This window comes from Scyliorhinus torazame, chromosome 5, assembly GCF_047496885.1.
Source record: "Scyliorhinus torazame isolate Kashiwa2021f chromosome 5, sScyTor2.1, whole genome shotgun sequence".
NCBI lineage: Eukaryota > Metazoa > Chordata > Chondrichthyes > Carcharhiniformes > Scyliorhinidae > Scyliorhinus > Scyliorhinus torazame.
In genome coordinates, this window is record NC_092711.1 from 82,582,580 (window position 1) to 82,726,758 (window position 144,179).

Consider the following 144,179-nt stretch of genomic DNA (forward strand, 5'->3'; position numbering starts at 1 on the left):
TTATTTTGTTTGCTGCTGACAAAATGGAGGAATCGCAATTGCGCCCGTGATGTCGATGTTCGGGGGGCGTGACCTGCTCTCTGCCTCCCTTCAGGCAGGAAGATTACAGAGAATTTTTGAAAAAATCTTCTGCATCTCCGATTGCGCAAATTCGCGGGCAACAGCCGCCGCAGCCGGCTTTTTTTTTCACAAGTTCGGGGGGGGGGGTTTATTTGATAAAGTTTAACAGAAAAAAATGTTTACATCCTCTACAAATTGGAGGTTCCCCACATTTCACCGAAACATTACAATTAAAAACGTACAAAAATAAAAGACACTTAAAAATCAATTAATTGAGAAAGCTTCCAAATACGACCTGCAGGCATTTTGTTTTGGAATGTTTAAAACTCAAGATTAAAAACGTTGACATCTCTTTGTTGAAGTTACAGCTGCGGTGAAACCATCGTTGGATCACTCACCATTCTTGGAGGAAGAGACTTCAAAGTTCAGAAAGCAACCAATCACATCATTCCCCCCGAACTTTTTGCAGCCGGCAAAACTCTGAGCATGCGCAAAACTCTGAGCAGGCGCAAAACTCTGAGCATGCGTACCGATGAGCGGGCACGCATGCGCAGTGTGGCCGCATTTTTAAAATATGTTTGTGGCCATTTTGAAGGCCGCTTGCAGCCGGCATTATTAGAAGCCGGCTGCTGCGTGCGGATTTGCGCACCCACCCGACACCTGCCCGTGACCCACACACGGATCGCGCCCCCGACTTTGACAATGCCTGTGTTAAGGAGATGGGTGTGAGGAGTTGGAACCACTTTGTGGAGCCGCAAATCTTCATGTAATTTTCTTCTTCCAATTAAGGGGCAATTTAGCGTGGTTCCAGGTTGGGCTCAAATCATCAATGAGGAATCTGATCTCTGGCAAGGAAGGAAACCCTGGCAGGTGGGCGGGGAGGATTCACAAACACCCGCTGGAGGCCCCAAACCCCAATAAGACCCATTGATTTTATTGTCAGTCTGCAGACAGGAGCTGGAGAACTGAACCCAGGCAGAGGAGAGGGAGGGAGAAAACTGGGAGTGCAGGAAAGAAATGGTGCAGATGGTGAGATGGGTTTGGATTTCAGCCCAGGGAGGAGGGAGAGTGTGAGCAAAGGGAAAGCTGTTCCAGAGAAACTAGAATTGTCTGTTCAGAATTTCTATCCTGTACTGACAGTGATGAGTTTTATTTATTTTTATTAAAAAATAAATAAATTTAGAGTACCCAATTCTTTTTTTCCCCAATTAAAGAGTAATTTTAGCGTGGCCGATTCACCTACCCTGCACATCTTTTTGGATTGTGGGGGCCAGACCCACGCAGACACGGGGAGAATGTGCAAACTCCATACGGACAGTAACCCGGGGCCGGGATCACACCCGGGTCCTCGGCTAACCACTGAGCCACCGTGCCAGCCCCTAGTGATGACTTTTGTAAACTCCTTTTACTGGATCTTACAAGGGGAGGATTTACTGATGGAAACTCAAATCAAACTTCACATCAAGATTTAACAGTCACTCCATTCATCAGACCTGAATATCATTGGCCTGTGAATACAAAGAACAACAAAGAACAAAGAAATGTACAGCACAGGAACAGGCCCTTCGGCCCTCCAAGCCCGTGCCGACCATACTGCCCGACTAAACTACAATCTTCTACACTTCCTGGGTCCGTATCCTTCTATTCCCATCCTATTCATATATTTGTCAAGATGCCCCTTAAATGTCCCTATCGTCCCTGCCTCCACTACCTCCTCCGGTAGTGAGTTCCAGGCACCCACTACCCTCTGCGTAAAAAACTTGCCTCGTACATCTACTCTAAACTTTGCCCCTCTCACCTTAAACCTATGCCCCCTAGTAATTGACCCCTCTACCCTGGGGAAAAGCCTCTGACTATCCACTCTGTCTATGCCCCTCATAATTTTGTATACCTCTATCAGGTCGCCCCTCAACCTCCTTCGTTCCAGTGAGAACAAACCGAGTTTATTCAATCGCTCCTCATAGCTTATGCCCTCCATACCAGGCAACATTCTGGTAAATCTCTTCTGCACCCTCTCTAAAGCCTCCACATCCTTCTGGTAGTGTGGCGACCAGAATTGAACACTATACTCCAAGTGTGGCCTAACTAAGGTTCTATACAGCTGCAACATGACTTGCCAATTCTTATACTCAATGCCCCGGCCAATGAAGGCAAGCATGCCGTATGCCTTCTTGACTACCTTCTCCACCTGTGTAGCCCCTTTCAGTGATCTGTGGACCTGTACTCCTAGATCTCTTTGACTTTCAATACTCCTGAGGGTTCTACCATTCACTGTATATTCCCTACCTGCATTAGCCCTTCCAAAATGCATTACCTCACATTTGTCCAGGTTAAACTCCATCTGCCATCTCTCCGCCCAAGTCTCCAGACAATCTAAATCCTGCTGTATCCTCAGACAGTCCTCATCGCTATCCGCAATTCCACCAACCTTTGTGTCGTCTGCAAACTTACTAATCAGACCAGTTACATTTTCCTCCAAATCATTTATATATACTACAAAGAGCAAAGGTCCCAGCACTGATCCCTGTGGAACACCACTGGTCACAGCCCTCCATGTGGAATGTGGAAGAAGAAATGTTTGAGCTTTGACAAAAGAGTCATCGGACTCGTAACGTTAGCTCTTTTCTCTCCCTACAGATGCTGCCAGACCTGCTGAGATTTTCCAGCATTTTCTCTTTTGTTTCAGATTCCAGCATACGCTGTAATTTGCTTTTATTTCAGAAGAAATGTTTGTCTGGTCTGTCTGCAGAAAAAATTTTTCATGATCAGTGTGACTGAAAAAAACCCAATACACACTCAACTCGAGTGAGAGTGTTCCAGTGAACTGCCTGTGGAAAGAGCTTTTACCAGTTACACAGTCTGAAAAAACATCACACTATTCAGAGCGGGAAGAGACCGTACACATGCTCTCTGTGGGGACAAGACATAAACTGATCGTCAAACGTGGAGAGGGACAAGGACATCAGCAGCATGCTGAAACCATGGAAATGTGGGGACTGTGGGAAAGGATTCAGATCCCCATGTGAGCTGGAGATTCATCACCGTTGTCACACCGGCGACAAACCATTCACTGAGTGTGGGAAGGGACTCACTCAGTTATCCGAATGAGGATTTACCAATATATGGGAGTCGAGCTGGTGAGGAAGTGAGTGGCCTTTAGTAAGGTTCAGGCTGCTCTGTGTAAGAAAGAAGTTTGATTTGGGACGGTATACCATGAAAAGCTGCGGCTCACATACGAGTCCAAAGACATCCATTTTGATAGACCAGAGGAGGTGAACATTGTAAAGCATGGACTGGGGTCCAGTTATCTGTACCCCAGATCTACGTTTCCTGTGGGGTGGGATGGGTGTTGTGATATCCTCTATATATCATAGATTATCATAGAATTTACAGTGCAGAAGGAGGCCAATCGGCCCATCGAGTCTGCACCGGCTCTTGGAAAGAGCACCCTACCCAAGGTCAGCACCCAACCCTATCCCCATAACCCAGTAACCCCACCCAACACTAAGGGCAATTTTGGACACTAAGGGCAAATAATCATGGCCAATCCACCTAACCTGCACATCTTTGGACTGTGGGAGGAAACCGGAGCACCCGGAGGAAACCTACACACACACGGGGAGGATGTGCAGACTCCGCACAGACAGTGACCCAAGCCAGAATCGAACCTGGGACCCTGGAGCTGTGAAGCAATTGTGCTATCCACAATGCTACCATGCTGCCCCTAACAGAAAACCTTATCAAAGGGCTCGTCCGGGATTTGAACCCGCGACCTCTCGCAAATTTCGATACCAAGACACCCAAAGCGAGAATCATACCCCTACACCAACGAGCCCCTATAGTTTTGATATTTTGTGATAAAATCTGTTTTTCTGTTCGGGGTGAAGGGAGATTTTCCTTATGAAGCACAATGTAGATATATATAGGGTGGGGGGGGTGGAGACGGCTAAGCTAACTGATGGCTAAAGAACTGTTTTTGTTTTACTCTGTGAGTGTATGGGTGCATGTATGGCAGCCATCTTGGGTGGACTCTTGGCGTGTACATTTTGAAGATTTACTGGATAGTCCCTCATGGCTGATTCCGTGAAGGGGGCCAGGGTTTGAGGGGGGGGGGTGAAGAGTGACCCCTGATTCAGCTGGTCACCTGGAACGTAAGGGGATTGGGTGGACCAGTGAAGAGGTGGAGGGTTTTTGCTCACCTAAAGATTCTACATGCTGGTGTGGTGTTCTTGCAGGAGACTCACTTGCGGGTTAGAGATTAGACCAGACTGCAGAGGGGTGAGCCAAGTGTTTCACTCGGGCTTTGACGAAGGGCTCGAGGTGCTGCAATTCTAATCAATAAACGGGTCCCTCTTTCGGTCACTAGGATCATTGCGGACACTAATGGGAGATATGTGGTGGTCAGTGGGCCATTGGCGGGTATACTGGTGGTGCTGGTGAATGGCTAAGCCCCTAACTGGGACGATGTGTCATATGTACAATAATTGTTGGGATCCATCCCAGACCTGGCTATAATTGATTCTTGGGGCAAATTGTGTACTGGATCCTAAATGGACTGGTCCAAGCCCATTCAACCGTTACAAAAACAAAAATGGAGTGAAATCTGGACAAACCACCCGGCACGACCCAGGCATCGGAAACGATAACAGCAAACCCGGCAAAAGATAAAGAAATCTGTTCCCATCAGCAGATTATGAAAGGATTATGGGACACAGATTTAAGATTGTTCCAATAAGTCAGGCTGCAGTGTGTTTGAAGGTATCATTGGATCCAGTGTAGAATCATAGAATCCCTACAGTGCTGAAGGAGGCCATTTAGCCCATCGAGTCTGCACCGACCCTCTGAAAGTTCACCCTACCGTGGCCAATCCCCCACCCTAACCCCGTAACCCCACCCAGGGACAATTTAGCACAGCCAATCCACCTAACCTGCTCATCTTTGGACTGTGGGAGGAAATCTTCGCAGCCACAGGAAGAATGTGCAAACTCCACACAGACAGTGACCCAAGGTCGGAATCGAACCCAGGTACCTGGTGCTTGAGGCAACAGTGCTAACTACCGAGTCACCCCCCCCGTAACTCTGTCATGATGAGACAATAACCTGCCTGTTATTCCAATTCTGGTGTTCGTTACTCTGTCACTATTATTATTAGACAACAACCTATCTGATATTCCAATTCTGGTGTGTGTTACTCTGTTACTGTTATCATCAGACAATAATACGAGGGCAAGATGCAAGGTAGCATTGATATTTTGAAGTTTCTGTGTTACAATGAGTGTCACTGGGAGGTGTGTGATTAAATAGGAATGGAAACATCATAACGGAGGCTGGCATGGTGGCAGTGGTTAGCACTGCTGCCTCACGGTGCTGAGGACCCAGGTTTGATCCCGGCCCCGGGTCACCGCCATGTGGAGTTTGCACATTCTCCCCGTGGGTCTCACCCCCACAACCCAAAGATGTGCAGGCTAGGTGGATTGGCCACTCTTTTGAGGTCCACCAACAAAATAGAACCAAGGAAACAAACTTAGGGACAAAGCAAAAAGGGCCGCTCCAGTTAGGGGCACTGCCGAACGTAACAAAGATCAGCAGGAACTTAAAAACATCTGATGAGAGTGCATTTAAAGGGGCCAATAAAGCACCCCAACCCCTGCGGTGCCCACCGGGCATGGAAGGCTTTGATGGTGCCCATGGACACCGCATGCTCCCTTTCTAGGGACACCCAGCTGTGAATGTAGCCATGGAAAAGGGGCAAAAAGTCTGGTCGGATGACCCCCCCAGGTCACCCGCTGCCTGGACCTATAAATGACGCACTTCGCCAGGCCCAGAAGCAGATTCACAAGGAGGTAAGTGGCGCTGGTTCGCGAGGTCTTCGGCCCAAGTAGGACTCAGCAAAAACACAGTCCGTGCTCCCACCCTGGAACGACCACCCAATGGAATCCACCTCCTCCCTGCTGGTGTGTGGAGTCTTCAGGCCGGGAGGAGGCTCAGCAAACACACTGCCCACTCGATCCCCCTGCCCCGGAACAAGCACATTGGATAGAATAAGGAAGGTTTTGTCCTTGCTGAAGGCAGATGTTATCAGTTGGGAAGACTGGGCCAGGCCCTCAACCCGGGAGGGGGCCAGCAAACAAGAAGTCCAAAGGGCTTTACTCCCACCTTGTTTTTGAAGTTGCCTCCTTGTTGTCCTTCTCTCCTTACTTCTCTCACCTCTCCTTCCGTTACTCCCCTCTCCTTCCTGCTCTCCCCCCTCCTTCCTCCAGGCAGCTCAGCAGCAACCAGCACTGGAAACAGGCAGCAAACTGAGCAACAGCAGCGGAGCGAGAGAGAGAGAACAGCGGCAACAGACAGAGAGAGAGAGAGCAACAGCAGCAGCCACTCTCCACCACAGCAACAATCTCACAACACTAAATTCTGCACTGGGAGTGCCAGCTTCGGATTGGCCATGCTAAATTGCCCCTTAATTGGAAACAAATAATTGGGGATTGTAAATTTATGATGAATAATAACTCACCTCTGTCACAATTTCAGTGTTTTCAAGTTTACAATCTCCTGCTGCAACCTTCGGCTGGAAAGATATCAGAAGCTTTGGAAGCAGCTGACAAAGGAAATTACAATGGTCAGAAATGTTAGTCGAGGTTAGAAATTAAGATCAAACATTTATCTTGGTTTGAGTATACTGGGTGTAAATCCTCCCCTAACCCCAGTAAAAGGAGTTTCCAAAATCCATCACTCTTCGAGTCCAGGATAGAAGTTCCAAACATTCTCTCCCTTTGTTGCCAGTCCCAGGATTATGTAATGTGGGTAATACTTGCTTTGGAGGCAGTTCAGTGAAGTTTCACTCGTCTGATTCCTGGGAGGGGAGAGTTTGTTTTATGGAGCAAGATTGAGCCTGTTTGGTCTGTACCCAATGGAGTTTAGAAGAATGAGAGGTAATCTTATTGAAACATTCTGAGGGGTTTTGATGAAAGAATATTTTCCCACATGGGGATTCAAGAACTAAGGGGGACAGGTTAAAGATAAGAATTCTCCAGTTTGACACTGAGATAAGGAGAAATGTCTTCCCTCAGAGGGTCATCAGTCTGTGGATAAAAGTAAATTACTGCAGATGCTGGAATCTGAAACAAAAACAGAAAATACTGGACAATCTCAGCAGGTCTGACAGTATCTGTGGAGAGAAAAGGGAGCTAACGTTTTGAGTCTGGATGACTCTTTGTCAAAGCTGAGTTTGTGGAATTCTCTTTCCCAGAGAGCAGTGGCGCTGGGTCACTGAATATACTCAACGCTGAGTTTGTCTTTTTTTATCTACTGGGGAGTCAAGTTTTGGGGGCAGACAGGAAAATGTAATTAATGGCACATTCGGATCAGCGTTTATTGAATGGCAGAGCAGAGTCAATAGGCCGAATGGCCTACTCCTGCTGCTAATTCTGATGTTCTTCTGTTCTTCCGATTGCCACACATGCCAGTAGCACCTCCCCGCGCTCGGGGGGGGGGGGGGGGCTGTCAATCATCGAGACAATGATTTTCTCTTCTGGTCACCGGGATCCTGAAGCACCGTCTCTGTTACGTCATCAAGATGGCCCCTCAGCTGCTCCGCTAAACAAAGATGGCGGCCGTGGAACTGGGCCTGATACCGAATAAAAGCTCCGCAGCTGCAAACGCGGGATTTCCAGGGTCTTATTCCGGCCTTGTGACCAGCAGGGGGTGTTTATGAAGCCTTCACTCCCTCCCCACCCCGACTCCCGGCTCCATTCCTCCCTCCGCCTCACCGCCCGAAACAGCCACTCCCGCACTCGCAGACCTCCGATCAAAGTGACACTGCGCATGCGCCAGAGACAGCCCAACATTGCGTCTGCGCACTGGGCTCCTGTGGAGTGTATCGGGCACATTCACAGCCGCATGGAATGGTGGGTAATATCCGCACCATTGAAACTGCAAACAGTAAATACAAAATAACTTGGTTACCAATTCATAAAAACAATCAAGCAAATTATCGTCAATGGGTATTCTGTTATTCTCCATTTCTCAAGATGATTCAATGCTGCTCTCCCGTGGAACAATGCAGAACTTAAGGTTTTTTTGGAGTGTTAGCCTTTATTGGTAGAGGGATTGAGTTCCGGAGTCGGGAGGTCATGTTGCAGCTGTACAGAACTCTGGTACGGCCGCATTTGGAGTATTGCGTACAGTTCTGGTCACCGCATTATAGGAAGGACGTGGAGGTTTTGGAGCGGGTGCAGAGGAGGTTTACCAGGACCTTGCCTGGTATGGAGGGAAAATCTTATGAGGAAAGGCTGATGGACTTGAGGTTGTTTTCGTTGGAGAGAAGAAGGTTAAGAGGAGACTTAATAGAGGCATACAAAATGATCAGAGGGTTGGATAGGGTGGACAGTGAGAGCCTTCTCCCGTGGATGGAAATGGCTGGCACGAGGGGACATAGCTTTAAACTGAGGGGTAATAGATATAGGACAGAGGTCAGAGGTAGGTTCTTTACGCAAAGAGTAGTGAGGCCGTGGAATGCCCTACCTGCTACAGTAGTGAACTCGCCAACATTGAGGGCATTTAAAAGTTTATTGGATAAACATATGGATGATAATGGCATAGTGTAGGTTAGATGGCTTTTGTTTCGGTGCAACATCGTGGGCCGAAGGGCCTGTACTGCGCTGTATCGTTCTATGTTCTATGTTTTTTTCCCCCCAACAGGTCCTTCCTCTCTCCTCCCCAGAAGATGCAAACTCTTGCTGGGTTCAATCCCAGAATCAGTAATTCATCCACCTTCTCCCCTCTTGCTCGTGACACTGAATGTTCAGTGTTTTCTAGAATGATCCAGCACAGATGGAAGTCACTCGGCACATCATGTCTACACTGACTCTGGACAGGATCAGGACCTTTCCTGGTTAAATTCCATTTGCCATTTTTCTGCCCACATGACCAGCCCATCTGTATCATCCCGTAATTTAAGGCTTTTGTCCTCGCTAGTTACCACGCCAATAATTGTCCATCTGCAAACTTATCGATCATATCTTCACATATTTCAAGTCCTCGATTTTATAAATAATTACTATTGGTGGCTGAGGATGCAACAGGATCTCCATCAGTACCTGAACCTGTGTTTCTTTCCTGTGAGATAATCGAGAGCTTTAAGAACTCTGGAGAAACAATGCTGAAAAAGCTGGTGTTCGGGTCAAGGCCAAAAACTGGGTGCTGCCTTCTCTGTCTCTGAATTTACTCCACTCCTGTTCACTCCCCACTTATGTAATAAGCATTGACTGTAATGACTGGCAAGAGTTTGCTGCCAATCACCATCAAACTGCATCAGTGGGACGGCATGGTAGCACAGTGGTGAGCACTGTTGCTTCACAGTGCCAGTGCCCCTCGTTCAATTCCCGCTTGGGTTACTGTCTGTGCATAGTCTGCACATTCTCCCCAAAAGACTTGCTGGTTAGGTGAATTGGTCATTCTGAATTCACCCAAACAGGCGACGGAGTATGGCGACTAGGAAATATTCACAGTAACTTCATTGCAGTGATAATGTAAGCCTACTTGGGACAATAATAAAGATTATTATTATTACTTTTGAATTCCAACGCCTCAATGAAGAGGCAGAGAGTGGCAGAGAGGGATCTCTGCCAAAGATCTGCGGGTCGAGAAATACCTTCTCCAATCGCAGAAAGACCACAAGAGAAAACACATGACTCTGAGTAGATGTCATCCTTGAAATGAGGAACAGCTGACAACCTAACAACAGAGGAGAAACAGGTCATGAAGGTGTGACAGTCAATGGAACGTTTTGCGTTTGAGCAGTTCAGCTGGAATTCCATCCTTGCCGGGTGCCTTTATGCTTGCTCAGCAATCAATCTCCTTTCCCAGTTCAAGTGATGAGGATTCCTTGTCCAACTCAACCATGACAGGAAGCTGCAGGAGAGCCAAAGAGACTGGGAGGTGTCTGTCTCACAGGGGTACAGCTCACAGTAGTGTTCAATCCAGCAGGACATATTTACATCTGTCGGTGAGAACTTCACCATAATCCATAATCAGGGCGGCATGGTGGCACAGTGGTTAGCACTGCTGCCTCACGGCACCATGGTCCCTGGTTCGATCCTGGCCCCGGGTCAATCTCCGTGTGGAGTTTGCACATTCTCCCCGTGTTTGCGTGGGTTTCACTCCCACAACCCAAAAATGTGCAGGGTAGGTGAATTGGCTAGGCTGAATTGCCCCTTAATTAGAAAAAATTAATTCGGTACTCTAAATTTAAAAAAATAATAATCCATCATCAAAGGCATTTCAGATTCCTTCATAAAAGTAAATTACTGCGAATGCGGGAATCTGAAACCAAAAGAAATCTGAAACCATCTTTTGTTTCAGATTCCTTGACGTCGGCTGCTCCAGTATTTATTTGCACAGCATCTCCATCTTTTACACAATGGTCTTGGCAACGTTCAAGTCCCAAGTGATGCACTGTTCCAGCTCTTGAGTTTATGTTGGGCATCGGGTAGGCTTTGCTTTCTGTTTTAACGACAGATGTCATCTCTGCTGAGTGGGTCTCAAAACAGTCTTTGTTGTGGGTTCCACCTTTACCAAATGCTGTTGCTGTGTTAGAAATGATTCAACTCAGCAACTTCCAAACTTCATCAATAATAATGTTGGTTGATTAAGTTTCTATTCATGAGCCTGTGAAATATTTTACGGCTTTATTTCATGTTGATAATTTAATTTCATAATGGTGGGGTCACAGTGAAGAATGTGTAAGTCAGAAAGAATTGTCAGCAAGGATTAATCAGCATTTTCCAATTGGAAATCAGTAGAATGTTTCAGAAACTGAATTATAGATTTTGCACCAAAAACTATTTCAGATTAAAGTAAAAGTTCATAACGCTATAGCAAGCGTGTTCCTGGGAGAGATCTTGAATAAAGAGGAAAGATGTTTTTAAAAAGAGACGCTGCAGCCCCAAAAATCAGTGACAAATCCAGAATATTAAACTGCAGCCAGTTATAGGGGTTGTTGACATCAGCAGAAATAAACCAAATATTGTAAGACTATCGATCTTGTATGTGATTAACAGCAGCAATAACAGCAGAATCCAGTCTCTTCAGTCACTCATGAAGCTGTTGATGTGTCAAGAGGTTAAATGACTGAGTGAATCCCTTTCCACACACAGAGCAGATGAACGGCTTCTCCCCTGTGTGAGTATGTGTATGAAACAAACAGCAGGCCGCTGGACTGAGAGTATCTCTTCCCACATACAGAGGAGATGAACGGTCATTTCCCCAGAATATGTTGGTGTGCAATGAGAGTGGATGACTGCCTGAAATTCTTTCCACACTGAGCATAAGGAAGTGGATTCTCCTCGGTGTGTATTTGTTTGTGTATCATAAGGCTGGATGAATGAATGAATCCCTTCCCACACACGGAGCAAGTGAACGGTCTTTCCTCAGTATGAACATGCTGGTGTACATTGAGGTTAGATGACCGCCTGAACGTCTTTTCACAGAGTGCAGCTGAATGGCCTCTCCTCAGTGTGAATTTGCTGGTGTGACATGAGGCAGGCTGACCTACTGAATCCCTTCCCACACACAGAACAGATGATTGGCTTCTCCCCAGTGTGACTGCATTGATTTTCCAGCTGAGATGAACATTTGAACTGTTTATCGCAGTCCTCACATTTCCATACTTTCTCCATGGTGCCAGTGTCCTTGTGTCTCTCCAGGCATAATAACCAGTGAAGAAGACCATTTGGATTGCAACGGAACTTGACAATTGGGCCAGTGGGCCGATGAATGGCAGATGGGAGTTTAATTTAGATAAATGCAAGGTGATACATTTTGGTAGATCGAATTGGGGCAGGACCTACTCAGTTAATGGTAGGGAGTTGGGGAGAGTTATAGAACAAAGCGATCGAGGAGGACAGGTTCATAGCTCCTTGAAAGTGGAGTCACAGGTGGACAGGATGGTGAAGAAGGCATTCGGCATACTTGGTTTCATTAATCAGAACATTGAATGGGCAGCACGGTAGCAATGTGGATAGCACAATTGCTTCACAGCTCCTGGGTCCCAGGTTCGATTCCGGCTTGGGTCACTGTCTGTGCGGAGTCTGAACATCCTCCCCCTGTGTGTGTGCATTTCCTCCCGGTGCTCCGGTTTCCTCCCACAGTCCAAAGATGTGTAGGTTAGGTGGATTGGCCATGATAAATTGCCTTTAGTGTCCAAAATTGCCCTTAGTGTTGGGTGGGGTTACTGGGTTATGGGGATAGGGTGGAGCTGTTGACCTTGGGTCGGGTGCTCTTTCCAAGAGCCGGTGCAGACTCGATGGGCCGAATGGCCTCCTTCTGCACTGTAAATTCTATGAAATACAGGAGTTGGGACGTCTTGCTAAATTTGTACAAGACATTGGTACGGCCGCATTTGGAGCACTGTGTATAGTTCTGGTCCTATTATAGAAAGGATATTATTAAACTCGAAAGAGTGCAGATAAGATTTACTCGGATGCGTCCAGTACTTGATGGTTTGAGTTATGAGAGGCTGTATAGACTAGGACTTGATGCCCTGGAGCGTAGGAGGCTTAGGGTGATCTTATAGTGGTCTGTAAAATAATGATGGGCACAGATAAGGTAGTCAACATATTTTCCCAAATGTAGGGGAGTCTAAAACTAGAGGGCATAGGTTTAAGTAAGAGATACAAAAGGGAACAGAGGGGCATTTTTTTTCAAACAGAGGGTTGCGAGTATCAGACAGTTATATGAGAAAGCTGGGTATCGAGGGTTATGGGCCAAATGCGGGTAATTGGGACTAGCTCGGTGGTAAAAACTGGGCGGCATGGACAAGTTGGGCTGAAGGGTCTGTTTTCATGCTGTAAACCTCTCTGACTCTATACAACTGCAGCAAAACATCCCTCCATTTATATTAGATTTCCTTTGCAATAAACAATAATATTCCATTGACCTTCCTAATCACTGGCTCTACCTGCAGACTAACTTGGGATCAGGCACCCCAATCCCTCTGTATCTCAAGAGTTCTGCAATCTCTCTCCATTTAAATAATATTGTTTTATTTAATACTTCCTGACAAAGTGGACATTTTCCCAAGTTATGCTCCGTCTATCAGTTTTTTGCCCACTCATTTAACCTGTTTGTAGTCCTTGGCAGAGTCCTTAAATCCACTTCACAAATTACTTTCCAACCGGACTTTGAAGCATCAGAAAATTTAGCCGCCATTCAATCCCATCATCCAACACATTCATACAGATTATAAATGGTTGGGAGCCCAGCACTGATCCTGGTGACATTCCACTTGTCCCATCTTACCAACCCAGAAATGACCCATTTATACCTACTGGCTGCTTCCTGCTCGCTAACCAATCCTCTATCCATGCTGATATGTTGCCCCCACACAATGAGCTCTTATTTTGTGTAATAACCTTTGATGTGGCACCTTGGGAAATCCCTTCTGGAAATCCAGATAAAGCACATCTACAGGTTCCCCTTTATTGACATCCCTTGTTACTTCCTCAGAGAACTTTGATAAATTAGTCAGTCACGATTGATTCCCTCAACCCAATTTTCAAACACTGTGTCAAAAGAAAATTCAAATCTCCTCTACCCCTCTGGCTCCTTTGCCAATTACCTGAGAGGGACTCACTTTCTGTTAAAGAGCCTGTCAATCCCTTTCACCCATTTTCCCGAAAGTGAACACATTTAATCAGGAAAAGTCCAACAAATTCAAATATTTTCCTGTTAAAAGTTTATTAACGAAACAGAACATGGTTAAAAAATCTAACAGAAAATTACTTGAGGATCAAAGACAACCAGAGTAACAGGATGTTCACAATGTTCTGGTCCCAAATGGTTTCCCTTCGGCTCCTCTGTACCCTGTTCCCGTGACTACCCGCTTTGGACACGGGCACTGAACCCTGGGCGTTGCATCACCGTCAGCCCTGGTCACCCTCACCCCTGAACCCTGATTGGTTGGAGCTGCAGTTCCCAGTCAGTCCTCCAGCACATTCCTGTCTCTATTAGCGACGCCCATGGCAGTTCCCCAACTGGGGCACAGGTCCCGTTATTCTCAGCTAAATTCAGCCCTCAGCTCCATCACCTGGCTGTCACTGACACGAGCAATAGAGACAGAAAGGTGCCCGAGGCTCAAATAGGAAGACAAAACTTGTGGATTTGGACCCCCATAAATGTCAGCAACTTTCTTAGAAAAAAATCAAATTCCCAGTCAACAAATTAAAGGATCACACGATGGGACTTCAAGTTTTATGACTTTTAATGCAACAAACAAACAAACTAGAAGCTACTTCAACTCGGAAAATTACACAGTAAAGTACAAAATAGAACTTTGTCCTGTTACACAATCTAAAATCACACGCCAAGATTATAGTTACTCTGTCCTGGAAGTCGAAACTGAATTGTCTCAGAACCTGTCCAAAATGATGACCCCTTCCAGAAGATTTACTTCCGTTCTTCGACTAAGACACTGAGGGGAAAAAAGGAGAATAGAATAGAATGTGAACTGGCAAAATACATCAAAATGGACTGTAAAAGCTTCTGTGGCTACGTAAAAAGGAAACATTTGGCTTGGACAAAAGTTTTGTACGTTCCAGATAGAGTCAGGAGAATTTAGAATGAGGAATAGAGATCTCTACAGCCACCTCGTTCAACACTCTGGGATGTGGATCAGCTTTTGGAGTTTTATTCACTTTCAGCCCCATTAATTTCTCCAGTACGACTTTTTCACCAATACTAATCTCTGCCAGTCCCTTGGTTCTCTGGTGTTTTGGGGACAATTTCTGTATCTTCCTCTGTGAAGACAGACACACATTGTTCAGTTTCTCTGCATTTCCTTACTCCCCATTATAAACTCTCCTGTCTCTGCCTGGAATGGACCCACATTGGTCTTTGCTAATCTTTTCCTTTTCACATTCCTGGAGAAGCTTTTCCAGTCAGTTTTTATGTTTCTTGCCAGTTTGCTCCCATCAGTTTCTTGGTCCCCCTTTGCTGAATTCTAATGGATCTAATGGAATCTTTAACTTTTCTTGTTAGCCACGGTTACATCACTTTTCCTGTTGGATTTTTGTTCCTTAAAGGAATCTATATTTGTTGTATACATGTGAAATAAAAGTCGCAAAAATCCCAGAGGTCCATAGGCTGCTCTCCCCTTTGACAGAGAGAGAGATGACTGGTGGTGATTTAGCCCAAGGGTCAGCACACCTCAGGCGAGGGGCCTGGTTGAGAAGGCGGGGCCTTCATTAATAACTCAGCCAGTACGGGAGTTGAATCCTCACTGTTGGCCTTGCTCTGCATCACGAACCAGTCGTCCAGCCAACTGAGCTAACTGACCCCTGATAAATATGTAATCATTCCTGAAATATTAGGTATTCCCTGGACCAATCAGTTTCCCAGTCCACCTCATGCAACTTGCCCCTCATACCCTGATAGTTTTCCTCTGTGAGGAACGCCCAGATAACTTAAACAAAAGAACCCTGTAACCACCCAGGCCCATCTCCATGGCAACATGGCTTTGGGGGGGGGGGGGGGGGGTTCCAAACAGAAATGGAAACAAAACATCTTCAACTTCCAAACATCCATTCACTCTATGATCCTTGTGCAATTTGAAGCCAGGTATTAGCAACAAGGCTCAAAGAGCATCAGCCCACTGGAGGTAAAGTGGTGAGACCGGTCAGTCCAGCAGAAAGAAACCCTCCGACCATCCCCACTGACCACCTGTCAGAATGAACAAAATGCAGTCCTGGATGTAGAGCAGAAACAATAACAGCAGAATCCAACCCCTGTAATCGATTGTGAAATTGTTGGTGTCACTGCAGGTGTGGTGAAACATGGAATCCCGTCTCACATTGAGAGGTGGACGGCCTCTCCCCAATGTGAACTCGCTGGTGTGACTGCAGGTTGAATGCTCGAGTAAATCCCTTCCCACACTGAGGGCAGGTGAATGGCCTCTCCCCAGTGTGCACTCGCTGATGTCTCTGCAGGTTGGATGAATCATTGAATCCCTTCCCACACTGAGAGCAGGTGAATGGTCTCTCCCCAGTGTGAACTCGCTGGTGTGACTGCAGACTGGATAACTGAGTCAATCCCTTACCACATTTTGAGCAGGTGAATGGCGTCTCCCCAGTGTGAACTCGCTGGTGTGTCTGCAGGCTGGAGAACTGTGTGAATCCCTTCCCACACTGAGAGCAGGTGAACGGTCTCTCCCCATTGTGACTGCGTCGATGAGTCTCCAGCTGAGATGGGAATCTGAATCCCTTCCCACTGTCCCCACATTTCCACGGTTTCTCCATGTTTTGGGTCCCCTCGTGTCTCTCCAGATTGGACAATCAGTGGAAGCCTTGTCTCCACATAGAACATGTGCACTGTTGCTCCTCACTGTGAATTGTGCGATGTTTTTTCAGGCTGTGTAACTGGTTAATGCTCTTTCCACAGTCAGTTCACTGGAACACTCTCACTCGAGTGTGTGTTGTGTGGATCTCAGTGCTTTTCCAGTCATACTGATGTTTCAAATCTTAAGAAGCTGACAGTTTGGGTAAATGTTTCTCCTTCTCGATTCAAAGGCCTAAGGAATCGAGTGACTCAGTCAGATCGAGACTTGACTGTTTAGATTTCTGTCTGTAATTCCTCCTAGTTGAATATCCTGTAAAAAAAAATTACAAAATTCATCACTGTCAGTACAGGATAGAAACTCAGAAGAATAATTCTAATTAAATGGAACATATTTTCCTCTCTCTTATTCCCCGAAAGCTGTAAATCTCCATCCCACACACTCCCTCCATTCTCACTCTGCTGTATCTAACATTCACCCTCCCTATTCTCCTGAAGGTGCTGATTCAGGCTGATTGACAGATCCAAGCTCACAGCTTCCTGTCCAGGAGTTCATAAAAAATATGAGCTGCAGTCGGCCATTCGGCCCATTGAGCCTGAAACATTCAATGGGATCATTGGCCGATCTACCTCAGCACCGTTTTCCCACACTATCCCCATATCCCTCGACATCTTCAATATCTAGAAACCTATCAATCTGTGACTTGAAAATACTTAATGACTGAAGCTCCGGAATCCTCGGGGGTAGAGAATTCCAAACCTTCATAAAGAAATCCCTTCTCATTTCAACTTTCACTCCATCTATCTGCCAGTTCCCGATAACACTCAACATCCTCATCAATCAGAAATCTGTCTGTGCCGGGTGTCGGGCATGTGCTGCGGGAGCTGCTTTTCCGCAGGTTCTGGTGCCACTAACCTATAATCTGTCACTTATCCTGATTGCCCGCCACTCATCTACCTAATCCTTGAATTCATATTTGTTATGATGTCTTTGGAAGACTCAGAGTTCGGTTTGGTAGGATTATGCCAATAAAAGTGAAGAAATGTCGATAAAACAGCGCAGGTGGATTCAGCGGGAATGGAGCCGCCTTTTCAACATGGCGGCCTGACCCTCAGGAGGTCTCACCCTCTCCGGGGCTCTCTCAGAAGCGGCGAAAATTATAACTGCTGACATTATCCGTGTTATTGACCAGAGGCTGAGTGTGCTGACTCAATATCTGTGAGCTCATGAGGACCAGAGGAAAGAATCCTGAATGTTCTGCAAGGTGCCTCCTCGACGGAGGCAAGAATTCAATCCTTTGAAAACCAGCCGAGTGGCTGTCGGAGATCCTGGAGGACTTGGAGAACCGAGGGTCGGAGAACGAACATCCGAGTCATTGCCTGTCAGATGGTCATTATCGAATTTACAGTGTAGGAGGCCACTCGGCCCATCGAGTCTGCACCTTGGAAACAGCACCCCAGCCAAGCCCATACCTCCACCCCATCCCCGTAACCCAGTAACCCCACCTAACATTTTATTTGGACACTGAGGGCAATTTATCGTGGTCAATCCACCGAACCTGCATATCTTTGGACTGTGGGAGGAAACCGGAGCACCCGGAGGAAACCCACGTTGACACGGGGAGAACGTGCAGACTCTGCACAGTCAGTGACCCAAGCCGGGAATCGAACCTGGGACCCTGGAGCTGTGAAGCTACTGTGCTAACCATTGTGCTACTGTGCTGCCTATAAATTCTGTTATTTTCTGTCCATTTAGTGTGGAGGGTAAGGCTCCCGTGAGGTTCTTTAAGGACTGACTGCCGCCTTTTCTCAGCTGGATGTGAAGCCTGGGCATTTCAAATTAGAAAGGGTGCATCATATCCTGTCTCTGAGGCTGAGGGATAGTTTTCATCCCAGGCCTGTAATCATTCACTTCCACAACTTGAAAGATCGGCAGAAGGTCCTGGAGACAGGTACGGTGAGGTGGCGTCTGGCTCCAGGAGGGAGTGAGGATTTACTTATTCCAGGACTTTTCGGCAGCAACACAGACGAAGCGTCGAGGCTTCGATGAAGTTCAAAGGCAGCTCAAGCATGTGGGGAGTGAATTACGTCAGGCTTTATCCTGCAACCTGAAAAATGGTATCCAACAACTCCGTCAAGTCTTTCAATAATCCAACTATTGCCTTGGCCTTCATTAAATCCATGAAGGGCCAGGATCTGGAGGGATGGTTTGTAGCTCGGACTAACTCAGGTTCTAATCCGGACTCTTTCCCTGTCATGGTGTTGTCTGAATTTCAGAATCACAGAAATACATATCGGGACAGGAGTAGGCCATTCAGCCCCTCAAGCCTGTCCTGCCATTTAGTGAGATCAGGCTGATCTGTGACCTAACTCCATATCCCTGAATATCTTTGCTCAACAAAAGTCTATCTATTTCAGATATAAAATTAACAACAGATCCAGCTTCACCTGCTGTTTGTGGGAGAGAGTTCCAAACCTCTCCCACCCTGTGTGTGAAGAAGTTCTTCCTAACATCTCTACTGAATGGTCCAGCCCTGATTTTTAGACAATGATCCCCAGTTTTAGAACCTCCAACCAGTGGAAACAGTTTATCTTCATCGCCCCTGTCTTTCCCTGTTCATCTCTCAAATACTTCAATTAGATCACACCTGAGCTTTCTAAATTCTAGCTAAAACAGGCCTAATTTGTGTAATCTCTCCTCATAACTCAACCCCTGTAGTCCAGGTATTGTGGGGTATCGTCTTAGTAAACCTGTGTTACATTCCCTCCAAGGCCAAAATATCCTTCCTAAGGTGTGGTGCCCAGACCTGCTCTCACTTCTCCAAGTGGGGTCTTGTATAGCTGCAGCATAACCTCTGAGTCTTTATACTCCAATCCTCCAGATTGCACAGTGGTTAGCACTGCTGCCTCACAGCTCCAGGGTCCCAGGTTCAATTCCGACCTCGGGTGACTGTCTGTGTCGAGATTTTACTTTCTCCCCGTGTCTGCATGGGTTTCCTCTAGGTGCTCTGGTTTCCTCCCACTGTCCAAAGATGGGCAGGTTAGGTGGATTGGCCATGCTAAATTGCCCCTTAGTATCCAAAAGGTTAGGTGGGGTTACGGGGAAAGGGTGGAATTTGGGCTTAGGCAGGGTGCTCTTTCCAAGGGCCGGTGCAGACTCGATGGTCCGAATGGCCTCCTTCTGCTCTGTATATTCTCTGATTCTATGTAAATGCTAGCATTCCATTCGCCTTTTTGATTATTTTCTGCACTTCTTCCTGGCAGTTTAGGGATCTGTGCATCTCAACCCCCAGACTCTTTGCCACCCACTGTACTTAACCTCTTTCCATTTAGAAAGTATTCTGCTCTATTCTTTTTTGGTTCAAAACGTATAACTTCACACTTCATAGATCATAGAATTTACAGTGCAGAAGGAGGCCATTCGGCCCATCGAGTCAATTGCAGTTGTAATCGAGTTGATTACATGGAATTCCAGTTGCCACAATTTTGTCCATTCAGCTAGTCTGTCAATATCTCCTTGCAATGTGATGCCATCATCTAGGCTGTCCGTAATGCCATCTAACTTTGTATCATCAGCAACAGTGAAGAGGCCCTTCCGCCCATTGAGTCTGCACCGACACTGGCAAAACACCTGACCGACCTGATTCCATTTGCCAGCACTTGGCCCATAGCCTTGAATGTTATGACGTGTCAAGTGTTCATCCAGGTACTTTTTAACCCGCTTCTACCACCCTCCCAGGCAGTGCGTTCCAAACCGTTACCATCCTCTGGGTAAAAAGGTTTTTACTCAAAACCCCCCTAAACCTCCTGCCCCTCACCATGAGCTTGTGTCCCCTTGTGACTGACCTTCAACTGAGGGGAACAGCTGCTCCCGATCCACCCTGTCCAAGCCCCTAATAATCTTGTACACCCCAATAATCTTGTACACCTTGATCAGGTCGCCCTCCCCCCCACCCCCACCCTTCTCGGCTCCAATGAAAACAACCCAAGCCTATAGCATAACCCAGAAAATTAAAAGGAAAATCCAGGATAATCCAGGAAATTACAATCTGGTGAACTTTACGTCAGTGGTAGGGAAATTATTGGAAATTATTCGAGACAGGATTTGCTCCCATTTCGAAGCACATGGACGTACCAGCGAGAGGCAGCATGGTTTGTGAAGGAGAGACTGTGTCTCACTAGCTTGATCAAGTTTTTCGAAGAAGTGATGGAGATGATTGATGAAGGTAGTAAGCCCCTTGGCAGACTGGTACAGAAGGTGAAGTCACACAGGATCAGAGGTGAGCTGATAAGATAGATACAGAACTGGCTTGGCCATAGAAGACTGAGGGTAGCAGCAGAAGGGTGCTTTTCTGAATGGATGGCTATGACTAGTGGTGTTCCGTAGGGAGCAGTGCTGCGACATGTGTAGTTTGCAGTTATATATAAATGATTTGGAGGAAAATGTAATTGCTTTGATTAGTAAGTTTGCAGACGACACAAAGTTGGTGGAATTGCGGATAGTGATGTGGACTGTCAGAGGATTCTGCAGGATACAGATCGGTTGGAGACTTGGGTGGCGAAATGGCAGATGGAGTTTATTCCAGACAAATGAGAGGTAATATATTTTGGAAGGTCTAATACAGGTGGGAAATATACAGTAAATGGCAGAACCCTTAAGAGTATTGACAGGCAGAGGGATCTAGGTGTACAGGTCCACAGGCCACTGAAAGGGCGTCGTAGGTGGAGAAGGTAGTCAAGAACACAAACGGCATGCTTGCCTTCATTGGCCAGGGAATTGAGTTTAAAAATTGGCAAGTCATGTTGCAGCTGTATAGAACCTTAGTTAGGCCACACTTGGAATATAGTGTTCAATTCTGGTCGCCACACTACCAGAAAGATGTGGACACTTTGGAGAGGATACAGAAAAGATTTACAGGATGCTGCCTGGTATGGAGGGCATTAGCTATAAGGATAGGTTGGAGACACTTGGTTTGTTCTCACTGGAACGACAGAGGTTGAGGGGCGACCTGATAGAAGTCTCCAAAATTACGAGGGGCATGGACAGTGAAGATGGTCAGAAATTTTTTTCCAGGGTGTAAGAGTCAATTATTGGGGGACACAGGTTTAAGGTGTGAGGGGCAAAGTTTAGTGGAGATGTATGAGGGAAACTTTTTTTACAGAGAGGGTAGTGGGTGCCTGGAACTCACTGCCAGAGGTGCTAGTGGAAGCAGGTACGATAGTGACATTTAAGGGATGTCTTGACAAATACATGAATAGGTTGGGAATAGAGGAATATAGACCCCGGAGGAGTAGACGGCTTTAGGTCAGACGGGCAGCATGGTCGGTGCAGGCTTGGGAAGGCCGAAGGTTCAGGCTTGGGAAGGCCGAAGGTTCAGGCTTGGGAAGGCCGAAGGTTCAGGCTTGGGAAGGCCGAAGGTTCAGGCTTGGGAAGGCCGAAGGTTCAGGCTTGGGAAGGCTGAAGGGCCTGTTCCTGTGCTGAACGTTTCTGTGCTCTTTGTTTGTTCTATCCAACCTCTCTTCAGAACTAAAATGTTCCATCCCATGCAACCTCCTCTGCATTGTCTCCAATCACATCCTTCCTATAATGTGGCGAGCAGAAATGCGAATAGTAATGTCCCATATGTCTTTTTCACCACCCTATTAACCTGCCCTTCCACGTTCAGAGATCTCTGGACAAACTCGCCAAGGTCCCTCTGTTGCTCAGAACTTCCCAGTGTCGTGCTGCTCATTGAATACTTCCTGGTCACATTACCCCTTCCAAAGTGTGTCACCTCACTTTTTAGGTTTCAATTCCATTTGACCATTCCGTCTATATCTTCCTGATACCCAGGACACTCAACCTCACTGTTAACCACCCGGCCAATCTTTGAGTCACTCGCAAGTCTCCCACGTGGGATCTTGTCAAATGCTTTATTGAAATCCATGTATACTACATCAACTGCACAAACCCCATCTACACACCTGGTCACATGCTCAAAAAATGCAATCAAATTTGTTCAGCATGACCTCCCTCTGACAGAGTCATGCTGACTGTTCCTGATCAAACGTCGCCAAGTGGAGATAAGAGTGCATCAGAATTTTCTCCAATAGTTTCCCTGCCACTGACATGGGACTCACTAGTCTGCAGTTACCTGGCTTATCTCCACAAACGTTCTTTTTTTCTTTAATTTAGAGTACCCAATTGTTTTTTTTTCCAATTAAGGGGCAATTTAGCATGGCCAATCCACCTAACCTGCACATCGTTGGGCTGTGGGGGTGAAACCCACGCAGACATGGGGAGAATATGCAAACTCCACACAAACAGTGACCCAGGGCCAGGATTCGAACCTGGATCCTCAGGACCGCAGTCCCAGTGCTATCGACTGCACCGCATGCCGCCCCTTCTACAATCTTTCTTAAATAGTAGGACCACATTAGCTGTTCTCGAGTCCCCGTGGCCAGAGCGGAATTAAAACTTTGGGTCAGAGCACATGAAATCTCCTCCCTGTCTCCCACAGCATCAAATTGGGATTCTAATACAGGTGGGAATTCCACAATTCATCCAGACTTAGTAATCTAATAATTTTATGGGCGGCACAGTAGCATTGCTGCTTCACGCACCAGGGACCTGGATTCGATTACGGCTTGGGTCACTGTCTGTTTGGAGTCTGCATGTTCTCCCCATGTCTGCATGGGTTTCCTCCGGGTGTCCCGGTTTCCTCCCACAAGTACCGAAAGACGAGCTTGTTAGGTGAATTGGACATTCTGAATTCTCCCTCTGGGAACCTGAACAGGCGCCGGAGTGTGGCGACTAGGGGATTTTCAGTCACTTCATTGCAGTATTCATGTAAGCCTACTTGTGAAATGAAATGAAAATCGTTTATTGTCACAAGTAGGCTTCAAATGAAGTTACTGTGAAAAGCTCCGAGTTGTCACATTCCGGCGCCTGTTCAGGGAGACTGGTACGGGAATTGAACAGTGCTTAGTCTGTTTTAAAAGCCAGCTCTTTAGCCCTGTGCTAAACTAGCCCCTAATAATAAAGATTATTATAATTTAAGCCTACTTGTGACAATAATAAAGATTATTGCGAATGGGCCAAAGAGCCTCTTTCCGTGCTGTAAAGAGAGGGAATGAATGAGAAGGACTTTATCGAGAAACTGCCAAAGCCACAACATTCACCAGCTATAAGGACACACCTTAGCTCCCTTTCCAATCTGAAAGCAGCCTGAGCTGGATTTACATTCCCCTTAATTCATCATTGCTGGGTGATAATCCTGTACTTCCTCACCTCACACCACTGTGACAGCACCTTCACCACACAGACTGCAGCAACTGACCAAACATCACCTTCCCAATTATTCCTGAAGGCACCACCTTCCCAACCTGGCCCCTTGCCTGAGGTGTGGTGATCCTCAGGTCACATCACCGCCGGTCAGCTCTCTCCCGGGACCAGGCCCTGGTTCACAGCCGCCATCTTGAGGAAGCAGAGCGCATGCGCTGGTGTTTTGGTGATGCAACAGCGAGTGGGCGGGACCTGAAGGTTTCTGTTCCCAGCCGGGTCCTAATGCTTATCATACATATCAGGGGGCCAGATTTTTAAAACGTTTCACCCACTCCCAGGCTGAACCTGATGTTTGTCGTCTGGAGGTCCAGTGGATCACGGATACATTCAGTGTGAGAGTCTGCAGCCTCTGTATAGCTACCTGAAGGGGGTTATGTTACGTTTGATTACATTTCGCGGACTTTCCAGTCCATTATCAGGATGTTTGTGTGATATTTTCCTACTCTCTGATTGATTTTTAAAAAAATTAAAACACATTTCAGCAGCAAGCTTACTGGTGATTTTTAACTGATAGAAGGTTATTTATTATCACACTATTTCCTGCATCTTTGAACATCTCAGTCTCTCTTCTCTTTCACAATCACTGACACATACACAGAAATTAGGTACAGATCAAGTTGAAGCTGTAATGATGAAAATGGAATGTAGACTGCAATCTTTATATCGCTGCAGGCCAGTCGTCTTCTTGTTGAGCTGATCCTTTAGTTGGAGTGAAGCGTTTTTAGAAACAAATAATTCTTATGAGTCTCTGAAGCTTCTTGTAGATGATTAGCCAGGAGGTTGGTTCTCAGGTGGGCTTGGAAACTGGAACAAGTTCAGTACTGTGGCTGCACTGGGAGACATTTAGCTCCGCTGGTTCCTGGTGCTCCAGATGCTTCTCACACACACATTTGCTTTGTTCAGGGTTTATTATACTGCATCCCTGACAATTAACTGCAGAGTTAAAACTCTGGGACCCAGAACACTCCGATACAATAGCAGTTTACGATGCTCACTCACGCTTATCTCTGCCCCAATTCGAGCTCATTCTCCAGTGTTCAATTTGACACTTGGAGACCAACACTCCAGAGATTTCATATTCCTCAAATACTGGTTCATCCTGACCCAACAAGACATTTAAACTTCACAGGTGGCTGCAAACTTTCCTTATTCAGATCCGTGTTTAACTAAATATTGGTCACAGAATCGAATATTACCCACAGTTTAATGTCCATAATAACATGTTAAGTTGCAGCCACCTTGGCAGAGTTTGTGGATCTTACAGTCTATAATATCTAGTATCCTTGTGCTGAGCGTGACATCCTGAATCTACTCTTGGGTCTGATTAAAACAGTGCATTGTCGCTGGGTGGGATCGGCGGCACGGCAGCAAAGTGGTTAGCACTGTTGCTTCACAGCTACCGGGTCCCAGGTTCGATTCCCAGCTTGGATCACTGTCTGTGCGGAGTCTGCACGTTCTCCCCGTGGGTTTCCTCCGGGTGCCCTGGTTTCCTCCCACAAGTCCCGAAAGACGTGCTGTTAGGTGCATTGGACATTCTGAATTCTCCCTCTATATATCTGAACAGACGCCGGAATGTGGCAACCAGGGGATTTTCACAGTAACTACATTGTAGTGTTAATGTATGCCTACTTATGACAATAAAGAGTATTATTATTATGGAGGGGGTGGGTGGTTACTCTGGCAGCCGACTTCTGTTCTGTGGTCTTGTCTATTCCCAGTGGCCCTGCAGAGGGAGCATGCGGTATCCACCAGAATGCTTGACACCTTCCACATTGAGTGGACACCTCAGCGGACAGAGTGTTTCAGAGATACTGGGAACAATATCCTGGTTCAGTTAAGAAGGTTCCCTACACTTTTGTTGGGACTTCTAGCTGATTTTGGTCTTTTATTTTGACTGGACCACATGCTTGGGGAAAGCAAGAGAGGAAAGAAGGTTCTATAGAAACTAGAATGACCTGTTGTGAATTTCTATCCTATTCTTACAGTGATCATTTTTGTAAACTTCTTTTTCAGGCATTAGAACGGGAGGATTGGCAGCTGGGCAACTCGAACCAAATATAACATCGAGATCTGACAGTCACTCAATTCATTAGGATCTAAATATCACAAACTGTCAATGTGCTTGTCTGTTCTGACTGTGGGAAGAGATTTCAAACATCAGTGTGACTGGAAAAGCCCCGAGACACACACACACCCGAGTGAGAGTGATCCAGTGAACTGACTGTGGAAAGAGCTTTCCAGTTACACAGCCTGAAAAATCATCTTGTTTCCTCTTGTGGGAAAGTCTAGGACCAAAGGGCATAATCTCAGAGTAAGGGATCTCAAATTTAGGACAGAGATGAGGAGACATTTCTTCTCTCAGAGGGCAGTGAATCTGTGGAATTCTTTAGCTGGCATTCTGCCTTTGGAGTTTACCAAAATAAAGCAAAGGCGAAGGTGACGTAACCCGGATTGGCCGCTTGGTGGCGCAGTGGCGCTTTCACTGAGGGGCCTTGAGTTCAGAAACATCCCAGACAGGACTGGTGAGAAATATCTGTCTGGGAAAGGGGAGAAAACTGTAATCGGGGAAATGGAGCGCTGCCGAAGGACCTTAGAGAAAGGAGTTCAGCAAAGTCTTATTTTCTTCATTTTTCATTCAATATGTATTACAATTTCAGAGAAAATATTACAGAAAAGCTTATTTTGAATTAACAAAAGGGAACATAACGATTGAGGGTCACACTGAGAACAGAACACATGCCCTCTGAGCTGCCAAATGTATGTATAACTGTAACAGACACCAGAAAGAGAGAACAGGAGCTCAACATAAAGGGAAGGCAACTGTTGTAAATAAGGAACGAGATGTTACTTATTTAGACATGCCATTGAGGGAAATTATTCGCTACAATTACATTATAGCCAAAATTATCTGGTACATTTTAAACTGAAAAGCAGAAATACTGTCCATGATTGTCTCAGTTACAGATGCAGAATAATAAACTAAGAGAATTTTACTGTTAGAGCCACCAAGAGGAGATATTGTATTTGTGTCACACACAGATCATAATAAACAGCTGAGGAAAATCTACAGCGTCCGAAAGTCAACCGATCACTTGATCTGTAAAAGAGAGAGAAATTATGAAGCAGATGTTTATGATCTGGGACATTGATGTTAGAGTTTTTAATAAATCAAACATTTAGAGGTTTTTGAAACGGCTTCTGTCAGTTTGAAGTGTGAGTGGATTGAATCTTCTCACCTTCACCAGAGTGACTGCAGCGCTGTAGGACATGCTCAGGAAGAACAGGGTGATGAATGTGGAAGCGGTTGTCCAGATGTTCCCGTTATCATCCTCATAGTCTTCAGTCCAGATGTGGTCTGTGGTATCTATGAGGATATAGCCAAATAAATATAATCAGATTGTTTATTAATCCAGGATATATTTTTAATATTCTCGCTTCATTTTCTCCCGCTGCTAATTCATTCTTCAATATATTTCCATTGCATATCTACTGTTGAGTTCATGACTCAGAAATCGATCTCTGTAACTTTTTTCTTCCAAGTAAGGGGCAAGTTAGCGTGACCAATCCACCTACCCTGCACATTTTTGGGTTGTCGGCGTGAGACCCACGGGTCACGGAGAAACTCCACTGGGACAGAGACCCAGGAGCGGGATCAACCCCAGGTCCATGGTGGCGTGAGGCAGCAGTGCTAACCACTACGACACCGTGCCGCCATTGCCTGACGTTTCTGTTTGTTCCTTAGCTTTTGTGTCCCGATGTCGTTATAATTGTCATTGTGTGTGTTCATGTGTCAATGAGTATTGATCTGTGTATTCGTGGGTCAGCGCCTGTATGTGAACTTTGTTTATCTTCTGTCAATGTGTATATATGAGTGCTTTATTGTTTGTGTTTGTGTGTTGAAGTCTATGTTTATATATTAAAGCCTGTGTTAATATAAGTTTATACTTCCCTGCCCAGTAATAAAAGTGTTAATGTGTCTTTATACGTTCAACATGTATGTCAGTGTCTTAATGTTTGTGTCTGGATAAGTGCGTTTGTGTGTTTGTTCATGTGTGTATTTCATCATAGAATCATCATTGTATAATCCCTACTGTGCCGAACGAGGCTATTCAGCCCATTGAGTCTGCACCGACCCTCCCAAAGAGCACTCTGCCTGGACGCATGCCCCTGCCCTATCCCCAGAACCTCGTAACCCCACCTAACGTTGTGGGCACTAAGGGGTAATATAGCATGGCCAATCCACCTAACCTGCACATCTTTAGACTGTGCGAGGAAACCGGAGCACGCGGAGCAAAAAGAAACAGACCCGGGAGAACGTGGAAACTCCACACCGACAATCACCCAAGGCTGGATTTGAACCTGGATTTATGGCACTGTGAGGCAGCAGTGCTATTTATGCGCTGATGATTGTTTATAACTATCTATTGATGTGTACTGATGCCTCCATGTGTATTAATATGGGGTTGTGTTAGTGTGTGTACGAGTCTGCTAATATGTGTCTAGGTGAGCCCATTAGTGTGTTAATGTGGATTATTGACTCTGTTTGAATGGACATATTTCTGTCATCGTGAAATTGTGCTAATGTACATGTTATTGTTTACATTTGTGTTTCATATTCTTCTGTCAGCCTGCTTGTCTCGTTTCATATTTGTGTATCTGTGTGGACGTGTGGCTGTATGTGTCTGTTTGTGTACATTTGTGTAGCCGCTTGTGTGTGGATTTGTGTGTGTATGTGTGGATGAGCACGTGTGTCTGTGTGTATAAACATGTGTCTTTTTGTGTTTATGTGCATGTTTGTGAATTTTTGCGCATGTTTGCGTGTGTTTTTGTGTCAAAATATGTGTGGTATGTTGTGCCTGCGTGTATGTTTATGCAGGTTTTTCTATGTGTGTGCGTTTGTGTCTACGTGTGTGCGTGTGTATGTTTGTGTCGTGTTTGTGTATCTGTCTGTTTATTTGTATCAGCTGCCTGTAGCGTTGCCAGTTGTGGGTATTATTGATACCTATGTAGAATATGTTGAACTTTCTGCTATAAATGTGTTTTCTGTGAGTTGCACGCTGCCATCAGGTGACCTAATGCAAAAATACAAGGAGGTGCCTCAGGAGAGAACAGTGAAAACCCAGGGAGAATTCAATCGCCAGTCTGGATTTGGATTATGGGGAATCGGTCTTAGCAGACGGATAAGAGGAACAAGGGTGCTAAAAAAATACATCTTTATCATGATGGTCTTTTAAACCCTTCAGCCAGTAAGCTACATGACGTCTTGTAATGTCAGTAACTGAGTTCTTAGTCTAGAGAACCGTTTACTTCCAAACTCCCTGCTTGGGGACTGGGAGGATATTGAGTTAATAATCTCCCTCTCTCTGGTCAGCTCAGCAAATTGCCTTTGGGTTCTCCCTGCTGGAGGTGGAGATACAGAGAGTTCACTCATCACCTTCCTCGTCTTTTGGTCGGGAAAGTGGAGGTAAAATGGGTTAGTATTGCCCCTTTGCTCTCTTTGATGGGGAAGTGTGGGTACAGTGGATTAACTAATGCCCCTCTCCCTCTCATTGTTGGAAGCGGGTATACAGTGGATTAACTCAGGCTCCCACCGACTCTTTGTTGGGGGAAGTGCGGGTACAGTGTGTTAACTAATGTCCCTCCCCTCTTTTTGATAGGCAGGTGGAGGTACAGTGTGTAAGCTAATGCCCCTCCCCCTCTCTTTGTTGGGGAAGTGGGGTACAGTGGATTAACTAATGCCCCTCCCCCTCTCTTTGCTGGTGAAGTGGGGGGACAGTGGATTAACAATTTCCCTTTCCCCTCTCTTTGACTGGGGATTGTTGGTCCATGTTTCTGTGTGACCCTCAATTCAGTTCCCAGTGGGTGTGATGCAGCAACTTAAAGCTGACATTAATTTTAAAGGGATGGACAATGAGCGAAGCAGGAACACCGAGATCTAAATGTGATAGAGGTTTATAAGATGATCAGGGGAATAGATAGAGTAGACAGTCAGAGACTTTTTCCCCGGGTGGAACAAACCATTACAAGGGGACATAAATTTAAGGTGAAAGGTGGAAGATATAGGAGGGATATCAGAGGTAGGTTCTTTACCCAGAGAGTAGTGGGGGCATGGAATGCACTGCCTGTGGAAGTAGTTGAGTCGGAAACATTAGGGACCTTCAAGCAGCTATTGGATAGGTACATGGATTATGGTTAAATGATATAGTGTAGATTTATTTGTTCTCAAGGGCAGCACGGTAGCATTGTGGATAGCACAATTGCTTCACAGCTCCAGGGTCCCAGGTTCGATTCCGGCTTGGGTCACTGACTGTGCGGAGTCTGCACGTCCTCCCCGTGTCTGCGTGGGTTTCCTCCGGGTGCTCCGGTTTCCTCCCACAATCCAAAGATGTGCAGGTTAGGTGAATTGGCCAATGATAAATTGCCCTTAATGTCCAAATTGACCTTGGTGTTGGGTGAAGGTGTTGAGTTTGGGTGGGGTGCTCTTTCCGGGAGCCGGTGCGGACTCGGGGGGCCGAATGGCCTCCTTCTGCACTGTAAATTCAATGATAATCTATGATTAATCTAGGACAAAGGTTCGGCACAACATCGTGGGCCGAAGGGCCTGTTCTGTGCTGTATTTTCTATGTTCTATGTTCTATGTTCTGATGTGTTTGTTTGTCTGAAAAGGGAAAGTGTCCGATTTCTCCTCAGCGGGAGGAAAGTCAATGAAGTTATTTTGTTGAATCCTGGAATGAATGAGTTTCATTCTGTCTCCAACCCAGGGTGTATCTGAGCTGGGAGCTCTGGTTGTATGAAACCTGGGGCTGAGACCTGTAGAAATCCGGGTCTCATTGAACAGATCTAATATCAGCAAAGTGGAAGCTCCATTAATTAAGCGGCTGTGCATTTAAATCACAATTAGAGGAAAAATCTTTTATTATTTTTATTTTAATTCGAAATGCAATAGATAGATTCTCATTGACATGAATTAACGGTGTCCATCAGAGCGAGGGAAATGTTCACAAAACTGGGTTTACCGCTGGATTTATCAACCGTTCTGTTGATGATCTTCAAGGGGATGGCTTCATGTCCCACCACACAGGAGTAAGAAGCGCCGCTGGCCCACTCCTCCGCTGCAATGGATAACAGGCTGTACATGAAGAAGGAGCTATTGCCGTTCTCCGCCATCACCTCGGTGTTCTTGTAGTTCCCGGGATTCACCGGCTTGTCATTGACGGTCCACTTGACGAAGATCTCTCGGGGGGAGAAACCTCTCACTAAGCAGCTGAGGGAGACGAATCTCTGAGCGGAGACGTCTTCAGCCGAGGGCAGGAGGACAGAGACGGACGGTTCCCGCGGGTTGGGATCTGCAGAAAATGTACAATAAATGTCAGTAAAATGGGGAATTCCGGAGACAATGGAACCGCGGGTTGGATGTGAGAGAAATGTGTTTTGTGTTGGATTTTAACGGTTTCCATTTCCCAGTTTGGGATCTGTCCGTTTTCCCAGCTCGGAGCTGAGGTGGACACAAGCCTTTTCCCTGAGAATTTACGGATATTGGATTCGGAAGTTTCAGAAAGTGTACAGCGGGGAAACAGGCCATTCGGCCCGCCTGTTCTGTGCTGGTGTATAAGCTCCACACCAAGCCCCTCCCACCTTACTCCCAAAGGATTGGGAAACTGCCAATGTAACACCCTTATTCAAAAGCGGAGGGAGACAAAACCAGGTAACTATAGGCCAGTGACCTTAACATCTGTCAGTGGGAAACGGTTCGAGTCCATTAGAACGGATCCAATAGCTGAGCATTTAGAAATACTCAATATAATCAACAGAGTCAGCGCGGCCTCGTGAAGGGTAAATCATGCCTGACAAATTTATTGCCCTTATTTGAGGTGATAACGAGAAGGCGAGAAAGAGGGGGGCCAGTAGATGTAATATACATGAATTTCAAAACTGTGTTTAATAAATGAATGTTCTATTTCCACGTTTGCAGATGACAAAAAATCGAAAGGCAAATAGTGAGGATTACAGAAAATCCACAGAGGGACAGAGTTACTGAGTAAAAACTTGGCAGATGGCACATAATGTAGGAAAATGTGAGGTTAGACACTTTGGTAGGAGGAGGAACATAACGGAATATTATTTATCTGGAGAAAGACTGGATAAAGCTGAAGTAACGGGGGAATTGGGGGTCCTCGTGCAGAAACCACACAAAGCAAGTTCTGCAGGTAATATGGAGACAAATTGAATGTTGACATTTATTTCAAAGGGAATAGAATATAAACATGGGGAAGTCTGGTAAAACTATACAAGGCATTCCCTTACCGGCCTCCCCGAACAGGCGCCGGAATGTGGCGACTAGGGGCTTTTCACAGTAACTTCATTGAAGCCTACTTGTGACAATAAGCGATTATTATTATTTAGTTAGACTACTCCTGATATACTTTGAATAGTCTCGGTGCCCTTATCTAAGGAAGACAGATTGGTTTTGAAGGCAGTCCAGAGAAGGCTCACGAGGTTGATCGCGAGTATGGAGGGATTTTCTCTTGAGGAGAGGTTAAGTAGGTTGGGTTGTACTTATTGGAGTTTAGAAGAATGAAGGCGACGTAATCGAGACATGAAAGATTCTCAGGGACCTTCTCAGGATAGACGCTCAGGGGTTGTTTTCCCCTGTGGGAGCATCTAGGAGCAGCGTGCAGGATCACAAAGTGAGGGTTCGCCCATTTCAGACAGAGATGAGGTGGAATTTCCTCTCTCAGAGAGTAGTGAAGCTGTGGAATTATTTAACCCGGGGGCTGTAGATTCTGGGTTGTTCAGTATGTTCAAGGTTGAGGGAGACATATTTTAAATCAGAAAAGGTGTTAAGGGATATGGGGATAAGTCGGGAAAGTGGAATTGAAGATTATCACATCAGATCAGTCATGATCTCACTGCCGGCTGGACCGGTGTTGATGGGCCCAATGGCCAACGTCTGTTCCTAAGTCTTGTGGTCTATGGTCTCGCTCTATCTAAACCCAATATCACTGTTGGGTTTCATTGTTCATTCATCTGCATATTAATTTCCCCCTTAAACTCTAAACGCCCAGAGTATTTAGTAAGTGGAATTGCCAATCAGAATGGACCATAAATACACTGAATACTAAATACTGACCGCTGCACTGACACTAGAAATAGACACAATGACTCACTTATTGCTTCAGTCTCTCCACCCACCTATTTTTTTGTGGATTGAAATCCTTAAAGGAGTTGGCAGGTCCTGGTGGCTCGCCACACAGTCAAACACAGCCCCACTCAGCCAGGCTTGTGTCGAGATGTTTAATTTGCTGACCACACTCTCAGTATCTACCCCAGGCTGGTCGGCAATCTCTGATTTCAGTGGCTTCTTCGCTTCACTCCAGGACACGTTGACTCCAAAGGGAGCATTCGAAATGACGCAGGTTAAGGTTACAGTCGCCTCCAGTAAGGACTGTTCTATTTGTGGTGGCAGTATTGTTACTGAGGCATCAGTGCAAAGGGAAGGATCTGTGAATAAAAAAAGTGGAAATCAACCCACGTTTCATCTTCAGAATCAGGACAGCAGGATTCACCCTTCACTCACTCAATGGGACTAAATCAACTTGGAAATATCAACCTCTATTGATCGCTTTTAATCTTCTATACACAATGGCAAACCAGTTTGGTCTGTGAAAACTATTCTCATTGTGAAATATGGTCAGTCCCGATACCATGCTAAGGAACCAGTGTTGCAGCATTCCCAATACAAATATTCCATTCCTGATCTCAGGAACGCAGTAATGAAGGTTGAGTTATGACTAGGTTGGATGAACCTTCCAACACTTTCCCCCGGAGTTGTTATCAGTAAAGGGTTCCAGACACCCACTGCCTCTCAAATATAATCAGCTGTCTCAGGATAAAGCTGACATCAAGTCCACCTCACTCTCTAAATTATTTCAAATTAGTGGGATGCATTTATTTCTATACTGATCAAATCCTGAATGGTGAGCAATCCTATGCACTTCTAACATCAGAATGAAACACAAACTACATGGCAGTAAATTAGAAGTTATTCTGTGCTTTGCACTAACTTCAGTAAATTCCTGATTTGGATTAACATCAGAGTGCAGGATGATTTATTGTTTCCTCTGTTTGTGTCTCTTACCAGACGCGGTGATGTTGTGACGTTGGGTGACCTCTTGATGAGTGACCTGGCAGGTATAGACCGCTTTGCTGAACCATTCCCCAGCGGAGACTGTCAGCCGACTGCTCGCCGAGAAGTTCCCGTTCACGTCACAGGGGGGCGAGGTGACAAATCCTGAACCCATGGGTTGTCCATTCTTCAGCCACTTCACCGTCATTGACTTTGGACGGAAATCGTTGATTGAACAGACCATGGTTGCAAATTTCTGTCTTGAGATTTCTTCACTGGAACTTATGGTGAGGAGAACTTTTGGATGGATGTCAGGTGGAGTGCCTTCAAGAAACACAATTTAGACATTTCTTACAGAAGAAATTGATAACAAACAAAATTAGTTCATATACTTGAACATTTTTGTGGTCAATAGACACTAAGCTGGATTTCCCATGGATCAGGAATATGCAGAGTATTACAAACGAGTTAACTCCAAGACCCTATACAAGATAATCATAGGTTTTTTATTTCTCACACATTCCACAACACTTACATTTCATTCCAATGCTCTTGTCTGAGCCGCTGTGTCGAACCTCACAGCTGATGTTGCTGCATCTCCCCTCTGACTCGGTGATGGTTAACTGGCTGCTCAGGGTGTAGGTTCCCTTCTTGTTTCTCACTGACGGGTATTTCTTAACTCCAGTGGTGATCGGCTGCCCATCTTTCTTCCAGGTAAGGCTGGTGATTTCTGGGGAGTAGTCCATCGCCAAACAGCCGAAGGTCACGGAGCCGTCGCTGTTGTGTTGCTGACAGGAGGAGACCAGGCTGTAGAGAGTGGGTGGAGACGGTGTTGCTGGGAGAGAATGGCCCATCCAACAAGTTAACTCTGGTTTTTGTGCTTAAGATATCATACAACTTAGAATTTGGATAAAGTTACAAATTTATACGAAATGTTCGCATTAAAACTGCATCCATACTTGAGCTTCTATTACTTCTAACGTTAGAGAATCACCATCTGTTTATTCCCTCTTGAGAAACTCACATCTCTTTCTCCATTTCTAACACCTCGAAGAAATTTAGCATTTTGATGTCACCTGAAAACGTTCCATTCATTACTTTCAATGAGCAGAGCAGAGGGTTTTCCCCATTATTTATGCCACTGATGTTTTTTCCACCAACAACACTTTGTGGTAAAGAAGTTGTCTCTTCATTTCTGTCATTGCTGTTTGGGAAATTGCCTTTGTTTAAACTGGCTGAAGTCACCCCCGCCCCCCCCCCCCCCCCACAAACACACGCCCACACGCACCCTCTCTCTCCCCCTCACTCCCCCCACGCCCCAAAACAAGGAGTAGTGACTTTGCTTCAGAAAAATCTCCCAGGTACTTACATAATGGCAATAAAATTCTACATTTGAGCACATGTGCAAGTAACTCCAAAATTTTCCAATTACAGGACCCTGGACATTAAAAGCGGGAGGCGGCCATTCGGTCCCTCTGGTCGACTGCGCCATTCAATATGATCATGGCGGAACAGATTGTGGGATGGACTCCACATTCCATGTATTTGCGACAACCAGCATCCTGTCCTTTTCACAGCTCTCTGCGCTTTTCCCAGCTCTCTGATCTTTCCTCCACTTCTGTAATTTGCCCAGCTGCACCTTTCCAGGTTGTTTGCTCTTTGCCTCAGTCTGGAACTTTCCACTTGATCTTTGTGCTTTTCCCCAGAACATGGCACTTTACCCCTTGATTATTGGCGTTTGCCCCAGCAATGATCACTTTTCCCCGTCTTTCTGCACCTTCGCTCCCGTGTCTGCGCTCAGCTCTCTGCCCACCTCACCTGCTCAGTACTCAGCTCTCGTGTTTCCGCAGGCTTCCTGTACTTTAACCACAGGTTTCTACACTTTACCAGGCTCCCTCTACTTTACCCAGGTTTATACCCTTTCCCAAGCTCCATGTGCTCCCCCCACAGCTCTCTACCTTTTCCCAGGCTCCCTGTGCTTTCCCCCAGCTCTCTCCCTTTTCCGAGGCTCCCCGCACTTTCCCCCAGCTCACTCCCTTTTCCCAGGCTCCCCGCAATTTCCCCCAGCTCTCTGCCCTTTCCCAGGATCCCTGTGCTTTCCCCCAGCTCCCTCCCTTTTCCGAGGCTCCCCGCACTTTCCCCCAGCTCTCTACCTTTTCCCTGGCTCCCTGCGCTATCCCCCAGCTCTCTACCTTTACCCAGACTCCCTGAGCTTTCCCCCAACTCTCTACCTATTCCCAGGCTCCCTGTGCTTTCCCCCAGCTCCATACCTTTCCCAGGCTCCCTGTGCTTTCTCCCAGCTCTCTACCTTTCCCAGGCTCCCTGTGCTTTCTCGCAGCTCTCTACCTTTCCCAGGCTCCCTGCGCTTTCCCCCCAACTCTCTACCTATTCCCATGCTCCCTGTGTTTTTCCCAAGCTCTCTACATTTTCCCAGGCTCCCTGTGCTTTCCCTAGCTCTAAACCCTTTCCCATGCTCCCTGCGCTATCCCCCAGCTCTCTACCTTTTCCCAGGCTCCCTGTGCTTTCTCCCAGCTCTCTACCTTTTCTCAGGCTCCCTGTGCTTTCCCCCAGCTCTCTACCTATTCCCAGGCTCCCTGCACTTTTCCCCAGCTCTCTACTTTCTCCCATGCTCCCCGCAGTTTTTCCCAGCTCTCTACCTTTTCCCATGTCCCCTGCGCTTTCCCCGAGCTCTCTACCTTTCCCAGGCTCCCTGAGCTTTCCGCCAGCTCCCTGTCCTTTTCCCCAGCTCTATACATTTTCCCAGGCACCCTGTGCTTTTCCCCAGTTCTCTACCTATTCCCAGGCTCCCTGCGCTTTCCCCCAACTCTCTTCCTTTTCCCAGGCTCCCTGCGCTCTCCCCCAGTTCTCTACCTTTTCCCAGGCTCCCTGCGCGTTATCCCCCAACTCTCTACGTTTTCCCAGGCTCCCTGTGCTTTCCCCTAGCTCTCTACCCTTTCCCAGGCTCCCTGTGCTTTCCCCCAGCTCTCTGGCTTTCCCATGCTCCCTGCGCTATACCCCAGCTCTCTGCCTTTTCCCAGGCTCCATGTGCTTTCTCTCAGCTCTCTACCTTTTCCCAGGCTCCCTGCGCTTTCCCCCAGCTCTCTAGCTTTTCCCAGGCTCCCTGTGCTTTCCCCCAGCTCTCTACCTTTTCCCAGGCTCCCTGTGCTTTCTCCCAGCTCTCTACCTTTCCCAGTCTCCCTGAGCTTTCTCCCAGCTCTCTATCTTTCCCAGTCTCCCTGAGCTTTCTCCCAGCTCTCTACCTTTCCCAGTCTCCCTGAGCTTTCCCCCCAGCTCTCTACCTTTTCCCAGGCTCCCTGAGCTTTCTCCCAGCTCTCTGCTTTTTCCCATGTCCCCTGCGCTTTCCCCGAGCTCTCTACCTTTCCCAGGCTCCCTGAGCTTTCCGCCAGCTCTATACATTTTCCCAGGCAACCTGTGCTTTTCCCCAGTTCTCTACCTATTACCAGGCTCCCTGTGCTTTCTCCCGGCTCTCTACCTTTTCCCAGGCTCCCTGCGCTATCCCCCAGCTCTCTACTTTATCCCATGCTCCCCGCAGTTTTTCCCAGCTCTCTGCCTTTTCCCATGTCCCCTGCGCTTTCCCCGAGCTCTCTACCTATTCCCAGGCTCCCTGTGCTTTCTCCCGGCTCTTTACCTTTTCCCAGGCTCCCTGTGCTTTCTCCCGGCCCTCTACCTTTTCCCAGGCTCTCGGTGCTATCCCCCAGCTCGCTACCTTTTCCCAGTCTCTCTGCGCTTTTCCCCAGCTCTCTACTTTTTCCCATGTCCCCTGCGCTTTTCCCGAGCTCTCTACCTTTCCCAGGCTCCCTGAGCTTTCCGCCAGCTCCCTGTCCATTCCCAGGCACCCTGTGCTTTTCCCCAGTTCTCTACCTATTCCCAGGCTCCCTGTGCTTTCCCCCAGCTCTCTACCTTTTCCCAGGCTTCCTGTGCTTTCCCCGAGCTCTCTATCTTTTCCCAGGCTCCCTGTGCTTTCCCCCCAACTCTCTACCTTTTCCCAGGCTCCCTGAGCTTTCCGCCAGCTCCCTGTCCATTCCCAGGCTCCCTGTGCTTTCCCCCAGCTCTCTGCTTTTTCCCATGCTCCCCGCAGTTTTTCCCAGCTCTCAGCATTTTCCCATGTCCCCTGCGCTTTTCCCAAGCTCTCTACCTCTTCCCAGGCTCCCTGTGCTTTCCCCCAACTCTCTACCTTTTCCCAGGCTCCCTGTGCTTTCCCCCAGCTCTCTGCTTTTTCCCAGGCTCCCCGCAGTTTTTCCCAGCTCTCAGCCTTTTCCCATGTCCCCTGCGCTTTCCCCGAGCTGTCTACCTTTCCCAGGCTCCCTGTGCTTTTCCCCAGCTCCCTACCTATTCCCAGGCTCCCTGCGCTTTTCCCCAGCTCTCTGCTTTTTCCCATGCTCCCCGCAGTTTTTCCCAGCTCTCAGCCTTTTCCCATGTCCCCTGCGCTTTCCCCGAGCTCTCTACCTTTCCCAGGCTCCGAGCTTTCCGCCAGCTCCCTGTCCTTTCCCAGGCTCCCTGTGCTTTCCCCGAGCTCTCTACCTATTCCCAGGCTCCCTGTGCTTCTCCCCAGCTCTCTGCTTTTTCCCAGGCTCCCTGTGCTTCTCCCCAGCTCTCTGCTTTTTCTCATGCTCCCCGCAGTTTTTCCCAGCTCTCTGCCTTTTCCCATGTCCCCTGCGCTTTCCCCGAGCTCTCTACCTTTCCCTGGCTCCCTGAGGTTTCCGCCAGCTCCCTGACCTTTCCCAGGGTCTCTGCGCTTTCACCCAGCTCTCTGCCTTTTCCCAGCCTCCCGGTGGTTTCCCCCAGCTCTCTACCTTTTCCCAGGCTCCCTGTGCTTTTCCCCAGCTCCCTACATTTTCCCAGGCTCCCTGTGCTTTTCCCCAGCTCTCTACCTTTTCCCAGGCTCCCTGTGCTATCCCCCAGCTCTCTACCTTTTCCCAGGCTCCCTGTGCTATCCCCCAGCTCTCCACATTTTCCCAGACCTCCTGCGCTTTTCCCCAGCTCCCTACCTTTTGCCAGGCTCCCTGCGCTTTTCCCCAGCTCTCTACCTTTTCCCAGGCTCCCTGCGCTTTTCCCCAGCTCTCTACCTTTTCCCAGGCTCCCTGTGCTTTTCCCCAGCTCTCTGCCTTTTCCCAGGCTCCCTGTGCTTTCCCCGAGCTCTCTACCGTTTCCCAGGCTCCCTGTGCTTTCCCCCAGCTCTCTACCTTTCCCAGGCTCCCTGTGCTATCCCCCAGCTCTCCACATTTTCCCAGACCTCCTGCGCTTTTCCCCAGCTCCCTACCTTTTGCCAGGCTCCCTGCGCTTTTCCCCAGCTCTCTACCTTTTCCCAGGCTCCCTGCGCTTTTCCCCAGCTCTCTACCTTTTCCCAGGCTCCCTGTGCTTTTCCCCAGCTCTCTGCCTTTTCCCAGGCTCCCTGTGCTTTCCCCGAGCTCTCTACCGTTTCCCAGGCTCCCTGTGCTTTCCCCCAGCTCTCTACCTTTCCCAGGCTCCCTGCGCTTTCCCCCAACTCTCTACCTTTTCCCAGGCTCCCTGCGCATTTCCCCAGCTCTATACATTTTCTCAGGCTCCCTGTGCTTTCCCCCAGCTCCCTACCTTTTCCCAGGCTCCCTGCGCCATCCCCCAGCTCTCTACCATTTCCCAGAATTCCTGTGCTTTTCCCCAGCTCCCCATCTTTTCCCAGGCTCCCTGTGCTTTCCCCCAGCTCTCTGCTTTCTCCCATGCTCCCCGCAGTTTTTCAGAGCTCCCTGCCTTTTCCCATGTTCCCTGCGCTTTCCCCGAGCTCTCTACCTTTCCCAGGCTCCCTGTGCTTTCCCCCAGCTCTCTACCTTTTCCCAGGCTCCCTGCGTTTTCCGCCAGCTCTCTACCTTTCCCAGGCCCCCTGTGCTTTCCCCCAACTCTCTGCTTTTTCCCATGCTCCCCGCAGTTTTTCCCAGCTCTCTGCCTTTTCCCATGTCCCCTGCGCTTTCCCCGAGCTCTCTACCTTTCCCAGGCTCCCTGAGCTTTCCGCCAACTCCTTGTCCTTTCCCAGGTTCCCTGCGCGTTCCCCCAGCTCTATACATTTTCCCAGGCTCCCTGTGCTTTCCCCCAGCTCTTTACCTTTTCCCAGGCTCCCTGCGCCATCCCCCAGCTCTCTACCTTTTCCCAAATTTCCTGTGCTTTTCCCCAGCTCCCTATCTTTTCCCAGGCTCCCTGCGCTTTTCCCCAGCTCTCTGCCTTTTCCCAGGCTCCCTGTGCTTTTCCCCAGCTCTCTGCTTTTTCCCATGCTCCCCGCAGTTTTTCACAGCTCCCTGCCTTTTCCCATGTCCCCTGCGCTTTCCCCCAGCTCTCTACCTTTCCGAGGCTCCCTGAGCTTTCCCCCAGCTCTCTACCTTTCCCAGGCTCTCTGAGCTTTCACCCAGCTCTCTACCTTTTCCCCAGCTCTCTGCTTTTTCCCATGCTCCCCGCAGTTTTTCCCAGGTCTCTGCCTTTTCCCATGTCCCCTGCGTTTTCCCCGAGCTCTCTACCTTTCCCAGGCTCCCTGAGCTTTCCCCCAGCTCTCTTTATTTTTCACAGGCTCCCTGTGCTATTCCATGGCTCTTTGTCATTTTCCCTGTCCTTGTATATTTTCCCACGCCTCTTTACAATTCTCCCCGCACGCGATCCTGACACTTTGCTCCAGCTCTCTTCTCTTTCTCCTGGGTCTTACTGCTCCCTTGCCAGGCACCCACGTTCGGGCACCACACGCTCTCACGCCTTGCTCCAGTTCTCTCTTCCTCTCTCGTTGCAGACTAACTCCCGCCCATTTAGTGAGCAAGAGGACAAGTGAGTAAGGGTGAGCGGCTGGGGTGTGATTTAGGGCGAGAGTGAGAACGGGGTGGCTGGGTGTGCCAGTGTGTGTGCATGAACCAGGGTGAGCACGTATGAGTGTGGAGTGTGAGGATGGGCGTGTGATTGTAAATGAGTGAGGATGGATTGGCGAGTGAGGGAGGATGTATGGGCAACGGCGGTGGTTGAAAATAAATGAGCTCAGTAAGAAGTCTGACAACACCAGGTTAAAGTCCAACAGGTTAGTTTCAAATCAGTAGCTTTCGGAGCGCTGCTTCTTCCTCAGGTGAGTGAAGAGGTATGTTCCAGAAACATATATATATAGATTAAAAAATCTATATATATGTTTCTGGAACATACCTCTTCACTCACCTGAGGAAGAAGCAGCGCTCCGAAAGCTAGTGACATCGAAACAAACCTGTTGGACTTTAACCTGGTGTTGTAAAACTTCTTACTGAGCTCACCCCAGTCCAACGCCGGCAGCTCCACATCATTTAAATAAATGAATGAGCGGTTTGGTGCTGAGTGAGAGTTTATGAATGTGGCTGCGTGAGTATTGGTGGGTGAGTGAGGGAGGGTGGATGAGTGATGGAGAGTGAGTGACAGTGTGGGAGTCAGCATGGGTGAGGGAGGATGTGTGAATGAGGCGTACTGCGTAAATGAAGGTGGGTGAATGAATGTGAGGCTAAGTGAGGGTGGGTAAATGAGGTTGAGTAAATGAGGGTGAATGAGTTGGGTGAGCGAATCAAATTGGGTGAGCGAATGAGTGTGGGTGAGGGAGGGTGGGCGAGTTATGGTAAGTGAGCGAGGCTGGGTGAGTGAGGGGAGTGAATCAAGTTGTGTGGACTGAGTGAATAAGTGAGTGTGAGTGAGTGACGGTGGCTGAGTGAAGGGACTGAGTGATTTTCATTCGTAAGGGTGGTTCAGTGAGTGTGAGTGATTGAAAGTGGGGGAGTGTGGGTGAGTGGGATGGTTGACTGTGGGTGAGTGAATGAAGTTGGGTGAGTGAGTGAGTGTGAGTGGGGTGGTTGAGTGTGGGTGAGTGAGTGTGAGTGAGGGTTGGTGAGTGAGGGTGAGTGGGTGTGAGAGAATTGAGTTGCGTGAGTGAGTGTGTGAGTGAGAGTGGTTGAGGGTTGGTGAGTGAGTGTGAGTGAGTGTGAGTAGTGTGGGTGAGTGAGTGTGAGTGTGTGAGTAGTGTGGGTGAGTGAGTGTGAGTGAGTGTGAGTAGTGTGGAGAGTGTGTGTGAGTGAGTGTGAGTGAGTGAGGGCGGGTGAAGGTTGGTGAGGGACTGTGAGTGAGTGAGGGTATGTGAGGGTTGGTGAGTGTGGGTGAGTGAGTGTGAGTGGGGTGATTGAGTGTGGGTGAGTGAGTGAGGGTTGTTGAGTGAGTAAGGGTGGGTGAGGGTTGGTGAGTGAGGGTGAGTGAGTGTGAGTGGGGTGATTGAGTGTGGGTGAGTTAGTGAGGGTTGTTGAGTGAGTGAGGGTGGGTGAGGGTTGGTGAGTGAGGGTGAGTGAGTGTGAGTGGGGTGATTGAGTGTGGGTGAGTGAGTGAGGGTTGTTGAGTGAGTGAGGGTGGGTGAGGGTTGGTTAGTGAGGGTGAGTGAGTGTGAGTAAGGGTGAATGAGTGATCATTCCCAGGTACTCCGGGCCAAGCTGGGCGAGAAATCTCTGGATGATTTTCCGCTCAGGCTCAGCTTCCTGTTGCCAGTTGTCCACAGCCGAGCTGGGGGCTCCTCCATTCGGGTCCACCACCCCCACCTCCTCCTCTTCCTCTCCATCGATCCTGTCCTGATTCTCCACATTGATCAACTTTCAGTAACACCGGCTGTGTACAGTCAGACAGCAGAGTAGATCACTGGGCAGCTGCTTTAATACTTTCAGTAACACCGGCTGTGTACAGTCAGACAGCAGTGTAGATCACTGGGCAGCTGCTTTAATACTTTCAGTAACACCGGCTGTGTACAGTCAGACAGCAGTGTAGATTACTGGGCAGCTGCTTTAATGCTTTCAGTAACACCGGCTGTGTACTGTCAGACAGCAGTGTAGATCACTGAGCAGCTGCTTTAATACTTTCAGTAACACGGGCTGTGTACAGTCAGACAGCAGTGTAGATCACTGGGCAGCTGCTTTAATACTTTCAGTAACACCGGCTGTGTACAATCAGACAGCAGTGTAGATCACTGAGCAGCTGCTTTAATACTTTCAGTAACACCGGCTGTGTACAGTCAGACAGCAGTGTAGATCACTGGACAGCTGCTTTAATACTTTCAGTAACACCGGCTGTGTACAGTCAGACAGCAGTGTAGATCACTGGGCAGCTGCTTTAATACTTTCAGTAACACCGGCTGTGTACAGTCAGACAGCAGTGTAGATCACTGGGCAGCTGCTTTAATACTTTCAGTAACACCGGTTGTGTACAGTCAGACAGCAGTGTAGATAACTGAGCAGCTGCTTTAATACTTTCAGTAACACGGGCTGTGTACAGTCAGACAGCAGTGTAGATCACTGGGCAGCTGCTTTAATACTTTCAGTAACACTGGCTGTGTAAAGTCAGACAGCAGTGTAGATCACTGGGCAGCTGCTTTAATACTTTCAGTAACACCGGCTGTGTACAGTCAGACAGCAGTGTAGATCACTGGGCAGCTGCTTTAATACTTTCAGTAACACCGGCTGTGTACAGTCAGACAGCAGTGTAGATCACTGGACAGCTGCTTTAATACTTACAGTAACACAGGCTGTGTAAAGTCAGACAGCAGTGTAGATCACTGGACAGCTGCTTTAATACTTACAGTAACACAGGCTGTGTACAGTCAGACTGCAGTGTAGATCACTGAGCAGCTGCTTTAATACTTTCAGTAACACCGGCTGTGTACAGTCAGACAGCAGTGTAGATCACAGAGCAGCTGCTTTAATACTTTCAGTAACACCGGCTGTGTACAGTCAGACAGCAGTGTAGATCACTGGGCAGCTGCTTTAATACTTTCAGTAACACCGGCTGTGTACAGTCAGACAGCAGTGTAGATCACTGAGCAGCTGCTTTAATACTTTCAGAAACACGGGCTGTGCACAGTCAGACAGCAGTGTAGATCACTGGGCAGCTGCTTTAATACTTTCAGTAACACGGGCTGTGTACAGTCAGACAGCAGTGTAGATCACTGGGCAGCTGCTTTAATACTTTCAGTAACACCGGCTGTGTAAAGTCAGACAGCAGTGTAGATCACTGGACAGCTGCATTAATACTTTCAGTACCACCGGCTGTGTACAGTCAGACAGCAGTGTAGATCACTGGGCAGCTGCTTTAATACTTTCAGTAACACAGGCTGTGTACAGTCAGACAACAGTGTAGATTACTGGGCAGCTGCTTTAATACTTTCAGTAACACCGGCTGTGTACAGTCAGACAGCAGTGTAGATCACTGGACAGCTGCTTTAATACTTTCAGTAACACCAGCTGTGTACAGTCAGACAGCAGTGTAGATCACTGGACAGCTGCTTTAATACTTTCAGTAACACCGGCTGTGTACAGTCAGACAGCAGTGTAGATCACTGGGCAGCTGCTTTAATACTTTCAGTAACATCGGCTGTGTACAGTCAGACAGCAGTGTAGATCACTGGGCAGCTGCTATAATACTTTCAGTAACACCGGCTGTGTACAGTCAGACAGCAGTGTAGATCACTGGGCAGCTGCTTTAATACTTTCAGTAACCCCGGTTGTGTACAGTCAGACAGCTGTGTAGATCACTGGGCAGCTGCTTTAAAACTTTCAGTAACACCGGCTGTGTACAGTCAGACAGCAGTGTAGATCACTGGGCAGCTGCTTTAATACTTTCAGTTACACCGGCTGTGTACAGTCAGACAGCAGTGCAGATCACTGAGCAGCTACTTTAATACTTTCAGTAACACCGGCTGTGTAAAGTCAGACAGCAGTGTAGACCACTGGGCAGCTGCTTTAATACTTTCAGTAACACCGGCTGTGTACAGTCAGACAGCAGTGTAGATCACTGGGCAGCTGCTTTAATACTTTCAGTAACACGGGCTGTGTACAGTCAGACAGCAGTGTAGATTATTGGGCAGCTGCTTTAATACTTTCAGTAACACCGGCTGTGTAAAGTCAGACAGCAGTGTAGATCACTGGACAGCTGCATTAATACTTTCAGTACCACCGGCTGTGTACAGTCAGACAGCAGTGTAGATCACTGGGCAGCTGCTTTAATACTTTCAGTAACACAGGCTGTGTACAGTCAGACAACAGTGTAGATTACTGGGCAGCTGCTTTAATACTTTCAGTAACACCGGCTGTGTACAGTCAGACAGCAGTGTAGATCACTGGACAGCTGCTTTAATACTTTCAGTAACACCAGCTGTGTACAGTCAGACAGCAGTGTAGATCACTGGACAGCTGCTTTAATACTTTCAGTAACACCGGCTGTGTACAGTCAGACAGCAGTGTAGATCACTGGGCAGCTGCTTTAATACTTTCAGTAACATCGGCTGTGTACAGTCAGACAGCAGTGTAGATCACTGGGCAGCTGCTTTAATACTTTCAGTAACACCGGCTGTGTACAGTCAGACAGCAGTGTAGATCACTGGGCAGCTGCTTTAATACTTTCAGTAACCCCGGTTGTGTACAGTCAGACAGCTGTGTAGATCACTGGGCAGCTGCTTTAAAACTTTCAGTAACACCGGCTGTGTACAGTCAGACAGCAGTGTAGATCACTGGGCAGCTGCTTTAATACTTTCAGTAACACCGGCTGTGTACGGTCAGACAGCAGTGTAGCTCACTGGGCAGCTGCTTTCATACTTTCAGTAACACCGGCTGTGTACAGTCAGACAGCAGTGTAGATCACTGGGCAGCTGCTTTAATACTTTCAGTAACACCGGCTGTGTACAGTCAGACAGCAGTGTAGATCACTGGACAGCTGCTTTAATACTTTCAGTAACACCGGCTGTGTACAGTCAGACAGCAGTGTAGATCACTGGACAGCTGCTTTAATACTTTCAGTAACACCGGCTGTGTACAGTCAGACAGCAGTGTAGATCACTGGGCAGCTGCTTTAATACTTTCAGTAACACCGGCTGTGTAAAGTCAGACAGCAGTGTAGATCACTGGGCAGCTGCTTTAATACTTTCAGTAACACCGGCTGTGTACAGTCAGACAGCAGTGTAGATCACTGGACAGTTGCTTTAATACTTTCAGTAACACCGGCTGTGTACAGTCAGACAGCAGTGTAGATCACAGGACAGCTGCTTTAATACTTTCAGTAACACTGGCTGTGTACAGTCAGACAGCAGTGTAGATCACTGGACAGCTGCTTTAATACTTTCAGTAACACCGGCTGTGTACAGTCAGACAGCAGTGTAGATCACTGGACAGCTGCTTTAATACTTTCAGTTACACTGGCTGTGTACAGTCAGACAGCAGTGTAGATCACTGGACAGCTGCTTTAATACTTTCAGTAACACCGGCTGTGTACAGTCAGACAGCAGTGTAGATCACTGGACAGCTGCTTTAATACTTTCAGTAACACCGGCTGTGTACAGTAAGACAGCAGTGTAGATCACTGGGCAGCTGCTTTCATACTTTCAGTAACACCGGCTGTGTACAGTCAGACAGCAGTGTAGATCACTGGGCAGCTGCTTTAATACTTTCAGTAACACCGGCTGTGTACAGTCAGACAGCAGTGTAGATCACTGAGCAGCTGCTTTCATACTTTCAGTAACACCGGCTGTGTACTGTCAGACAGCAGTGTAGATCACTGGGCAGCTGCTTTCATACTTTCAGTAACACTGGCTGTGTACAGTCAGACAGCAGTGTAGATCACTGAGCAGCTGCTTTAATACTTTCAGTAACACGGGCTGTGTACAGTCAGACAGCAGTGTAGATCACTGGACAGCTGCTTTAATGCTTTCAGTAACACCGGCTGTGTACAGTCAGACAGCAGTGTAGATCACTGGGCAGCTGCTTTAATACTTTCAGTAACACCGGCTGTGTACAGTCAGACAGCAGTGTAGATCACTGGGCAGCTGCTTTAATACTTTCAGTAACACGGGCTGTGTACAGTCAGACAGCAGTGTAGATCACTGGGCAGCTGCTTTAATACTTTCAGTAACACCGGCTGTGTAAAGTCAGACAGCAGTGTAGATCACTGGACAGCTGCTTTAATACTTTCAGTAACACCGGCTGTGTACAGTCAGACAGCAGTGTAGATCACTGGGCAGCTGCTTTAACACTTTCAGTAACACCGGCTGTGTACAGTCAGACAGCAGTGTAGATCACCGGACAGCTGCTTTAATACTTTCAGTAACACCAGCTTCCGCTCGTGAGAGAGGGCTTGAGTGAGAGATAAATATAATATGCGTGCGAGAAAGTCTGTTTGAGATCGTGTGCATGAGAACATGCACGTGTGTGAGTGAGTGTGTGTCTGACAGAGTGAGAGAGGGAGCGTGCTTGTGTGAAAGAGAGAGAACACTGTCATAATATACATCTATGTATACAGTGGAGTGCAGACACGCAGTGCTTGACACACAGGATGACCAGTAAGGGCACAGAACAGAGCAGCCAATCACCAGACAGGCCACAACCACTATAAAGCCAGAGGGCACCAGTTTTCCCACTCTCTCGGGACCCAACCTCTGAGACAGTCAGAGTTCGTGAGCTAGCCAGTGCAAACACCATGTGGTAGCTAGTAAGTCTGGTCAGGCTAGTATCAGGTCTCCATTCAAGTCAGCATAGTGTCAACCCACAGTTGAACATGTACAATAATTTAGATGTTAAATAAAATCGTGTTGCATCTCATCAAGTGTTGGAAGTCTGTCTCTCGCTACACTGCATGAAGTGCAGTCCACATCGACCCAGCCTGCCCAACACATCAAACACCTCCTTCAGAGTGTACGGGAGAGAGAATGTGGGTGAAACCACGTGTGTATGACAGTGTGTGCGTGAGAGAGAGAGAAAGGGCAGCACGGTAGCATTGTGGATAGCACAATTGCTTCACAGCTCCAGGGTCCCAGGTTCGATTACGGCTTGGGTCACTGTCTGTGCGGAGTCTGCACATCCTCCCTGTGTGTGCGTGGGTTTCCTCCGGCTGCTCCGGTTTCCTCCACAGTCCAAAGATGTGCAGGTTAGGTGGATTGGCCATGATAAATTGCCCTTAGTGTCCAAAATTGTGCTTAGTGTTGGGTGGGGTTACTGGGTTGTGGGGACAGGGTGGAGGTGTGGACTTGGGTAGGGTGCTCTTTCAAAGAGCCGGTGTAGACTCAATGGGTCGAATGGCCTCCTTCTGCACTGTAAATTCTATGATAAAGTGTGTGAGATTAAATGTGTGAATGGGAGAGTGTCTTTAACTCAACGAAAGGAAATGTGAAAATATGTGTGTCAGAGAGAATGTGTATTTGAAGAGATATTCTGTATGCGAGTGTGTGTGAGAGAGCGTCTGTTTGTTTGATGGAGAGTGTGAATGGGAAAGAGAGAGGGAGTGTGTTTGTGAGAGGAAGTGCGTGCATGAGAGTGCACGCGTGAGAGAGGTTGTGTGTGAGAGAGAGGTGATATATGTGAGAGAGTTTGTCAAAGAGAGAGGTTTGAGAGAGATTTTGAATGTGTGTGAGAATGGGAGAGAGCGAGGGTATGGGAGATGGTTTGTGTGAGAGAGTCCATGTCTGAGAGTGTTTGTCTGAGAGAGAGGAAGGGAGCGTGTGAGTGTGTATGTTTGAGAGAAAAAATATGTTTTTGAGAGAGATTGTGAACGTGTGCGAGAGAGAGTGCATGTCTGTGTGTGATAGAGAGTATGTGAGTGAGTGAACGTGTGTGTGTGATGCAGGGAGTGTACATGAGAGAGCTAGTGTGTGAGCATGTGTGAGAGATAGGGAGAGGGAGAGAGAGAGAGAGAGACTGGGTGTATGTGAGAGAGATAGTCTGTGAGAGAATGTGTGAGAAAGTGAGTGAAAGAGATATAAAAATATACATGTGTGTGAGAGCGGTGTGAGAGAATTTGCGAGAAACAGCATGGGAGAGTATGTGTTTGTGAGATGCTGTGAAAGTGTGTGTTTGCGTTTGAGAGAGAGAGAACGTGTGTGCGGGGGTGAGTTTGTGCGTGTGTGAGCAAGTGCACCTGTGTGTGAAAGAGAGAGAGAGACAGTGCGTGTGATTGTGTGTCGGGTGAGGACGTGTGGGAGAGGGTGTATTTGTTTGGGCGATGCATTGTGTGTGCTGGAGAGAGTGTGTATGAGAGTGCTCTTGTGGCTGGGTGTGAGAGTGTGTGAGAGAGAGTATGGCTGTGTGCATGTGAGAGAGGGAAAGACTTTTATGAAACAGTGCGCGTGTGTGTTTGTGCGGGAGAGAGAGCTTGTGTGTTTGAGAATGGATTTGTGTATGGGTGTGTGGGAGAGAACGACTTTGTGAAAGGCAATGTGTGTTTAAGTGTGACTGTGTGAGAGAGAGAGACACTGCCTTTGGCAATGTGTTTGTGTGTGGCACAAAATATTTTGTGAAAGTCAGTCTGTGTGTGAGAGAAGGGAAGAGAGAAAATGTGTTTGAGAATGTGTTTGTGTGTGGGAGAGAAAGATTATGTGAAACATAGTCGGTGTGTGAGCGGAGGGAAGAGAGAAAGTCTGTTCAAGAATGTGTGTGTGGGAGAGAAAGGTTATGTGAAAGACAGTCTGTGTGAGAGGGAGGGAAAGAGAGAAAGTGTGTGTTGAGAATGCGTTTGTGTGTGGGCGAGGAAGATTATGTGAAAAGACAATGTGTGTTTGAGTGTGTGTGTGTGAGAGAGAGAGAGAGCGAGAGAGAGAGCGACTGTGTGACAATGTGTGTGTAGGTGCATGGGAAAGAACGATTTTGTGAATAACTGTGTGTTTGAGTGTTTCAGAGAGAGAAAAAGAGAGAAAGAGAGACCGACAGAGACACGGACAGAGAGATAGAGACAGAGGCAGTATGTGTTCGAGAATGTGTTTGTGCGTGAGAGAGAAATTTTTTATGAAAGAGAATGTCTGTAAGAGAGAGGGGGTAGTGGGAAGAAAGAACCTATGTGTGTTTGACAATGTGTTTGTGGGTGTGAGAGAGCAATTTCTGATGCACCAAGTCAAACATCAAGACAAAAATTAACATTTCTCACAGATATAAGTATTTTAAAGAAATCAAATTAACTGGGAATTACAGGAGACGGAAGCAGAAGGTTTACAATCGGCCAGGAAGATATCAGGTCCCAACACAATTGCAACGCGCACAGAAACTGAACAGGCACAAAAGGCGCAACAATCAAGTTCCCAGCAGATAGATCTGTTCAATCTGTCAATTTCATTCAAACTGTTTGATTCTGATTGATCAATGGCCAAATTTACCACAACAATAATTTTATAACTTCTTCGAAATTAATTGATAATCATCTGAAAACCCCCTCCGACTTTCAACTATTTATCCCTATCTTTCTCAAATTTCGAAATTTGGGCAAAATATAATTTTGCTGAGAATGAGCGCAATCGAATTGCATCGAATGTTACAGATTGAGGGTAGTTTAATAATGTGCCTAACATAGTTTCAGTGGCATGGTAATAATTAAACAAACTGGGAAACATTCACATTTAAAACCGATCACCTGATGTATCCAATTTCTTAATTAACCGTGATCAACAAGACAATCGAGGTGAAACATCCGAGTAAAGAAACATATTATTTATGAAATACATTTTCGATACAATTTAAAATTCTTTGAAAGCTTCGATATTTTGCGTACCACTCTACAACTCAATTGTCGGAGGTCATTTATGTTTAATTAATTAGCACTAGTATTATATTGTAGTTTATTGCTAATTGTCAGTTAGTGCCCCTGTTAGGTTATTCGTACTTTGTAACAAACAATAAAAAATTCAAACTTGTTTCTGCCTGGAACTTTACTACATAATTTAATTCAATCTTAAGCAGTGTTAAAAAATAAATGTCGAATTTCTGGATGGAAGTATTCAGACATGTGAGGTAAACCCTGAGTGTACCGAACAGGTGGCGGAGTGTGGTGTCTAGGGGCTTTTCACAGTACCTTCATTGCAGTGTTAATGTAAGCCTACTTGTGACACTATTAAGATTGTTATTATTACTTTTAATTTAATCTAATAAATGTAATATTTTACTTTTACTCCAACGACTCTCTTTTAACCTACAGAACTGTTCAATATGCACATTTCAGAGCGCGTTAATAAATCTTAAATTCCACCTATTCACAGATTGTAATTCACATGATAAATTTATGAGTGTAATATTTTAAATATTTTCAACCGGGTTCACATCACAGTAACTGCGATAGGGACATGTAACATCATCTGCTTGTTAAAGCGGGACTCCCACGCAAGACTACATATATAAATAAATAAAGCCCCTCGCAGTTTGTGATCAATAAAAATGCTTCCTAGATTGAATGATTCAGACAATTCAAGCAATTCAATTATTAAAATATTGCTTAATTAAAGGAGATCCGAAATAATCAGTGTAAAATAGTGAAATCAAATCATTCAGATCCTCTGCAACACTGAAATATAATGTGCAAGTTAAGTCGATATTTTCTGTTCAATTTAATATTTAATAAGAATTAAACATGAGGCTCAGATGACATCTATTCTTATATTTTATCATTTCTTTTTCTGATAATTATATCCTATGTACAGCACAGATATGGCAGATAGGTGATATTATTTATTCTAAAGCTAATGTTTACCTTCTGTGATTAAATTTATCTCTTTGAATTTCAAGCCTTTACTTTTCCATTACTCGCCAAATGCAATCTGAACCATCCTACAATTCAAATCGAATCAGATGAACAATTCCTTGAATGTCAGCGACTTCCACATCTCAGAAAACACTTTATGATCATCTTAATGTCAATTATCTCGCTATCCAACTACACATGTAATTGAATGAATAATATAGTTGCGGCTGCACAGTAAGAATATAATAACTGGGTCCATATATTGCCCAACTGCAATGTAAAACCCCCGATTAAAGTGAATCGCGATATGTTCCCAACCGAGAAATGTTTCCGGCCATGTTAATAGTGCGCAGATTGCGGCTGAATTGCGAAAGGCGATTGATGATTAATGATCTTAATATAAAAGCATCTTTGGTTGATTTGTTATATTAACGCATTGTATTTGTTTGAATTATATTAATTGGCTCTCCAATTTGAAAAATTGTTAATCAATAGTTTCTGATTGCACCAATGAAATATGTTCGAAATGATCGTTACAAGCCATGGTTTATTCTGTAATCATCAGCTAAAATTCAAAAATTGCTGTATCTTTATATCTTAATTTTTTTCTTCATTTCCAAATCCAGCCGATTTTCTGTCTGCAGTCCTACTTAAAGAACTTCCAAATGCATAGACTGTTTGCATTCAACCAGAAAACGTTTAACAGCTCAGTGCCACCGAGTTAAACAATGCAAAAACAATGCAGAAACAATGCAGAAACGTCAAACCTTTTCACAAATTTTAAAGATTCAATGTCACCCGGACACACAATCGCCACAGCAGAAAAACACCAAATCACATCATTTAATGGCTGAAACCCATTTTATGGAGAGCAAATTCAATTCGACAAACACATTCAACAGAACCAATTGCAACATTGCAGCAAAACCTCGATAAAATATACAGCCAACCAACTCATCACCTAAACGACTTAATTACAATGTTAAATTAAACATAAATATGTGACATTACCACCGGCATTTTGAGCACGTAGATTGTGGTTCATAAATGAAGATTGGAACTTTGCCACATTTAAAAAATATTGTGTTATATTTCAAACATATTTAAACAAATGATTGTATCAGATGATAAAACCGAAAGCCATCAGATGCCACCGAGATTAAACACTGCAGAAACACCAAGCTATTCAACAAAGGTTAGGCATTTAAAATAACCCAGCCACACAGTAAATTCAGAAAATAAATAACAAACTACACCAATCAGGGACAATATCCCTCAGCAGCATCTTTTTGTCAATAAATAGCGGAATTTTATAACAGTTTTCAGTACAATCATATGAAACATTGCAAAAAATCTCAATACAGAATCCACCAAATCACATTTCAGTGAACGAATGAATTGTTAAAAGTGACAAAAATATAAAACAACGACTGAAGTAAAGTAGCTAGTAAATAATTGAATGGTTCTTACCTGCAGGTACCGTCACCATCGTCCCCTGTCCCCAGTAGCCCATGATGTCACAGTGTCACATTCCCTGGGCAGCTCCATACAATAACCGGACCTGCACAAAATAGACAGAAATCCACTATTACTTTGAATATTCACAAACCAGAGGCAAAGTAAAGTCATGATGGATCTTCAACGGATTATAATTACATGGTGGATATCGTTCACACTTCATCAATGACCGCAATGTTTCATACATCACAGACTAACACATGCACATGGCATTCAAAACATCTACTGATAATTGGATGATTATCACATAATTAACAATATTGAAACATGTAATTCGACAGTTTTGAATATAAATGATACTTCACTGTAAATAAAGTTGGATTGTAAAAGCGAGCACTGACCCAGCCTCAGTTAATTGGTGCTGAGGGGCTTTTTGTATTGACAGTAACTGCTGTGCCCCGGTTAACCACAGTGAGACACAGCGTGTCAAATACTGCGGCAGACTGTTAACTGTAAAATGCAGAGATTTCATTTCACTGCTCTCTCAAAAACGTAATTCCGAATCGCCCAGCAGTGAACAAGTGAGATATTTCAATAAAGGGCAGCACGGTAGCATTGTGGATAGCACAATTGCTTCACAGCTCCAGGGTCCCAGGTTCGATTCTGGCTTGGGTCACTGTCTGTGCGGAGTCTGCAAGTTCTCCCCGTGTCTGCGCGGGTTTCCTCCGGGTGCTCCGGTTTCCTCCCACAGTCCAAAGATGTGCAGGTTAGGTGGATTGGCCATGATAAATTGCCCTTAGTGTCCAAAATTGCCCTTAGTGTTGGGTGGGGTTACTGGGTTATGGGGATAGGGTGGAGGTGTTGACCTTCGGTAGGGTGCTCTTTCCAAGAGCCGGTGCAGACTCGATAGGCCGAATGGCCTCCTTCTGCACTGTAAATTCTATTATTTCAACCGAGACTGGTTATTATAGTCGTAAAAGGAGTTGGGATACTTTTAATACCCCTGATCTAATATGATCAATAATACTAATGAAATGAAGATTTTAATGTTTTTTTAAACCAATGGTACTTCCATCTATTATTTGATTTAAGTTTCGTTTTCTTTGATAATTTGCTGTGGCCCTGATCACCGATTTGAACAAACTCTATTACTGAGGTTTTTGTGTGAGGGTGTCGCTGTGCACAGCGCTGTGAGCCATCCTGTACAGTAATAGATGGCGGTGTCTTCGGTCTTAAGGCTGGTCATGGCGAGAGCGAAGATGTTGTTTGAAAGATCTTTGGACGCAGTGAATCGGCCATGATTCGCGGAGGAGTAAAGCTGAGCGGATGAACTGTGATATGCAGCCAGCCACTCCAGCCCCTGCCCGGGAACCTGGCGGACCCAGTACATCCAGACGCTGCCAAGATTGAACCCGCTGGTTTTACAGGTCAGTGTCAGGGAGCCTCCGGGACGCCCGGTCTCTGCCTCCGGCTGAGTCAACGACTGTACACCTGTAAAAATATATCAAAAAGCCCGAGGATTAATGCTGGTGAAATGATTGGTGACTCTGGAACATTCCAGAGAGAGACTAACACTGAGACAGTAACAGTGAGAGACTTGGACAATAAAAACTACTCACGGGATAAGAAAGTCAGCAACAAACTGAGAGAAATGGCCCACCGCATCCTTCTGGTCATTTGGGGGAAATGGTTGTGTCAGGAACTCAGTGAACAAACCAGCTCCCGGACTGTTGGATTCGGGTCCCAGTGAGCGGCATTTAAATACCCGGCAGAAGGGGGCGGGTTTCCAGGCGCCGCCTGTTGATTCCCTGGTGGAGGCGGCGACTGGATCCATGTCCCACCTTTCACCCCCCCCCCCCCCAACAGAATGGACCCGGAGATTTACGGTAGATTATTGTTAAATAGACATTTATCTGTGTCGGGATAGTGGTTTGACTGAATGGGTTCATTGTAAGATCTCTCATCATCCTATTGGTGAAATTATATTTTCCCATCTGTTAATAAAAGTTAATTCTATTGTAAATTCAGTCCCTTTATTTCGACCCTTCAACATAAGTGGATGAACAGAAACAGATTAAATTATATTAACAGGGATGAATATGTCTGTCTGATTTGTCACAACTCCGGGTCTCTATCCAATTAAAACAATAACTTAGAATTAATCAGCAGAATTGTTCCCGATTTCTGTAACTAAATACGTGGAGTGAAGAAAGTGATTCTATTTAAAGTGTGCAAGGTTATCATTAAACAATGTAGGTCTGGAGACAAGAAGAAACTCTCACATTACACAATGTTTCTCCTGGTATTTCTCTAACTGCCGCTGAGCCGAAGACAGTCCTGTGAACATTAACGGTAAAAGAAGCCGTTTGTCTGATAATTGAGCAGTGAGTTGACAGAGAAACAGAAAATTCACATCAGCTTTTGACAGAAAAGTTAATGAATCAGAACGGACGCGGCGATCAACAACGTTGTCCTTCAGCATCCAAATCATTGCCGCTAATTTCACTGACCACCGGCTGTCTAACATTCGCTATGTTGGGAACACAGGATATCAGGATTTTGCGGAATATTACACAATATCACAAGAATAAATGTTTAATCGTCCACTGAAGCAGGTCATGAACTGGTCATTTCTCCACTCATTGGCAGCAATTAAATGAAATGAAAATCGCATATTGTCACAAGTAGGCTTCACGTGAAGTTACTGTGAAAAGCCCCTAGTCGCCACATTCCGGCGCCTGTCCGGGGAGGTTGGTACGGGAATCGAACCGTGCTGCTGGCCTGCCTTGGTCTGCTTTCAAAGCCAACTGTTAAATAAAGGAAATCAGCACAAATTAAACTGTACGGAACACGGTGTTAATCAGGTATAAGAGACTCCGCCGTTCAAATGAAGTCAACAACTGAGAGAGTATTCCAGGAATTCCGGCGGGTTCAAGACAGATATATAATTTTCTTTTAATTTAACTTATCTTTTTACAATTCCACTAATCTTATCGGGCTTGTGGATTGGGTCCATCAACACCTCTCACTCTCACCCCATTAGGTTCTTAACAAACGGACTTTAATAACTAGAGTGACCTTAACTCGGAACTAATATAAATTAAATAGCAGTTAGTCGGTTTACTATTTTCCGATCGTGTTTAATCTCAAAGTGAACAGAACATTCACTGAATATGTTGGTTTGATGGAACACCATTTAAAACGTTTACTTCATGTGCGACTGAAACATTTATTGTTTAAATGGATAAATCCCATTTTATCCATTCATATTCAGGCTAATCTGCCCCACACAGTATTTGGCAACAATCCAGCCGCCTGCAGCAGGCAGGCTCGAATGTTCAAAGTTGTTTACAGGAAACACCTGGATTTTTTTTTTCAAAGATCTGTTTCTTCAGTACTGACCGCTTGGCTGCAAGCCAACTTCAAACTCTTAACATTGTCAATGAGGACTATTTATAAACAAATCTACCCAGCAACAGTACTGGAGATCATTTTATGTTTTAAATTGTGAACCTTTGTGAACTGTCCCAACTTTAAGGAAAGGAGAGTTATCCAGCTTTTCTTGTCCCTCTTAGCAACACGAGGCGGCTGGAGAATCTCTCCCACACCTCATAACATTGTGATGGATGGATAGAAATACAATCAAACCATCAGCGAGGGGTTGTAACAGATCAACATGTATATTCTTGTATTTTTTCCTATATTCTTCTATGGAATGTGGGACTCACTGGCAAGACCACCATGTGATCCCTGTCCTAATTGCTGTTGAACTGAGTGGTTTGCTGGGGCAGCTCAGAAGGAACTGAAGAGTCAGACATGTTGCTGTCTGACTGGAGCCACATGTAGGTGAGACCAGGGAGGGATGTCACATTTCCTTCATTGGTGAAGCAGGGGGGATTCCATGGTCACCATTAATGTGTGTTCTAGATTTATTAATTGAAATCAAATGCCACCACCGGCCAGTGTGGGATATGTACCCGAGTCTCCACAGAATTAGCCTGGGCCTTTGGATTACTGGTTCAATTACATTAATATACGCCACAACTTGCTAAAATATAAAGGGATCACTGATTTGATGTCGGGGTGGATGTTGGTTGGATGCCCGAATATTTTAGTTGTATAATCAGTGAATGGGGTTGACGAATGACTGGATAGATGGTCCTGAAAGATGCTGTTCTATTCTCGCATTGCGCTTGATGACTTCACTAATTAAAGCGGGTCCTTTATAATTTGTGTCAGACTGATACATTCAGTGCTTCTAGCTTTTCTCGGTGAATTCCATCCCCAGACTATCGGAAACTGATGAGTTGGACGACACTAAGAGGAAACTGGAGATACTCCTGTGGTGCTGGTGATTCTTCTCTGCTGATGGCGAATCTTCATCTCAAAGGGGCAGCACGGTAGCCTTGTGGATAGCACAATTGCTTCACAGCTCCAGGGTCCCAGGTTCGATTCCGGCTTGGGTCACTGTCTGTGCGGAGTCTGCACGTCCTCCCCGTGTCTGCGTGGGTTTCCTCTGTGTGCTCCGGTTTCCTCCCACAGCCCAAAGATGTGCAGGTTAGGTGGATTGGCCATAATAAATTGCCCTTAGTGTCCAAAATTGCCCTTAGTGTTGGGTGGGGTTACTGGGTTATGGGGATAGGGTGGAGGTGTTGACTTTGGGTAGGGTGCTCTTTCCAAGAACCGGTGCAGACTCGATGGGCCTAATGGCCTCCTTCTGCATTGTAAACTCTATGATCTATGATTCTATGAGTCGATTACTTGCCAATGCAGCGCCGAGACTGCTGGGTGGCTGCACATTACCCTCCATGTGGTTTAATTTCATTTCACATTGAATTCTGGGGCAGATGTGACTTCTTGCTGACAGAATGGTGAATGCTATCTCAATTAAATTTAATCTCAATAAATTATGTTAAACATTGGAATATAGGAATTAGGACCAGAAGTGGCAATTCAGCCCTTCCAGCCTGCTCCGCCATTCCATCATCATGGCTGATCTCTTCCTGGCCTTAAATCCACCTCCCTTAAATGAATTGCATTTACATTTTGTAAAAACAAATGCCGAACATAATTGGTGCTTAGAACTGTTTATGTTGAGAGTTGATGATAACTCATTAATATAATTATTTAACTTTGTGAATTGTGACAATTGGTAATATTCGCCACGGAATTGCTGAAGAATGACCATCTCCATCAAAATAGAATCAAAAAATCGCTCCTTGACATTCAGTGATATTGCTGTGGCTGATTCCCCAATTATCAACACCCTGGGGTTACCATTAACCATAAGCTGTACTGAACAGTGTGCTAAACAGCTGGCTTGCAATGCAGAACAAGGCCAGCAGCGCAGGTTCAATTCCCGTACCAGCCGTCGGAATATGGCGACTATGGTGAATATGGCTTTTCACAGTTACTTCAGCTACTTGCGACAATAGGCGAAATTAGATGCTGAGGTTACAAGATCCGGTCAGGGTCTAGGAAACCTGCGGTGAGTAACTCACCTCTTGACTCCCAAAACCTATTCACCATCCACAAGTCAGAAGTTTAATTGAATACTCTCCAGTTGCTTCACTGGCTTCACTGGGTACAACTCCAACAACATTGAAGAAACTCGACATCATGCAGGCCAAAGCAGCCCGCCTGATTGTCACCCTATTTGCAAACACTCATTCCATCCACCACCGACGAACAATGGCAATAATGTACCACCCACAAGATGCACTGCAGGAACGCAGCAAATCTCCTTTGAAACACCTTCTAAACCCAGGACTATAACCTTCTCGAAGGAAAAAACAAACAGACGCATGGGAAGATCACCACCTGGAAATTCCCCTCCAAATCACTCACTATCCTGATTTGGAAATATATCGCAGAATCTTCGCTGTCGCGGGTTCAAAATCCTACAACTCCCTCCCTAACAGCATCGTGGGTGTACCTACACCAGAGTGACTGCAGAGGTTCAAACAGGCAGTTCCGCGCCAGTTTGTGAAGGGAAATTAGCGAAGGACAATAAATCATGGCCTAGCCTGCGATACCCACACCGTATAACTTAATTTAAAATCTTTGTGGAACGATGGTAATTGGTGAATATAATTATTTATATTCATAAATTGATGAAACTGGTGAATATAATTGCTATGTTTCTGAACATTTATGGCGTGCTCTTCTCTGCTGGAAGATATAAACCATCCCACAGGAGATTCATGATGCAAAATCATTACCAATATCTGATAACAGAGCAACAACTAATAATTAATAATCTTTATTGTCACAAGTAGGCTTACATTAACACTGCACTGCATATCTCACTCATAGCAGCACTGGGAAGGCCTTTGCTGGCTTCGCACTTTAAACACTTTATCTGCTTGCAGGCCGAATGTAACTGGAAGCAAGGTGCGGCGTTTGCTTCACAAGATTTACTCCGGACATGATCTGCTCCTTCGGCCACCTGCTTACCTCTTCACCTTATTTTCATTAATCTCAAAAAACATTTTACATCGTCGGCAGACTAGGGACTATAAGATTTGGGGATTACTGGATGTCCACCAACGGTCGTCTGCCTCATTCACTCCTTCCATGGCAACAGGCACTGCACTGTACAGATTGATGATTCTATTTCCGACAGATTCTAAGTGAATAATTTAGTGAAAGAGGACCGAAGTGTCTTGTACCGAACACTATTCGGCAGCTTCCTCCCCATGTTGCTGATCTTTGCCTTACCTGAAGGTATGGATAAAGTCCACTTGCGCACTCGGTCAGGATGCAACCTCTACAACCTTTCAGTCATCAAAACGGAGACATAATCACAATGCATCCGCATCAGAGAATTCCTCGATGCTAAAATTCGATCATCCAAACAAAACATAATCTACAGAGCCTCATGGACTGTGTCCCCGGTGCCTGTAACTTGTTCTTCCTTACCATAAGCATGAGGAAAACCGTGGTCGTGGGACAAGGTGTTGCACTTTCGTCAATGGTCACTCTAAATAAGACCCGCTGAGCAAATTCTGCTCCCACGTTTCCACGGTGAGAGACTGTCTTGATGTTAGAACATAGAACATACATTCGGCCCACCGAGTCTGCACCGACCCACTTAAGCCCTCACTTCCACCCTACCCCCTTAACCCAATAACCCCATCTCACCTTTTTGGTCTCTAGTGGCAGTATATTTTGGCCAATCCACCTAACCGCACGTCTTTGGACTGTGGGAGGAAACCAGAGGACCCGGAAGAAACCCACGCAGACATGGGGAGAACATGCAGACTCCGGACAGACAGTGACCCAGCGGGGAATCGAACCTGGGACCCTGGCGCTGTGAAGCCACAGTGGATACACTTGTGCTACCGTGCAACCCATACCGTGCATGTAGAATGTAATGCTGACATGGGGAAACCATATACGTTTCCTTTACTCATTAAATGTCCATGGAATAACAGCAAGCTGACCCTTTGGAGCGAGCTGATTGTTTATAAGGCCTGAACCCCCAGAACTTTGTTGTATGTCTGTGAAACAAGAAACACTGACAGCTGTCAAGAAAAACAGCTCATCCAATTTCATCTTTGTTGTTGAGGAACAGTGGAGAAACTTCAAAGTGATTTTTCACAGTGCTCAGCAAAGGTTTATACCAACAAAAAGGAAGGGCGGTAAAAAAAGGGAAAATCGACCGTGGATATCTAAGGAAATAAGGGAGAGTATCAAATTGAAGGGAAAAACATACAAAGTAGCAAAGATCAGTGGGAGACTAGAGGACTGGGAAATCTTTAGGGGGCAACAGAAAGCTACTAAAAAAGCAATAAAGAAGAGTAAGATAGATTGTGAGAGTAAACTTGCTCAGAATATAAAAACAGATAGTAAAAGTTTCTACAAATACATAAAACAAAAAAGAGTGGCTAAGGTAAATATTGGTCCTTTAGAGGATGAGAGGGGAGATTTAATAATGGGAGATGAGGAAATGGCTCAGGAACTGAACACGTTTTTTGGGTCAGTCTTCACAGTGGAAGACACAAATAACATGCCAGTGACTGATGGAAATGAGGCTATGACAGGTGAGGACCTTGAGAGGATTGTTATCACCAAGGAAGTAGTGATGGGCAAGCTAATGGGGCTAAAGGTAGACAAGTCTCCTGGACCTGATGGAATGCATCCCAGAGTGCTAAAAGAGATGGCTAGGGAAATTGCAAATGCACTAGTGATAATTTACCAAAATTCACTAGACTCTGGGGTGGACCCGGCGGAATGGAAATTAGCAAACGTGACACCACTGTTTAAAAAAGGAGGTTGGCAGAAAGCGGGTAATTATAGGGCAGTGAGCTTAACTTCGGTAGTAGGGAAGATGTTGGAATCTATCATCAAGGGAGAAATAGCGAGGCATCTGGATGGAAATTGTCCCATTGGGCAGACGCAGCATGGGTTCATAAAGGGCAGGTCATGCCTAACTAATTTAGTGGAACATTAACAGTGCGGTAGATAACGGGGAGCCAATGGATGTGGTATATCTGGATTTTAGGAAAGCCTTTGACAAGGTGCCACACAAAAGGTTGCTGCATAAGATAAAGATGCATGGCATTAAGGGGAAAGTAGTAGCATGGATAGAGGATTGGTTAATTAATAGAAAGCAAAGAGTGGGGATTAATGGGGGTTTCTCTGGTTGGCAATCAGTAGCTAGTAGTGTCCCTCAGGGATCAGTGATGGGCCCACAACTGTTCACAATTTACATAGATGATTTGGAGTTGGGGACCAAGGGCAATGTGTCCAAGTTTGCAGACGACACTAAGATAAGTGGTCAAGCAAAAAGTGCAGAGGATACTGGAAGTCTGCAGAGGGATTTGGATAGGCTAAGTGAATGGGCTAGGGTCTGGCAGATGGAATACAATGGTATCAAATGTGAGGCTATCCATTTTGGTAGGAATAACAGCAAAAGGGATTATTATTTAAATGATAAAATATTAAAACATGCTGCTGTGCAGAGAGTCCTGGGTGTGCTAGTGCACGAGTCGCAAAATGTTGGTTTACAGGTGCATCAGGTGATTTAAAAGGCAAATGGAATTTTGTCCTTCATTCCTAGAGGGATGGAGTTTAAGACTAGGGAGGTTCTGCTGCAATTGTATAAGGTGTTAGTGAGGCCACACCTGGAGTATTGTATTCAGTTTTGGTCTCCTTACTTGAGAAAGGACGTACTGGCACTGGAGGGTGTGCAGAGGAGATTCACTAGGTTAATCCCAGAGCTGAAGGGGTTGGATTACGAGGAGAGGTTGAGTAGACTGGGACTGTACTCGTTGGAATTTAGAAGGATGAGGGGGGATCTTATAGAAACATATAAGATTATGAAGGGAATAGACAGGATAGATGCGGGCAGGTCATTTCCACTGGCGGGTGAAAGCAGAATTAGGGGGCATAGCCTCAAAATAAGGGGAAGTAGATTTAGGACTGAGTTTAGGAGAAACCTCTTCACCCAAAGGGTTGTGAATCTATGGAATTCCTTGCCCAGTGAAGCAGTAGAGGCTCCTTCATTAAATGTTTTTAAGATAAAGATAGATAGTTTTTTGAAGAATAAAGGGATTAAGGGTTATGGTGTTCAGGCCGGAAAGTGGAGCTGAGTCCACAAAAGATCAGCCATGATCTCATTGAATGGTGGAGCAGGCTCGAGGGGCCAGATGGCCTACTCCTGCTCCTAGTTCTTATGTTCTTATGTCCGCAGTGTATTATGGATACTTACTGGCAGGACAAAATCAGAAATGTGGCAGTGCTTTCAAAGAAAGAGCTTCCACGTCTCTTCAAGACAATTAAAAAGAGGTGGCTTGCACGGTCTGGTATGGTCCCTAAATGTAAGATGGTCACATGACCAAATAATTTCCACATTGCGAAGTAGGCCGGAACAACGCACCCAGTGGGAAGCCCGATATTCCTCTTCAAGGATTCTTCCAAGTGTGGCATAAGCTCCCAAAACGTAAACATTGATCATGACAATTGGGTGTCATCAGCTGTAAACTGGAAAAATGTCGGCACTTCCGGTGGGCTGGTGTCAACCACCAGGACCAGTGGATTTAGCAGCTTTGAAATAGACACAAACCGAGAAAATGACAACCCAGAAGACAATTGGGAGTTGTATGTGCTACACTTGTGTCAAAACCAGTGGAAACACTTGCTGTGTATTTATTGGAAATAGAAGGATGCCGTGACGTTTATGAAATGCAGTTATACACATGTTTTTCACACAAGCACAGACAAGCACACACAAATTCTCTCTCAGACATGCACACACAGCAAAACACACACATGCACATTGACGCACACACACATTCTCTCTGTCTTACACGCACACCCACATTTCCCCTTTCAAATTAAAATCCCATGTTAAGTTCCTGGGAACTTCCGGTGACAATCACGCCAACCATCTTTCAGGTGGTATAATGAATCACTACCATGTTTGTTAGGTGAACGTTACATTTCCCAAGGCCTCCATACAATGCCCAGGTAAACATTGCTCCATTTCACAAAGATGAACAAAAACACGTGACCAGGGATTGAGCCGCTTTGCTCTGGTGCGCTAGAATTCGCCATGGACACGTGTAACTAGTTACACCTTAAATTTTGGCACCTCCAGCAGAAGGCGATGTGATATTACATTTGTGGAAATGGATTGTTAATACATCAACATCATGGATCATACCTGACAGCAACATTTTCACAGTAACTGCAATTGCAAAGTTTGGCCAGCAGATAGAATTTAAATCGAGATGCCTTGCATTACATGAAGCAGACATTAACTCAATAATTACTGCAATGATCCCCGTCTCTGTTAATTTTAAATTGAGCTTCATCTTTATTTTTATTAGACAGGACTCTGTCTCTGTTTATATTACACAACACTTTGTTTCAATTAATACTGCACCAGGACATGTAAATGTTTATATCACACAATCACTGTGATCCTATTTTCAATGGATAGGATCTACCTCTGCAGTTTTGCCACATCCAGTCCTGAATAGTAATGAACAATTAAACAAATAGCCGGATCAGGAAACTCAATAAAATCCCCCTCTTCAATGATGGGGGACCCCAGCACGTCAGAGCAAAAAACAAGACTGAAAGTTTCTGCCAGAGGTGCCGAGAGGACGATCCATCTCGGCCTCCTCCGGTGGTCTGCATCATGATGGGTGTCAGTCTTCAGGAAATTTGATTCACTCCACACGATATCAAGAAATTACTAATGGCGCTGGAAACGTTATTATACCTCGCTACAATCTAGCAACAATACTGAAGGTTTGTGCTCCACAACTGGCTGCACTCCAGTCAAGTCGTTCCAGTACAGGTACAGCATTGGCATGTACCCAACAATGTGTAACATTGCCAAACATAACCCGTCTACAAAAGGCAGCATAAATCCAACCTGGACAATTATTGCCCGATCAGTCCGCACTCGATCAATAGTAACTTTATGAAAAGTGCCAAGGATAATCGTGTCACATATAGTGTCTTAGGACAGTGTCCTTGGCCCAAGCTTCGCCCTTCATCATAAGGTCAGAAGTGGGGATGTTTGCTGATGTAGACCCACTGTTCTGCACCATTTTCAACTCCTCATATACTGAAGCAGTCTATCTTCATATGCAGCAAGACTTGGACAACATTCAGGCTTGGGCTGCCAAGTGTCAGACAATGACCATCTCAAAAAGGGAGATTCGAACCATCTCCCCTTGATTTTTCAATAACACTACCATGATTGAATCCCCAACTATCAACATCCGAGGGATTATCATTGATGAAAAACTGAACTGGAAGAACCATTTAAATAATATGGCTACAGAAGCAGGTCATTGGCTGGAAAGTTTGCGGTGAGTAACTCACCTCCTGACTTCCCAACCGCTATCCATCATCTATAAGGCAGAAGTCAGCAGTGTGACTGAATAGTCTCCATTTGTTTGACGTGTGAGAATCTCGACGCCATCCGGGACAAAGCAGCCGGCTCGAGGAACATCCCATCCACCAGCTGAAACATTCACTTCCTGCATTACGGATGTACTATTCTAGCAGCGTGAACGAAATTCAAGGATCTACTGCGGTAACTGCCTCCCTCGATAGCACCTTCCAAACTGACGAACACAACCATCTAAAAGGGCCAGGCCCGGCAGATGCATTGTAACAGCAGGACCTGCAAGTTCCCCGCCAAGCCAACACCATCTTATGGGAACTATGTCGCTGTTTCTTCAGTGTCACTGGTCAAAATCCTGGAATCCCTTCCTATCAGCTCTGTGGGTGTACTTACTCAGTATGGGATGCAATGGTTCAATAAGAGGGCTCAACGCCACATTCTCAAGGGCAATTAGGAATTAGCATCAAATGGTGACGTTACGGGGACACCAAATTACCATCAAATCATTTTAAACGTATCATATCTCTGATTACATTCACCCAACCCCGCTCTCTTTACATTACACTTGGCCATGCCTTGACCACATTGCAGCAGGTCCTGTCTCAGTTTTCCTGCACGGCTGAATATCATTTGTTATTATATACCCTGTTTATATTACAAATCATTAATTATTACCGCACTGAACCATGTCTGGGTTAATAAGACCATAAGACATAGGAGTGGAAGTAAGGCCATTCGGCCCATCGAGTCCACTCCACCATTCAATCATGGCTCATTTCAACTCCATTTACCTGCTCTCTCTCCATAGCCCTTAATTCCTCGAGAAATCAAGAATTTATCAACTTCTGTCTTAAAGACACTCAACGTGACTTCCGGGTGCGGCGATGACCAGCTGAGTCGCACGTTTCGGCAGCTCCCGGTGGAACGGACCTTTGGGCTCTTAATAGGAGCCCCATCGCCAATTTTAACGGCAAATAACACTGTGCGGTAATCCAGAAGGGAATCCCCCCTGGACACGGATGGAAAAAAGAGAGGAAAGTAGCCGGATTGCGGTGGATCCTCTACAGCAGCGGCCAGGAAGGCAGGCACAAAGCAAGATGGCGTCGGAAGGAGGCAGTCTAATATGGGGCCCTGACCAACAAGAGTTCCTGCGGCGTTGCGTAGATGAACTCAAAAAGGAGATGAGGAAGGAGCTGTTGGCCCCGATATTACAAGCGATTGAGGGGCTAAAGGAGGAGCAAAAGACCCAGGAACAGGAGCTTCGGGTCGTGAAGGCAAAGGCTGCTGAGAATGAGGACGACATACAGGGCCTGGTGGTGAAAACGGAGATCCACGAGGCACAACACAAAAGATGTGTGGAAAGGCTGGAGGTGCTGGAGAATAATGCGAGGAGGAAGAACCTAAGGATTCTTGGTCTTCTCGAAGGTGCAGAAGGGGCGGACGTCGGGGCATATGTGAGCACGATGCTGCACTCGTTAATGGGATCGGAGGCCCCGACGGGTCCGCTGGAGGTGGAGGGAGCCTATCGGGTTATGGCGCGAAGACCGAGGGCTGGAGAAATTCCTCGAGCAATAGTGGTGAGATTTCTTCGATATAAGGACAGAGAGATGGTCCTCAGATGGGCAAAGAAAACTCGGAGCAGTAGGTGGGAGAATGCGGTGATCCGCGTATATCAAGATTGGAGTGCGGAGGTGGCGAGAAGGAGGGCAAGCTTTAATCGGGCCAAGGCGGTGTTGCATAAAAGGAAGGTCAAATTCGGAATGCTGCAACCGGCAAGACTGTGGGTCACACATCTAGGGAAACACCACTACTTCGAAACGGCAGACGAGGCGTGGACATTTATTGTCGAGGAGAAGCTGGAGTGAGCGGGCCAGAAAAAGAACGTTTGGGACAAAAATGGGGGGGTGAATTTGTGGGATGAAGGGGGGAAAAGGGGGAAGAGAGGACTTCCCAAGTTGTTAAACCTACGACCCTGTAACTTCTCTCTCTTCCCCATGTCGTGGGGGAGGGGGTGAGGGAGGATGAGGAGCTGAGGGCGCCGGCCATTGGGGCGGGGCCAAAAGGGAAGGGCGGGCTTTGTTCCCGCGCTATGGTATTCATGGCGGGAACAGGGAAGCAGGAAGGAGGGGGCCTCGCACAGTGTGAGCCGAGGTCACGGGGGGAAGCCGAGGTCGGCCAGAGTTTGCTGACTTCTGGGAGCAACATGGGGGGTGCAATCACGCTAGCTTGGGATCTAGCGGGGGTGGGGGGGGGGTTAACTGGGTTGCTGCTACTGGGGAGAAGGGGGAGCTGGTATGGGAGGGGGGGTCGGGGCGGGGGGGGGCGCCGCCTGGGGGGGATACAGCTACGTGGGAACCGGGTGAGGAGCTGGATTGAAAACCAAAATGGCTAGTCGTCAAGGGGGGGGGGGGGGTAAAGAGCCCCCCAACCCGGCTGATCACGTGGAATGTGAGAGGGCTGAATGGGCCGATTATGAGGGCACGGGTACACGCACACCTAAAGAAACTTAAGGCAGATGTGGTTATGCTTCAGGAGACGCATCTGAAGCTGATAGACCAGGTTAGACTTCGCAAAGGATGGGTGGGGCAGGTGTTTCATTCGGGGCTAGATGCAAGAAACAGGGGGGTGGCCATACTAGTGGGGAAGCGGGTAAAGTTTGAGGCAAAGACTATAGTGGCGGATAGTGGGGGCAGATACGTGATGGTGAGTGGCAAACTGCAAGGGGAGGCGGTGGTATTAGTGAACGTGTATGCCCCGAACTGGGATGGTGCCAATTTTATGAGGCGTATGTTAGGACGAATCCCGGACCTAGAAGTGAGGAAGTTGGTAATGGGTGGAGACTTTAATATGGTGCTGGACCCAGGGCTGGACAGATCGAGGTCCAGGACCGGAAGGGGGCCGGCTGCAGCTAGGGTGCTTAAGGATTTTATGGAGCAGATGGGAGGAGTAGATCCCTGGAGATTTAGTAGACCTAGGAGTAAGGAGTTTTCGTTTTTCTCCTATGTACACAAAGTATTTTCACGAATAGATTTTTTTGTTTTGGGAAGGGCACTGATCCCAAAGGTGACGGGGACGGAGTACACAGCTAAAGCCATCTCGGATCATGCTCCACACTGGGTGGACCTGGAGATAGGGGAAGAAAAACAACAGCTTCCACCCTGGAGAATGGACATGGGATTATTGGCAGATGAGGGTGTGTGTAAGGGTGAGGGGGTGTATTGAAAGGTACTTGGAACTTAATGATAATGGGGAGGTACAGGTGGGAGTGGTCTGGGAGGCACTGAAGGCAGTGGTTAGAGGGGAGCTGATATCTATTAGGGCACATAAAGGAAAGCAGGAGGGTAGGGAAAGGGAGCGGTTGTTGAAAGAACTTCTGAGGGTGAACAGACAATACGCGGAGGCACCGGAGGAGGGTCTGTACAGGGAAAGGCAAAGGCTACATGTAGAATTTGACTTGTTGACTACGGGTAATGCAGAGGCACAATGGAGGAAGGCACAGGGTGTACAGTACGAACATGGGGAGAAGGCGAGTAGGTTGTTGGCCCACCAACTGAGGAAAAGGGGAGCAGCGAGGGAGATAGGTGGGGTGAGAGATGAGGAGGGAGAGATGGAGCGGGGAGCGGAGAGAGTGAATGGAGTGTTCAAGGCATTTTATGAAAGATTATATGAAGCGCAGCCCCCGGACGGGAAGGAGAGAATGATGTGCTTTCTGGATCAGCTGGAATTTCCTAAGGTGGAGGGGCAGGAGAGAGTGGGGCTGGGAGACAGATTGAGATGGAGGAAGTAGTGAAAGGGATTGGGAGCATGCAGGCGGGGAAGGCCCCAGGACCAGACGGATTCCCAGTTGAATTCTATAAGAAATATTTGGACTTGCTGGCCCCGCTACTGATGAGAACCTTTAATGAGGCAAGGGAAAGTGGGCAGCTGACCCCGACTATGTCAGAGGCAACGATATCGCTCCTCCTAAAGAAGGAAAAAGACCCGCTGCAATGCGGGTCATACAGGCCCATTTCCCTCCTGAATGTGGATGCTAAGATTCTGGCCAAGGTAATGGCAATGAGGATAGAGGATTGTGTCCCGGGGGTGGTCCATGAGGACCAAACTGGGTTTGTGAAGGGGAGACAGCTAAATACAAATATACGGAGGCTGCTAGTGGTAATGATGATGCCCCCACCAGAGGGGGAAGCGGAGATAGTGGTGGCGATGGATGCCGAGAAAGCATTTGATAGAGTGGAGTGGGATTATTTGTGGGAGGTGTTGAGGAGATTTGGCTTTGGGGACGGGTATATCAGGTGGGTACAGTTGCTGTATAGGGCCCCGATGGTGAGCGTGGTCACGAATGGACGGGGGTCTGACTATTTTCGGCTCCATAGAGGGACGAGGCAGGGATGTCCTCTGTCCCCGTTATTGTTTGCATTGGCGATTGAACCCCTGGCCATAGCACTGAGGGGTTCCAGGAAGTGGAGGGGAGTACTTAGGGGGGGGGAGAAGAACACCGGGTATCTCTGTATGCGGATGATTTGTTGCTATATGTGGCGGACCCGGCGGAGGGGATGCCAGAGATAATGCGGATACTTGGAGAGTTTGGGGATTTTTCAGGGTATAAACTGAACATGGGGAAAAGTGAGTTATTTGTGGTGCATCCGGGGGAGCAGAGCAGAGAGATAGAGGATTTACCGTTGAGGAAGGTAACAAGGAACTTCCGGTACCTGGGGATCCAGATAGCCAAGAATTGGGGTACATTACATAGGCTTAATTTAACACGGTTGGTGGAACAGATGGAGGAGGATTTCAAGAGATGGGACATGGTGTCCCTGTCATTGGCAGGTAGGGTGCAGGCGGTTAAAATGGTGGTCCTCCCGAGATTCCTTCTTGTGTTCCAGTGCCTCCCGGTGGTGATCACGAAGGCTTTTTTCAAAAAAATTGAGAAGAGCATTATGAGTTTTGTGTGGGCTGGGAAGACCCCGAGAGTGAGGCGGGGATTCTTGCAGCGTAGTAGGGACAGGGGGGGGGCTGGCACTACTGAGCCTAAGTGAGTACTACTGGGCCGCCAATGTTTCAATGGTATGTAAGTGGATGGGAGAAGGGGAGGGAGTGGCGTGGAAGAGATTGGAGAAGGCGTCCTGCAGGGGGACTAGCCTGCAAGCAATGGTGACGGCGCCGTTGCCGTTCTCACCAAAGAAATACACCACAAGCCCGGTGGTGGTGGCTACATAGAAAATTTGGGAGCAGTGGAGGCGGCATAGGGGAGGGACGGGAGCTTCGGTGCGGTCCCCGATAAGAAACAATCATAGGTTCGTTCCGGGGAGAATGGATGGGGGATTTGGAGCATGGCAAAGAGCTGGGGTAGTACAACTAAGAGATCTATTTGTAGATGGGACGTTTGCGAGTCTGGGAGCGCTGACGGAGAAATATGGGTTGCCCCAAGGGAATGCATTTCGGTATATGCAATTGAGGGCTTTTGCGAGGCAACAGGTGAGGGAATTCCCGCAGCTCCCGACGCAGGAAGTGCAGGATAGAGTGATCTCAGGGACATGGATGGGGGACGGTAAGGTGGCGGACATATACAGGGAGATGAGGGACGAGGGGGAGATCATGGTAGATGAACTGAAAGGGAAATGGGAAGAAGAACTGGGGGAGGAGATTGAGGAGGGGCTGTGGGCTGATGCCCTACATAGGGTAAACTCATCGCCCTCGTGTGCCAGGGTAAGCTTGATACAATTTAAGGTGCTACACAGGACGCATATGACTGGAGCACGGCTTAGTAAATTTTTTTGGGTAGAGGATAGGTGTGCGAGATGCTCGAGAGGCCCAGCGAATCACACCCACATGTTCTGGTCATGCCCGGCACTACAGGGGTTCTGGGTGGGGGTGGCAAAGGTGCTTTCGAAGGTGGGGGGGGGGGGTCCGGGTCGAACCAAGCTGGGGGTTGGCTATATTTGGGGTTGCAGAAGAGCCGGGAGTGCAGGAGGCGAGAGAGGCTGACGTGGTGGCCTTTGCGTCCCTTGTAGCCCGGCGCAGGATATTGTTAATGTGGAAGGAAGCCAAACCCCCGGGTGTGGAGACCTGGATAAACGATATGGCAGGGTTTATAAAGTTAGAACGGATTAAGTTCGTGTTAAGGGGTTCGGCTCAGGGGTTCACCAGGCGGTGGCAATCGTTCGTCGACTACCTCACAGAAAGATAGAGGGAATGGAAAAGAAGTAGATAACAGCAGCAACCCAGGGGGGATGGGGGGGGGGGGGGGGGGGGAGGAGTCGGACGGACTCTCAGGGATGTTATTGTATATGTATAGGTATTTGGTATATGTAATCGTATATTGGATTGTTGGATTGTATTTTTGGAGAGTATTTATTTTGGACAAGGCAGTTGCCATTTAGTTTTGTTTTTTGTTTTTGTTTATATATTACTTATTTATTTGTTTAAAACTGGCCACGGTTATTTATCTTGCTTTATTGTTGTGTAAAAGAAACACTACGTATTGTTATGTTTGGCCAAAAAACTTGAATAAAATATATATTTTTTTAAAAGACACTCAACGTCCCGGCCTCCACCGCCCTCTGTGGCAATGAATTCCACATACCCACCACTCTTTGGCTGAAGAAATTTCTCCTCATCTCTGTTCTAAAGTGACTCCCTTTTATTCTAAGGCTGTGCCCCCGTGTCCTAGTCTCCCCTGCTAATGGAAACAACTTCCCTACATCCACCCTATCTAAGCCATTCATTATCTTGTAAGTTTCTATTAGATCTCCCCTCAACCTCCTAAACTCCAATGAATATAATCCCAGGATCCTCAGATGTTCATCGTATGTTAGGCCTACCATTCCTGGGATCATCCGTGTGAATCTCCGCTGGACCCGCTCCAGTGCCAGTATATTCGTCCTGAGGTGTGGGGCCCAAAATTGCTCACAGTATTCTAAATGGGGCCTAACTAATGCTTTATAAAGCTTCAGAAGTACATCCCTGCTTTTATATTCCAAGCCTCTTGAGATAAATGACAACATTGCATTTGCTTTCTTAATTACGGACTCAACCTGCAAGTTTACCTTTAGAGAATCCTGGTCTAGGACTCCCAAGTCCCTTTGCACTTCAGCATTATGAATTTTGTCACTGTTTAGAAAATAGTCCATGCCTCTATTCTTTTTTCCAAAGTGCAAGACCTCGCACTTGCCCACGTTGAATTTCATCAGCCATTTCTTGGACCACTCTCCTAAACTGTCTAAATCTTTCTGAAGCCTCCCCACCTCCTCCATACTACCTGCCCCTCCACCTATCTTCGTATCATCAGCAAACTTAGCCAGAATGCCCTCAGTCACGTTATCTAGATCGTTAATATATAAAGAGAACAGCTGTGGTCCCAACACTGAACCCTGCGGGACACCACTCGTCACCGGTTGCCATTCTGAAAAAGAACCTTTTATCCCAACTCTCTGCCTTCTGCCTGACAGCCAATCGTCAATCCATGTTAGTATCTTGCCTCGAATACCATGGGCCCTTACTTTACTCAGCAGTCTCCCGTGAGGCACCTTATCAAAGGCCTTTTGAAAGTCAAGATAGATAACATCCATTGGCTCTCCTTGGTCTAACCTATTTGTTATCTCTTCAAAGAACTCTAACAGGTTTGTCAGGCACGACCTCCCCTTACTAAATCCATGCTGACTTGTCCTAATCCGACCCTGCACGTCCAAGAATTTAGAAATCTCATCCTTAACAATGGATTTTAGAATCTTGCCAACAACCGAGGTCAGGCTGATTGGCCTATAATTTTCCATCTTTTTCCTTGTTCCCTTCTTGAACAGTGGGGTTACAACAGCGATTTTCCAATCCTCTGGTACTTTCCCTGACTCCAGTGACTGTTGAAACATCATCACCAACGCCTCCACTATTTCTTCAGCTATCTCCTTTCGAACTCTAGGATGTAGCCCATCTGGGCCCGGAGATTTGTCAATTTTTAGACCTCTTAGTTTCTCTAGCACTTTCTCCTTTGTGATGGCTACCATATTCAACTCTGTCCCTTGACTCTCCGGAATTGTTGGGATATTACTCATGTCTTCTACTGTGAAGACTGACGCAAAGTACTTATTCAGTTCCTCGGCTATTTCCATGTCTCCCATCACAAAATTACCAGTATCATTTTGGAGCGGCCCAATGTCAACTTTTGCCTCCCGTTTGTTTTTAATGTATTTAAAGAAACTTTTACTATCATTCCTAATGTTACTGGCTAGCCTACCTTCAAATTTAATCCTCTCTTTCCTTATCTCTCTCTTTGTTATCCTCTGTTTGTTTTTGTAGACTTCCCAATCTTCTGACTTCCCACTACTCTTTGCCACATTATAGGCTTTCTCTTTTGCTTTGATGCATTCCCTAACTTCCTTTGTCAGCCATGGCTGCCTAATCCCCCCTCTGATAACCTTTCTTTTCTTTGGGATGAACCTCTGTACTGTGTCCTCAATTACTCCCAGAAACTCCTGCCATTGCTGTTCTACTGTCTTTCCCACTAGGCTCTGCTCCCAGTTGATGTTTGTCAGTTCCTCCCTCATGCCCCTGTAGTTACCTTTATTTAACTGTAACACCTTTACATCTGATTCTACCTTCTTTCTTTCAAATTGGAGATTGAATTCGACCATATTATGATCACTGCCTCCTAAGTGTTCCCTTACTTTAAGATCTTTAATCAAGTCTGGCTCATTACATAACACTAAGTCCAGAATGGCCTGTTCCCTCGTGGGCTCCATCACAAGCTGTTCCAAAAAGCCCTCCTGTAAACATTCAATGAATTCCCTTTCCTTGGGTCCACTGGCAGCATTATTTACCCAGTCCACCTGCACATTGAAGTCCCCCATGATCACTGTGACTTTGCCTTTCTGACGTGAACTTTCTATTTTGTGGTGCATTTTGTGTCCCTGGTCCTGACCTCTATTAGGAGGCCTGTACATAACTCCCATTATGTTTTTTTTGCCTTTGTGGTTCCTCAACTCTACCCACACAGACTCCACATCATCCGACCCCATGTCGTTTAGTGCTATTGATTTAATTTCATTCCTAATTAACAAGGCAATTCCGCCCCCTCTGCCCACCTCTCTGTCTTTTCGATAGGTTGTGAATCCCTGGATGTTTAAATGCCAGTCCTGAACCCCCTGCAACCATGTCTCTGTGATGCCTACCACATCATACCTGCCAGTCACAATCTGGGCCACAAGCTCACCTACCTTGTTCTGTGCACTGCCCGTATTTAAATATAGCACCTTTAATTCTCTATTGACTGTCCTTTTTTGTTTTCTTAGTGTAGTGGACCTTGGTTTTCTGAGCCCTTCCAGACACTGTGTCATATTTTGTGAGATGGGGACTATCGTAACCTCTCTTGAGTTCTGTCTTTTCATGCTTTTTTGTATTCCTAAGCAGCTACGCTTCCCACTGATTACTTCACCTCTTGGTTCCCTGACTTTCCCTTCCCCCCCCCCCAAATCTCTAGTTTAAAGCCCTATTGACCACCCTATTTACTCTTTTCGCCAGAACACTGGTCCCAGCTCGGTTCAGATGGAGACCATCCCAACGGTATCGGTCCCCCCTGTCCCAAAACTGATGCCAGTGTCCCATGAAAATGAACCCCTCTTTCCCACACCACTCTTTCAGTCACGTGTTAACTTCCCTTATTCTTGCCTCCCGATGCCAATTTGCACATGGCTCGGGCAGTAATCCGGAGATTATGACCCTTGAGGACCCTTTGAATCCTAGCTCTTTATAATCTCTAAACAGGCCCTCTTTCCTCGACTTGCCTATGTTGTTGGTACCGACATGGACCACAACAACTGGATCCTCCCCCTCCCTCTCCAGTATCCTGTCAAGCCGGTCAGAGATGCCCCGCACCCTAGCACCGGGCAGGCAACATACCATGCGGGACTCTTTATCATGCTCACAAAGGATACTATCTATCCCGCTGATAATAGAATCCCCTACAACTACAACTTGCCTATTTACTCCCTCCCCTTGATTGGCCTGCTGAACCATGGTGCCTTGGTCAGCTGACTCATCCTTCCTGCAGCCCTGTTCGCCATCCACACAGGGAGCAAGTGCCTCGTACCTGTTGGACAGGATCAAGGGCTGAGGCTCCTGAGTTCCTGACTGCTGGTTCCCTTTACCTGCCTGACTTGCAGTCACACCCTGCTGTCCCTGGCCACGGGCAGGATTTAAACTACTTACTCTAACAGGTGTGACTGCCTCCTGAAACACAGTGTCCAGGTAAGTCTCCCCCTCCCGGATGTGCCTCAGTGTTTGAAGCTCAGACTCCAGCTCATCAACTCTGAGCCGGAGCTCTTCGAGCAGCCAACATTTACTGCAGATGTGGTCGCTGCAGCTCGCAATGGGATCTGCCAGCTCCCACATCAAGCAGCTCAAGCACATCACCTGACCAGCCATCTCTAATTAATTAATTAGTTTAATTTAAGTTTACGAGTTTAGCTGTGTTTTTTTTAAATTGGGGCAGATTTGCGATCAACCAATCAGATCACAGCTTCCCTCTGACGTCACTTTTGGGAAAAAAACTGGAAAACAGGAAGTTACCGTTAGGTTTTTATACTCACAGAGAGACTGCTCCTCCTCCTCCGAACGGCTCCCAAAATTAGGCCCGAAGAAAGAGAGAGAACAAAACAGTAGGGAAAAAGCACCTTCTCCCACTCTGCACCGAATTACCTCACTGCACCAAATTACCAAGTTTCAAATTCTCACTCTGTCTGTGTCTCACTCACTCAGGCTGTGTCTCTTTGACCTGTGCAACCCTTGTTTGATTAATTAGGAAGAAACTTCATTCACTGGCAGGAGGGTCAGAAAACAGAGGACACTGATTAATTAGATATTAATTAATTCTCCCCTCTGATTAGAAACCTATCAAATTGTAACAGGACTTGACAGGGCGGATGCAGAAAGGATATTCCCGATGGTGGGGGGGGAGCTAGAACCAGGGGTCACTGTCTAAGGATACGGGTTAACCATTTAGGGTTGAGATGAAGAGCAATATCTTCACCCTTGGAGTCGTGAATCTGTGGAATTCTCGACCACAGAACAAAGCTGAGTCCAAAGTATTGTATGTTTTCAAGAAGGAGTTAGATAAAGCTCTTGGGGCTCAAAGCTCTAAATGGACCAAATGAAGCGAGGGAAAGAAGAGCAGGCTCGAAGGGCAGAATGGTCTACTCCTGCTCTATTTTGTATGTCACTGTATTACATCAAATCCGTTCCTTCTCATGTCGACTGAGACCCTGTCTTCATTTATATTAAAGTCGACCCTGTCCCTGTCCATACTACACTGTTAAGTTTGTCCTACACGCAATTAATACTACACTAGACCATGCATAGGATTATATTACATTAAGTTCCGCCTCTTTTATATTCGACAGATATTTGTCTCTTGACATCACACCAGGGCCAGTCTCTGTTTATATTACACTGGACCATGTTCCTGATATTACACCGGACCATGTTCCTGTTGCCTGTCTCGATATTATAAATGATTGTCTATATTTGCTTGTTTGTACGAGTGCAATCATCGTTGATTTAGAGCTTATATTAATTCTTGTTAATATCTATAAGTAGTTCGATGAAATTTGTATTTGCTCTGCTATCATGTGGCTAATATTGAGTTTAATATTTTACCAACGTCCAAGTAATGAACTGGGCTTGAGGGCCAGTGAATACCGGTGGACAGCAATTTCCAAAAGTTAATGGAAATCTCTGTTTTGTTCAAAATGATGAATTTACTCTTGTGTTGCACTCTATCCATTGGAAAGTTGTTTTCATGGTGAGTATTATTTTCCTGCCTCCTTTTATATTCACCAATCACCTAATACACTGGCAGTGTTAGATAGATCAGTGCTCTCACAGAATCACTAGATTGGCACCCACAGGATAAATGTCCACCCAATCATAGAACTCTCATCTGGCTAAGAAGAGCAAGTTAATTCACTGCAAAAAGGTATTGGCCGTTCGTGTAGGTGTGCATATAAAATATTGTTCTTGAGTTTTGCAACTGTAATTGATCACGGCGTAATGTTATCGTCAGAATTAATTGTTTCACTTTGCGATGTCTTCATGCATCTCGTCCCTAATCTCTGGTATGCATTCCGTACTCCTCTTTACCTCAATTCCATTCATAAAATCATCCCATATAACCTGCCTCGTCGACCAAGTTTTTAATCATCTGACCTAATAACTCTTTACACATATATTAACCCAGATCCTGCAGCAGGAATGACTGCAATCGACCCTGCCTCAGTTTATAATATTCCAGACCCCGAATCAACAATCACTGCTCTATATCCAAATCATTTAAGGGTAATCAACCTTTGTATCAGTAATTTCTGCACTAGAACCTATCTCGGTTTATGTTAGTCTGGACCTTGCATCAGTAATCACTGCACTAGATCCAACCACAGCGCCAGAGTCCCAGTCTGTGTGGAGTATGCACTTTCTCCCCATGTCTGCGTGGGTTTCCATCGGGTGCTCCGGTTTCCCCCCACAAGTCCCAAAAGATGTGCTGTTCGGTAATTTGGACATTCTGAATTCTACGTCTGTGTACCCAAACAGGCGCCGGAATGTGGTGACTAGGATCTCTTCACAGTGACTTCATTGCAGTGCTAATGTCAGCTTACCTGTGACAAAAATATGATTAGATTAGTTTAGGTTGATCTCCACCCTATATCAGTGATAATCGTTTTAGACCTTGTCATCGAGTCATGGAGAGTTAGCGGTTTACAATACAGAAAGATGCCCTTCACACACCATATCTGCGATGGCAATCAAGCACCTATCTATTCTAAGATAGTCCATGGATGGTCTTCCTACCATAAAACCATAAGACACAGGAACAGAATTCGACAATTAGGCCAATCGAGTGTGCTCCGCATTCAATCATGACTGTTATGTTTGTAATAGCCTATCTCCTGCCTTCTCGCCATAACCCTGATCCCCTTATTAATCAGGAAACTATCTATCTCTGTCAGCCTGGTTAAATACAGGGAAAGATCCTTCGGCACTCCCACATCAAATCCTCACCACTCTGTGCAGCTCAGGTTAGATACAGAGTAATTTTTTCTCTACTGTTCTCAAGGTAATGAATGCTCCAACCACATTTTAGAGTAAAACTCCCTCCATGTATTCCAATTAATTGGATTCGATCCATTTAGTTGGAAGCCAATGGGGTGAGATTGGGCTGAGAGAATATATTGGGCACATGTTGACTTCATGATGTCAATTAAAGGCAATGGCCCATTGTGGAGAGACATGAGACAGAACCAGTTAGGAGAAAGACACAGATATCAGATACAGGAAAACTCTACGAACATATTTGGCATGTGATTATATTTCGAGATTAGGGGGAATCTTTCCTAATTGTGAACATGGATCTCATCATGAAATGTTTCTCATATAACTGATGAAGAAACAAATGTCCCAAAACAATCAGTACTGGAATCAGTTGATCTATTTGCATCTTTGCCTCTATTTCTGTGCTGTATCGGTGGGGAAATAGTTGTTATGTTGTTGTCAGTCTATCATCTAATCTGAGACTTCTATTTCTGTGTTTATTTACATAAACACCTCACTGGTTACAATGAAATGTTCATGTCAGCAAAACGAGATAAACACAGTCACATTGATTAGTTTCAACTCAAAATAGGGGTTTATTTTAAGAATATTGACAGTTGGTTAAAATGTATAGAAACTTCCATTAGAACAGATGTTACTTAATTGAAATAAAAAATACATTTAAATTAAGTATTCATTCTGAAAGTTCTGATGCCTCAATTAATGAAGCATCTTTAACCAGGCTGTTATTCCACTGAATATTAATTTGATTGAAATAGTAACCGATTTAAACTAGATAAATTAAAACATCAGGCAGAGGAGTGACCAATAGTCACATTAATCTCAGATCTTTCAACATATTACAACTTGCATTTTAAAATGTAAACATTTGGAAAGAGCTTGCTTTGTAAAACGTTTTACCCGACCTCAGGTCATCCTAACACCCTCAAACCGACTGACATATTTTTGTTGAATTCAGTCACTGCTGTAATGTTGGAAACAGAGCAGGGAATTTGTGCACAGCAAGCTCCCACATACTGAGATGTGATAAGTGACCAGCTAATCTGTGATTTATGTTCAAAAACGGACATTGGTCGAGGATACCGGGAAAATCAGCTCTACTCTTTAGAATTATGTCAGTGAGGTGGTCCACCTGAAATGTGAATCTGTTTCTCACTCTGCTGATGCTCACTGACCCGCTGAGCAGCCTTTTTTGTTGGTTTTGTTTTAGATTTCCGGAATCTGCAGCACTTTGAACAGTTTTTAACATTAATTCTCGGCCTATGACTGTCACTGGTAAAGTCAGCATTAACTGTCCATCCTGAGAAGCCGGATGTGAACCACCTTTTAGATAAGGGGCACATTGGACGGTTGAATTCACATTTGACTTTATGTAGCAGCTTCTCTTCGGCTGACTTGCTTGTTCGGCAATACCAGAGGTCGATAAGCGTCAACCACATCACTGCTGAACTAGTCAGATATAGGCCAGACAGGGGAAGGAGGGAAGATTTCTTTTCCTGAGGGATGCTGGTGAACCTGCTGAGCTTTGAGAAATTTCGATAACTTTGTGAGTATTATGAATGACACGACGATTTTTATTTCTGATTTATTAATTTATTCAATTGAAAGTCCCCACAGCTGCCATAAAACCATAAGAGGGAGGAGCAGAAGTTGGCCATTCGGCCCATGGAATATGATCTGCCATTCAATGAGATCGTGGCTGAACTGATTAAATCCTCAACTCCACTTTTCTGCCTCATCCGCAGAACCCTTGATTCCCTTACTAATGAAAAATCTGTCTGCCTCAGTCATCAACATATTTATTGACCCGGCCTTTCCAATTCTCTGCAGCAAAGAATTCCATAGAATCGCTCCCCCCGGAGAGAAAAAAATCCTCCTCATCCTCATCTGAACTGAGCGACACCTCACTCTGAGATTGTGCCCTATGGTCCTAGACTCTCCCACAAGCAGAAACAAGCGCTAGCATCCACAATGTCAAACTCCTTGAAAATACTACACATCTCAGTAAGTTTGCCTCTCATTCTTCTAAACTCCAATCCGTGTCGGCCTAACCTACTTAACCTCTCCTCATATCAGTCGCTTTGGTGCAATTGGTCAACGTGTTTGGCTGTAAACCGAAAAGTCTGTGGTTCAAGTCCATCTAGGGCCGTTCTCTGTTTGATGACAGGCGCAGTAACGATGGGCCGAAGGACCCCTTTCTGTGCTGTGAAATTCCAGCTGCATATGAAAATCCATCCGTATTCGAGATTAACCTAATGAACCTTCTCTGGACTGCCTCCAAAATATCTATCCTTAGGTAAGGAGTCCAAAACTGCTCAAATCATTGCAATATGCCCTGGTGGAATTTGTACTCCTGCCAGTGGAGTAACAGTTCAGGCCTCCAGATTACCAGTCGAATAATGATATTGCGAAACACTCATTTAAAAAAAAAAATCTCCCCCCCCCCCCCCCGGCTGTGCTTTTCTTTTATTTTCCGGACAGAGTGGAATCATCTCTCGTGGTTTCCCTGCCTTCCTTCCGCCCCCCCCCCCGCCCCCCCCCCCCCCGGGGTTGCGCAGTCTTTTGGTAACTCATCTATCTTGGTGTTTGAATAAAAATAAAAAAAATTCTTATTAGGTTACTCCTCATTGTTGGACTCGAACAGGTTTTGGAACAGACCGACACACTGCCCCCAAGTATCCAGGAAGCCTTCCTCTGACCCTCGGGTGGCATACTTAATCTTCTCCAGGTGGAGAAATTCCGAAAGGTTAGCGAGCCAGTCTGCAGCTGTGGGTGGTGCTGCCGATTGCCAGCCGAGCAGGATTCTCTGGCGTGCGATTAGGGAAGCGAAAGCGAGGGCGTTGGCCCCCTTCCCCTTGTGTAACTCTGGCTGCTCTGATACCCCGAAGATTGCCACTATTGGGCATGGCTTCACCCTTTTGTGAGGGCCATGAAGAATCCAGTACGACTTTCAAGGATACAAAGAAATAACATTTATTTACAATAACATATATATATACAGAACAGCAGCAACCTCACTTGCTGCTTACTCCTTCCTGCTAGTTCCAAACTGGCCAGCTTTATTTATACAGGGAGTCTGCTAATGATTTCTCCGCCCCCCTCATTGGGGAAGCTCATACTCCCACAGGATTGTGGGATTGTCATTAGTCCCCAGCCAATGGTAAGCAGGCAGACTATAACATCCCTCCTCCCCCGAAGTCTAAGGAATCCACCGAAGACCCTGGCGAAGGAGGGCGTCGGACTCGTTTTGCCGCAGGCCGGACACCATTTGCACGAGGCGCTGGATCGGGCAGCGTGTAACGAGACGGAGACCGGCGCTTCCGTGATGAACGGCATAACGGTTGTACATCCACGGCCCGTGGGCCCGAGAATTCCCCCTCTGATGCGTCCTGTGTCTCCATCATGGAGTCAGAGTCTGCTGCCTCCGTCATGTCAGCGTCTCTATCTCCATTCGGTTCTGTAACGACCTGCGCAGGCTTTGAGTGAGGCACCAGAGGAAGATTGTGAGGACTACCTTCCATTGTCTCTGGTCTCTGCGGCTGTAGAAATGAGCTCCGGGGGCGGGGAATCTTTGGAGGGGATACTCTTCTGGACCCAACGTGGTCTACATGTTTGCGCTGGAGACGACCCTGGGTTTGCACCTGGTAAGATATAGGGCCCGTTTGGCGAAAGATTACACCAGGAACCCACTGGGCACCACCAGCAAAATTCCGAACAAACACTGGGTCACCGGGCGCAAACTGCCGAATCGGCCGATGCCGAGAAAATCCCTGTCCCTGCCATTCTTGTGTTCAGCGTACTTTTGCGCCAATGTCCGGGGAAACCATACTAAGGCGGGTGCGAAGTCTCCGGCCCATTAGGAGTTCTGCGGGAGCTACCCCAGTCACTGCATGGGGGGTGGTCCTGTACGTAAACAAAAAGCGAGCCAGTCTCGTGTCCATTGATCCGGAAGACTGCTTCTTTAGGCCTCTTTTGAATGTCTGCACTGCGCGCTCTGCCAACCCATTTGAAGCCGGGTGGTAAGGGGCAGTGTGGATATGGTGTATGCCGTTCATCTTTATGAACCTTGCAAACTCCTCACTCGTGAATGGAGTGCCGTTATCTGTGACCAGCACCTCGGGGAGGCCATGCGTACTAAAAGACAAATGCATCTTTTCAATTGTTGCACAGGACGTTGTCCCCTGCATCTTATGCACCTATAGCCATTTAGACTGGGCATCGATTAATAGTAGGAACATGGATCCTTGAAAAGGGCCTGCGAAATCTGCATGCAAGCGCGCCCAGAGCCGCCCTGGCCATTCCCAGTGATGTAGGGGCGCGGCCGGCGGAAGCTTCTGATGCTCCTGGCAAATGGAGCAGTTTTGGGCCACCTTCTCAATGTCGGTGTCGAGGCCTGGCCACCAGACATAACTCCGGGCCAACATTTTCATTTTGGTCACACCAGGAAACCATTGTTCAAGTCTCTTAGTATCAGCTCCTGGCCTTTTTCCGGGACAATCACACGCGTCCCCCACAAGAGGATGCCATCTTCCACGCTGAATTCTGACAGCTTGGAGGAAAATGCCCGCATCTCGCCTGGGAGCTGTCTATGCTGCCTACCATACAGGCCTATGTGCCGAACCTTTGACAGGACTGGCTCCATCTGGGTCCACTCACGGATCTGTGATGCTGTGACAGGCAAGGTGTCCATAAAATTTAGGGTTGCAACCACCTCACCGGTCGTGGTGTTCGACATGGGGCCGGTCAATAAAGGCAATTGGCTCAGTGCGTCGGCATTTGCTATCTGCGTTCCTGGTTTGTGCTCCAGAGAATACTTGTATGCAGCTAGCAACAAAGCCCAGCGCTGGATCCGTGCAGAAGCAATGGGCGGTATTGGCTTATCCTCTCTGAAAAGTCCCAACAGAGGCTTATGATCAGTCACGATAGTGAAATGGCGGCCATACACGTACTGGTGGAAGCGTCTCACCGCAAAAACCACTGACAGGCCCTCCTTCTTCAATCTGCGCGTACTTTTTCTCCGCTGCAGTCAATGTGCGGGAGGCGAAAGCTATCGGTCGCTCGGCTCCGTTCTCCATCTTGTGGGACAGGACGGCCCCAATACCATACGGGGATGCATCACATGTGACGAGCAAAGGTTTTCCATGATCATAGTGGGTTAGTAACCCAGACGACGACAATTGTTGCTTTACCTGCCGGAAAGCGGTTTCTTGCGGCTGACCCCAAACCCAGGTGTGATTTTTCTTTAGCAGAAGGTGCAACGGGGCCAGCGTAGTTGCCAGATTGGGGAGGAACTTCCCGTAATAGTTTACGAGACCGAGAAAAGAACGAAGATGCGAAGTGTCAGTAGGGGCGGGGGCCTGTTGAATCGCACGTACCTTCTCTGCGACGGGGTGCAAACCTTTGCGGTCCACCCGATAACCTAGGTAGACCACTTCCTTTGCCTGAAATACGCACTTTGTGCAACGTAAATGGACTCCAGCCTCCGAAAAGCGTCTAAGGACAGCCTCCAGATTTTCCAAATGTTCCTGCTCCGACGTCCCTGTAATCAAAACGTCATCTAAGTTGACAGCAACACGTGGTAAACCTCTCAAATTGCCCTCCATAACACGTTGAAAAATAGCGCAGGCAGAGGATACTCCAAAGGGCAACTGTGTATATTCATACAGGCCCCGGTGTGTATTAATTGTTACATATGGTCGGGAGGCAAGGTCCAGCTCCAACTGTAGGTAGGCGTGACTCATATCTAATTTTGTGAACGAGAGTCCGCCTGCAAGCTTCGCGTAGAGATCCTCTATGCGAGGCATTGGATATCGGTCGAGTTGGGAAGCTGTATTCACTGTAAGTTTATAGTCGCCACACAAGTGTGGCATCTGGCTTCATTACAGGGACAATTGGTGCTGCCCAGTCAGCAAAACGGACGGACCTGATAATACCCAAACTCTCCAAACGAGTGAGCTCCCCTTCTACCTTCTCGAGCAAGGTGTAAGGCACTAGGCGCGCCAGAAATAGCGCGTCGTGGCTCCTGGTTCGACTTGGATACGGGCTACGGCCTCTTTTATTTTCCCCAAACCAGGCTGGAATACATCTGGGTATCGTCCTAGCACCTCAGTCAACCCTCCAGAAAATGTTTGGAGGATGTGCTGCCATTGCAACCGGAAATGGCGCAACAAGTCCTGACCCAACAGGCTGGGCCCATGGCCACACAGTGGGAAACACCCCTCCTGGCGTCCATAAACAACAGGGGTCATTGTAGTTCCTGCAATGTCCAGTGGTTCACCCGTGTAGGTGGCCAACCTGGCCTGTGAGTCGGTTAATGTAAGGGTCGAATGTCCTCTGGGCGATCACGGAGGCCGCTGCGCCAGTGTCCAACTCCATCTCAAGCGGGTGACCATTGACTCGTACTGTCACCTTAATGGGGGCCACACGGGGAGCTGCCACACAATGCAGCTGCAGGCAGTCGTCCTCCATCTCCACGTCCTCAGGAGTAGTCGCCGCAGGTTCATCCACATGGAAGGTACGGCCCCTGGGCTGGTCCCAGTTTCGGTTGGAACGACAGCGCCTCTGGCGCCCCCAGGACCGGCGTCCGCGACGGGGTCGGCGCCTACAAGTCTGACATGGACATGGCTCCTCATCCATTGGTTCTGGAGAAAGCTCCCTTCGGGGAGGAATGTCCGACGGCCACTGGCGTCGGTCTGGATGTCGCCTCACCCAAGGTACCACAGGACTGCGGGGGGACGTTTTCGGACGGAAGGGGTTGTGCCCCAAGGCATGCACTTCCATTCCCTGTAGCTCCTGCACTCCTCGTTCTGCGCTCTCTCGGGCCAATACTATTTGAATGCCTGTTGAAAAGTCAATGTTAGCTCAGCTAACAACTTTCTCTGGGTGGCCGCATTGTTAATACCACAAACCAAATGGTCGCGTAACATTTCTGACAAGGTCTCACCATAGTCACAGTACTCCGCAATCCTGCGTAGCCTGGATAGAAAGTTGGCAAGGGATTCTCCAGGGGTCCTCTCAGCGGTATTAAACCGGTAACGCTGGACTATCGTGGACGGAGTTGGGTTAAAATGTTGCCCCACTATATTCACAAGTTCATCAAACGTTTTGGTGTCCGGCGCAGCTGGGTACGTAAGGCTCCTAAGCACCCCAAACATATGTGGGCCACAGGCGGTGAGCAATATGACCACCTGGCACTCGTTTTCGGTGATATTGTTTGCCCGGAAATAGCAACGCATCCGTTGTGCGTACTGGTTCCAGCTTTCCAGCGCAGCATCAAAAACATCCAAACGTCTGTACAGAGACATGGTATACTAGAAAACAACTTCCAACCTGTATCCAACAAAAATCCAGGGAGGTGGCTTCAACAGTGTAGATAGCTATTCACTTTAACCCTCGTCGCCAGTTTTGTGAGGGCCACGAAGAATCCAGCACGAGTTTTAAGGATACAAAGTGATAACATTTATTTACAATAACATATATACATATAACAGCAGCAGCAACTTCCCTTGCTGCACACTGCTTCCTGCTGGTTCCAAACTGGCCAGCTTTATTTATACATGGAGTTTACTAATGGTTTCTCCGCCCCCCTCATTGGGGAAGCTCATACTCCCACAGGATTGTGGGATTGTCATTAGTCCCCAGGCAATGGTCAGCAGGCAGGTTATTACAGATGTTCAACAGTTTATGAGAATCGAGCCAAAGAAGCAAAGGGTAAGTATCAGGGACAAGATGAGCTCTGAGAGAGCATGATGGGAGATAGCAGGAATAAGACGGGAAAGATGTGAGTTCAGAATTTGGGCAAGAAAGGACTTTTGAGGCAGTTTTACTGAGTGGTTTGATGGAAGGGAGAGGAGCAGAATCAGCTGATGGATTGTTTTAATGGGTGGGGTCTTCCAGTCCTTCCTGCTGACTGGATCTTCTAGTCCCACAGATCCCTCGGTCTGCTGTTCCGGCTCACTCACTCAACTCATTGGTGGTCTCATTGGGTCACTGTAGACCTCCTGGGGTCTGTGGAAGAACTCCCGGAGCCTCATTTGCCTGATGAATTCTCTGGAGCAGAAATATTATGACATCATCTTCACAGTCTTCAACACGTCATCAATGAAGACGAACATCATGCCAAGGCCATCCCCACACCCCCACTACTTGCTTTCAATCAACCGCGCAACCTCAAACAGACCATTGTTTGCAGCAAACTACCCAGCTATCCAGCAAACTACCCAGCCTTCAGGAGAACAGCGACCATGACACCACACAACCCTGCGATGGCAACCTCTGCAAGACATGCCAGATCATCAACATGGGTACCACCATTACCCGCGGGAACACCACCCACCAGGTACGCGGTACATACTCGTGCGACTCAGCCATCGTTGTCTACCTCATACGTTGCAGGAAAGGATGTCCCGAGGCGTGGTACATTGGCGAGACCATGCAGACGCTGTATGAAGTTACTGTGAAAATCCCTAGTCGCCACATTCTGGCGCCTGTTTGGGTAAGCTGGTACAGGAATTGAACCCGTGCTGCTGGCCTTGTTCTGCATCATAAACCAGCTGACTAGCCCACTGACCTAAACCATCGCGCGATAATCACCAGACAGGAATGTTCCCTTCCAGTTGGGGAACACTTCAGCAGCCAAGGGCATTCAGCCTCTGATCTTCGGGCAAGCGTTCTCCAAGGCAGCCTTCAGGCCGCATGGCAGCGCAGAATCGTTGAGCAGAAACTGATAGCCAAGTTTCGCACACATGACTACAGCCTCAACCGGGACCTTGAATTCATGTTGTATTACATTCACACCCCACCCCCTCCCCGCCCACCACCACCATCTGGCCTGGGCTTACAAAATCCTACCAACTGTCCTGGTTTGAGACAATTCACACCTCGTTAATCTGTGATTATCCCTCTCTCTAGTCGCACCATCTGGACCTGTAAAGACCTAATTACCTGCAAAGACGCGCATTCAAAGTTCCATCTCGCATCATTGAATATTTCTATATATGTGTTTGTGGAACCCACATCTTCATTCACCTGTGGAAGGAGCTGCACTCCAAAAGCAAGTGTTTGAAACAAACCTGTTGGACCTTAACCTGGTGTTGTAAGACTTCTTACCGTGCCCACTCCAGTCCAACACCGGCATCGCCACATCATAAATGGGAAGCATTTAGGGCATCACGTTGCACAGTGGTTAGCATTGCAGTCTATGGTGCTGAGGACCTGGGTTCGAATCCCGGCCCTGGGTCCCTGTCCATGTGGAGTTTGCACATTCTCCCTGTGTCTGCATGGGTTTCACCCCCCCACAACCCAAAGATGTGCAAGTTAGGTGGATTGGCCACGCTAAATTGCCCCCCCCCCAAAAAAAAATTTTTTTTTAAATAAATGAGAAGCATTTAATGCTTCTGCCAGTTTGAACCAGGCACCTTTTGCACGTTAGGCGAATGTGATGACTGCTACACTACAGAAACAGCTGGCAGCACAGTACCCAATGGCCCTGTGCAACGTTCAACTGCACAGTCTTGCTGCAGTTTTCAATGGTTCGGCTGAGAGGCCGGGTCACTTATTACAAAAAGACAGCTGTTCCTTTAAAACAGATGTCTCAACTTGTAACACCATAAGATAGAGAACTTATATTGAACTTTAGCATTTAGATCTCGAGTCTTCACCCTGAATAACTCTGAAATGTACACCATTGAATTACAAACATGACTGACCAACAAAAGAAAGCGTTTCACTGGGTAAAAGAAATCCCATGGTGCTTTGTTGAGATTGACAAGTCAGCTTTTAAATAAAGTGAAATATAGTTAAATGGAAGTGAATTGAGAATTGTGTGTTGCTTATATTTGACCCCTCTGTGTTTTGGTGTGAAACATTCTGCAGCCTAAATCCCGTTCATGTATAAGAAAGGAGGGCTGACAGCAAATCCGCACTGAGCCTGGATTTCCTCATCCCCCTGAGTGGCTTTTCCTGTTTCTCCATCATTAAGGCCGAATCTTTCAAAAAGGTGGTTCAGTTAAATCTCTGTCATTTCCTCTAATTCAGTTACAGTATCATTCGTGTCTGTCTATATGAGCTGTCTAGATAGGTTTTGGATGGTGATTTTGTAAACTGAGCAAACTGCTAAGCTCCGCACTTTGTTTTTTCATGTATGGAACGATCTGTCTGGACTGTACGCAGAACAATACTTTTCACTGTACCTCGGTACACATGACAATAAATCAAATCCAATCAAAGAGATAGTTTCTTACTCATCTTCAGATTGAACAATGAGCAGCCTTAAAAATTATTCATTCACGGGAGGTGGGCGTCACTGGCTGGGCCAGCATTTACTGCTCATTCCAATTGCCCTTGAACTGCGTGTCTTGTGAGGCTATTTCAGAGGGCAGTTACAAATCAACCACAACATTGCTGTGGATCTGGAGTCACGTGTAGGTCAGGCCACGTATGGAGAGAAGATCTCCTAAAGGAATTTGTGACCCAGACAGGTTTTTCCAACAAACATGAGACTTTCAATTTGAGACTTTTATTCAATTTCATTCACAGGCAGATTCGATCCCTGATCCCCAAAGTATTAACCTGGGTCTCTGGATTACTCGCCCAGTAACAATACCATTACACCACTGCCTAGCCCACATAGTCTTGGCAGAATATGATGTCTTGTAACTTCTCAAAATTATAAGGAATTTATTTTTTCAAACAAATTCTGATAACTCTGCAGTTTCTGGAAACATTTTGGTTGATCGTGTTATTTTTTAAAATAAAGATCTAGTCTTTACAACATAATTACCCAATACACCAATTCACTAATGATAATCAATGTTCACTACTGAATAATCATTAATTTATTTATTGTTTTTACTATGAAATCAATACATAGTTAATCTCGAAAAGGTACAGAAGGTGAAATGGCTGCAGGACGCCACATGTTTGAGGTATAAAGGGGCTTCATTGACCTTGTTACGAATAACAGTGAATACACTATGAAAAAAACAATTTTTAAACTAAATGTGATTCCACATGCGTACTTACAGCTTCCTACATTACAACAGTGAATATGTTTCAAAAGTACTCCATTGGCTTTAAAACACTTTCGGAGGTCCAGTGGTCATGAGAAGTTTTATAGAAAAGTACATTTGTACTAATTGTCTTCAAACTAGGATACATTACACTCAGTGTCCTCACCAAAATCATTGATAAAGATTGAGTCTTAATTTTGTGTAATAACCACATCATTGATACCATTTTGAATACTCTGTGAAACTCCAGATATATCATATCCACAATTATTTGTTGTAAAACACAGCGAGTTGTTGTGATTTGGAATGCACTGTCTCTCAATGGTGCTAGAATCTCATTGGACTGTAACATCCAAAAAGGAATTTGGTGCATTCTGAAAAAAACAATAGTCAAACTGTGGGATTAAATGGGTCGTGGTGCAATGCTAGCATGAAACAAATGGGCCAAATAGACTCCTCTGTGCTCCAGGAGCCTTGTGTACATGGAAAGCGAGTGGTAACGACTTGGAAGCTACTGCCTATGAGGGTAGGTGATGCAGAGATGATGGAATGATTTCAACAGGAAATTAGACAGGCACTGAGAGAAATAAACCCACAGGGATTCGGGGATAGAACGGGGCAATGGACAGACTGGCTTCCTCCACAGGGAGCCAACACGGTCCCAAAGGGCTGAATGGCCCCATTCCCCACCCTCCAGATGCTGTGATCTCAGGAGAGAAATTCAGCTGCTTCAGACACTCCAACTAACTGGAGTCCCTCATCTCTGGTGCAATTGTCGCAAATGTCCTCTACACCCTCTCTAAGAACTTCACATCTTTCCTAAAGTGTGGGACCCATATATAGGGTTTCATTGTAGACGGATAGAATTGAAAAGTCCAGAGGAAATGTTCAACTTGTTTAGAAACAGGGTTGGACTACACTGGGAGCTCTGTCAACATTGGTGATCTCCATTTAGAAAAAGGAAATAGAGGCGCTGGATCAGGTGCAACAAAGATTCATAATATACAGAACTGAGAGCATTTAACACTCAGGAAAGGCTGGGGCTGCTTTCTTCTGGAAAATAGAAGACTGATGGGTGACCTGATGGAAGTCTTTAAGATTATGAATGGATTCAATAATCCAATAGGAATTTCAGTAGAAACCTCTTTACCGAGCGAGTGGTGAGAATGTGGAACTCACTCCCACAGCGAGTGGTTGAGGTAAACAGCATGAATACATTGACCATAAAGCTAGTTACATACAAGAGGGATAAAGAATAGAATGAGATGCTGATGGAGAGATGTAAAGGGGTGGGTGGAGGATCATGTGGAGCATAAACACTGACACAGACCACCTCAACCGGTATGGGAATTTAACCTGTGCTGTAGGTGTCACTCAGCACAAACCAGCCAAATGAGCTAACCAATCCCCGTGTAAATCTGTAATAATTCCTTCAATATTAATGATTGCCAGTCTCCCACCATACTATTTTATGTAGTTTCCCAGTGCACCCCAGATAACTTGCCCCTCATAAGCTGATAGTTTTCTTCTGTGAGAAGGACCAAGATAAATTAAAGAAAAGAACCATGTAACCAGATAGCCCATCTTCATGGCAATGTGGCATGATTTTGGGAGTTTCCAAACAGAAATGGTAATAAAACATCTTTTAACCTCCAAAGACCCTTTCACTCTTTGATCCTTGTGAAATGTGAAACCAGATATTCGCGAGAAGGCTCAGAGAGATTCAGCCCACTGGGGGAGAACTAGACATAGACATAGAATTTACAGTGCAGAAGGAGGCCATTCGGCCCATCGAGTCTGCACCGACTCTTGGAAAGAGCACCCTACACAAGGTCAACACCTCCACCCTATCCCCAGTAACCCCACCCAACACTAAGGGCAATTTTGGACACTAAGGGCAATTTTTCATGGCCAATCCACCTAACCTGCACATCTTTGGACTGTGGGAGGAAACCGGAGCACCCGGAGGAAACGCACGCACACATGGGGAGGATGTGCAGGCTCTGCACAGACAGTGACCCAAGCCATGAGACCGTCGTGAGAAGTCGTGAGACCGCCCAGTCCAGCAGAAAGAAATCCCCTGACCATCCCCATTGGCCAACAGAATGAACAAAATGCAGTCCTGGATGTAATTGAGAATAGAAACAATAACAGCAGAATCCAATCCCTGTAATCAGTTGTGAACATGTTGGTGTCTCAGAGAGTGCAATAAATTAATAAAGTCCCTTCGCACATCGAGGGCAGGTGATGGCCTCTCCCCAGTGTGAACTCCCTGGTGTGACTGCAGATGGCATAACCGAGTGAATTGTGCAAACAGACGTAAACGGGAGTGAGATAATCGGGATTATGGAGACACGGCTGCAGGATGACCAGGGATGGGAACTGAATATATTCAGTGTTTAGGCAGGACAGACAGAAAGGAAAAGGCAGTGGAGTGGCAGTGCTGGTTAAAGAGGAAATTAATACAGTAGTGAGGAAGGATATTAGCTCTGACAATGTGGAATCTGTATGGGTAGAGCTGAGAAACACCAAGGGGCAAAATAGTTAGTGGGCATCGTATACAGACCCCAAACTGCAGTGGTGATGTTGGGAATGGCACAAAACAGGAAATTAGGCTGATTGTATAATAGGGGACAAAGAAATGGGTGAGCAAGGAAATACATAATTTGCTTCTTTCTTCACAAAGCAGATACCAGAAATGTTGGGGAACACAGGATTTAGTGAGAGGGAGGAACTGAAAGAGATCAATATTAGGAGAGAAATGGTGCTGGGGAAATTGATGGGATTGAAGGCTGATAAATCCCCAGGGATTGATAATCTGCAACTCAAAATACTGAAAGAAGTGGCTCCAGAAATAGTGGGGGTATTGGTGGTCATCTTCCAGGATTCTATAGACTCTGAAGCAGTTCCTGCAGATTGGAGGGTGCCTTCTGTAACTCCACTATTTAAAAGGGGAGATCGAGAGAAAACGGAATTATAGACCAGGAAGCCTGACATCAGCAGTGGGAATAATTCTAGAATCCATTATCAAAGATTTTATAGCAAAGCACTTAGAAACCAGTGGCAGGATCGGACAGAGTCAGCATGGATTTATGAAGGGGAAATCATGCTTGACAAATCTACTGGAATTCTTTGAGGGTGTAACTGATAGAGTTAATAAGGGAGAGCCAGTGGATGTGGTATGTTTGGACTTTCAGGTGGCTTTTGACAACGTCCCGCATAAAAGATTAGTGTGTAAAATTAAAGGACATGAGATTAGGGGTAGTGTATTGAGATGGATAGAAAACTGGTTGGCAGACAGGAAAAAAAGAGTCGGAATTAATGGGTCTTTTTCAAATTAGCAGGCAGTGATTAGTCGGGTACCGCAGGGATTGGTGCTCGGACCCAAGATATTTAGAAGATAGATTTATGATGTTTTTTAAATTTAAAGTACCCAATTCTTTTTTTCCGATTAAGGGGCAATTTAGCGTGGCCAATTCACTTACCCTGCATATCATTGGATTATGGGGGTGAGACCCGTGCAGACACGGGAAAACTTGTCTCCATACGGACAGTGGCACAGATTGAACCCTGGTCCTCAGCACAGTGAGGCAGCAGTGCTAACCATTGTGCCACCCTATATATTAACAATTTAGATGAGGGAACAAAATGCAATATCTCCAAATTTGCAGATGACACCAAGTTGCGTGGGTGGGTGAGCTGTGAGGAGAATGCAGAGATCCAATGAGAGAATGCAAGGGCAGCACGGTAGCACAAGTAGCTAGCACTGTGGCTTCACAGCGCCAGGTCCCAGGTTCGATTTCCTGCTGGGTCACTATCTGTGCGGAGTCGGCACATTCTGCACGTGTCTGCGTGGGTTTCCTCCGGGTGCTCCGGTTTCCTCACACAGTCCAAAGACGTGCAGGTTTGGTGGTGTGGCCATGATAAATTGCCCTTAGTGACCAAAAAGGTTAGAGGGGGTTATTGGGTTACGGGGATAGGGTGGAATTGAGGGCTTAAGTGGGTCGACGCAGACTCGATGGGCCGAATGGCCTCCTTCTGCACTGTATGTTCTATCTATCTATCCTTCAGTATGATTTGGACAAGTTGAGTGAGTGGGCAAATGAATGGCAGATGCAGTATAATTTGTAGAAATGCGAGGTTATCCACTTTGTGAGAAAAAATGAAAAGGCAGACTATTATCTGAACAGCCATAGATTAGGAGAGGGGACTATGCAACGAGACCTGGGTATCCTCGTACACCAGTCAGTGAAGGTAAGCATGCAGCTACAGCGGGCGGTAAAGAAGGCAAATGGTATGCTAGCCTTCATTGCGAGCGGATTCAGTACAGGAGCAGGAATATCTTGCTGCAATTTTACAGGTCCTTGACGAGGCCATACCTGGAATATTGTGTGTAGTTTTGGTCTCCTTATCCGAGGAAGGATGTTCTTGCTCTCGAGGGAGTGCAGAGCAGGTTTACCAGACTGATTCCTGGGAAGGTGGGACTGACGTATGAGAGATTGAATCAGTTAGGATTGTAGTCGCTGGAGTTCAGAAGAATGGGGGGTCTCACAGAAACCTATAATATTCTAACAGGACTCGACAGGGTAGATGCAGGAAAGATTTTCCAGAAGGTGGGAGTGTACAGAAACAGGTCGCAGTCTGAGGATACGGTGTAGACCATTTAGGACAGAGATGAGGAGAAATTTCTTCAACCAGAGTGGTGAACCTGTGGAATTTTTTTACCACAGGAAATAGTTGAGGCCAATACATTGTATGTTTTCACGAAGCAGTTAGATGTAGCTCTGAGGGCGAAGGGGGTCAAAGGATATGGAGGGCAAAGCGGGATTAGGCTACTGAGTTGGAGGATAAGCCATGATCATAATGAATGGTGGAGCAGGTGCAAAGTGCCAAATGGTCTCATCCTGCTCCTATTTTCTATGTAATCCCTTCTCACACTGAGAGCAGGTGAATGGCCTCTCCCCAGTGTGAACTCGCTGATGTGTCTGCAGACTGGATAACTGTGTGAATCCCTTCCCACAGAAGGAGCAGGTGAATGGCTTCTCCCCCGTGTGAATTCGCTGATGTTTCCGTAGGCTGGATGAATCAATAAATCCCTTCCCACACGGAGAGCAGGTGAACGGCCTCTCCCCAGTGTGAACTCGCTGATGTTTCTGCAGGGTGGATAAAGCACGGAATCTCTGCCCACACTGAGAGCAGATGAATGGCTTTTCCCCAGTGTGAACTCGCTGGTGTGATTGCAGGTGAGATAACTGAGTAAATCCCTTCCCACACTGGGAGCTCATGAACGGCCTCTCACCAGTGTGAACTCGCTCATGTCTCTGCAGGGTGAACAAATCACTGAATCCCTTCCCACAATGGGAGCAGGTGAATGGCTTCTCCCCAGTGTGAACTCGCTGGTGTGACTGCAGCTGAGATAACTGAGTGAATCCCTTCCCACAATGGGAGCAGGTGAATGGCCTCTCCCCAGTGTGAACTCGCTGGTGTAACTGCAGGTGAGGTAACTGAGTGAATCCTTTCCCACACCAACAGCAGGTGAACGGCTTCTCCCCAGTGTGACTGCGTCGGTGAATCTCCAGCTTAGATGGGACTCTGTATCCCTTCCCACAGTCCCCACATTTCCATAGTTTCTCCACATTTTGGGTCTCCTCATGTCTCTCCATATTAGACAATCAGTGGAAGCCTTGTCTACACACACATGTGCGCTGTCGCTCCTCACTCTGAATGATGTGATGTTTTTTCAGGCTGTGTATCTGGTTAAAGCTCTTTCCACAGTCAGTTCACTGGAACTCTCACACTCGGGTGTGTGTTGTGTGGGTCTCGGTGCTTTTCCAGTCACACTGATGTTTCCACGGTCAATTCACTGGAACACTCTCACTCGGGTGTGTGTTGTGTGGGTCTCGGTGCTTTTCCAGTCACACTGATGTTTCCACGGTCAATTCACTGGAACACTCTCACTCGGGTGTGTGTTGTGTGGGTCCCGGCGCTTTTCCAGTCACACTCACGTGTAAAATCTTTTGATGCCCACAGATGTTTATTATAATTGGGGTTGGGGGGGGGAAATTTCATGCAGATTTTTCTTCTCGCCGATGATATTCAGAGCCCGATGATATTCAGATCAGAAGGAATCGAGTGAGTTTGTCACATCGCAACGTGATGTTTGAAATTTCTGTCTATAATTCCTCCTCTTCCAATATCCTTTAAATACAATTTACAAAAGTCATCATTGTTAGTACTGGATAGAAATTCAGAGCAGACAGTTCTAGTTCCCATGGAACATTATTTCCTCTCTCGTTCTCAAAAAGCTGTAAATCTCCATCCCACACAATCTCACTCCATTCTCACTCTGCTGTATCTAATATTCACCCTCCCAATTCTGAAGGTGCTGATTCATGTTGATTGACAGATCCAAGCTCAGCTCACTGCTTCTTGACGAGGACACAGATTATAATAGGGTCAAGAGTAGGCCATTTGGCCCACCAAGTCTGCTCGACCATTCAATGAGATCCTTGGCCGATCTACCTCAACACCATTTCCCACACGATCCCCATATCCCTCGATATCTTCAATATCTAGAAACCTATCAATATTTGTCTTGAACATACCAGATGACTGAGGCTCCACATTCCTGTGGGGTAGAGAATTCCAAAGCTTCACCACATCCTCGAGTGAAGAAATCCCTCCTCATCTCAGCTTTCTCTTTATTTTTCTACCTGTTCCCCATAACCCTTAACTCCATTGTCAGTAAATTATTTGTCAAACTTCTGCTTCAATATATTCAATGACCCCCAGATACAACTGGTCCCCGTGGAAGAGAAATCCAAAGACTAACAACCCTCTGAGGGAAGAAATGACTGGAAATCTATAACGTAGCTATAGTCTTATATTATAAGACGAGAAATAATAAAACTTTATTACAGAACCATAAATAATACATCTAATCTGTACCATGTAACAGCACTAGACATATCTCTGTCCATTATTAATGTAATGTCCACTGAAATGTCAGCCATCTCCTTGGGAACCCACCCCTCTAATTGTAAACATTAGGAAAGAGACCATCCTTTTTTCAAATAAATTTAGAAAAAACACTTATTTTTTTCCAAGGGGCAATTTAGCGTGGCCAATCCAACTGCCCTGCACATCTTAGGGTTGTGGGGGTGAGACACACGCAAACACGGGGAGAATGTGCAAACTCCCCACGAATAATGACCCGGGGCTGTGATCGAACCCGGTCCTCGGCGCCGTGAGACAGCAGTGTTAACCACTGCACCACCATGCCATCAATGACCATCCTTTTAGTCAGACAAATAAATGCGTCAACCTGTGAAGGAGATGGGTGGGAAGAGTTGGAAACACTTTGTGGAGCTGCAAATCTGCATGAAATTTTCCCCCCCAACCCCAATTATAATAAGAAATAATCTTTATTGTCACAAGTAGGCTCACATTAACACTGCAATCAAGTTACTGTGAAAAGCCCCGAATCGCCACATTCCGGCACCTGTTCGGGTAACACAGAGGGAGATTTCAGAATGTCCAATTCGCCGAACATGCATGACTTTTGGGACTTGTGGGAGGAAACCGAAGCACCTGAAGGAAACCTACACAGACACGGGGAGACCATAAGATATAGGAGCGGAAGTAAGGCCATTCGGCCCATCGAGTCCACTCCACCATGGCTGATCATGGCTGATTTCAACTCCATTTACCCGCTCTCTCTCCATAGCCCTGAATTCCTCAAGAAATCAAGAATTTATCAACTTCTGTCTGAAAGACACTCAACGTCACGGCCTCCACCACCCTCTGTGGCAATGAATTCCACAGACCCACTACTCTCTGGCTGAAGAAATTTCTCCTCATCTCTGTTCTAAAGTGACTCCCTTTTATTCTAAGGCTGTGCCCCCGGGTCCTAGTCTCCCCTGCTAATGGAAACAACTTCCCTACGTCCACCCTATCTAAGCCATTCATTATCTTGTAAGTTTCTATTAGATTCCCCTCAACCTCCTAAACTCCAATGAATATAAGCCCAGGATCCTCAGACGTTCATCGTATGTTATGCCTACCAGTCCTGGGATCATCCGTGTGAATCTCCCCTGGACCTGATCCAGTGCCAGTATGTCCTTCCTGAGGTATGGGGCCCAAAATTGCTCACAGTATTCTAAATGGGGCCTAACTAATGCTTTATAAAGCTTCAGAAGTACATCCCTGCTTTTATATTCCAAGCCTCTTGAGATAAATGACAACATTGCATTTGCTTTCTTAATTACGGACTCAACCTGCAAGTTTACCTTTAGAGAATCCTGGACTTCCCAAGTCCCTTTGCACTTCAGCATTATAAATGTAGTCACCGTTTAGAAAAAAGTCCATGCCTCTATTCTTTTTTCCAAAGTGCAAGACCTCGCACTTGCCCACGTTGAATTTCATCAGCCATTTCGTGGACCACTCTCCTAAACTGTCTAAATCTTTCTGCAGCCTCCCCACCTCCTCCATACTACCTGCCCCTCCACCTATCTTTGTATCATTGGCAAACTTAGCCAGAATGTCCCCAGTCCCATCATCTAGATCGTTAATATATAAAGAGAACAGCTGTGGCCCCAACACTGAACACTGCGGGACACCACTCGTCACCGGTTGCCATTCCAAAAAAGAACCTTTTATCCCAACTCTCTACCTTCTGCCTGACAGCCAATCGTCAATCCACGTTAGTACCTTGCCTCGAATACCATGGGCCCTTATTTTACTCAGCAGTCTCCCGTGAGGCACCTTATCAAAGGCCTTTTGGAAGTCAAGATAGATAACATCCATTGGCTCGCCTTGGTCTAACCTATATGTTATCTCTTCAAAGAACTCTAACAGGTTTGTCAGGCACAATCTCCCCTTACTAAATCCATGCTGACTTGTCCTAATCCGACCCTGCACTTCCAAGAATTTAGAAATCTCATCCTTAACAATGGATTCTAGAATCTTGCCAACAACCGAGGTTAGGCTAATTGGCCTATAATTTTCCATCTTTTTCCTTGTTCCCTTCTTGAACAGGGGGGTTACAACAGTGATTTTCCAATCCTCTGGGACTTTCCCTGACTCCAGTGACATTTGAAAGATCATAACTAACGCCTCCGCTATTTCTTCAGCTATCTCCTTTAGAACTCTAGGATGTAGCCCATCTGATCCCGGAGATTTATCAATTTTTAGACCTCTTAGTTTCTCTAGCACTTTCTCCTTTGTGATGGCTACCATATTCAACTCTGCCCCCTGACTCTCCGGAATTGTTGGGATATTACTCATGTCTTCTACTGTGAAGACTGACGCAAAGTATTTATTTAGTTCCTCAGCTATTTCCTTGTCTCCCATCACTAGATTACCAGCGTCATTTTGGAGCGGCCCAATGTCTACTTTTGCCTCCCGTTTGTTTTTAATGTATTTAAAGAAACTTTTATTATCATTCCTAATGTTACTGGCTAGCCTACCTTCATATTTCATCCTCTGTTTCCTTATTTCTCTCTTTGTTATCCTCTGTTTGTTTTTGTAGACTTCCCAATCTTCTGACTTCCCACTACTCTTTGCCACATTATAGGCTTTCTCTTTTGCTTTGATGCATCCCCTAACCTCCTTTGTCAGCCATGGCTGCCTAATCCCCCCTTTGATAACCTTTCTTTTCTTTGGGATGAACCTCTGTACTGTGTCCTCAATTACTCCCAGAAACTCCTGCCATTGCTGTTCTACTGTCTTTCCCACTAGGCTCTGCTCCCAGTCGATTTTCGTCAGTTCCTCCCTCATGACCCTGTAGTTACCTTTATTTAACTGTAACACCTTTACATCTGATTGTACCTTCTTTCTTTCAAATTGGAGATTGAATTCTACCATATTATGATCACTGCCTCCTAAGTGTTCCCTTACTTTAAGATCTTTAATCAAGTCTGGCTCATTACATAACACTAAGTCCAGAATGGCCTGTTCCCTCGTGGGCTCCATCACAAGCTGTTCCAAAAAGCCCTCCTGTCAACATTCAATGAATTCCCTTTCCTTGGGTCCACTGGCAGCATTATTTACCCAGTCCACCTGCATATTGAAGTCCCCCATGATCACTGTGACCTTGCCTTTCTGACATGCACTTTCTAATTTGTGGTGCATTTTGTGCCCCCGGTCCTGACCACTGTTAGGAGGCCTGTACATAACTCCCATTATGGTTTTTTTGCCTTTGTGGTTCCTCAACTCTACCCACACAGACTCCACATCATCTGACCCTATGTCGTTTAGTGCTATTGATTTAATTTCATTCCTAATTATCAAGGCAACCCCTCCCCCTCTGCCCACCTCTCTGTCTTTTCGATAGGTTGTGAATCCCTGGATGTTTAAATGCCAGTCCTGAACCCCCTGCAACCACGTCTCTGTGATGCCTACCACATCATACCTGCCAGTCACAATCTGGGCCACAAGCTCATCTACCTTGTTCCGTACACTGCGCGCATTTTAATATAACACCTTTAATTCTCTATTGACCGTCCCTTTTTGTTTTCTTAGTGTGGTGGACCTTGGTTTACTGAGCCTTTCCATACACTGTGTCATATTTTGTGGGATTGGGACTGTCGTAACCTCTCCTGAGTTTTGTCTTTTCGTGCATTTTTGTATTCCTAAGCAGCTACGCTCTCCGCTGATTACTTCACCTCTTGGTTCCCTGACTTTCCCTTCCCCCCCAATCTCTAGTTTCAATTCCTATTGACCACCCTATTTAGAACGTGCAGACTCCACACAGATAGTGACTCAAGCTGCGAATCGAACCTGGGAGCCTGGCGCTGTGTAGCAACAGTGCTAACCACTGTGCAATTTAACGTTGTCCCAGTTTGGGCTCAAACATCAACAAGGACTCTGATCTCTGGGAAGGAAGGAAACTCTGGCAGGTGGGTGGGGAGGATTCGCAAACACCCGCTGGAAACCCCAAACCCCCAATAAGACCCATTGATTTTATTGTCAGTCTGCAGACAGGAGCTGGAAAACTGAACCCACGCAGAGGAGAGGGAGGGAGAAAACTGGGAGTGGAGGAAAGAAATGGTGAGATGGGTTTGGATTTCAGCCCAGGGAGGAGGGAGAGTGTGTGGGACGGGGATTTACAGCTTTTGGGGAACAAGAGAGGGAAAAATATTCCAGAGAAACAAAAATTGTCTGTTCAGAATTTCTCTCCTGGACAGACAGTAATGGCTTTTTGCTTTTTTTGATTAAAAATAAATGTACAGTACCCAATTCATTTTTTCCCCCAATTATGGTGTAATTTTAGCGTGGCCAATTCATGTACCCAGTACATATTTTTGGATTTTGGGGATCAGACCCACAGACACGGGAAGAATGTGCAAACTCCATACGGACAGTGACCCGGGGCCGGGATCAAACCCAGATCCGGGATCAAACCCAGATCCTCGGCTAACGACTGAGCCACTGTGCCTGCCCCTGGTGATGACTTTTATAAACTTCTTTTACAGGATATTACAAAGGGAGGATTTACAGATGGAAACTCAAATCAAACTTCACATCAAGATTTAAGAGTCACTCCATTCATCAGGACCTGAATATCATTAGTCTGTGAATGCGGAAGAAGAAATGTTTGTCTGTTCTGTCTGTTGGAAAAGATTTTCTTTTTAAAAATAAATTTTGAGTACCCAATTATTTTTTTCCAATTAAGAGGCAATTTAGCATGGCCAATCCACCTAACCTGCACATCTTTGGGTTGTGGGGATGAGATTTTATTCTCAGTCTGCAGACAGGAGCTGGAGAACTGAACCCAGGCAGAGGAGAGGGAGGGAGAAAACTGGGAGTGGAGGAAAAAAATGGTGCAGATGGTGAGGTGGAGGACCGAGCGGAAGCGGCTGGTCCTTCAACCAATCAATGAATTAGGGGCGACATGGAGACATGCAGACACGGGCAGAGTGTGCAAACTCCACACAGGCAGTGACCCGGGGCCGGCATCAAACCCAGGTCCTTAGCACCATAGGCAGCAGTGCTAACCACTGCACCACCGTGCCGCCCCTACTGGTTGTGAGTTTCCGACATGGGTCTTCATGTAACTGAACAGAGCCGCACATGAGGTCAGACTTACACTGAGTTAGTGGGATCCAGGGATCAGGATTTGTTTTGGTTTCTTTACTTCTCTGTTGCTACACTGATGATAGGTATCTAGGTCTGTGCAAACCGGGGTAATGGGAGGTTAAGTACTCAAGCCAAAGGGTAATGCAGTTTGCTGGCCAGGTTGCCTCCATTCTGAGCAATGTGGAACAAGCTTCTCCCTGTCATTGAAAATGTTGCCCCCTACAAACATGGCGGCTGCACATGCGCTCTACTGCTCATTGTCCCGAGTAAAGATGGCGGTCATTATCCCGAACCGATCACTGGACCCTCTCGGCCCCGCTCCGTTAAACGGGAGAAGTGGGAAGTGATTTTTCTGGGTATGGGCTTGCACAACATGTTTAGAAAACTTCTCCACCCACCAGCCAGATCTATTGCTCCCTGCGTTCCAAAATATTCCTTTTATCCTCTATGGATCCAAGATAAAGGCTACTCTCCATCGCCATTACCCGCACTGCGCATGCTTCAGTTCCACCCGCCCCTAATTCATTCATTGGCTGGAGGACCAGCCTCTCCGCTCGAAACTCCAGACCCGCCCCTTCTTCCTATTGGTCCGGAGCTGCCGTCAATCACTCCCCAGGCAATGTGATTGGAGCATTCGCAGTGCAGCTCATGTCCAGGGACAGACGTTTGTTTGTCTCATCTTCAGGCGGGAAGGAGGCGGATAAGCGGAGGCAGCGTTAGGGGCAGTGGGTGGGAGGGGAGGCTTCACAAACACCCAGTGGAGGCCTCAACACCCCCAATAACAAACTAGCGGCACCGCCTCAACACCCAACACAACGGCAGCTGCCGCTTTCTCCCGGGCCCCAGTGGACAAATGTGGCTTCCGGAAGGAAATGCAGCAATGGATTTGTTCAGGAGAAATTAACTTTAACTCACTTTACTGATCCTGGAGCAGGAGGAGAGAGTGGGGAGGATTTCTATCCTGCACCCACACTGATGGATTTGTTCAGGAGAAATTATCTTTAACTCACTTTATTGATCCTGGAGCAGGAGGAGAGAATGGGGGCAATTTCTATCCTGCACTCACACTGATGGATTTGTTAATGCAGAGGGTAGAACTTAAATAGAAGGGATAATCTGGAATTCAAAGCTCCACTCAGTATTAATGACCTTGAAACCATTGTGGTGAATGTGTGGGAAAGGGGAACGCGTGTGGGACTGGGATTTGCAGCTTTGGGAAACGAGAGAAACAATTATTCCCCAGAAACGAGAATTATCTGTTCTGAATTTCTGACCTGTATAAATTGATTTTACAGGGTTACAAGGAATGGATTGACAGACAGGAAACTCAAATCAATCATTACATCGAGATCTGACAGTCACTCAATTCATTAGAGATCTGAATGTCATCAGATTTTGAATGGGGAAGGAGAAATGTTTGTTCTGTCTGTGGGAAAAGATTTCAAACATCAGTTTGAGTGGAAAAGCACCGAGACACACACACACCTGAGTGAGAGTGTTCCAGTGAACTGACTGTGGAAAGAGCTTGAACGATTTACACAGCCTGAAAAACACCACACTATTCACGACGAGGAGAAATTGTACACGTGTTCTGTGTGTGGAAGAAGGTTCAACTGATCGACCTTAATGGAGAGACACAAGGACGCCGGCACCATTGAGAAATCCTGGAAATGTGGGGATTGTGGGAAGGGATTTAGTTACCCTTCTGAGCTGGAAAGTCATCACTGGGGAGAGACCTTTTACCTGTTCCGAGTGTGGAAAGGGATTCACTCGACTAACACATCTGACTGCACACCAACTTGTTCACTCTGACATGAGACTTTTTAAATGTTCCGATTGTGAGAAGAGCTTTAAAAACAAATTTAATCTTCTGACACACCAGCGAGTTCACACTGGGGAGAGGCCGTTCACTTGCTCCGAGTGTGGGAAGGGATTCGCTCAGTTATCCAGCCTTTTGATACACCAGCAAATGCACAGCGGAGAGAAACCATTCACCTATCCTGAGTGTGGGGTGACATTCGCTCAGTTATGCAAACTGTTGGATCATCAGCGGGTTCACACTGGGGAGAGACCATTCACCTGCTGTATGTGTGGGAAGGGATTCGCTCAGTCATCCACCCTGCTGAGACACCAGCGCATTCACACTGGTGTGAGACAGTTCATCTGCTCTGAATGTGGGAAGGGATTCACTCAGTCTGCCCAACTCACCTCACACCAACGTATTCACTCTGACGCGAGACCTTTTAAATGTTCCGCCTGCGTGAAGAGCTTTGAAGGCAAAATGGATCTGCTGATTCACCAACGCAGTCACACTGGAGAGAGGTCGTTCACCTGCACCGTGTGTGGGAAGGGATTCACTCAGCATTCCCTCCGGCTCAAACGCCAGCACATTCACACCAGGGAGACATTATTCATCTGCTCTGTGTGTGAGAAGGGATTCACTCATTCATTCACCCTGCAGAAACACCAGCAATTTCACAAGCGATTACAGGGGTTGGATTCTGTTATTGCTGCTGTTAATCACATCCAGAACTGAACCATATTCATTCTGACAGTTGGAGTTTGTTTCAGTTGATGTTAATCATTCCTGCGACTCAGCCAAAGTTTAATATTCTGGATATAGATTAATGAAATTAGCTTTGTGTTAACGAGTGTTCCAGTCCTTGATTTCTGTCAGATAGGAGGAAACTGATGGATGTCCTGTTACCGACTGTTCCATTGTTGTGTCTTTTCTGATTTGTTTTGTATGATGTGGTAAAGTAAAGAGTAAGACCAGAGAGAAAGGTAAGAATATGGGAAATGATAAACAGACTGTGACAGGAAGAGACAGAAAGAACACATTTCAAATTACATCAGATAAACGCTACAAATATAATAAAAGAACAAAACCAAAGGCTCTGTAGCAAAACACAAGTAGCATTTGAAACAAAACTGATGAATTGCCAGCACCTATAGAAATAAGTAAGTACGATCTGATGGCATTTGCAGAGACATAGATTGGGACCTGATTTTTTAAATATTCATTCATGGCATGTGGGTGTCGCTGGCCAGTCCAACATTTATTGCCCATCCCTCATTTCCCTTCTAAAGGTAGTGGTGAGCTGAATATTGTAGTGTGTGAAATTTAGGAAGGACAGAAATCTAGGAAAAGGTGAAAGAGCGGCTCTTTTAATTGTTGATGGTGTTAGCACATTAGACAGGGATGACCGAAGTTCAGGAAACCAGGATGTAGGGGTGGTTTGGTTTGAGATGAAAAATGGTAAAGGCAAGAATTTACTTCTGGGAGTGGTGTGCAGGCCTCCTAATTGTAACTACACACGAGGGCAGAGTTAAAAGAAAGAGATAATGGGAGTTTGTCAGAAAAGGTACAGCCATAATCAAGGGGGTTTTAGTAAAGTTATAAACTGGAAAAATCAGATGGTCGCAGGTAGCATAGGTGAGGAGTTCACAGAATGATCTTGCGATAGTTTCTACAATCAGCACATTTTGGAGCCAACCAGAGGGCAGGTTATACCAGACATGGTATTGTGCAACAAGGATTAATTGATAACCTCATGGTGAAGGCATCCCCAGGTAACAGCGATCATAATATGATTGAATTTGACATGCAGTTTGAGGGGAAGAAGATTGAGTCCAAGATGAGTAAGTTAAGCTTAAATGAGAGCAATTATTTTTATTTATTCATTTTTTTTAAATTTAGGGTACCCAATTCTTTTTTCCCAATTAAGGGGCAATTTAGCGTGGCCAATCTGTGTGTGGGAAGGGATTCACTCATTCATCCACCCTGCAGAAACACCAGCGAGTTCACAAGCGATTACAGGGGTTGGATTCTGTTATTGCTGCTGTTAATCACATCCAGAACTGAACCATATTCATTCTGACAGTTGGAGTTTGTTTCAGTTGATGTTAAAATACACATACACCTAGCATGCACATCTTTTGGGTTGTGGGGGAAATAAGAGCAATCATGAGGGCATCAAAAGCAGAGCTAGCTTAAATGAATTGGCAAATGAGCTTGTGTGTCAGGTAAATAGAGATTCCGTGCCAGACATTCAAAGAGATATTTCATTCTACACAGAATAGATACATTCTCATGAGAATGGCAAATTCCAGGCAGGGACCCAGCATCTGTCTTTAACTAAAAAAGTTAAATAAATATTGTTATGGGCCAGGGTTTAGAAAGCTCCAACTATTTCATGGAGTTCACCTGACCTCCAATAGTTTATCGATTTTGATTACGAGGAGCACAAGGGCCTACTTTTCAGGTGTTATTCAACAGAGGCCTGAAACACTTTTAAACAAAACAAAGTTTATTCGACAAATTCAGCTAACATTTTATAAGCACACACAGTAAGCATTTTTATCAACTGCAAACATAAATACCCCACACAGCTACAGTTCTCTCTCTCTCTCTCTCTCTCTCTATATATATATATATAACCCTTAATAACTTCCCTTTCAACTGTTTCAATTTGATATCAACATCCACTAAACTAGGAAAAACACTTTTACCCAAAACAGTAGGTTTGAATTCTTTCCAGAGAACAGTTATCACTTTTAAATTATCAAGTGATCTGGACATCTTTTAACATGCAGAGAGAGACAAAATAAACCTTCTTTGTCTGAATTCAGCTTTCAACTGTCTAAATCGAAAGTAAAACTCAGCGCCACAGCCCAGCTCCACCCACACAATGACATCACTGAAGCCATGTGACAATAGAACACATTTCTTAAAGGGACACTCACATGACAATATCAATGTTTTTAAAATAGCATATAGCAGTGCAAAGGCAGATGACAGGTCAGAACATTTGGCAGAATATAAAAGCACAAAAATATTAATAAGATGAGAATAGTTAGAGTACCAGAGAAAGCTAGCTCGAAATATAAAGACAGATAGTCAGAATTTCTATGGATATTTGTGGAAGTAAATAATTCAAGTGAGTGTTGATTCTCCAGAAAGCTAGTCTGGAGAATTAACAATGGAAAGTAAGGAGATGTCAAATGAATTGATCAGGTATTTGCATCAGTCTTCACTATAGAGGAATCACGTAATTATTCCAGAAATATCCGTAAATCAAGAAATTGAAGGGATGGAGGAACACTCACCAGGGAAGTGGTAATGAGCAATGTTTTAAGTCTGTGAGGTGACAAAACCCCGGTTCCGGGCAGACTTCACCATCAGGTCTTGAACGAAGCAGCTAAAGAGGGAGTTGATACACTCTTTTCATTGTCCAAAATTCACTAGATTTGAGGAGGATCCATTAAATTGGAAAATAATAAATGTAATTCCTTTATTCACAAAGGGAGGGGGACAGATGGCTGGAAACTACAGGCCAGTTAGCCTAACATCTGTCATAGGGAATATGTTAGAAGCTATTATTAAAGATGTTCTATCAGATCCCTTAGAAGAATTCAAGGCAACCAGGCAGAGTCAACATGGTTTTATGAAAGGAAAATCATGTTTAAACAATTCATCAGAGTTATTTGATGGAGTCACATCTACTGTGGAAAAAAGGTGTACGGGTGAATGTATTGTCTTTAGATTTCCAGAAAGCATTTGATAAATTATATCAAAGGTTATTGTAGAAAATAAAAACTCAGGATATAAGGAGTAACATACTGGCTTGGACTGAAGATTGGCTAACCAACCGGAAACAAAGAGTAGACATAATGGGTATTTTCTGATTGGTAGGATGTGATGAGTGGTGTGTCACAGGAATCAGTACTGGAGATTCAACTTATTATAATTTATATAAATGACTTGGATGATGGTACTGAAGCTTCTGTTGTTAAATTTGCTGATAACACAAAGATAAGTGGGACAGTAAATTGTGAGGGGATGCACGGCAGTCACAGAGGGACACAGATAGGTTAAGTGAGTGGGCAAAGGCCTGGCAAATGGAGTATAATGTGGGAAAATGTGAAAATGCCCATTTTGTTAGGATGAATAAAATAGGCAGATTGTCCAAATGGTGAGAGACTTTTCGAGTTCTGAGACACAGAGGGACAAAGGTGCTGTTGTGCATTAATCACAAAAGACTAGCATGCAGGTACAGCAAGCAGTTAGGAAAGCTAATAGAATGTTATTTGAATGTTAATAGAATATTTATTGTGAGGGGAATTGAATACAAACTGGGGAGGTTATGCCTCAGTTCTACAGGGCATTAGTGAGACTGCACGTGGAGCACAGGGTACAGTGTTGGTCTTTTTATAAAAAATCCAATTGAGGGGCAATTTAGCATGGCCAATCCACCTGCCCTTCACATCTTTGGGTTGTGGGGGCGAGACCCATGCAGATACGGGGAGAATGTGCAAACTCCACATCGGACAGATCTCCTTATTTAAGAAAGGATGTAAGTGTGTTGGAGGCCATTCAGAGAAGGTTTACGAGATTAATACCTGGAATGGATGGGTTGTCTTCTGAGGAAAGGCTGGACGGGCCAGGCTTGTATCCTCTCCAGTTTAGAAGAGTGAAGGGTGACTATATTGAATCATATAAGACTCTGAAGGGTCTTGACAAAACTGGATGTGTGGAGGATGTTTCCTCTTGTCAGAGAATCGAGAACTCAGGGTCACTGTTTAACAATAAGGCATCAAGCCGGGTGCGGCGATGACCAGCTAAGTCGCACGTTTCGGCAGCTCCCAGTGTAACGGACTTTTGGGCTCTTAATAGGAGCCCCATCAGCAATTTTAACGGCAAATAACACTGTGCGGTAATCCAGAAGGGAATCCCCCCTGGAAACGGATGGAAAAAAGAGAGGAAAGTGGCCGGATTGCGGTGGATCCTCAAGAGCAGCGGCCAGGAAGGCAGGCACAAAGCAAGATGGCGTCAGAGGGAGGCAGTTTAATATGGGGCCCTGACCAGCAAGAGTTCCTGCGGCGTTGCGTAGATGAACTCAAAAAGGAGATGAAGAAGGAGCTGTTGGCCCCGATATTACAAGCGATTGAGGGGCTAAAGGAGCAAAAGACCCAGGAACAGGAGCTTCGGGTCGTGAAGGCAAAGGCTGCTGAGAATGAGGACGACATACAGGGCCTGGTGGTGAAACCGGAGATCCACGAGGCACAACACAAAAGATGTGTGGAAAGGCTGGAGGTGCTGGAGAACAATGCGAGGAGGAAGAACTTAAGGATTCTTGGTCTTCCCGAAGGTGCAGAAGGGGCGGACGTCGGGGCATATGTGAGCACGATGCTGCATTCGTTAATGGGATCGGAGGCCCCGACGGGTCCGCTGGAGGTGGAGGGAGCCTATCGGGTTATGGCGCGAAGACCGAGGGCTGGAGAAATTCCTCGAGCAATAGTTGTGAGATTTCTCCGATACAAGGACAGAGAGATGGGCCAAGAAAACTCGGAACAGTAGGTGGGAGAATGCGGTGATCCGTGTGAATCAAGATTGGAGTGCGGAGGTGGCGAGAAGGAGGGCAAGCTTTAATCGGGCCAAGGCGGTGTTGCATAAAAGGAAGGTCAAATTCGGAATGTTGCAACCGGCAAGACTGTGGGTCACACATCAAGGGAAACACCACTATTTCGAAACGGCAGACGAGGCGTGGACATTTATTGTCGAGGAGAAGCTGGAGTGAGCGGGGCAGAAAAATAATGTTTTGTTCTTTGTTCCCGCGCTATGGTAATCATGGCGGGAACAGGGAAGCAGGAAGGAGGGGACCTCGCACAGTGTGAGCCGAGGTCACGGGGGAAGCCGAGGTCGGCCAGAGTTTGCTGACTTCTGGGAGCAACATGGGGGGTGCAATTACACTAGCTTGGGATCTAGCCGGGGGGGGGGGGGGGGCGGTTAACTGGGTTGCTGCTGCTGGGGAGAAGAGGGAGCTGGTATGGGAGGGGGGGGTCGGGGCGGGGGTGCGCCGCCTGGGGGGGATACAGCTATGTGTGAACCGGGTGAGGAGCTGGATTGAAAAAGGAAATGGCTCGTCGTCAAGGGGGGGGGGGTAAAGAGCCCCCCAACCCGGTTGATCACGTGGAATGTGAGAGGGCTGAACGGGCCGATTAAGAGGGCACGGGTACTTGCACACCTAAAGAAACTTAAGGCAGATGTGGTTCTGCTTCAGGAGACGCATCTGAAGCTGACAGACCAGGTTAGACTTTGGAAAGGATGGGTAGGGCAGGTGTTTCATTCGGGGCTAGATGCAAAAAACAGGGGGGTGGCCATACTAGTGGGGAAGCGGGTAATGTTTGAGGCAAAGTCTATAGTGGCGGATAGTGGGGGCAGATACGTGATGGTGAGTGGCAAACTGCAAGGGGAGGCGGTGGTATTAGTGAACGTGTATGCCCCGAACTGGGATGACGCCAATTTTATGAGGCGTATGTTAGGACGAATCCCAGACCTAGAAGTGGGGAAGTTGGTAATGGGTGGAGACTTTAATACGGTGCTGGACCCAGGGCTGGGCAGATCAAGGTCCAGGACCGGAAGGAGGCCGGCTGCAGCTAGGGTGCTTAAGGATTTTATGGTGCAGATGGGAGGAGTAGATCCCTGGAGATTTAGTAGACCTAGGAGTAAGGAATTTTCGTTTTTCTCCTATGTACATAAAGTATTTTCACGAATAGATTTTTTTGTTTTGGGAAGGGCACTGATCCCAAAGGTGACGGGGCGGAGTACACGGCTATAGCCATCTCGGATCATGCTCCACACTGGGTGGACCTGGAGATAGGGGAAGAAAAACAACAGTTTCCACCCTGGAGAATGGACATGGGATTATTGGCAGATGAGGGGGTGTGTTTAAGGGTGAGGGGGTGTATTGAAAGGTACTTGGAACTTAATGATAATGGGGAGGTACAGGTGAGAGTGGTCTGGGAGGCACTGAAGGCAGTGGTTAGAGGGGAGCTGATATCTATTAGGGCACATAAAGGAAAGCAGGAGGGTAGGGAAAGGGAGCGGTTGTTGAAAGAACTTCTGAGGGTGGACAGACAATATGCGGAGGCACCGGAGGAGGGTCTATACAGGGAAAGGCAAAGGCTACATGTAGAATTTGACTTGTTGACTACAGGTAAGGCAGAGGCACAATGGAGGAAGGCACAGGGTGTACAGTACGAATACGGGGAGAAGGCGAATAGGTTGTTGGCCCACCAACTGAGGAAAAGGGGAGCAGCGAGGGACATAGGGGGGGTGAGAGATGAGGAGGGAGAGATGGAGCGGGGAGCGGAGAGAGTGAATGGAGTGTTCAAGGCATTTTATGAAAGATTATATGAAGCGCAGCCCCCGGACGGGAAGGAGAGAATGATGTGCTTTCTGGATCAGCTGGAATTTCCTAAGGTGGAGGAACAGGAGAGAGTGGGGCTGGGAGCACAGATTGAGACGGAGGAAGTAGTGAAAGGGATTGGAAGCATGCAGGCGGGGAAGGCCCCGGGACCAGACGGATTCCTAGTTGAATTCTATAAGAAATATTTGGACTTGCTGGCCCCGCTACTGATGAGAACCTTTAATAAGGTGAGGGAAAGGGGGCAGCTGCCCCCGACTATGTCAGAGGCAACGATATCGCTCCTCCTAAAGAAGGAAAAAGACCCGCTGCAATGCGGGTCATACAGGCCCATTTCCCACCTGAATGTGGATGATAAGATTCTGGCCAAGGTAATGGCAATGAGGATAGAGTATTGTGTCCCGGGGGTGGTCCATGAGGACCAAACTGGGTTTGTGAAGGGGAGACAGGTAATACAAATATACGGAGGCTGCTAGGGGTAATGTTGATGCCCCCACCAGAGGGGGAAGTGGAGATAGTGGTGACGATGGATGCCGAGAAAGTATTTGATAGGGTGGAGTGGGATTATTTGTGGGAGGTGTTGAGGAGATTTGGCTTTGGGGACGGGTATATCAGGTGGGTACAGTTGCTGTATAGGGCCCCGATGGCGAGCGTGGTCATGAATCGACGGGGGTCTGACTATTTTCGGCTCCAGAGAGGGACGAGGCAGGGATGTCCTCTGTCCCCGTTATTGTTGGCATTGGCGATTGAACCCCTGGCCATGGCACTGAGGGGTTCCAGGAAGTGGAGGGGAGTACTTAGGGGGGGAGAAGAACACCGGGTATCTCTGTATGCGGATGATTTGTTGCTATATGTGGCGGACCCGGCGGAGGGGATGCCAGAGATAATGCGGATACTTGGGGAGTTTGGGGATTTTTCAGGGTATAAACTGAACATGGGGAAAAGTGAGTTATTTGTGGTGCATCCGGGGGAGCAGAGCAGAGAGATAGAGGATTTACCGTTGAGGAAGGTAACAAGGGACTTCCGGTCCCTGGGGATCCAGATAGCCAAGAATTGGGGTACATTACATAGGCTTAATTTAACACGGCTGGTGGAACAGATGGAGGAGGATTTCAAGAGATGGGACATGGTGTCCCTGTCATTGGCAGGTAGGGTGCAGGCGGTTAAAATGGTGGTCCTCCCGAGATTCCTTTTTGTGTTCCAGTGCCTCCCGGTGGTGATCACGAAGGCTTTTTTCAAAAGAATTGAGAAGAGCTTTATGAGTTTTGTGTGGGCTGGGAAGACCCCGAGAGTGAGGCGGGGATTCTTGCAGCGTAATAGGGACAGGGGGGGGGGGGGGGCGCTGGCACTACCGAGCCTAAGTGAGTACTACTGGGCCGCCAATGTTTCAATGGTGTGTAAGTGGATGGGAGAAGGGGAGGGAGCGGCGTGGAAGAGATTGGAGAGGGCGTCCTGCAGGGAGACTAGCCTGCAAGCAATGGTGACGGCGCCGTTGCCGTTCTCACCAAAGAAATACACCACAAGCCCGGTGGTGGTGGCTACATTGAAAATTTGGGGGCAGTGGAGACGGGATAGGGGAAGGACGGGAGCTTCTGTGCGGTCCCCGATAAGAAACAATCATAGGTTCGTTCCGGGGAGAATGGATGGGGGATTTGGAGCATGGCAAAGAGCTGGGGTAGTACAATTAAGAGATCTATTTGTAGATGGGACGTTTGCGAGTCTGGGAGCTCTGACGGAGAAATATGGGTTGCCCCAAGGGAATGCATTTTGGTATATGCAATTGAGGGCTTTTGCGAGGCAACAGGTGAGGGAATTCCCGCAGCTCCCGACGCAGGAAGTGCAGGATAGAGTGATCTCAGAGACATGGGTGGGGGATGGTAAGGTGTCGGACATATACAGGGAGATGAGGGACAAGGGGGAGATCATGGTAGATGAGCTGAAAGGGAAATGGGAAGAAGAACTGGGGGAGGAGATTGAGGAGGGGCTGTGGGCTGATGCCCTACGTAGGGTAAACTCTTCGTCCTCGTGTGCCAGGCTAAGCCTGATACAATTTAAGGTGTTACACAGGGCGCATATGACTGGAGCACGGCTTAGTAAATTTTTTTGGGTAGAGAATAGGTGTGCGAGATGCTCGAGAGGCCCAGCGAATCACACCCACATGTTCTGGTCATGCCCGGCACTACAGGGGTTATGGGTGGGGGTGGCAAAGGTGCTTTCGAAAGTGGTGGGGGTCCGGGTCGAACCAAGCTGGGGGTTGGCTATATTTGGGATTGCAGAAGAGCCGGGAGTGCAGGAGGCGAGAGAGGCTGACGTGTTGGCTTTTGCGTCCCTTGTAGCCCGGCGCAGGATAATGTTAATGTGGAAGGAAGCCAAACCCCCGGGTGTGGAGACCTGGCTAAACGATATGGCAGGGTTCATAAAGTTAGAACGGACTAAGTTTGTGTGAACCGGATTAAGGGGTTCGGCTCAGGGGTTCACCAGGCGGTGGCAACCGTTCGTCGACTACCTCACAGAAAGATAGAGGGAATGGAAAAGAAGTAGATAACAGCATCAACCCAGGGGGGAGGGAGGGGGGGGGGGGGGGGGGGGAATCGGACGGACTCTCAGGGATGTTATTGTATATGTATAGGTATTTGGTATATGTAATTGTACATTGGATTGTTGGATTGTATTTTTGGAGAGTATTTATTTTGAACAAGGCAGTAGCCATTTCGTTTTGTTTTTTGTTTTTGTTTATATATTACTTATTTATTTGTTTAAAACTGGCCACGGTTATTTATATTACTTTATTGTTGTGTAAAAGAAACACTGCGTATTGTTATGTTTGGCAAAAAAACTTGAATAAAATATACTTTAAAAAAAACAATAAGGGATCACCAGGTTAGGATTGAGATGAGGAGAATTATTTTTCTCCCAGAGGGACTGTCGTGTTGGGTGTTCCAATACACAAACGAACCAACACGGTTGTAGATGGTACAACTCTGTTTTATTATTCTGTACAATACCAACTGTTAAACTTCTGGCTGTCGTTCATACTTCACCAGTTAACCTGTGGACCCAGCCCTAGCACTATCTTAGAGAGGCACTCAGCACATGGTGTATGTCTGAGTGGCGTGCTGTGAGCTCTGTGCTCTGAGCTATCTCCTGGTAGAATGAGCGGGAACTGTGGTGTTCCCTGTTTTATAGTGCGTGTGCTCTCACTGGTGATTGGCTGTGATGTTGTGTGTGTGTTGATTGGTCCGTCTACCTGTCCATCAGTGTGTGTGTGTGTGATTGCACCATGGTATGTTCATATGGATATCATGACAGGAACATGAGTCTTTGGAAATCTTGGGAGGTGGATGCAGAGTCACTGAATACCTTTCCGCCAGAGGTAGATTTTTTTTTATAGGTGGTGGGCGGCAATGTGGAATGAGATTCCAATCAGATCAGCCATGATGGTATTGAATGGTGCAGCAGGCTCGAGAAGCTGAGTGGGAGCTCCCAACTCCGATGGCGCCCTGCCTCGTTCCTTTCTCCTCCTATTGGTCCGGTGCTGCCGTCAATCATTACCCGGGCATTTTGTGAGGTGTCAGGTGAGAGGTCAGTGTCGGGGGGGCGGGGTTTACAAATCCTGAGTGCGGCCCCAGAGCCGAATGTGAATCAATTAACATTCTCCACTCTCACTGTGCGCCGCTATTGGACATGCGCGGTGACTTCGATTGTTGCATGCGCAGTGTGGGCTCCGCCAGCCACATGCGCAGTGTGGGCTCCGCCAGCCGCATGCGCAGTGGGGGTGCTGCCGCCGCCGGAAGGAGATCATTTGGATTCCGCGATTAGACAGAAACAGCCGCTTGTGGCCGGGTAATGGAGGTGGCCGAGTAGGTGCTGAGGCTTCATAAACACCCAGTGCAGGACTAAAAACCCAAATAAGAACCGATCGGTCCCGCATTCGCCCCAAACGGGGCCGCGGCATCAGCTGCCGAAAGGCCCGAAACCATTTCCACCAAATTTAATCATGTGAAGCAGTGCGCATGCGCGTTGTTCCCTGATCTGTCAGCAGGAGGAGAGAATATTGTGAATTTCTCTCCTGGACTGACAGGGATGGATCCTGGAAACTCCTTTTACAGGGGGTTGGAAGGCGAGGATTTACACACAGCAAACTTAAACCAAGAGAAATGTTTGTCTCTTCTCAATGTTTAATCTGGACTGACAGTGTGATGACTTCTGTTTACAGGACGTTGGAAGAGCAGAATTTGAAGACAGAAAGCACAAACCAAACATCAGATCAAAATGTGACAGAGTCACTCGATTAATCGGAAACAAAATGTAAGTCTGTGGAAAAAAATATTCAAACATGTGTGTGACTGGAAATGGGGATGAGCAATATCATGGAGACATGAAGTGAAATGAAAATCACTTATTGTCACAAGTAGGATTCAAATGAAGTTACTGTGAAAAGCCCCTAGTCGCCACATTCCGGTGCCTGTTCGGGGAGGCTGGTACGGGAATTGAACCGTGCTGCTGGCCTGCCTTGGTCTGCTTTAAACGTCAGCTATTTAGCCCTGTGCTAAACCAGCCCCAGATTTGAAATGAGTTGCTGTTTAACCAGGAGCCTGTGTTGATCAATGAGGATAGGGTGATGAGTGAGTGAATGGAAATTAGTACAGAGGATAAAGGCAGCAGAGATTGGGATAAACTCAAGCTTATCACTGGTTGAATGTCGGAGGTTGGTCATGAGTGTGCAGAAATAGTGAAGTCTCAAGGTAATAACCAAATCGATCAGAGTTTCACAAATCTGAGATAGGACCAAGTCCAGCGATGTGAATGAGATGGAAACTCATTTGAGGAGCTGGCGGAGATATGTGGTCCGAAACTTAGCTGGCGGCTCTGAAGAAGTCAAATGGACTCATTGCGCAGGTCGAGGAGACACAGCCTGAGTGAGTGAGACACAGACAGTGAGAATTTGGTAATTTGGTGCAGTGAGGTAATTCGGTGAAGAGTGGGAGAAGGTGCTTTTTCCCGACGGTTTTGTTCTCTCACATTCTCCGGGGCCTAATTTCTGGAGCCGTTCGGAGGAGGAGGAGCAGTCTCTGTGAGTATAAAAACCTAACGGTAACTTCGTTTTCCAGTTTTTTCCCCCAAAAGTGACGTTAGAGGGAAGCTGTGATCTGATTGGTTGATAGCAAATCTGCCCCAAATTAAAAAAAACACAGCTAAACTCGTAAACTTAAATTAAACTAATTAATTAATTAGTGATGGCTGGTCAAGTGATGTGCTTGAGCTGCTTGATGTGGGAGCTGGCAGATCCCATTGCGAGCTGCAGCGACCACATCTGCAGTAAGTGTTGGCTGCTCGAAGAGCTCCGGCTCAGAGTTGATGAGCTGGAGTCTGAGCTTCAAACACTGAGGCACATCCGGGAGGGGGAGACTTACCTGGACACTGTGTTTCAGGAGGCAGTCACACCTGTCAGAGTAAGTAGTTTAAATCCTGCCAGTGGCCAGGGACAGCAGGGTGTGACTGCAAGTCAGGCAGGTAAAGGGAACCAGCAGTCAGGAACTCAGGAGCCTCAGCCCTTGACCCTGTCCAACAGGTATGAGGCACTTGCTCCCTGTGTGGATGGCGAACAGTGCTGCAGGAAGGATGAGTCAGCTGACCAAGGCACCATGGTTCAGCAGGCCATTCAAGGGGAGGGAGTAAATAGGCAAGTTGTAGTTGTAGGGGATTCTATTATCAGGGGGATAGATAGTATCCTTTGTGAGCAGGATAAAGAGTCCCGCATGGTATGTTGCCTGCCCTGTGCTAGGGTGCGGGACATCTCTGACCGGCTTGAAAGGATACTGGAGAGGGAGGGGGAGGATTCAGTTGTTGTGGTCCATGTCGGTACCAACAACATAGGCAAGTCTAGAAAAGAGGACCTGTTTAGAGATTATAAAGAGCTAGGATTCAAATTAAAAAACAGGTCCTCAAGGGTCGTAATCTCCGGATTACTGACCGCGCCACGTGCAAATTGGCATAGGGAGGCAAGAATAAGGGAAGTTAACACGTGGCTGAAACAGTGGTGTGGGAAAGAGGGGTTCCTTTTCATGGGACACTGGCATCGGTTTTGGGACAGGGGGGACCTATACCGTTGGGATGGTCTCCACCTGAACCGAGCTGGGACCAGTGTTCTGGCGAAAAGAGTAAATAGCGTGGTCAATAGGACTTTAAACTAGAGATTGGGGGGGAAGGGAAAGTCAGGGAACCAAGAGGTGAAGTAATCAGTGGGAAGCGTAGCTGCTTAGGAATACAAAAAAGCACGAAAAGACAAAACTCAGGAGAGGTTACGATAGTCCCAATCCCACAAAATATGACACAGTGTATGGAAAGGCTCAGTAAACCAAGGTCCACCACACTAAGAAAACAAAAAGGGATGGTCAATAGAGAATTAAAGGTGCTGTATTTAAATGCGCGCAGTGGACGGAACAAGGTAGATGAGCTTGTGACCCAGATTGTGACTGGCAGGTATGATGTGGTAGGCATCACAGAGACGTGGTTGCAGGGGGTTCAGGACTGGCATTTAAACATCCAGGGATTCACAACCTATCGAAAAGACAGAGAGGTGGGCAGAGGGGGCGGGGTTGCCTTGTTAATTAGGAATGAAATTAAATCAATAGCACTAAACGACATAGGGTCAGATGATGTGGAGTCTGTGTGGGTAGAGTTGAGGCACCACAAAGGCAAAAAAACCATAATGGGAGTTATGTACAGGCCTCCTAACAGTGGTCAGGACCGGGGGCACAAAATGCACCACGAAATAGAAAGTGCATGTCAGAAAGGCAAGGTCACACTGATCATGGGGGACTTCAATGTGCAGGTGGACTGGGTAAAGCTGCCAGAGGACCCAAGGAAAGGGAATTCATTGAATGTTGACAGGAGGGCTTTTTGGAACAGCTTGTGATGGAGCCCACGAGTGAACAGGCCATTCTGGACTTAGTGTTATGTAATGAGCCAGACTTGATTAAAGATCTCAAAGTAAGGGAACACTTAGGAGGCAGTGATCATAACATGGTAGAATTCAATCTCCAATTTGAAAGAATGAAGGTAGAATCAGATGTCAAGGTGTTACAGTTAAATAAAGGTAACTACAGGGTCATGAGGGAGGAACTGACGAAAATCGACTGGGAGCAGAGCCTAGTGGGAAAGACAGTAGAACAGCAATGGCAGGAGTTTCTGGGAGTAATTGAGGACACAGTACAGAGGTTCATCCCAAAGAAAAGAAAGGTTATCAGAGGGGGGATTAGGCAGCCATGGCTGACAAAGGAAGTTAGGGAAAGCATCAAAGCAAAAGAGAAAGCCTACAATGTGGCAAAGAGTAGTGGGAAGTCAGAAGATTGGGAAGTCTACAAAAACAAACAGAGGATAACAAATAGAGAAATAAGGAAAGAGAGGATCAAATATGAAGGTAGGCTAGCCAGTAACATTAGGAATGATAGTAAAAGTTTCTTTAAATACATTAAAAACAAACGGGAGGCAAAAGTTGACATTGGGCCGCTCCAAAATGACGCTGGTAATCTAGTGATGGGAGACAAGGAAATAGCTGAGGAACTAAATAAGTACTTTGCGTCAGTCTTCACAGTTGAAGACATGAGTAATATCCCAACAATTCCGGAGAGTCAGGGGGCAGAGTTGAATATGGTAGCCATCACAAAGGAGAAAGTGCTAGAGAAACTAAGAGGTCTAAAAATTGATAAATCTCCAGGCCCAGATGGGCTATATCCTAGAGTTCTAAAGGAGATAGCTAAAGAAATAGTGGAGGCGTTCGTTATGATCTTTCAAAAGTCACTGGAGTCGGGGAAAGTCCCAGAGGATTGGAAAATCGCTGTTGTAACCCCCCTGTTCAAGAAGGGAACAAGGAAAAAGATGGAAAATTATAGGCCAATTAGCCCAACCTCGGTTGTTGGCAAGATTCTAGAATCCATTGTTAAGGATGAGATTTCTAAATTCTTGGAAGTGCAGGGTCGGATTAGGACAAGTCAGCATGGATTTAGTAAGGGGAGGTTGTGCCTGACAAACCTGTTAGAGTTCTTTGAAGAGATAACAAATAGGTGAGACCAAGGAGAGCCAATGGATGTTATCTATCTTGACTTCCAAAAGCCTTTGATAAGGTGCCTCACGGGAGACTGCTGAGTAAAATAAGGGCCCATGGTATTTGAGGCAAGGTACTAACATGGATTGACGATTGCTGTCAGGCAGAAGGCAGAGAGTTGGGATAAAAGGTTCTTTTTCGGAATGGCAACCGGTGACGAGTGGTGTCCCGCAGGGTTCAGTGTTGGGGCCACAGCTGTTCTCTTTATATATTAACGATCTAGATGACGGGACTGGGGGCATTCTGGCTAAGTTTGCCGATTATACAAAGATAGGTGGAGGGGCAGGTAGTATGGAGGAGGTGGGGAGGCTCCAGAAAGATTTAGATAGTTTAGGAGAGTGGTCCAAGAAATGGCTGATGAAATTCAACGTGGGCAAGTGCGAGGTCTTGCACTTTGGAAAAAAGAATAGAGGCATGGACTATTTTCTAAACGGTGACAAAATTCATAATGCTGAAGTGCAAAGGGACTTGGGAGTCCTAGTCCAGGATTCTCTAAAGGTAAACTTGCAGGTTGAGTCCGTAATTAAGAAAGCAAATGCAATGTTGTCATTCATCTCAAGAGGCTTGGAATATAAAAGCAGGGATGTACTTCTGAAACTTTATAAAGCATTAGTTAGGCCCCATTTAGAATACTGTGAGCAATTTTGGGCCCCACACCTCAGGAAGGACATACTGGCACTGGAGAGGGTCCAGCGGAGATTCACACGGATGATCCCAGAAATGGTAGGCCTAACATACGATGAACGTCTGAGGATCCTGGGATTATATTGGAGTTTAGGAGGTTGAGGGGAGATCTAATAGAAACTTACAAGATAATGAATGGCTTAGATAGGGTGGATGTAGGGAAGTTGTTTCCATGAGCAGGGGAGACTAGGACCCGGGGGCACAGCCTTAGAATAAAAGGGAGTCACTTTAGACCAGAGATGAGGAGAAATTTCTTCAGCCAGAGAGTGGTGGGTCTGTGGAATTCATTGGTGGAGGCCAGGACGTTGCGTGTCTTTAAGACAGAAGTTGATAAATTCTTGATTTCTCGAGGAATTAAGGGCTATGGAGAGAGAGCGGGTAAATGGAGTTGAAATCAGCCATGATTGAATGGTGGAGTGGACCCGATGGGCCGAATGGCCTTACTTCCGCTCCTATGTCTTATGGTCTTAAAAACGTTAACTCTGTTTCTTTCTCCACAGATACTGCCCAATCTATTGAGTTTATTCCGCATTTTCTATTCTTATTTCAGATTTTGAGAATCTGGTAGCACAGTGGCGAGCACAGTTGCTTCACAGCTCCAGGGTCCCAGGTTCGATTTCCGGCTTGGATCACTGTCTGCCTGAAGGTTGCAGTTTCTCACTGTGTTTGCATGGGTTTCCTCCCACAGTCCAAAGATGTGCAGGTTATGTGGATTGCCAATGCAAAATTGCCCTTAGTGTCCAAAACGTTTAAGTGGGGTTACTGGGTTATGGGGATAGGGTGGACGTGTTGGCTGAGGTAGGTTGCTCTTTCCAAGGGTCGGTGCAGACTCGATGGGCCGAATGGCCTTCTGCTCTGTAAATTCTATGACTATTTTGCTTTTATTTCAGTGAAGGATTTTCCCATGGTTATGAACAGCCTGGTTCAGCCTCGCACTGTTTTCATGGAGAGTTGATGGAGTCAGTGGGTCGGGAGTGGAGTTTGTAGTGGGGACTGAAGCCAGTGACTGAGATCTTTCCATATTTAAATGGAGGACATTTCTGTTAATCCAGTACTGGATGTCAGACAAGTCAGGATGGTGTGACTTGGATTGTAACTTGAATATGATGCTGTTCACATACGCCTGCCACCCTGGTCTTTCGAGGTGGTGGATTCAACCTCCAACCTCGGTATGGGAGATTCTGTCAAAGTTCTGGCTGAGTTTTAGATATATACGATCCACTCACCCATTCTGCTCCCACCTCTCTCTCTTTCCCGATAGAGGCTAGTGTCTCGTATCGGCCCAGACCGGTTGGCAGGATCTCTTCCCTGAAGAGCATCAGTGAACCAGTTGGTATTTTACAACAATCCAGCAGTTTTCATGGTCAATTTTTCCTCGTGCCAGTGACCAGATTTATTCAGCTCAATTTCACAACTTGACTTTGTCTTTTTGTGGCTTCTCTTTCACTCCCTTTTTTCTGTTTTAAATCTATTTCACAGGACATTAGAAGGGGAGGATTTGCAGTCAGGAAATTGAAACCAAACGTCACATCAGGATCTGACAGTCGCTCAATTTTTCACAACCTGAATATCATCGTATATTGAAGATGGAAATAAAAAGCACAGTTCACAGTGAGGAGAAACCATGGAGATGTGGAGACTGTGGGAAGGGATTCATTTACCCGTCTACACTGGAAACTCATCGACGGACTCACACTGGGGAGAGGCCATTCACCTGCTCCACATGTGGAAAGGGATTCACTCAGTCATCTGATCTGCTGAGACACCAGCGAGTTCACAGTGGGGAGAGGCCGTTCACCTGTTCTGTGTGTGGAAAGGGATTCACTCAATCATCCAACCTCCTGATACATCATCAGCGAGTTCACACTGATGAGAGACATTTTAAATGCCCAGACTGTGGAAATGGCTATGTAAATTTCCAGGAACTGGTATACCATCAGCGTGTTCACACTGACGAGAGACCATTCAGATGCTCTCACTGTGGGACTGGGTTCAAGAGATCAGCTGCACTCACTATACACCAGCGCACTCATACTGGGGAGAGGCCGTTCACCTGCTCCGAGTGTGGGAAAGGATTTAATCAGTCTTCTTCACTGCGAACACACCAGCGGCATCACGCCAATGAAAGACAATTCGTCTGCTCTGAGTGTGGCAAGGGATTCACAGATTCATCCAACTTGGTAACACACCAGCGAGTTCACACTGTGGAGAGACCATTTAAATGCCCAGACTGTGGGAAGTGCTATAAAAGTTCTGGGGTTCTGATGCACCATCAACGTGGTCACACTGATGAGAGACCATTCAGATGCTCTCATTGTGGGGCAGGATTCAGGCGATTATTTGAGCTTGTTCTGCACCAGCGCACTCACACTGGGGAGAGGCCATTCACCTGCTCCGAGTGTGGTAAGGGATTCAGTCAGTCATCCAATCTACTAAGACACCAGCGAGGTCACAAGTAATTACAGTGATTGGATTTTGTTGTTAATTACATCCAGGACTGAACCATGTTTTTTGGGGTCCAGTTATAGGGTTTATATCTTGCAAACAGCCAAATAAACCAACTGTGTGTTAAGCAGTGTGTTGAGTCTTTTTCATATCTCAAACATGAATTAGTTCCTTTTGAAGTGTTCTCCTGTCCCATCTCTGAAATCCTCACCTCCAACAAGTGTGTGGAGTTCATGGAGCTTCTTCGTCTCTGAGATTGAGACAATCTGACCAGCTGCCTCTGCTGCTTCCCTACCTCCCACTAACCCACTGGGGCCAGACCTTTGTTTCTGAGCCCTGAGCTCACACCTTTCTCCAGTTTCTCTGCCATCTTCTCTCGTGCCCTTTCAGTGCTCCTGTTGTCCATGAGACCCACCTTCTGCTGCTTTGACCCTATTCTCACTGAACTACTGATCACCCAAATTCCCCCTGTTAGCTGATAATGTCAATGGGTCTCTCTCTCTTCTGGTACTGTCCGTCTCACCTTTAAACCAACCGTCATTACCCATCTTAAAAAAGGATCTATCCTTGGCCCCTCCTATTTCTTACCTATAAGCTGCCTCTAGGTGACAACATCCAAAAGCACCGTGTTAGTTTTCACATGTACACTGACAACACGCAGCTCTACCTCCCCACCATACCGGGAGAGAGGGAGGGAGCCGGAGTGCAGCTTGTGAAGCAGGTAAGTGTTTAAACTTACCCCCAGGTTCCAGCAGCCTTCATTTACGGGAGTGGGAGAGAGAGAGGGAGCCGGTGTGCAGCTTGGGAATCAGGTAAGTGATTAAACTTACCCCCAGGTTCCAGCAGCCTTCATTTACAGGAGTGGGAGAGAGAGAGGGAGCCGGTGTGCAGCTTGGGTATCAGGTATGTGATTAAACCTACCCCCAGGTTCCAGCGGCCTTCATTTCCGGGAGAGAGGAAGCAGGTAAGTGTTTAAACTTACCTCCAGGTTCCAGCGGCCTTCATTTCCGGGAGCGGGAGAGAGAAAGAGGGAGCCGGAGTGCAGCTTGTGAAGCAGGCAAGTGTTTAAACTTACCCCCAGGTTCCAGTGGTCTTCATTTCCGGGAGCGGGAGAGAGAGAGGGAGCCGGTGTGCAGCTTGGGAATCAGTATTAGTGAGAGGCAGCACGGTTTTGTGAAGGGGAGGTCGTGTCTCACTAGATAGAGTTTTTCGAGGAGGTCACTAAGATGATTGATGCAGGTAGGGCAGTAGATGTTGTCTATATGGACTTCAGTAAGGCCTTTGACAAGGTCCCTCATGGTAGACTAGTACAAAAGGTGAAGTCACACGGGATCAGGGGTGAGCTGGCAAGGTGGATACAGAACTGGCTAGGCCATAGAAGGCAGAGAGTAGCAATGGAGGGATGCTTTTCTAATTGGAGGGCTGTGACCAGTGGTGTTCCACAGGGATCAGTGCTGGGACCTTTGCTCTTTGTAGTATATATAAATGATTTGGAGGAAAATGTAACTGGTCTGATTAGTAAGTTTGCAGACGACACAAAGGTTGGTGGAATTGCGGATAGCGATGAGGACTGTCTGGATACACAGACATTTAAGGGGCATCTTGACAAATATATGAATAGGATGGGAATAGAAGGATACGGACCCAGGAAGTGTAGAAGATTGTAGTTTAGTCGGGCAGCATGGTCGGCAGGGGCTTGGAGGGCCGAAGGGCCTGTTCCTGTGCTGTACATTTCTTTGTTCTTTGGGAGGAGGATACAGCAGGATTTAGATTGTCTGGAGACTTGGGCGGAGAGATGGCAGATGGAGTTTAATCCGGACAAATGTGAGGTAATGCATTTTGGAAGGTCTAATGCAGGTAGGGAATATACAGTGAATGGTAGAACCCTCAAGAGTATTGAAAGTCAAAGAGATCTAGGAGTACAGGTCCACAGGTCATTGAAAGGGGCAACACAGGTGGAGAAGGTAGTCAAGAAGGCATACGGCATGCTTGCCTTCATTGGCCGGGGCATTGAGTATAAGAATTGGCAAGTCATGTTGCAGCTGTATAGAACCTTAGTTAGGCCACACTTGGAGTATAGTGTTCAATTCTGGTCGCCACACTACCAGAAGGATGTGGAGGCTTTGGAGAGGGTGCAGAAGAGATTTACCAGAATGTTGCCTGGTATGGAGGGCATTAGCTATGAGGAGAGATTGAATAAACTCGGTTTGTTCTCACTGGAACGAAGGAGGTTGAGGGGAGACCTGATAGAGGTATATAAAATTATGAGGGGCATAGACAGAGTGGATAGTCAGAGGCTTTTCCCCAGGGTAGAGGGGTCAATTACTAGGGGGCATAGGTTTAAGGTGAGAGGGGCAAGGTTTAGAGTAGATGTACGAGGCAAGTTTTTTACGCAGAAGATAGTGGGTGCCTGGAACTCGCTACCGGAGGAGGTAGTGGAAGCAGGGACGATAGGGACATTTAAGGGGCATCTTGACAAATATATGAATAGGATGGGAATAGAAGGATACGGACCCAGGAAGTGTAGAAGATTGTAGTTTAGTCGGGCAGCATGGTCGGCAGGGGCTTGGAGGGCCGAAGGGCCTGTTCCTGTGCTGTACATTTCTTTGTTCTTTGTTCTTTTGTAAGTGTTTAAACGTACCCCCAGGTTCCAGTGGCCTTCATTTCCGGGAGCGGGAGAGAGAGAGGGAGCCGGAGTGCAGCTTGTGAAGCAGGTAAGTGTTTAAACTTACCACCAGGTTCCAGCGGCCTTCATTTCCAGGAGAGAGAGAGGGAGCCGGTGTGCAGCTTGGGAATCAGGTAAGTGTTTAAATTTACCACCAGGTTCCAGCGGCCTTCATTTCCGGGAGCGGGAGAGAGAGAGGGAGCCGGTGTGCAGCTTGGGAATCAGATAAGTGTTTAAATTTACCACCAGGTTCCAGCGGCCTTCATTTCCGGGAGCGGGAGAGAGAGAGGGAGCCGGTGTGCAGCTTGGGAATCAGGTAAGTGTTTAAACTTACCCCCAAGTTCCAGTGGCCTTCATTTCCGGGAGCAGGAGAGAGATAGTGTGCCGGTGTGCAGCTTGTGAAGCAGGTAAGGGTTTAAACTTACCCCCAGGTTCCAGCGGCCTTCATTTCCGGGATCGGGAGAGAGAGAGGGAGCCGGAGTGCAGCTTGGGAATCAGGTAGGTTCTGTGTATAAGTTGGGCGGTTGCTAAACCCGAGACACTACACTTGTCATGTCCCCCACCCTTCCACCTCCTCTAACCTAAGGGGTTTAGTGAATATAAGGTAAGCTCTTTTCTTTTTTTTTCTCTTCCTTTCTTCTTGTTTTATCTAGAGGGGATGGCAGGAAAGGCAGTGCAATGTTCCTCCTGCAGAATGTTTGAGGTGAGGGAGACCGTCAGTGTCCCTGCTGATTTCATCTGTGGGAAGTGCACCCATCTCCAGTTCCTCAGAAACCGTGTTAGAGAACTGGAGCTGGAGTTGGATGAACTTTGGATCATTCGGGAGGCAGAGGTAGTCATAGATAGAAGCTTTAGGGATGTAGTTACTCCAAAGAATAAAGACAGATGGGTGACGGTGAGAGGGCTGGGAGGAAGCAGTCAGTACAGGGATCCCCTGCGGTCGTTCCCCTGAATAACGAGTATACCACTTTGGATACTGTTGGCGGGATGACTTACCAGGGGTAAGCGATGGGGTACAGGTCTCTGGCACAGAGTCTGTCCCTGTTGCTCAGAAGGGAAGGGGGGAGAGGAGTAGAGCATTAGTCATTGGTGACACTATAGTTAGAGGGATAGATAGGAGATTCTGTGGGAACGAGAGAGACTCGCGGTTGGTGTGTTGCCTCCCAGGTGCCAGGGTGCGCGATGTCTTGGATCGTGTTTTCGGGATCCTTAAGTAGGAGGGGGAGCAGCCCCAAATCGTGGTCCACATAGGTCCCAACGACATAGGTAGGAAAAGGGATAGGGATGTAAGGCAGGAATTCAGGGAGCTAGGGTGGAACCTTAGATCTAGGACAAACAGAGTTATTATCTCTGGGTTGTTACCCATGCCACGTGCTAGCGAGATGAGGAATAGGGAGAGAGAGCAGTTGAACACGTGGCTACAGGGATGGTGCAGGAGGGAGGGTTTCAGATTTCTGGATAATTGGGGCTCATTCTGGGGTAGGTGGGACCTCTACAAACGGGATGGTCTACACCTGGACCAGAGGGGTACTAATATCCTGGGGGAAAATTTGCTAATGCTCTTCGGGAGGGTTTAAACTAGTTCAGCAGGGGTCTGGGAACCTGAATTGTAGCTCCAATATACAGGAGGTTGAGAGTAATGAGGTCAGGAGTAAGGTTTCAAAGTTGCAGGAGTGTACCGGCAGGCAGGAAAGTGGTTTAAAGTGTGTCTACTTTAATGCCAGGAGCATCTGAAATAAGGTGGGTGAACTTGCGGCATAGGTTGGTACCTGGGACTTCAATGATGTGGCCATTTTGGAGTCATGGATAGAGCAGGGACAGGAATGGTTGTTACATGTGCTGGGGTTTAGATATTTCAGTAAGCTCAGAGAAGGTGGTATAAGAGGGGGAGGGGTGGCATTGTTAGTCAAGGACAGTATTACGGTGGTAGAAAGTATGTTCGATGAGGACTCGTCTACTGAGGTGGTATGGGCTGAGGTCAGAAACAGGAAAGGAGAGGTCACCCTGCTGGGAGTTTTCTATAGGCCTCCGATAAGTTCCAGAGATGTAGAGGAATATACAGTGAATGGTAGAACCCTCAAGAGTATTGAAAGTCAGAGAGAACTAGGTGTACAGGTCCACAGGTCACTGAAAAGGGCAACACAGGTGAAGAAGGTAGTCAAGAAGGCATACGGCATGCTTGCCTTCATTGGCCGGGGCATTGAGTATAAGAATTGACAAGTCATGTTGCAGCTGTATCGAACCTTACCTTAGTGAAATGAAAAAAAAATTGCTTATTGTCACAACTAGGCTTGAAACGAAGTTACTGTGAAAAGCCCCTAGTCGCCACATTCCGGCGCCTGTTCGGGGAGGCTGGTACGGGAATTGAACCGTGCTGCTGGCCTGCCTTGGTCTGCTTTCAAAGCCAGCGATTTAGCCCTGTGCTAAACCAGGTAAGTAGTTAGGCCACACTTGGAGTATAGTGTTCAGTTCTGGCCACCACACTACCAGAAGGATGTGGAGGCTTTAGAGAGGGTGCAGAAGAGATTTACCAGGATGTAGCCTGGTATGGAGGGCATTAGCTATGAGGAGCAGATGAATAAATTTGGCTTGTTCTCACTGGAATGACGGAGGTTGAGGGGCGACCTGATAGAAGCCGACAAAATTATGAGGGGTATAGACAGAGTGGATCGTCAGAGGCTTTTCCCCAGGGTAGAGGGATCAATTACTCGGGGCATAGGTTTAAGGTGCGAGGGGCAAGGTTTAGAGGAGATGTACGAGGCACGTTTTTTTACACAGAGGGTAGTGGGTGCCTGGAACTCGCTGCCGGAGGAGGTGGTGGAAGCAGGGACGATAGTGACATTTAAGGGGCATCTTGAAAAATTCATGAATAGGATGGGAATAGAGGGATACAGACCCAGGAGGTGTAGAAGATTTTAGTTTAGTCGGGCAACATGGTCGGCACGGGCTTGGAGGGCTGAAAGGCCTGTTCCTGTGCTGTACATTTCTTTGTTCTTTGTTCTTTGAATCTTTCTCCACTGATTTAGAATTAATACATTTAATTAAATTAATATATATTTGATTTTGGTGGGTTAGATTGATGCACGTTAGGGAAAGTGGGGAAGAGGGGTTGACAGGCTCTTTAACAGAAATTGAGTCCCTCTAAGGTCATTGGCAAAGGAACCAGAGGTGGAAATGCGATTTTATTTTTTGCACACACTGAGTTTTTCTGATCTGTCTGAAAGCAGATTCAATAGTATCTTCCAAAGGTTAAAATGCTTAAAAGGGAAGAATTTGCAGGGCTGTTAAAAAGATCAGAGCAGTTGGATGAATCAGAGAGTCCTTTCAAATAAATAGCAGAGGAATGATGGGCCGAATGGGTTCCTGCAGTCTGTGAATTTGAGCCTCCTCCTTTGTGCAGATTAAAAAGGACAGATTTCATTGCAGCCTCTTCCCTGTATATGTATTTAAAGAGAAGGGTTTCCATTCGCTCTCAGTGATGATATAACAATGTCTTCACTCCTCTGTGTATTTTAAACATTGAAGTCTTGCACGGCCGAATATAGTCAACAGGCTTCCTGTAGCTCCCTCTGGACACAGCAAGAAAGTGCTTGACTGCTTAACAATAGCAGGTTCCACTGAATATGATCTAACCACAACAACAAAAACAACATCCATTTGTATAGCACCTTTAAACTTCCCAGAGATCTTCACAGATGTGAATACCAAACAGAATTTGACACTGAGCCACATAAAGAGATATTGGTTCAGATGACCAGTCGCTCGGTCAAAGAGGAAGGTTTTAAGGAATATCCTAAAGAAACAAAAAGATTGAGGGGCAGAGAGGTTTATGGAGGGAATTCCAAAACCTAGGGCGCAGGCAGCTGAAGACAAGATCCCCAGTGGTTGTACAATTGAAACTGGGGGTATTGAAGAGGGCAGTATTAGTGGAGTACAGATATCGCGGAGGGAGGGCAGCACGATGGCGCAGTGGTTAGCACTGCTGCCTCACAGCGCCAAGGTCCCAAGTTTGGCTCTGGGTCACTGTCCGTACGGAGTTTGCACATTCTCCCCGTGTTTGCATGGGTTTCGCCCCCACAACCCAAACGATGTGCAGGGTAGGTGGATTGGCCACACTAAATTGCCCCTTAATTGAAAAAAATGAATTGGATACTCTTTAAAAAAAAAATTTTTTAAAGATAGCTCGGAGGGTTGTCGAATTGGAAAGGATTACCGGGATGGGAGTGGGGAATTTGTGACCATATGGTGATTTGAAAAATAAAGACGCTGTGGATATTTTGAAAAGAATGGACCTGATTTTAACTGACTCAAATTTGCAGTCACTTGTACAGAGGTAAAATCAGGCCCAAGGAGAATTTAAAAACTGAGGTGTTAATTGAACGGACAGGCACGGTAGCACAGTTGCTTCACAGCGCCAGGGTCCCAGGTTCGATTCCCGGCTTGGGTCACTGTCTATGCGGAGTCTGCACGTTCTCCCCGTGTGTGCGTGGGTTTCCTCCGAGTGCTCCAGTTTCCTCCCACAGTCCAAAGATGTGCAGGTTTGGCGGATTGGCTATGCTAAATTACCCCTGGTGTCCAAAAAAGGTTGGGTGGGGTTACGGGTGGGCTTGTGTGGGGTGCTGTTTCCGGGGGCCGGTGAGGACTCGATGGGGCAAGTGGCCTCCTTCTGCACTGTAAATTCTATGATTCTATGATGTAGATCAGGGAGCGCAGGGGGTGATTGGTGAATGGGACTCGGTGTGAGTTGGGACAGTGGCAGCAGAGTTTCTCTATTGAAGGAAACTGGGACAGTTCTGTACATTTCCAATCACACTGCTTATGTCTAAAGTCAAGCTGACATCTCACTGTTCCTTTGGGAGTGTGGAATCCACTGATGTCATCACATTCTATTGCGGTGATGTCATAAGATGACAGGGGAGAAAGAGAGAGACCTTCAAAAGGAACTAACTTGTTTGTGAGATGTTAGAAAAGATTTAACAGTGTGTTCAACACAAAGCTGTTTTATTTAAATTTTATGCAGAATATTAGCCCATGTAACTGGGTTGGAATTTATTAACATCAGCAGAAACTGATCCCAATGAAGATGGATCGGTCTTGGATGTGATTCAAAGAAGAATCCACTTACTACTTAAAATATTTTAACATTTAGAATCATAGAATTTACAGTGCAGGAGGCCATTTGGCCCATCGAGTCTGCACCGGCCCTTGTAAAGAGCGCCCACCCTAGCCCACACCTCCACCCTATCCCCGTAACCCAGTAACCCAACCTAACTGGACATTATGGGGAAATTTAGCATGGCAAATCCACCTAACCTGCGCATCATTTATTTCCCAAGATGGCTCTGGAGCATGGCGACTCTCTGTGAGCTCTCTCCCCCGTCCCTTTCTTTTATCTCCTATCAGCGTTCTGACCTACTAAAACTATTTTCCTCTTATATAATTCCGCACTGTAACCAATCACTGTTTTGTCGATGTACCATTTGTCATTGTTCCCTGTTGATTATTCTTGTGTCTACCGGGTACGTGCTGTGTACTTTCCTCGGCCGCAGAAAAATACTTTTCACTGTACTTCGGTACAAGTGACAATAAATCACATCAAATCAAAATCATATATCTATGATGGAAATTTGAGGAGGGTCAATAATAAGGAATTTAACATGAGATTGTTTTCCCCACTATCCAATGTTGCCATTTTGGATGCAGATGGAAAACCAGTTACACAGATGTTTGTCAGCCAAAATTGTAAATGGATAAAGTCTATATCCGGACCAGTTTCGCAAAAGTCTGCACTGTACAAGATCAGTATTATCTGCCTTATAGTAGTATGGTATTCAAACATTTGATTAAGTTGTCAACGTAACTGCTACTTTGTGACGGCTTCTTTCGTTAATTCTCACGAATGGTTCAAACCACTACTTTATTAACGCTGAAATTATGGCACAAAAGAAAGAGGGTGCAATAGGTCCATATCTACCTTATTTAGAGGCTTGAGATTGTACATATTTAAACAGTAATGGGAATACTTAGATTCTGCTGGCCTGTAAGTTTTAACTAGCACGGTATCAGTGTCTATCCTATTCCCAAACTTCCTCAAGTAACAATATAAAAAGCTGACAAAAACCATCCATAAATGGCATCAAATCAATTAAAGGAGCATTTACGCATCCTGTGTTTGTAAAATTAAAACAACATTCAGCATAGAATAGTTTTATTTCCATATACTTGACTTCAATTTTACAAAACCAGAGAAGAACAACACCTCCAAATGCATCACTTTCATCTTTTATTTCGGAATTGTCTGAGCAAATTGTTCATCATGATCAAGGTGAGAAATGGTGGTTTAATTGCTGGCTGTGCACACTTCCATCTTTGGTTTTTGGCATAAACGACCAGCAAACATTCCCAAAGTCAGGGAGAGCAGATTTGATTCCGAGCACATTTCCCTGCAATGGCCTATACGTCTCACTCTGAGCAACAATCTGCGCCTTGTAAATAAATGTTTAAGGACATGGTTGATGCATCACTTGCTGAACCAGGATTGAAGCATAATTTTGGCTTCAAGTTCTGACTTGACGTTGGGTATGTTAAAGTAAACTTTAAAGTCTCCCGGCCAGCCAGCAAATGCTATAATCAAATTCATGACGCATCTATTTATGTTCCAATCACATCCTGTTAAATCACCTAACAAAAACGACACTGAATGTAATCACTGAAAGCTACATCCTGTTTTGCTATTGACATTACTTTCACTATTTCTGATACCACTCAACCTTATTGCATGCATTCGATAGGTTAGTAGCAACAATTCGCTTGTCTGTCAGCAGACTGGATAACGTGTGAATCTCTTCCCACTCTTGGGGCAGGTAAATGACCTCTCCCCAATGTGAATTCGCTGGTGTGTCAGCAGGCTGAATGACTGTGTGAATCTCTTCCCACACTGGCAGCACATGAACGGCCTCTCCCAGTGTGAACTCGTTTGTGTCAACAGGCTGGATGACTGAGTGAATGTCTTCCCACACTGGGAGCACGTGAACAGCCTCTTCCCAGTGTGAGTTCGCTGGTGTACAGTGAGGTCAGATGATGTCTTGAACCCAGTCCCACAGTAAGAGCACCTGCTCATAAAACCATCCCATGCAGGTTCCACTCCAAAGGACGCCCTGTCTGAACTTGTCCGACATCCAGTGCTGGAGGAGCAGAAATTTCCTCTTTAAATATTGAGAAGACTAAACCCTTCCGTCCCTTCTGCAAATTCCACTCCCTCGCTACTAACTTCCTCCCTGTCCCTGCCAAATATCTGAGGCAGAAGGAGCCTGTTCACAACCCTGGTGAAATATTTCACCCCTGTTGAGCTTCCGAACACATATCCACATCATCACCAAGATCACCTATTTCCACCTCAGCAACACAGCCTGACTCCGCCTTAGTGTCTTTTTATCTGCTGCAGAAACCATCATTCATTCTTTTACCTCTCGACCAAATTTTTCTGACACATTCCCAGTCAGCCTCCAATGTTAAACAACCCCCTCCATCCCATCCAAAACTCTGCTGCCCATGTGTTTACTCACAAGTCTTGTTTACCCATCCCCTGTGCTAACTGATCTACAAATGATTCGCTTTCAGAAGCACTGAAAGTTGAAATGTCTCATTCTTCTATTGTTATAGTAGTGATCATCCTGATCTCTGTAATCTTCCCCCCCCCCCCCCCCACCCCCCCTCTTGGAGATCTCTGCCCTCATTAATTCCGGTAAGAAGTCTTACAACACCAGGTTAAAGTCCAACAGGTTTGTTTCGATATCACTAGCTTTCGGAGCGCTGCTCCTTCCTCAGGTGAATGAAGAGGTACCTGTTGGACTTTAACCTGGTGTTGTAAGACTTCTTACTGTGCTCACCCCAGTCAAACGCCGGCATCTCCACCTCATTAATTCTGGCCAGTACAGCATTCCTTATTTTTCTGACGCTGCACCATTACTGGTCTTTTATCATTTGGCTGGGCCGCATTCTCTGAAATTTCCTCCTTAAAACTCTGCGACTCCCTGACTCACTTTCCTCTATTAAGATTCTCCTCAAAGCTAATATCTCCTGTGGCTCAGTGTCAATTGTTATTTTGTAACGTTTCTCTGAAAAGTCTGAAAGTTTTATTCTGGTCAAGGCACAATACAAATACGAATTATTGTCATTATATCATTGTTCTGCCTTATAAATACTCAGAGTGAAACAGTTTGATGGTCATTCTGACACGAAGAAACATTTTTAAAATTTGCCCCCATCAATGATGGCGCCTGCGCTCTGCTGCTACTGCCCCAATAAAGATGGCGGGTGCGCATGTGCACTGTTGCTACTGCCCCAATAAAGATGGCGGGTGCGCATGTGCACTGCTGCGAGTACCCACTTTAAAAGGCGAGTGCGCATGCGCATTGCTGCCAGTGCGCAACTAAGATGGCGGCCGCTGAGTCCTGTCAGAAAGCTGCAGCCCCCGCTCAGGTCACCGGGGCCCGGTAGGTTATTTCTCCGGGTTTCGTGATGAATTATAGTTGTGTGGTGCCAGAACCTGCAGAAAAGCAGCTGCTTCCGTGTCACGTGATCTCTCTCCCTTCCCCTCACCCCCCCCCCCCCCCCCGCCCAATCGATCTCTGATTAATGAGGATGTCCAGGGTTATGGGGAACTGGCAGATAAATGGAGAGAAAGCTGAGATGAGGCGTTTCTGTCCTGTACTGACTGTGATAACATTTGTTCAATGTTTTCACAGGATATGAGATGAGGAGGAATTACAGACAGAAATCTCAAACGTCACGTCTCGCTCTGACAGTCACTGGTTTCCTTGGAACCTGAATATCATCGGCCTTTGAATCGAGAAGGAGAAATATTTGCATGAACTCTCAGCTTCTAAAGATTTCAAACATCAGAGTGACTGGAGAAGCACCGAGATACACACAACACGCACACCCGAGTGAGAGTGTTCCAGTGAACTGACTGTGGAAACATCAGTGTGACTGGAAAAACACCGAGACCCACACAACACACCCGAGTGAGAGTGTTCTAGAGTGACTGGAAAGTTCTTTAACCAGTTACACAGCCTGAATAAGCACAACATTCACAGCGGGGAGAGACCATACCTGTGTTGTGTCTGTGGGCGAGGCTTCAACTGATTGTCCAGCCTGCAGAAACGCCGGGAGACCCAAAACATGGAGAAACCGTGGAAATGTGGGGACTGTGGGAAGGGATTCCGAGCCCCATCAGAGCTGGAAACCCATCGACGCAGTCACACTGGGGAGAGGCCGTTCTCCTGCTCCCAGTGTGGGAAAGGATTTACTGAAGGATACAGCCTGCAGTCACACCAGCGAGTTCACACTGGGGAGAGGCCATTCATCTGCTCTCAGTGTGGGAAAGGATTTTGTGATTCATCTAGCCTTTTGAGACACCAGCGAATTCACACTGGGGAGAGGCCATTCACCTGCTCTCAGTGTGGGAAAGGATTCAATCAATTATCCACTCTACAGAAACACCAGCGAGTTCACACCGGGGAGAGGCCGTTCTCCTGCTCCCAGTGTGGGAAAGGATTTACTGAAGTATACAGCTTGCAGTCACACCAGCGAGTTCACACCGGGGAGAGGCCATTCACCTGCTCTCAGTGTGGGAAAGGATTTTGTGACTCATCCCGCCTATTGAGACACCAGCGAATTCACACCGGGGAGAGGCCATTTGCCTGCTCTCAGTGTGGGAAAGGATTTACTCAATTATCCCACCTGCGGAAACACCAGCGAGTTCACACCGGGGAGAGGCCATTCACCTGCTCTCAGTGTGGGAAGGGATTCACTCAGTTATCTCACCTGCAGTCACACCAGCGAGTTCACACCGGAGAGAGGCCATTCACCTGCTCCCAGTGTGGAAAAGGATTTTGTGATTCATCTCGTCTATTGAGACACCAGCTAATTCACACCGGGGAGAGGCCGTTCATCTGCTCTCAGTGTGGGAAAGGATTTACTGAACTATGCAGTTTGCAGAAACACCAGCGAGTTCACACTGGCGAGAGGCCATTCACCTGCTCTCAGTGCGGGACGGGATTCACTCAATTATCTCACCTTCAGAGACACCAGCGGGTTCACACTGGGGAGAGGCCATTCCCCTGCTCTCAGTGTGGGAAGGGATTTACTCGGTTATCTCACCTGCGGAGACACCAGCGAGTTCACACTGGGGAGAGGCTGCTCTCAGTGTGGGAAGGGATTCACTCAGTTATCCACCCTGCGGAGACACCAGCGAGTTCACACTGGGGAGATGCCGTTCACCTCTCAATGTGAGACGGGATTGCATGATTCATCGCACCTGCTGTGACACCAACAATTTCACAATTGATTACAGGAGTTGGATTCTGCTGTTATTGTTTCTGCTCTACACCCACAACTGCATTTTGTTCATTCTGACAGGTGGTCAGTGGGGATGGTCGGAGAGTTTCTTTCTGCTGGACTGACCGGTCTCACCACTTTGCCTCCAGTGGGCTGATGCACTTGGAGCCTTGTTGCTAATACTTGGCTTCAAATTGCACAAGGATCACAGAGTGAAAGGGTGTTTGGAAGTTTGAAGATATTTAGTTTCCATTTCTGTTTCAAACCCCTCAAAGCATGCCACGTTGCCATGGAGATGGGCCCTGATGGTTACAAAGTTCTTTTGTTTAATTTATCTGGGTGTTCCTCACAGAAGAAACCTATCAGGATATGAGGGGCAAGTTGTCTGAGGTGGACTGGGAAACTGATTGGTCCAGGGAACACCTAATATTTAAGGAATTATTACATATTTACGAGAGGGTCGGTTAGCTCAGTTGGCTGTACGACTGGTTCTTGATGCAGAGCAAGGCCAACAGTGAGGATTCAACTCCCGTACTGGCTGAGGTGATTCATGAAGGCCCCACCTTCTCAAACAGGCCCCTTGCCTGAGGTGTGCTGACCCTCGGGTTAAATCGCCTCCAGTCAGCTCTCTCTCTGTCAAAGGGGAGAGCAGCCTATGGTCCTCTGGGATTTTTGCGACTTTTATTTCACATTATTATGGGCCAGGGTTTAGAGAATACCAAAATTTGTTTTTCCTCTGGTAGGTAACTCAACAATATATCCCAATTTTTAAGAACATCCTCGTTTTACAATTTAATTTGAGGGATGTCAAATTCAAAGTCATCTGGATTTGGTTTGTCACTTTGAGTTAGAATCATTAAAACCTCCTCCAGTTTCTCTCCTTCCGTTTCAAAGTACCTGTTAAGCATATTCACATGACACACTCGGGGAGTTTTCCTTTCTGGCATTTTTACCACATAATTCACCTCACTTAGTTTCCTTGCAATCTCATAAGGTCCACAAAACTTTGCTTTTAAAGGTTCACCGACAATTGGTAACAATACTAAAACTTTGTCTCCACTGGCAAAACTACAAACGTTTGCTTTCTTGTCCGCTACCGTTTCATCACATTTTGTGCAACTTTTAAATGTTGTCTCGCCAATTCCCCTGCTCTATTTAATCATTCCCTAAAGTTTGACACGTAATCCAATAATGTAAGTTCCGACTGCTCAATCACCAATTTTTCCTCAATCACTTGAAGTGGTCCTTTTACCTCATGACCAAAAATTAGTTCAAAAGGACTGAATTTGGTTGACTCATTAGGTGCATCCCTAATTGGAAACAGTATGAATGGAAATCCTTTATCCCAATCCTCTGGATAATCGTGATAATAAGGCCTCAACATTGTCTTTAATGTCTGATGCCACCTTTCTAACGCTCCCGTGATTCTGGATGGTACGCAGTTGATTTAAATTGTTTTATTCCTAAGCTATCCATAACTTCTTTGAACAACCTTTTGGTAAAATTTGGTCCTTGATTCGATTGTATTTCTGTGGGTAGTCCATATCTAGTAAAGAATTGAAGTAACTCCTCCACAATCTTTCTAGCTGTAATATTTCTGTTGTAAGTCCACCAATTTTCCTGAAATAAAAATATCCGCCTCAACCTCCACCTGTTGTTGTTCTTTTCCAACCATCTGATCAAAAATCTTTTCTGATAATTGAACTTCAACTTTATCTTCACTCTTTGATTTCTCCCCTTGTCTTAACCTGTAACTTTGCGACCTCGTTACTACACAATCCTGAAAAATCCCAGGATATTCGTCCTTCAATACTTCAGTTGTCTGATTTTCCACTGGCTTATTAACCACAGTGGGCATCACTTCCACATGCGATCCAGCTATATCATTACCCAAGATAAACTGTATTCCTGGACAAGATAGTTTCTCTGTTGCTCTTACTACCACTTCACCACTCTTCACTGGACTTTCCAACCTTACCTTATATAATGGAACACTACTCCTCTCACCCTGAATTCCACATATTACCACCTTTTCTGGCAGTATTCTTCCCAAACTACGTAACTCCTCCTCTCTTACCATTAAAGATTGACTAGCTCCCGTATCTCTCAAAATTGTGACTTCTTTACCTGCTCCTCCTGATGCACATGAGCAAACTTTACCCATACAAGTAAATTCTTTAAAGAGCACCTTCTTATCAATCAACTCTTGATCAGCCTGTACAATCTTTTGCACCTCCTTCGCTTCACTTGGGCTTTCCTTTACCCCTTTAAGAAACTCCACTGTCTTATCCTGTTTTACCACATCAGCCTTTCTTCAACCACCAACACTGTGACTTTACATGGCCTAGTTTATTACAGTGAAAACATTTGAAACTTTTCATTTCTCTTCCACCCTCTTGGATTTCTTTTTTATTCTGAGGTACACTCTCATTATCTCCAATCAGATCTCCTTTCCCTCTACCACTTGAGTATTTCTTTCCCCCCCAGTTTCTGTCCCTCACAGGCTGAAACTGATGTTGGAAACCAAGCTTTGATTTATGAACTAATTCATAATCATCTGCCATTTCTGCTGCTAACCTCACAGTTTTAACCCTCTGCTCTTCCACATGAGTTCTCACTACATCAGGAATTGGATTTTTAAACTCTTCCAAAACTATAATTTCTCTGAAGCTTCATACGTTTGGTCTATTTTCATCCACCTATCAAAATTACTCTGTTTGATCCTTTCAAACTCCATGTACGTTTGACCAGGTTCTTTCCTTAAATTTCTAATCCTATGTCTGTAGGCTTTAGGCACTAGTTCATATGGACCTAAGATGGATGTTTTCACCTCCTCATACGTCCCAGATATCTCCTCTGATAGTGATGCAAACACTTCACTAGCCCTACCTACCAGCTTTGTTTGAATCAGTAATAACCACATCTCCTGAGGCCATTTCATTTGTTTAGCCATGTTCTCAAATGAAATAGGCTTCTATCTCCTTCTCATCAAATATTGGCAATGCTTGGTCATATCTAAATAGTTCCCCACCAAGCCTTTGACTACGATGCTCTTTCTCTTTATCCTCATCACTGTCCTCCAACTGTATGTTTCCCTTTATATCCGTCAATTTTAACTGACTGTCATGTTTCATGGCCATTTTCTGAAGTCCAAAGTCCCTCTCTTTTTCCCTTTCCTCTCTCTCTTTTTCTTTTTCTTTTTGTTCTGCTGGGGCTATTCTTTCTTTGTTTTTTCTTCTCTCTCCTTTTCTTTTTCCTTGATCTATGTCTCCCTTTCTCTCTCTTTTTCTCTCATTTTGTATTCAAGCTGCTTTAATTCTTTTTCATGTTCAAGTTGCTTGATTTGTAACTGAATTTTTGCCATTTCTAATGAGACTGGATCTCAGGCAATTTTAAATGTTCACCTAGCGCCGTAAGTACCTCTTCTTTCCATGTGCTGTCAGGTAACGCAAACCAATGTTTTTGCCAAATCTAAAAATCTTTTTTTAGTCTCTGTTCGAAACGTACTGTGTGTGACCTTCTCCAGCCCCAACAATGTCCGATCCTCTGAAAGAGTTATTGTCCGCAACACACTCCCTACTTAAACTGGAGTTCCACACCAGAAAAGCAAGCACAAATATTCTCACCCCTCACTAAGTTTTGAGTTCACTAAGCCAACCCAATCACGAAAGATAGACTTTTATCCCGGACTAACCCCCAATTTATTATGGGCCAGGGTTTAGAGAACACCAAAGTATACCATGGAGTTCACCTGACCCACAACTTTAAATAGATTTTGGTTATGGGGAGCACAAGGGCCCACTTTACAGGTATGATGCAACAGAGAGCTAAAGTATGTTTGAAACAAAACAATGTTTATTCTATGAATCCAGTTAACATTTTATAAACACACAGTAAACAGTTTATCAACTACCAATCCTGATCCCCCCCCCCAAAAAAAAAAGATACAATATTCTATAGATAACCCTTGATAACTTTTCAAACAACATCCACAAGTTAAACCCTTTTAAAATAAAGACAGCAGGTTTAAATTCTCTACAAAAACAGGTATTTCTTTGAAATGATCAAGTGATCTTTAGTTTGCAGAGAGAGATCATAACATCTTCTTGGTGTGAATGCAGCTCTTCACCTCTGAAAACGAAACCAAAAACACACTGCAGCTGCCAGCTCAAAAACAAAAGTGAAAGACAGACAACCCAGCTCCACCCACACACTGAGATCACTGCAGTTATTTGATAAACACCCATTTCTTAAAGGTACATCTACCTGACAACATGTATACAACAAATATAGATTCCTTTAAGGAACAAAAATCCAACAGGAAAAGTAATGTAACTGTGGAGAACAAGAAAAGTTAATGATTTCATGAGATCCATTAGAATTCAGCAAAGAAGGACCAATAAACTGATGAGAGCAAACTGGCGAGAGACATAAAAAACCGACTGGAAAAGCTTCGACAGGAATGTGAAAAGGAAAAGATTAGCAAAGACCAATGTGGGTCCATTCCAGGCAGAGACAGGAGAGTTTATAATGGGGAGTAAGGAAATGGCAGAGAAACTGAACAATGTGTGTCAGTCTTCACAGAGGAAGATACAGAAATTGTCCCCCAAACACCAGAGAACCAAGGGACTGGCAGAGATTAGTATTGGTGAAAAAGTAGCACTGGAGAAATTAATGGGGTTGAAAGTTAATAAAACCGCAAAAGCTGATGATCTGTATCCCAGAGTGTTGAACGAGGTGGCTGTAGAGATCTCTATTCCTCATTCTAAATTCTCCTGACTCTATCTGGAATGGACAAACCTTTGTCTGAGCCAAATGTTTACAATCCATTTTTATGTATTTTGCCAGTTCACATTCTATTCTGTGGCCACCTAAAATGGTGTCCAGAAAGGCATGCTGGGAAAGGTGGTCAGGTTTTATGGACAAGCAGGCTGCAGAACAGATCAAAAACGTTGCAACAAAAGGTTTTGCAGACTTCAAAAGATTTTACAGGTTGATGCAAATAACATAAGCAAATGGCCATCTCCAGGCCATCCCAGGAACAATAGAATTGTCCTGTCATTCACGCTTCTTTACCAGACACAGCGGCACAGTGGAAAGCCTACATGCCCCGAACACTTCCAGGCATGGTCACTGAGTGCCCACCCCAAAATTGACGCGGCAGCTCCTGATTAGATTTGATCGATCAGGCTGATTGATCCCTGATCAATTGATTGACAAACGACCAAGGGGTCCACCAACGGGGACGAAATTCAAGCAGCTTTAAAAGGTTCTGCACAACTTTAGAATCTCTGCAGCAGTAACCAACAACTGTGATTTCCACTGGTCGACGGAGTCGACCATCACCCGACCACCTGAAGGAAGACCAGAGCCAGGGACAGACCAGACATAGGACTGAACATTGAGGACTACAAGATTCGAGATACAGATAAAGGCCACTATCTGTCTGAGACTTGCCAGTCACTCTGAATTCAGTTCAGGTCTTGTGCATAATAGCTTTGCAGTTTGAATTACGTGTGTGTGTGTGTGTGATCGAATAACAGTAACAAATATGTGATAGTGAATCAATATTGAATCATTGTATGAAACATAGTCACAGGGATGCTGGAGGGGAGGCTAGTGGCGCTGGTAAGTGTATATGGTCCCATTGGGACGATGTAGGATTTGAAAAGAAGGTGTGTAGAGCCATCCCCAACTTGGATGCACACAAACGGATGGTGGGGGGGGAGAAGGTGGACTGGAACCTGGAGCAGGAGCCAAGGTTGGACAGGTCACGCTGCGCTCGCAGGTTCCATCAGTGGGGGGGAGGTGCTGGCTGGGCTAATGGTGGAAATGGGAGGGGTGGACCCATGGAGGTTTCTGCACCGAGGGAGCGGGAGTACTCGTTTTTCTCAGCAGTTCATAATGTGTACTCGCGGATTACTTTTTCATGGTGGGGAAGGTGCTGCTGGCTGGGGTTAAGGGGTCGGAGTACTCCGCAATTGCAACATCAGATCATGCTCTGCATTGGGTGGATATGGTACTGGAGAAGGGGGTGGTACAGGAACCAGGGTGGAAGTTAGATGTGGGACTGTTGGGGGACAAAGGGGTCTGTGACAAAATTGAAAAAATAATCGAGGAATATGTAGGTTTCAGTTGCATGGGTGAGGTGTCAAAGGTGGTTGTTTGGGAGGCTCTAAAGGCGGTGGGAGGGGTGAGGTGATCTCGTTCAAGGCTAGGCAAGACAAAGATGAGAGGTTGGAGCGTCAGAGGGTAATAGATATTCTGGAGGTAGATAGGAGGTATGCAAAAGATAGGGACCCAGCGAAGTTGGAAAAGAGGAAGGAACTTCAGTCGAGCTTTGACCAACTAGCTACCAGCAAGGCGGTACGCCAATTGGGGCGAGCAAGGGATGCAGTTTACGAGCATGGAGAGAAGGTGGGGCGCTTGTTGGTGGGTCAGCTCCGGAGGGAGGCTGCAGCAAGGGAAATAGTCCAGGTGTGGGACAGGGCAGGGAAGTTGGTGGTAGCTCCAAATCAGATTAACAAGGTCTCAGGAATTTTCTGAGAGGTTGTACAGGTCTTAGTCACCTGGGGGAGGCCAGGAGATGTAGAAATTTCTAGATGAGCTGGAGTACCCAAGGTTAGGGGAGGGGGACAGGGCGACATTAGAAGGGGTGATAGTGGAGCAGGAGATAAAAGATGCGATTGGGAGGATGCAGTCGGGGAGGTGACAGGGTCGAATTGGTTTCCGGTGGAATATTATTAAAAAATTCAAAGATAAGCTGGTACTACTGATGGTGCGGATGTTTGAGGAGGCGATAGGGAAGGGGGTGTTACCACAAACCTTTGGGCAGGCACTGACTTTCCTGTTGCTTAAAAGAGATAAGGATCCGACGGAGTGTGGGTCGTAAAGGCCCATATCACTTTTAAACGTGGCGCAAAGATATTGGCGAAGGTACTGGCAGGTAGGCTGTAGGAGTGCCTCCCGAAGGTGACAGGTGAAGATCAGATGGGGTTTGTGAGAGGGAGGCAGCTCTTTTCGAACATTAGGAGGGTATTGAACGTGGTTATGGCATCAAGGAATCAAAGGTGGTTGTGGCAGTGGATGCCGAGAAAGCGTTTGACCGGGTAGAATGGGGGTACTTGATGGCAGTTCTGGAGTGGTTTGGGTTTGGACCAAGATTTGTGGACTGGGTAAAGCTACTGTATAAGGAGCCGAGGGCAAGTGTCCACATAAATAACATCAGCTCAGAATACTTTTCTCTCCATTGTGGGACGAGGCAGGGATGTCTATGTCCCCCCTGCTTCTTGCATTCGCGATTGAGTCACTGGCTATCGCGTTAAGAGGTTTGAGGGTATTGACAGGGATAGTGCGGAGTGAGTGGGGGGGGGGGGGGGGGATATAGCATAGGGTGTTCTTATAAGCCGATGACTTATATGTGTCAGAACCGAGTGTGCCAACAGGGGGAATATTGGAGCTGCTTCGGCTGTTTGGGTCTTTCTCGGGATACAAATTACATTTAGACAACATAGAACATAGAACATAGAAAATACAGCACAGAACAGGCCCTTCGGCCCACGATGTTGTGCCGAACCTTTGTCCTAGATCAATCATAGATTATCACTGAATCCACAGTGCAGAAGGAGGCCACCCGGCCCCCCGAGTCCGCACCAGCCCCCGGAAAGAGCACCCCACCCAAACTCAACACCTCCACCCAACACCAAGGGCAATTTGGACATTAAGGGCAATTTATCATTGGCCAATTCACCTAACCTGCACATCTTTGGACTGTGGGAGGAAACCGGAGCACCCGGAGGAAACCCACGCAGACACGGGGAGGACGTGCAGACTCCGCACAGACAATGACCCAAGCCGAAATCGAACCTGGGACCATGGATCTGTGAAGCAATTGTGCTATCCACAATGCTACCGTGCTGCCCTTAAGAACAAATAAATCTGCACTATATAATTTTCCCGTAATCCATGTACCTATCCAACAGCTGCTTGAAGGTCACTAATGTTTCCGACTCAACTACTTCCACAGGCAGTGCATTCCATGCCCCCACTACTCTCTGGGTAAAGAACCTACCTCTGATATCCCTCCTATATCTTCCACCTTTCACCTTAAATTTATGTCCCCTTGTAATGGTGTGTTCCACCTGGGGAAAAAGTCTCTGACTGTCTACTCTATCTATTCCCCTGATCATCTTATAAACCTCTATCAAGTCGCCCCTCATCCTTCTCCGCTCTAATGAGAAAAGGCCTAGCACCCTCAACCTTTCCTCGTAAGACCTACTCTCCATTCCAGGCAACATCCTGGTAAATCTTCTTTGCACCTTTTCCAGAGCTTCCACATCCTTCCTAAAATGAGGCGACCAGAACTGTACACAGTACTCCAAATGTGGCCTTACCAAAGTTTTGTACAGCTGCATCATCACCTCACGGCTCTTAAATTCAATCCCTCTGTTAATGAACGCGAGCACACCATAGGCCTTCTTCACAGCTCTATCCACTTGAGTGGCAACTTTCAAAGATGTATGAACATAGACCCCAAGGTCTCTCTGCTCCTCCACAATGCCAAGAACTCTACCGTTAACCCTGTATTCCGCATTCATATTTGTCCTTCCAAAATGGACAACCTCACACTTTTCAGGGTTAAACTCCATCTGCCACTTCTCAGCCCAGCTCTGCATCCTATCTATGTCTCTTTGCAGCCGACAACAGCCCTCCTTACTATCCACAACTCCACCAATCTTCGTATCGTCTGCAAATTTACTGACCCACCCTTCAACTCCCTCATCCAAGTCATTAATGAAAATCACAAACAGCAGAGGACCCAGAACTGATCCCTGCGGTACACCACTGGTAACTGGGATCCAGGCTGAATATTTGCCATCCACCACCACTCTCTGACTTCTATCGGTTAGCCAGTTCGTTATCCAACTGGCCAAATTTCCCACTATCCCATGCCTCCTTACTTTGTGCAGAAGCCTACCATGGGGAACTTTATCAAATGCCTTACTAAAATCCATGTACACTACATCCACTGCTTTACCTTCATCCACATGCTTGGTCACCTCCTCAAAGAATTCAATAAGATTTGTAAGGCAAGACCTACCCCTCACAAATCCGTGCTGACTATCCCTAATCAAGCAGTGTCTTTCCAGATGCTCAGAAATCCTATCCTTCAGTACCCTTTCCATTACTTTGCCTACCACCGAAGTAAGACTAACTGGCCTGTAATTCCCAGGGTTATCCCTAGTTCCTTTTTTGAACAGGGGCACGACATTCGCCACTCTCCAATCCCCTGGTACCACCCCTGTTGACAGTGAGGACGAAAAGATAATTGCCAACGGCTCTGCAATTTCATCTCTTGCTTCCCATAGAATCCTTGGATATAACCCGTCAGGCCCGGGGGACTTGTCTATCCTCAAGTTTTTCAAAATGCCCAACACATCTTCCTTCCTAACAAGTATTTCCTCGAGCTTACCAATCTGTTTCACACTGTCCTCTCCAACAATATCGCCCCTCTCATTTGTAAATACAGAAGAAAAGTACTCATTCAAGACCTCGCCTATCTCTTCAGACTCAATACACAATCTCCCGCTACTGTCCTTGATCGGACCTACCCTCGCTCTAGTCATTCTCATATTTCTCACATATGTGTAAAAGGCCTTGGGGTTTTCCTTGATCCTACCCGCCAAAGATTGTTCATGCCCTCTCTTAGCTCTCCTAATCCCTTTCTTCAGTTCCCTCCTGGCTATCTTGTATCCCTCCAATGCCCTGTCTGAACCTTGTTTCCTCAGCCTTACATAAGTCACCTTTTTCCTCTTAACAAGACATTCAACCTCTCTTGTCAACCATGGTTCCCTCACTCGACCATCTCTTCCCTGCCTGACAGGGACATA

The 144,179-nt window shown here is 46.3% G+C and overlaps 1 protein-coding gene, 2 long non-coding RNA genes and 1 gene segment (V, D, J or C); 1 reads left to right on the top strand and 3 right to left on the bottom strand.

Annotated features, from left to right (window-relative positions):
- Positions 1-14,299: 14,299 nt before the first annotated feature.
- LOC140418672 (uncharacterized) lies at positions 14,300-23,857 on the bottom strand. 3 transcript variants are annotated; one of them, XR_011945219.1, is made up of 2 exons: positions 23,716-23,857; positions 14,300-16,699 (listed from the first exon to the last, which is right to left on the bottom strand). It is a non-coding gene; the product is annotated as an uncharacterized lncRNA (long non-coding RNA). The 3 variants fall into 3 exon arrangements; XR_011945220.1 differs by having other exon boundaries at positions 23,764-23,846; XR_011945218.1 differs by having other exon boundaries at positions 23,657-23,840.
- A 6,791-nt stretch (positions 23,858-30,648) lies between these two features.
- LOC140418677 (Ig heavy chain C region-like) lies at positions 30,649-52,833 on the bottom strand. The segment is given in 5 exon segments: positions 30,649-31,056; positions 32,903-33,211; positions 33,849-34,160; positions 34,372-34,671; positions 52,800-52,833. Coding segments are annotated over 5 exon segments (1,332 nt in total).
- A 35,742-nt stretch (positions 52,834-88,575) lies between these two features.
- On the bottom strand, positions 88,576-101,326 carry LOC140418693 (uncharacterized). Its single transcript, XR_011945241.1, has 2 exons — positions 101,237-101,326; positions 88,576-94,958 (listed from the first exon to the last, which is right to left on the bottom strand). It is a non-coding gene; the product is annotated as an uncharacterized lncRNA (long non-coding RNA).
- Positions 101,327-113,799: 12,473 nt separating this feature from the next.
- LOC140418689 (uncharacterized) lies at positions 113,800-135,939 on the top strand. Its single transcript, XM_072502258.1, is given in 7 exon segments — positions 113,800-114,167; positions 114,264-114,355; positions 119,389-121,257; positions 130,773-130,782; positions 133,189-134,147; positions 134,149-134,204; positions 134,207-135,939. Coding segments are annotated over 5 exon segments (1,896 nt in total). The 5' UTR covers positions 113,800-114,167; positions 114,264-114,355; positions 119,389-120,424; the 3' UTR covers positions 134,245-135,939.
- The last annotated feature ends 8,240 nt before the right edge of the window (positions 135,940-144,179 follow it).